Below are 125,831 nucleotides of genomic sequence, written 5' to 3'. Positions count from 1 at the left end.
ATTGGACACCTCTGAGTCCAAGGGCAGAGGCAAGGTCAGGCATCTGTTCCAAAAAGATGCCGTCTGCCCCCAGCACTCCTGGTCAGCCCCCATCCAGCTATTCTCCTATAAAGGGCCCCCTCGTTGCTGTTTTTTTTTTCCTAGTCTCATTGCAAATCACCTGGCAGCTAGGAAACGGTCGCCCCCGATATCGACCTACAGAGGTTACTTCTTTCCCTAAAAACGACTCTGGCTTTCCTTCTTCTACCAGACCCGAGGGAGAATTCACTGGTTTTAACATTGAAAAAAAAAATCTTTAAATCCCTCTCTGGTGTGAGACGTAGTTGGACCACGGGGAATCTCCTGCCTCCCCACACTGACTCCCCGCTGCACTTGGAAAGCTAGTCCTGCAAAGAAGAAATAGTCTTTTCCTGCAGTCTATCATTTCGGTATTACAAATAACGACCGTGGAGCGAGGAATACCCCCGGCCTAAGAATATTGATAGATGATAGTAGCGATATTCACAATCGATCCTTTAATAGGCAGACGTCATAAATCATGTTCAATTCCCTGACAGCACAGTACTTCACTTAATAATATAATTAAGATTAAAACTCGAGAGGTATTGGAGGCAGCGGGTATTGATAGCTTCAAAAATTGCATTCTGGATATGATGATGGAAGGGAAAAAGACCTTTGGAAAATATTACTCCCTTTCCAAAAGGTGGGGGTTTCTGGATGCTCCTGTCCCTGTCGGACCCCTCACACCAGTAATCCCCATCTCTGATAGATGAGCAGAGAGGAGGCTGGCTCTTTCTTAGAATTGGTACAGAGGAAGATAAGTAGAAACAGGGCTCCGCTTGGGAGAGTTTCCCGGGTTTAGAAATCCTTTAAAAATCCATTCCTTCAGCCTTGAATCTGGAGAAAAAAATGTTTAGGAGACCTAGGAAATGATGTTGTTTAGTTCTCTCAATACAGTTAATTTCTTTGACACCGTTTTCAAAATTACATGTAAATCACCAAACATATGCAGCTATGTCGGTCTACACCATCCCTGCGCTTTAACTGCCCATGAACCTTTCCAGCACTGCTTTCCAGGCAGAACCCTGGGCCTCAGGATGACAACCAAAACTTCCCATGAAGACTAAAACCAGAGAGGCAGGGTTCCACGCAGGGGGATGATCTGCTCTTTGCTTCATGGGTAGAGCTGATTGTAAGTACAGCTAAAATTATCTCAAAGAGTGGAATATTAATCAAATCAATCAGAGCTGACAAATGAGAAATATTTGAAAGTCAGTGGTAATTTACAACTTTGTTATTAGTTAAGAATTGCCTGCCTTGTAACAGTAATTAATAACACTTAGAGAGGAATGATTTGGAAATCCCCCTCCAATTCTCTTTATTTTCCTCTGTCTCTTAAGGAAGGAAAGAGAGAAAGGAAGCAAATGAGTGATCTGTAGAAACAGGAAAAACACTGAGTCGTTTGTGGGGAGAACAAAACTGGAAAATATAAAAGAAAGGGAAAAAAGATTAGCCCCATGGGAGGCCATCAGGAAATCAAGAAAATATAGGAGGAGGGGTAGTAAATCAGAAAATGAATTCTGTAACCATACCCCATGAGCAGGCTGGCAAAAGGTTGAATTTCAAATGGCCCAGGAACCCCATCAAAATGAACAGTGCTGCTAAAAAATCTTGAAAGTAGCTCAGCTCTGAATCAAGGCAGAGCTCAGGGCATTGTCTGTTTTGTTGTTGTTAACAATGTATTTCTTTATAGCCCAGGAGCAGACGTGTGCAAGCTCTTTCCCAAATTCCATCCCCGGAGACCCGACGGCCTTTCATGTTTCTCGTGTTAACTCTCCTCTTAGTCACAGACAATCCCCTCCCCCAGTCTTACATTGATTATTAGATTGTCTCAGCCCCACCTAAACAACACACCAAAATAATGACTTGTTGAAAAACTATAAATCATTTCAGCGTCTCAGCTTGGAAAACCACTTCAGTCAACAGGCTTACTGTGAAGAGGGAAAGAAATTCCCAACCTTCTGCTCACTGAGGAAGAGCTGTTACTTCCCAGAACTTTTATTTGTTGGATGGGGGGAAATTTTCAGCTGGGTTAAAAAAGGATGGAGGGGGAAAAAAATAACTTTGGCAAACTTTATCTGGTCTTTATTATAAGCCCCAGTCTTGTTTCATTGAGCTCAGCCTGGGTCTACAAAAGGTAGCTAGAGATTGAGATTTATTGGTCTCTAAATGAAAAGATTCATTTGATATAAGAGGTTAACTCAAAGTTCCTATACCGTGACTAGCTTCGAAAAACGCCTCTGTCGAGTCAGCACAAAAGCAGTTCAAAGAAATCTTAAAAATACACACAGATATAGACACACAAACACACTCGCCCACTTAAGCCGCAAATGCAATTCTCTTTTCTTTGTTGTTTCTTCTGTCATTACAAACCTCCCGCTTCTTTCTAGGTGGCTGAGATGGTTGGCTCCCCCCCCCCCCCCCCCCCCCCCGCCCACCCCCCACACACACGCAGCTGAACTTTGCCATTTTGTATCTTTTGCTTTTACTAACAGTGAATGAAAGAATAAAGAGGGGGGAGAAAGTAAAAGGGGAGAAGCGAACTAATTCAAATAAAGCAGAATATGTTTGTAAATGAGGTGCATGGAGGAGAGAGAGAGATGTGCATGGAGGAAAGGGCCCTAGGATAAAAATAAGCAAACTGTTTGGAAATTGATGAAATGGGTTTTCGGTGATTAGAGTCTATGGATCCAATAGGAACCAGGCAGAATGTAAGATGGTGAAGAGGGGACCACAAGAGTGAGCAAATATGCCAGAGACGTTGGGAGGGGAGCAGGGAGAAGACAGAGGCAGGGACCCGAGATCCCATGCAAGGAGCGAACTATGGAGATGCTAATGAGGGAAAATTAACCTTCGGGTTGGGTCTGTGACATGGGCCCTCGGTTGAATGCCTGACCCAAGGGCTGCAAGCGGCTTCGCTCTGCACCAGCGAAATGAGATAATCGCTCTGAAACCCACCAGCCTTGGTGCAAACAAGCCCTGAAACATTGTTGTGGAGAGCGGAGAGTAACTAGCAGCTCCTCCAAAGAAAGGGAAAACAAATGAAAAGCAACCAGAACCACAACCAGGCAGGGAGAGCAAATCAGGAGACCGTGGGGACACTTGCTCAACTCCGGAGCCCCTCCAGGCTGGCACATTAAAGGAAGGAAGGAGCAGGGCCTGGGAAATGAGAAATATCTTCATCTCTCCTGCTCCAGTCTGTCACCAAAGGCCCCGGATAACTGGGCCTCTGTGAGGCAACACAAGGGATAAATGGATTTTATTTCCAGGAACATGGCCACTGGGCCAGAGGATTATTGCTTAGCCAGAGAAAATATATTGGGGGTGGGGGACGGATAAAGAACAGAGAGAAGCCGAAGACGACAGACACAAAAACAAACAAAAAAGAAATTCAAAGGGAAATTTTAAAAGTGGAGTGGCTGTGGTTACACGTCACAGACACTGAGGCATTAAAAACACACACACACACACACACAGGGATTTTATTAAACAAACAAGCCAACAACCAAACGCACATCAAAAACACATTTGCTCCTGCTGTCATAGGGAAAGGGGGTTTGAAATGATTGTGGGGTTTCAGTAGGTACCCTTCTGGCCTTTATTGCTGTGGTCTCTCTCTCTCTTTCTCTCAGCATTTTCACAGAAACCCTGAAGTCTCCGGTGGAGAAGGGGCCTCCCAGAGGCTGCACAGGGAGGACTCCCTGTTGGCGGCAAAGGGGTCATGTTTCCAAGTAGAGACATCAACAAACCACAATCTTAGTGACAGTGACAGCACAAAATTATGTTTAATGTTGCAAGAGGGAAAGGGGAAATATAAAATTAGCAAAAAGAAAATGTGTCCCAGACCTTCGTCACAATTAGGGCAGCAGCATAGGGATGGACACAATCGGGGAGTCTAGCAAGGAGGCTGTGACCCGGCAGGGCCACAGCACCGACTGGAGGCAACAGTCCCTCCCACCCTGGGAGGCCTCATTCCCTGTGAGGAAAAGGAAGGCTTCTGGAGAGAGGTTAATAACACTCCGCCCAATCACTTCACTTGGTTCAGAACCTCCTTTTGGAGAAGAGAGGATGTTCTAGACACTCCATCCTGGTAGAGATGACAGTTCAACTTTAAGGACTGGGCTGCTCAGTCCCAAAGCCACAGGGTTTTTTAATCAGTGAGGAGGCTGGTGAAGGGGCAGCGGGGCCTGGAAAGCCAAGAAGGAAATAGGGGAAGAGATGCGAAGCCCCAGGCCTCTCCCTGCTCCTTTCAGGAACCTGGGTGGCTACAGGGAGAAGATGCTGAGGGGAAGTGAGAATTACTTAATAAACTAGCAAGCCCCTCTTTGGAACTTGATATCAGGCCTGCCTCACTCAGCTGCCCAGTACACACAGGCGGGACCCCACTGCTGTCTCATGATGCCCCTAGGGTCTCCATGGGTGCAGCCTCACCTCCAGCCAGGGCCAAGGGCAGGCGCACGGCTGCCAGGCAGGCCCAGAGAGAACCAGAGAGGTGGGAACGGTGTATTTTCAAGAAGGAAGCAGTTTCTTTTCAATGCAGGAGATTATTTCCTAAACTGCTTATTTAAAAGAGACAGAGATGAGAGAGAGAAAAAGAGAGAATCTCCTCTACCCATCTTGTTGTGGTTATAAAGAATATAATTTTGCCTTTGTCTGAAAACCACCGTATTATTGTGGTTATTAAACAACACGGTTTCCCTTCTTAGTGTCAGGCAAGGAGAGGAGCGAGGAGAGAGAGGATGAATGGAAAATTCATTTTCAAATAATATAAATTAAAAATAAGTGTATTATTAGAAACTAAACCTGGCTGATAAAGGCAGGAGATAAGACACTGCAGTAAGAGAGAGAAAAGGAGGAAAAACATAGAAAATGGTTTGATCATCTAAAGAATCTGCACAGATTAATCTGTGCAGAATAATCAGGAAAAACAAGTTGAGAGGGTGGCAACTGCTATTTCCTACACAGTAGCTCCCCTACCTTAGGAAAAAATGGGGAGGCAGCGACCGGTTGGGGTTGTAGTTTTACACTTTGATTTTAGCAACAAGTATCAAAAGATCTAAACTAATTGATTGTCGAGTTACTTGGCCCTTCTCCAAAGAGCAATATAGATTTAATTGTATGTTGCTTAAAACTCCATTTCTGAACAGTGTGAAGCATGTAATAAAAGTCATACACCGTATCGGAGATCCCCCCCCCCAAGCATAAATACCCAACTGACACTTGGAAATCTTAGCTAATACTCCTAATGGGTTAAAAAAAAAAAAAAAAAAAGGCATCTGAGAGGGGTAGCCACATAATAAAATCTAAACTGTTAATCCATTTTAACTCATTCAAAAAGAACCTGCGGTTGCGGGCAGGTTGTTTGGCAGAGGAGGGGTTGGGGTAAGGAGACCCCACATCAGACATCTGACTTGTTCAAACACGGTCCATCTAAGCCACACTCCCCTAAAGGAAAGCGAGTTCTGGCCTTCCAAAAGACACCAGAAAAATCTCTACCCGGGAAACGGAGCTGAAAGTTGCAGCCGAACTGCCTGGCCCGAGCTCTCCTCTCTCTCTCAGCGAGAGGCTGGGAAGCCACTCTGTGGCCGTCTCTCTCTCCACCGGCCTCAGCCCGGCTTCCCCCGAGGGAGAGAGAGGGGGCTGGAGGCGAGCTGGAGCGCTCCAAAGCAGCTTGGAGAAATTCCTCCCCTGCCCCTCCCAGGTAGCCTCCCCCCATTGTCCTCCGCCGTCCCAGACCCCCAGCGGCTGTTCGCGTCTGAAACCAGCCCCCGCGCCCCCCTCCCTGGCCCAGGGCATCTCGGAGAAGGGAAAAGTCCCAGCCACGCCTGCGATTCGGTCCAGGAGCAGCGCGGCCGCCAAGTTCGCGGCCGCCATCAAGCTGGCGGCTGCGCGCGTTGCGGGCCGTGCCCTGGTGTGGCCACGCGAGCCGGCTGCAGGCGGAGATCTGTAAAAATCCACGTGAGCCGCCCCCTCCTCCCGCTGCCCGCGGCCCCTGACACGGCAGCATTGAAGCCGGCCCGGAGGTCCCCGAGGTCTCCGAGTGTGACAGTACTCAGCATAGCGGGTAGATGGCACAATTTTCTAACATTTAGAGAGAGGAACCCACGCTGGGAGCAATAAGTCCATTTAAAAGCCCTTTATTTAAAAGGAACAAAGATAACTGACAAGCGAAGTACAGAGACATCTCAATGAAATTTCCAAAGAAGAAAGAGAAATCAGAGGCCAAAGCAAATGCGAACTGGGCTTGATGGAACAGGCCAGCACTTTCCTCCCCCTCGAAAAGAAAGATAAAAGACAAAAAAGAAAGAGGTGGCGGTCACCAGGGCTGTGCGCCTTGACGATCACGGTCCAAACCAAATTCTAAAAATCCACAGCCACAAAAACTTTAAAACGGCCGGGTGGTCTCTGGCGGGGCAGGTGGGAGAGAAGCCCTGTCTATGTAGGGGAAGAGACTTGGAAGTTTTGCCCCTGTCTTGGAGACTACACCTTAATCTTGGAGAACAGCCGCCTCTGCTTTGGCTTGGCGGGATCCAAGGAGCCTGGGGAGGGCAGGCACGTAAGGCACCCGCTCTGGGGACACTTGGATCCCTCCGGAGGCCTGAGAGCCCCACGCCTCCGTCCTCCAGCCGCCTCCCCTATAATGGTGCCCAGGGCTGGGCTGCTGGCCCAGCGAGGATCCCACGACCTAAGATTTGGTCAAAGCCAGGGTACTCAAGAGGCCACACGAAGACTCAGGAACAATTGCTATGACTTCAAAACCCAGAGGGGTGCGAGGGCGTCCACTGATGTCTCCTGGCAAAGCCAAGTCAGCATACATGTCACCGTGTGCTCTAGCACTGCCACCGCCGGCTTCCCACCTCCAAACCTATATGCTAGGTCCCCCACGCCTGCCAAGAGAGGAGACCCGCAGGCCGAGAGGAGACAGAGGAAGGGGCGAGAGGCCAGGAGAGGCGCGGCACCCCTCTGATCCTCCGGGCTCCGCTCGGCGCTGGCCCTGGGCGTCCCTGGCTCGCCAGGCGGGCGACGGAAGGGGTGAGGCGGCTAGCGCCCGCAGGGGATCAAATGATTGTATTTGGGTGGGTGCTCGCCGACATATTTGCTGAGTAAACCTCCCTCGCTGTGCTGAAGGCGAATCCCCGTTGATAAATCCATCATTACCGTTCGGATTCAGGGAGGCAGCCGCGCCACTAAATTCATCTTACATTTGTAGCGCTTTAATAGACATTTATTAAATGCTTTTAGAGAGAGGCATGGGGCGCGTGATTACATCCTAGTTATAGACAGAACATAAAGACCCACGTTAACACCCATTTGCAGGAAGGAAGGAAGAGGTGGGGAGGGGGTAGGAAGGCAGAGGGATGAAGCGAGGAGAGGCGAAGAGAGACAGGGCGGGCGGGGGCACAGAGCCTGGGCGTTATTAGGAAGGGCTGCCTGGCGGACAGCGAGGCGAGAGCCGCGGGAAGTCGCAGGCTGCAGAGTGGAGAAGTCCCCCGCTCGCCTGCAGTTCCCTGGGCTTCCCCTTTCCTTGCACCCCGCCTCCCTCCCCCCGCGTGGGGGGCTCATATTCTCTCTGCCAGGGCACAAGGGACGTTAGTGCTGTCTTTGCCGACCCCTTTCCGTCCCCAGCCCACTCCCTACTTTATTCCAGGCCTCTCCAACTGACACTCTTTGGAGCAGCCAAACCAGGGAGAGAGGGAAGGATGCCCCCGCACTTAAGGACCCCAAGAGCTCCTTTGGAGCATCCTCTCCGCCGCACCCACCCCCAAATCAGTTAGCCAGAGAGCGGAGCCAGGCCTCCCTCAGCACAAAGCAGACAGGCGCCATGGCCACGGGCAGGATAGCACAGCTCGCTCCAAGGGTCCCTTGGCCTGACACGCTCTGCTTGTGGATCCCTTCTCTGCCCAACGCCAGGAGGGAGCCATGCCACCCTTGCACCTCCGACCATCTCGTGCCTGGGGACCTGCCCTGGGCTTGGGCTTGCCCTGCACCCCTCGACCTCAACCTCAGGGAGTTGGGCTTGCAGAAATGCCTGGGCCTCCAAAGGGCCTAACGCCTTCCTGAGCGCCCCAGGGCCTTGCCTATAGGCCCAGTCCCCAGACTCCGTCAGTTCTGCGCGCGCCCTCCCTCCCCCGGGATGCGGCCACCGACCCGGGCCGGGACAGCAGCGGTCAGGACTCCCGGGCCTCCCTGGCTCTTGGTAAGGAACACTTCCGCTATCTCAAAGTTGCCATAAGAAAATAAATACAAGTGACACTGTGCTGGGCCAAAGCTCATTAGTTCGTTGTCCAGGCCTAATAAAGGAACAGAAGCGCAAATTATAGAGTTCAGCTTCAACACACGCTCTGTCACCCGAGATCAGCGTACCGCGAGCCTGATTCCAATTGCTCCGAACTTGCTGCGCGGTTCGCCCCCCGCCCCCTCCTCGCGAGCAGGAGGTTGGGTGGAAAAATATAGTTCCAAAGGGGGTAATGATCAAGCTTTTCCTCTCGGAAGCCTGCGCCACCTCATTTCCCATCAGTAATCCCAATAAAATTAACGTCGTGGCTGCAATTGAAAAGAGGAGGGCCCGCGACACTCCTGAAATAACACTCTCCCCTAGCAAAAGGTAAAAAGCAAAACGGCCCTTTGTTCAGCTAATTAACGAAGGCCCAACTCCGAAAGCAGATGTGTTTGCTTAGCTAATCACAAGCATGTTTCTTTCAAGGAACGTCATTTCGAGGGGGCCACTGGGGGGGGGGGTGTTGGGAAAGGGGGACACAGCCTCCCCCCCACCCAGGCCCTCTCTACCTCAGGGGTCTCTCACTCCAGACTAAGATCCAGAGGCTCAATCTCGGCAGCCCATCCCTCACACCTTTCTCCCCCTTGGCCCTACCCCAGAGGTCCAATAAGCACCTCTGCGCTCGCCCGAATGCCAGGCCTGCAAGACGCGAGGGGGGAAAAAAATAAAAGTTTTAATGACACAGATGCCATATTAAATGAGGCAGTTTTACAATTCACTTTGAATAGGACGCTAACTTATTACAAGTGTGTTATCAGAAGGACGATAAGATTTATAACTCCAAGAGTCAGCTTTTCGCCTTAATGACAATGGATGTTAAGGGTGGAAATCTGTTCTCTATTAGAGGAGATGAGAGTCCCCTCCCTATTTTCGGACATTTACAGATAAGTCCAGGAGAGCAGATACCAAGCCTCTTTGTGTCTCTTTATGAAAAATTCTCCCTTTCCCCTTTGGCTATGCAACCGGGTCTCCTTGCTGGGTTAGCACCTCGCTCAGCTTTTGAGCGTGAGCTTGGAAGAGCAAAAGAGAGGGAGAAGGGAAAGGAGATAGAAGTGGGGATGGAGATGGGGGGGGGCGGTCCTCAGCCGGCTGGTTCTCGCAGCAAAACTATTTCCCCGTCTTTCTCTGCCATACAAAAGATGGCTTTCCCCTAAACCAACACAGTAAGCAAACTTTAAAAAACTGGGGTCCTATTACAAACCAACGCCCAGCACTAACTGCTTTAAAATTACTGCATAATTAGATTTAGTTGAATTTCACCATTAATTAGGCAGCCGCACTGCAGGGAGCCTTTGAAATCTGAGAAAATGGGAAAAATCATCTGAAGCACGTTTTTTAAACCCAACTTCAATAAATCTTGACGAGGCCGGGAATTCAGAGTCCCCTCCCAGGCGGCAGAGGGTAGGGGTCTCCAGGCCCGGGCTGAGGCTGGAAGTGGACGGAAGGGGCAATTCCCCCGACTGCTGAGAGCTCGGCCCGGGCCAATCCACGGCCTCTCCAGAGGCCCTCGGAAGACCCTCTCTGGGAGGCCAGGTCTGTCCCATGGTCGGCCTCGCCTGCTCTGAAACCTATAAGAGAAAGGGGAGCCTCCGCTGCAGGCGCGCTCCTGTCAGGGGCGCCGTCCACGCAGGCTCGCCCATTTCTAGGGCCTGGGACCACCCGCCCAGAACCAGCCCTCTGCCCCTGTGCGTCCTCAGTCAGCCCTCCGCTCCGAAAGCCACCTTTCCTATAACTTTGACACGCAGGCAGCAAGTTCTGCCCACGTCCGACCGGGTCCGCAGCCCGGCCCCCATCCCCAGCTCGGCCCGGCGGCGGCGCAAACCCCCCGCACACCCGGCGCAGCCCCTGCCTTAATGAGCGCGAGAACTGCCCGACCGAGGTCTGTAAATACTGGCCTCTCCCCCTCCCCCTATACCGTTCAAACATTTGAGATCGTTTGAGGATACAGACTTATGCTTTTTCTGATTTGGTTCTTGTTGGGAGAGGAGACATGAAATAAACTCTCCTGATTATAAGGGGGGTGGTGGGCGAAGAGAGAAGGGGATGCTGCGTTACCAGTATTTTCCCTGCAAATTCTGCTGCTTTAATTACAGAATAATCGAGGACCGCACTCACTAGCCAGCAAGAGTTTAAAAGAGGGTTTTCTGTCTGCAGATGGAATGGCCTTTAGCACCCCCCCCCTTTTTTTTTCTTTTTGGGTAACCAATGTGTTTTCTATTACCCGGCCCTGCCGTGCCTGGCAGCCCGGCGCTCGCGGTGCAATGGGAGACGCCATGTTGGCTCAGCTCATAGGACCAAGTCAAAAGCGAGCTTCGAGGCAGAGTTTCACACGCTCGAGCTCCCCCTGACCGCCCCCCGCCCCCGCCCTCCGCCGGTCGCCGCTTAATGCACATCCCAAGAGTGCAGCTCCGCGCGCCCGGCACCCCGGACTTTCCGGGGGCGCTGGCGGAATTCCGCCGCACGTAAGTGGGGGCGGGGGCTGGGGGGGCAGGCACTTTTCCGCAGCCGCTGCCAACTCGAGGGCCCCGTCCCTGCAGCCGGCCGGATGCTACCCCAGCCGTCTCCGCGGAACCAGCCCCGGACTTCGCCCGCTAACTTTGAGCCCCAGCCCCTCGCGGCCCAGAGAGAACTAATGGTGAAAGGCCGAGGCAGGGAGATCGCGAGCCGAGCGAACAGGCTAGAATCCCCCCCAGCTCCGTCTTCCCCCAGGTTTGTTTGAAAGTGGCGAGAAGCAGCGATCGCCCCTCTCTCTCCTCGGACTATTGTTGCATTTCGCGTCTAACTGGGTTCTCTCACACCCCCGAGCGTCAAGAGGAGGAGGGGGAGCGGGGTTGGGAAAAGAAATAAAGCGAGCTCAGATCAGATGGAAAAAAAAAAAAAAAACCCAGCAAGGAAAAAGAGACACTTAAAGGGAAAGAGTCGCCATGTTTAGCAGCTTTTTTAAAGATCTCGTCAATTTCACACAGAACGCGCTCGCTGGGTCCCAGCCCTCGTCTTTTGTCCAATTCAGTCGCAGCAAAGATCTTTTGTTCTAACTCAGCGTGAAAAGAAAAACTTTCTTTAAATGCAATAAACTTAAACCAAACTCAAGACTCTAAACAGATCCTCCTCCGGCCACTCTAAACATATACAAGGGGTTTTGTTTTAACCGTTTGAAAAATTTTGGGTCCTGTTTTTCTGCCTCGCAGACCCCAAGCTCATTGCTGAAACTTAGAGAGAGGGAGAGAGAGGTTTCCAATGTCTAGAACACATGCTTAAAGCATAATAAAACAGGGACTGTCTTTTGCTTTGAAAATCATAAATTATAATTTAATGCCAATAATAATTTACAACAAATGGCTGTTTACAATAAACTAACACAAAACAAACAAGGAAAAGGGCCTGTGTTTTACTTATTAGAGAAACTTCACACACTCACATGGATAGCACTTGCAAGAGGAGAAAATAAACAACAACCGAGAAAACCTCGACCTAAAGGTCAGCGACATTCTGCCGTAAGAACATACTTATATTTATATATGTATATATCTACAGAAAGAAGCTGAGGGTCAGATGGAGAACTCTGCTCAAATGCACAAATCAGACAGATTTTTCTGGTCTACATGTATTGGCTGGAACTGAGTATCAAAGTTTAATACACTTTACAAAATGATCCCTTTTCTTTCACCTCCCCTACCCACCCCCTTTTAAAATTAAACCACAACATAATGAGGGGGGGGGATGCTGGAAAGCCTCAACAAGAACAAAATTGCAAGCTCCCACACACTGAGCTTCCTCCAAACCAGGAAAAGAGAAAGAGGGGGGGAAAAAGACTCCAAAACAAAATAGTTACTACTTCCAAATCAGCACACCATGTAAAGTTCCTTCCTTCTTTTCTCTCTTCTTTTTCTTAATTTGGCTTCTAAGGACAAAGGATCCCAAGAGCAGGACAGATTGTATCTACACAATCTGAAATGTCAAAATGTCGATGTGTTTCTATGTACATAACTCCAATGGAAAAGATTCCCTTGACCTGTGGTCATGCTCTCACAGAATGAATGTAAAGGGGGGAGGGGAAGGCAGACCAACTGCAAGTTGTCATATATACATTAAAAACAGACCCTTCAGCGCTAGAAGCTATATCACTGAATTTGAAATCCTCTCAACAACCACGCTAGATGAGAACCACAGAATATTTTTAAAGATCACACCTACTTAAGGAAAAACTCATTGCAAACAACTGCCCTCTATTTACAATGCTGTGATTAGCTTGCTTGAACGGTCTTCTGCGTAACTGTCAGAAATGTACAAAACAGTATTTTTTTCTGATCATAAAATAGATACTGATCTCAAGATTTCTAATACTTTTCACAATACCTTCCCTAAGCAGGCACTTAAGTGTGACAAATATAAGGGCCTTTTTTTTTTTCCTGGAAAATCCATTTTTAATTAAAAGGAGGATTAGGTGAATGGGGGTGGTTTACTGTATCAGTATGGCACTTCCTAAACCATAGATAAACCATTAACTTCAGCTCCCCCCCACACACACCCAAATTAGACAGGCAAATACACTAGTCCACCTTTGAACAAACTAACTGAGGGGAGAAAATAAATAGAGCCCCCAGGCCCGGCTCAGGGAGAGCTCACAGGGGCTCTCCTTGATGGAAAGACAGTGAGTGGGGACAGCCAAACAGGTTTCAGATATCAAATAATATTTTAATTTCTGAATACTTTCAATTTTCCTTGGAATATAACACACAAAGACTCGACCAAACAGTTCAGTTATTATAACTTTTACAGTATACAGAAATGTTGCACTTAAAAAAAAACCTTCAGTTTTTTTTAAAACACAAACTGTAAACTCTAAGATACTGAATCAATCACGTTATCTATAAGTGCCAACAGTGTTATTTTGTCATGCTGATTTCAATGGTATTTTTTAAAAAGGGAAAATATCAACAATTATAATACAAAGGGTTTGCAAATATACAAACAGATATAGGATTTTCATAACAATTCAAGAACTAAGCGGGACCCAATTCAAATTACAAAAGTTCACTTTTTATTCAAAACCTCAGCATGTGTCTTGGACACATTCCTTGGCTGCCAATAAATTCCACAGTTCATTCTCTTTCTTAAAATATTTTTAAAAAGCTAGGTTTGTCATGGTGGGGTTTTTTTTGGGGGGGGGGAGGCCAGGATAGGGGAAGTTAAGTGTTGTATGTGGTTCCTCCAGTTCTCAAATTAGAGTGCTCAACTTCACCTAAAATTTTTGGTCACCACTTCTAAGTGCGTTTCCATCATCTTTGAGTTGCCTTTTAAAGTTTTATCTCTTCCTATGGTATTTTCATGGACTCAGTTTTAATTCTTGCAGAACATATATTTTAAGGATACACAGTTTTTAAGAAGCCAAGATTATATCAAAACTTATTATAGAACCACAGAATAAACTGGTTTGGAACCAGAAAAGTACAAAAAAGAACAGCTAGAGGTACATAGACACAGGACAATTAATAATTTGGAAAAAAAAAAAAAGACTTACTTTCTCCATTCTGCTAATTTTCTCCCAATCTCCTTAAATGCACTTTTAGCAATATTTTTCAAAAATTTACCAAAAAAAGAAAAAGACTAATTTCCTTTTTATACAAAAATGATAAGTAGCAAGTTGTTCTGACCGACACAGGAGTTTTTTTTTAATGCATTCTGTAAAAGTTCATTTGACAGTCTTTTTTTTTGAAATTCACAGTCCATTAAATTCTTCCCCTCTCTTCTTTTAGCAAACTTGTAACATCCTTTTATATCCTTTCTTAACAGAAGGAATTTAAGCAAACAAACCAGTCTTTTGCCTTTTCTTTCTCTCTGTTTCACTCCCCTTTCTTATTTTGATTTATTTATTTATTGAATTGCCATATACGGCCAGTTAAAACTGCTGCCGGACAGTAACATATCCCGGATGAGGGTTTCGATGGGGGTTTTACCTACCAAACGGACGAAAAACAATTGCTCTATGACTGAGGAGGAGACCGTGCGGAGGGAAGGGAGGCGAAGCAAAAGCTTTCCGAATCGCGTTGGTTGGTTCGGGTACTGACTCCTAACGTATTCTTCCAAAGCACACTGGGACTTTTCCTGCAAGCTTTCCACATGGGCTACATCAGAGAGACCACAGGCATCTGGAAGAAAGTTTAAAAAAAAAAGAAGAAGAAGAAGAAGAATTCAGTCATCAGATTAAGAGGTTTGAAATGGGTCACATGAGGTGTGTGCACAGTGCTCTGTCAAACTGCCCCAACCGGAGCTGGAGCAAATGCCTCAGTACTGAAAACCTGGAGGGGGGCGGGGAGAGCAGGAGATGGTCCCGGGGTATTTGCTTTAAAAGAAAACACAGCCCAGTGTGCTGCAGGCTTCCACTGTCCCAGTCCTTGGGCTTGGTCACTGGGAGGCCCAAGCAAAGTGCATTGGGTGAATCTGGCTCAAGTCAGTAAACAGACAAACAGATGAAACCAAAACTGCCAGTACTCCTCCCCCTCCTCCTCTGTAAATAATAGTTTGGCTTATAATTATATAGTGGGGGTGGGCAACAACTTGGCCCAGCCCCCAGCAATGGCGACCACGACCCAGCCTCAGATTCTCCCCAAAGAGGGCGACTCATTTTTCTCCAGTCTTTGAAACTGATTTAAGTGGCCCTTTAAAACTGATCTTGTCAGTTTAGCCTATTGAAGGGCAGCCATGCAAACTGTGATCTCTCTGTTCATTTGAGCTGTTTCTTTTCCCCCCTTTTCTTCTCTCTCTCTTTTTCTCCCACTCCCCTTTACACATATTTTTTTAAACCCAAGTCCCTCTAAGAAGAACCTCCCTCCCCGTTATCTTCAGGAAAACACTTTTCTTTTTCGGATACGTGAAAATACAATAAGTGCCTTTGAAATGAGAGGCTTCTCACTGAAGGCGGTGCAGGTTGTGACCTGACCTTTTGGGGCTCCCCAGACAAGACTGGGGCTAACACATGCATATCGTGAAGCCTTAAAACAGATCTTCAAAAACAGCTGCCACCACCTCCACCCCAGAGCCAGAACACACATGCAAGCTCCTCATGTGTGTATCTAGGACTCTGCATGTCTACAGAATGCATAGGTGTCTGTGATCAGGAATTTAAAGATCTGTTTGCACAGGACTCTTTCCCTCTGCATGGGTACCTTGTGTCTCCCTCTGAATCAGATAACAGGAAGCTTTATCTCTTTGTGAGGCAATTTGCATTCTCTACACAGGCCTCTACATTTTGCAAATAGTAATAAATTAAACTGTTACGACAGTATCAGGCATTTCTTTCCTTGAAAGACCAAGGGTAAGGCTAAGAGCTAACAGTGATATCAAGAAATTAACAAGCACCCCGCCATCTGGGAAGGTGGGCTGGGCGTGGGGCTGTGGGACAGTGAAGGTGGCTGTGGGGCAGGGGAATATGCCTGTACATTTGCATCAGGCAAACGTTCTAGTTATGACAGGTCCCCTGAGAAAAATAATCCAGATCCAAGCCTTTGCATACAGCTCTTCCTTGCCCAGACACTGCCCTTTAATTGATTACCTAAGGACTTTGGAAGGCAGAATTTGGGGTGGCTGTGGGACGATTTTATGTGCAAAGCAGCAATGTATCAAAGACAGTGGGTTAAGGACTCAGAACTTGCAATAGATTCAGCTAATGACTTGGGTCCCCAGGTTTCCTTCAAACAATAAGGAAGGGATTGTGGGTCTTTTTGTCTGCCACACGAACTACACAGCTCTCCTACTGTCCTGATTACAAGCTGGAAATACTGCAGTGGGTGAGTCGGTTCCAAGCCCTCTCAACATCCAAATGTTGGTTATTCCAAATTGGGACCCCTTTTCCCTCTCTGCCATGACAAAGGGATCAGCTGACAACTTAGAACAAGGATGTGGAGGGGCTGATTTCCAGCCACCTGGGCTATGCTGAACTCAGCCTGAAGGCAGCCAAAAGGCTCAGGTGTGGCCCAAAGTGGAAAGCCAGACACCTTCAAAAATCATTTGGCCTCAAGAGTTAATTAATATTAGATCTCTTACGCACACAGGTTAAACTACAGGCAAACCAATTAGATTTCATAATGCAGTCAATGATGATTTTATATTTCGGGCAACATTCACAGCCAGTCCAAGTTGGCATCTGCTTGAGTTGTTTGAAAATTGCCTTAAGTGTTTGCCTGGGCAGAGGAAGCAAGAGGCCGTAGTCTTCCACTCCCTGCAGACATTCTGAAGACTTCTGGGGGCCCCTTTCTGCCTCCTGCCCCTTCCTGACAGCTCTTGCCCCTCTCCTGGCAGTCTGTGCTGTTTTTAAAGGAATATGATTTTGAAAATTGCTGCCCTCCAGTTGGAATTGCCTGAAGCTCTAACTCCCACTGAGTTAGCAGGCAAACTTTCCCCTGAAGGGGCAAACTTTCCCCTGCAGGGATGATGCCAGGACTGCTCCAGTGCCCGGGGCATCTCCTAGAGGCTCAGCCAGGGTGCCCTGCGGTAGAGGAGATTCCACAGGCTCAGCTGGCCCAGAGGGCCTGGGCTAAGGGAGGGAGCAGGAGCATGCATCCCAGTCTGGCAGGAGGGCAGCAGGCCTGAGAGGCTTCCCCCTGGCCCATTTGGAGAGTCTGTGTCTGAAGCATCCTTCCTGCATCGCAGCCTTCCTATCCACTCCCCAGGACAGGCCTAGTGGTGCCCAGGAGCTATACCAAGTTCCCACTTCCAGTTGCACTCAACAGTTTGGCCTTTCAAGGGGAAAGTGGAGCTGGCTCTGAGGACTCTCAAGTTCTCTGGGCCCTAACTCTGGGCTAGGAGCTCTTGGGCATGAGCTTGGGCAGGGCTCCTTCCTACCTGAGGTGAACAGGACTATGGCCTTGAGGCAGCTGTACTCGGCGGAGTCGACGTGCAGCGCTTTGAGCTTCTCCACTTGCTCTTGGAAGATCCGTATGTGGTCCATAAAGGCGACCACCCGGTCGGCGGACATGGGCGAGGCATGTAGGCCGGCGGCGGCCAGGAGCGGGGCGACGTGGAGGGGCATGGAGCACTGGGCCGCGTTCAGCACGAACAGCTCGCTCCAGGTGAGGCGAAGCAGGGCCACCTGGTCGGTGATCTGCAGGTCAGGGAAGAAGGGGATGTTCCGGGCCCACTCGACGGCGCTGAAGAGCATCCGCGCGGCCAGTTCGCAAATGTTCTCGATGCCCATGATGTTGTTGGGCTGCATGCACTGGCTGCCGAAGCGCGACGTGGGATAGGGCTCGGCGCGCAGCAGCAGAGAAATATATCCGGACAGGTACGAGTGGCAGTTGAGGGGGTCCCCGTTGGTCAGCGCAAACTGCCCGTGGGTCGGCTGGGTGGGCGGCATCCTGCCCCTCTGCACCGCTGCGGGGAGGAAAGGAGACATTCCACAGTTAATGACCAGCCTTGTTCCCCAGCTCCCCCGGCAGGGTCTGCCCCAGCCCGACCTCCGCCTGACCCAGACCCCGCGCCGAGCCGAGCAGCCAGGCCTGCCCCTCTCACAAGCGCGCCAGGGCCACAGACCTGGGAGTCACCGGGAGCCCGGCGGCACTCCTCTCCAACCACCACCCAGGCAAGCTCTGGCGGCCAGAGCGGCACACTTGCCTCCGAGGCCCGCCCGGGGCTGGGCCGCCGAAGCCCCAGAATTGGCCACCTTGCCTCGGGGTCCCGGCACTGTGGGCGGGATGTAGCATTCTGGGGGCATCTTTCTTCTTTACTGCTAAACAGCTGATATTTCTTATTGATTGGAGGAGAGGGAGCGGGAGGGGCGAGTCCGGGGGGAGGGTGAGACGCTTTTGCAAAAGACACAACGGTTCACCCCAGACGGCCTGTGGCCACCCCGAACCATTCTCCCCCATGCCCCGCAGCCCCGGCCGCAGCCCGGAGCGGAACCCCGGCGAGACGAGCGGAGAGCCGCGGTCTGGCCGCAGCCTCATCAGTGTGCTCGGAGAGGGAGATGGAGAGAGAGGGCGGAGAGAGAGGCCGGCCGAGGCGAGAGGAAGCTGGGGAGAGGCGGGGAGCGGGCGGCCGGCGCCGGCGCAGCCCGGGCAGGGCCCGTGAGGGCCGGGGAAAGCCGGTGAGGCTCCGGCTGGGGCTGTTATGTGTCGCCGGACCGGGAGAGTCGCTCTCGCAGAAACACAAAGAAACCCCGGCGTTCGCTCGCCCCAGCCCGGAGCCCGCGCCCGGCGCCCAGCGCGCCATTGGCCGAGCACGGCTCGCGGCGCTCGGCGAATTTTCGATCACAAAGACCCAACTCGCGCAGAGCGAAAGCAGCCGCCCAGGGCCCCTCGCCCACCCTCTCCCTACTCCCTATCGCGCTCTCCTCCTTTCAAAAGTGAAAGGAAAAAAGAAAACCGAGGTATTTTTTTTTTTTAGCAGAATGTTAATCCACGGAGGGTCACATGAGCGCTGCCCGGGCGGCAGCGTTAATACGGCGAAGTGCATAAAATTGCCATTTGTAATTTGAACCTCCTGTACAAAAGTACAATCTCAGGTTGGTTTTTTTTTGAGAGGGTGGGGGTTGGGGAGAGGGGTGGGGAGGAGGGACATATGTTGAACATGCAGGAAAAAGAAGGAGAGAGAGAAACTGAGAGGAAAGAGAGAGAAGTAAACCAGGCTTTAAAACAACAACAACAACAACACCCCATCCCTTGCAGAAAGGCGAACTCGGATGAACTTGCAATCAATGCAAAGAAAATGGAAACAGCCCGAAGAGAGAGTAGAGGAGGAAATCAGTCGGCCAAAGCATGCGGATTTGGGGGTCTGGGTTCCAGTGCAGAACTTGCTTCTAGTATAAACCCCCTTGCAGCTGCAATACGAAGAGAAGAGCTTGGGGCTTCTGTGTCCTTACCCAGAGCAGGCTAGCCAAACGCACCCAGGGCCCCGGGACCCCAGGCGAGGGGGAAGAAATGAGAGGCCGATACCTTCCCGTCTCATGCCCACTTTGAGGCACTTTTTGAGGCGGCAGTACTGGCACTGGTTGCGGTGGTGCTGGTCGATGGGACAGTTCCGGTTGGCGCGGCACGTGTAGCTCAGGTTCCTCCGCACACTGCGCTTGAAGAAGCTCTTGCAGCCCTCGCACGTGAACTGGCCGTAGTGCTTGCCGCTCGACTTGTCCCCGCACACCACGCACTCGATGTGCTGCTGCTGCTGCTGCTTGTCGCCGCCCGGGCCGCCAGGGCCGCCCTGGCCGCCGGCCGCCGTCTGGGCCGGCGTGCTGGCCGGGCCCCCTTGGCCGGGCGTCTGTGGCGTGTGCGGGGCGCCGGGCGGCGGGCCGGGCACGGGCGGCGCCTGCGAGGCCTGGCTGCCCTGCGAGCCGGGCACCTCGTCCTGGGGGTCGCGCCACGTGCTGACTACCATTGCCATATCTATGGGGGCCGCGTCCGGACTTCCTGCTCCCCTGGCTGCGGGCGGCGGCGGCTCCCGGGTCTCGGGCTCCGGCGCCGCCTTTTGTGTGCGCGAGGGTGCGAGAGGGCGCGGGAGGGCGCCCCGGGTGTCTCGGGGGCTGGTTGGTTGAGGTTGGTTAGTTTTTCCTTTTTTGTTTCTGCTTTTGCAAAGTTTTGTCGATTGCTTGTCTGGCCCGGTGTGTTTGTTTTGTTTGTTTCCCTCGGCTCAGCTTTGTTGGTTTCGGGGGGCTTTCCGCCGGGAGGGGAGGGGATGGGGCCAGGGGAGAGCGAGTGGCAGCAGAACGTGGAGAGAGAGGGAGGGGAGGGAGAGCTGCAAGTCGATTGTCTGGCTTCAAGACAGAAGTAGGAGGCAAAAAAAAAAAAAAAAAAAAAAAATCTCTCCAAAGATCTCGCTCGCTCGCTCTCCCTCCCTCTCTCGTTCACTCTCTCGCTCTCAGAGCTGGTGTGCCGAGGAGTTGGAGGAGGAGGAGGAAGAGGAGGAGGAAGAGGAGGAGGAGGAGAGGCGACTGTCCGGGGGCCAAGTCCAGGGCAGCCCACAGTCAGCCATTCAGGAAAGCCATCGAAATCAGGAGGACTAGGAGAGCGGAGGCGCCGGTCGCGGGCGCGCCCAGAGAGCCGGGCAGGCCGGGGCGGAGGCCGGCGGCCCGCGGAGTGGCCGGAGCGCTGCCCGGGTCCGGGGGAATCAGCATGAAAGTGGTCCGCGTCGGGCGCTGCGCGGCGTCGTCCTGGCGCTGGGCCGCCGCCGCCGCCTGCCCCGGGCGCCCGGCGCGCGCCTCGCTCGCTCCGGCCGCCGCCGCCCGCTTTCTCCGGATGGAGGCCGCTCGCCGCTCCCTGCGGGCCGCTCGTGCCGCCGCCGCCGCCGGAGCCGCCGCCGAAGCCGCCGGGTCGGGCCCGGAGCCGCCGCGTCTAGCGCCGCCGCCGCCGCTGAAGCCGCTGCTGCCGCTGTTGCCGCCGCCGGAGCCGCTGCTGCTGCTGCTGCCGCCGCCGCCTCACACACATAGGGAAAGAGTCAACTCGCCGGCGGCGGGGGAGAAATGATAAAAGAGAGAGAGGAGGGCAGATCACCACCTAGAAGCACATCCTTCGTGCGCAGAGGGGGGAGAAAAAGACGGAGAGAAAGAATGAAAGAGGGGAAAAAAGGCAGCACGGCACCCGGAGAAAGGAGGCAACTCGGGGAGAGGAGGAGGAGGAGAAGAAAACGCACACGCGCGCACGCACACACACACCGCGGAGAGAAAAGAACAGAGAATCAAAGTGATCAAATATGCTAAAAAGGGGGGCGCGGGAGGGAATGCGATTTATAGGCGCCGGGGCTGGCAGAAGTGGCTTCTCCGCGATCAGCTCACTGAGCTCTCTATATAGTGAACTTTGACACGACTGCTGCAACTTAGCGCACGTTGCCATGGCGACGGCGCGCCTTATAAGGCAGCAGCCGGGGTTGGCCTGGCCAGGCGCGCGCGCGCCGCCCCCTCGCCGTCATTGGCCGGAGCGCGGCGGCCCCGCCATGGCGGCCGCGGGCGCAGCCCGGTCCTAGCGCGAGCGGCGTCGCGGCCGTGTCGCGGGGCGCGCAGGGGGCGAGGGGGGCGGGGAGGGGGCGGCCGCAGCCGCCGAGCGGGGGATGGGCTCCTGCCGGCCCGGGCCGCGCGGCCCCCGCGCTCTCCGCGCCCCGCACTCCAGGTTTCCGCCCCAGCGGGGAGAGGAGCGCGGCGCGCACACACAACGCCTCTTAAAGGCTCCGCGAGAGGCTTTGGATGGAATCGAGGACTTCGCCTCTCGCAACTTGGCGATGCCACGGAATCCGCCGCTCGCGCACCACCCGGGACTCCCGGCGTATCTTTGTGCCCACAATGCCAGAGAAAGAGAAAAGTTGCCCGGTTTCTTTGCAGAAGGGTAGTGGGTGGGGATGGGAAGGTGCCGCGCACCGAGCTTGCAGGCGTTTTCCAAACGAATGATTTGGTCAAATCCGGGTGATGGTAGACCCTTCTCTTAATCAACTCTGATCACTTGCTTGGTTTGGTGGCTCACTTTTTTTTTTTCTTTTTTAGAGGAGAAAAGCCGTTCAGTAACTGTCTTTTCCTTGTAGAGTTAACATTTCACAGGTATGTGGCCTGACATTTTAATTGCTCGAATAAAGCATCTCGGATGCTGAGAATCAGGAGTAGACTTCATCTCGTTGTCATGACGCAATTAAAATCAGTTTTCCTCAACTTTATCCTCTTTCGTTAGTTTTGGCTAACTTGCAAGCCAACGTCCTGCCACACACCCAGTCGCGGTGAGAGCAGAAAAGACCGTTCTGCTCGCTGATGGACAAGCGGAGGCAGCCTCCCAGCCTCCCTTGTGCGTACCCTCTGTACACATATGTAAGTGCACACGCATCAGATGCACATTTGTCAATGTACACAGACAAAGACTTCAGCGACTATGCTGCTAGGTCATAGAACAGTTGAGTACCGACTTCATTGTTTCTCAAGTTCCTTTTAAGCATTCATACAATCATTAAAATACACCCAGAGATTCTGCCCCAAATTGGGAATAATAGCAAGTACAACTCACAAGAACCACACACAAGCCATATTCTCTCTCAAGGGATCCACTGCAATAAGAACAGCTTCTAGCCTCTACCGTTTTGCTCCATGTGCTAAAATCGTCGACACAGTTGTGTCTCTGAGGTACAGGACATTTGGTTTTAAACATCAAACACCTAGAATCGCCCCCCCAGAACACACTTTATTTCAACACAGTAACCTTTTTGTTTGATTATGACAAGTTAGTGGATGATGATTATTCCACATGTATAGAAGAAAATTGTGACTCCATCCTACACATTTTGCACCAAGAAAAAACTGTAAACTGGCAAGCCAACCAGGTTTATGAACAATTAAAATATTTTACACAAAACATGCTGAGCTTCAGGAAACGTGAACACATATAAATAGTAAATTAACAACCAAAAGAAAGCATCCTCGATAGTTCAAAAAATTGAAGAGTGGCAGGATTTAAAAAATAAGTAAACCATCCATATAACTGACATGCGGAGATTGCGTTTTGCACTTAACACTCTTCACACACACAGGCAGAATACAAGGTAGAAACTAAGGGAAGATACAGGCAGATAGGAGCTAGTTTTTAGAGAAGGAAAAATCCTCTTGACGCTTCATTCCTGAAACCTTCTGAGCCCTTACCCTTTCTCCGCTGAAATCACATATTTCACTAGAGCTGCAGGTGCTGGGAATGTATGAGAGTTGTAAAAAAAAAAGACCTATAGTGGACACTGAACTATCATAAACCTGGTGTGTAATGAGATTGCCACAGAGCGAAGCTAGGCAGAGAATTTCAGGTTGATTAGAGACACAACATTACTTTCTCCTAAAGAGGACAAGAAGGATGGAAAAGAAATCATTTTCAGTGAAGATTTTTTTTTCTCCCTCTCTTTCAACCTCTATGATTTGAAGAATTACCTAATGCTGCAAATGTCAGTAGATTGTCTGCAAACTCAGCAGAGGTGTGGTGGGGCTGGGGTTGAGATAGGAAATCTAATGGGCATTCCCATCTCAATTTAATAGAAGATGAGAACAATTGATTATAGGGAAATCTTAATCTTGCTTCTTGAGTGCAGAAGCCTCCATAGCAAGATCACCTTTTACAAACATGCAGTGGGAAAATTTGAGGAGGAAGAACTTTCCCAGTCCACTTAGAGATTTTTGCTGTTTCAAGTATGCTCTGATGGCCTCAGATTTAAAATGAAGAATTTCCCAACCATCTCCAACAGAACTGGAGCCTGCTAGGCACACGACCACAGGGCTGCCATGAAGTCAGAGGTGTTTCGCTATGTATTTTAGGACTCATTTGGTAATGGGGATGCTATTACAAAGGAAACAAAATCCTGTAAAAATTGTAGTTAATTTTACTGCATAGAAGAAGAGAGAGAATTGCAGACTGAGAAGAAAAAAGAGGGGAAAATATTTTAAAATGCCTTCTTTAGAGATGCTCATTTCCCCTGAATAAAACAGCTCTAAGACCAAAAGATAAATATCAATATGCTGTTACTATTTTTTTAAAAATGCAGCCCAGTCTTTTATTGCAGATGTAAATTTATTTTAATGAGATGAATGGCAAGCTTTAATTTGGCTGGAGAAAGTTGGAAAAACATTTGTCTTACTCTGGGGGAAAAAAAGAAAACCCACCCAGGAATATGATTTTCTTGCAGAATGTGGCCTGACGGCTGTAATTCTTCACAAATTAAATCACAATATGAATACAGACCCCAGCAAATGCTGAATTTAACTCTGAACTCAGTAGAAGCCAGTTCTGTCCACCAGGATTCATTGAATTCCTCTTTTCCCTCAATCTAGTCCGTGTGTGTTTTTCTCTTCCACCACACTGGAGCTCCATGAATAGGGAAAGGGGCTTCCATTGTGTCCCTCTGAACTTCCAAGTCAATGCAATTTTTAACCACTGGCTTGTGGTACTTTGAAAATCACCAGGGGCTGTCAGAGTTGGGTCCTCTGAAAAATTTACAGTGCTAAATCAGAGCATATGCTGGGAGGGAAAAAATTGCTTAAGATTGGAGCAAGTACAGTATCTGTCTGCCCCCTAGTGTAAGAGTCCTCGCTGCCTAAAATTCAACTTTAAAAGAAAAGGAGCTCTTAAAGGGAAACGACTTTGGGCTCACGTAGGCATAGGAGAATGAAACTTCTGTACATTTTAATCTGAATAATTCTTCAGGATTTAAAATTAATTGGCTCTGGCTTGGTTGGACCGCACTCGGATCTCGCCACCTCTGCATTTCTCGAGTCACTGGCGGAGAGGTGATTTTTTTTTTTTTTTCCCTGAACTGGGTTTGTGTGCGTCCCCCTCAACCCCCTCCTCTCTTTTTCTTTCTCTGTCTCTGTCGTCTCTCTCGCTGGCTTTTTAAAAATGAGGAACTGTTCCTTGAACGTTCTGGACAGAGCATAGAATTGCTTCTTAAGTCAGCCCGACGCGGTTGCAATAGACAGCAAAAAGGTAAACGTTTGCCTGAAATCCGCACGCCAGCTCCACCACCCCGCCCGATGGTGAGTACCCTTCTCGTTGCGATTCTCCTCCTAGCTTAACCGAGCGCTCGCCTCCCCGAGCCGCGGCCGAGGGCGCCGGGCACAGCTTTTCTCCCTCCCCGCCTGCCGGCTGTCAGTTGCACAAGGTTGCAAAACGCAGCGCAGAGGCAAATCGAACAGTAAATTCTGATCCTTAGTGCGAGCCTAGCAGCTCCTTTGCTAGAAAACCGAGTCGTCTATTGCTTGGAAAAACACGCTTATAGGACTGGTTTTTAGTTTGCTCTATCGAAGGAAATGAGTTTGAGGAGACAGGACGAGGAGATGGGAGGCACCGCAGTCTTTACGCTTCGGTTTAATCATATTTTGGCAGCTTTGCAATTGTATTTTCCCCCTCTCCCCCCTCCACCACCTCTCCTACCGCACACATGTAATAAAATATGGCAATGCATTGAATTGACTGTCCCCCCTTCCCCGAACCCCTCAAACCACAGTCCTAGGCATTTCATACACGTTAGCAATCCAATTTTTTGAAAAATCCCAAGTCATCCCCATCCCCACACAGCACAAGGAGAAAAGTGAGAAAGGAGAGAGAGAGAGAAAAAATACTGTAAGTAAACATACCAAAACCATATTTGCCTTGTTCAAGGTCCCAAACCGCTTGCATCTTCCTTCTAAACTGGAATAACTCTCCTTTAGTTTGGCGGGTGAAATAAACGCTTTGTTGGCCCCCTGAAAAGATGTGCCTTTGATAATTAAAGAGAATCTCCTCCTCGATGTTTATCTAAGCGATTGTGCAAACTGATAAAAAGTAGGCACTAGCCTGCAGGGAAAAAGAGGAAAGGTGAAGGGAGAGATCTTCCACCTCAAGGAAGTGCTTCCCCATGTATTAGGCGCTCTCAGCCTTGGAAAACCCTGCACACTAACTTTAGAGAGACGAGCTTTCAGGGAGCTTTGTACATAGCTGCTGAGGAATGCAAGCCTCGCCTTTAAGAAAAAAACCCCCAAACCGTAGGTAGGAGATGTCTGGAGTGATCCTTGTCTCTCATCTCATTCCTTAGAAGGAAGAGTGCGTTGTTACACCTTGTTTGGGGCTGGAAAGACGAGACTTTAAAAACACCCGTCCAATTGAAAAAAATCTCCCAACTTAATGAGTTTAGTCGGAGGCTGGAGCAAACGGCTCAGCCTCAGCAGAAAACCGCCAACAACTGTAGGCGATATTGCAAAGCAAGACGACCCAAGGCACAGCCAAATTCCACTGTTTGGGGTCGAGAGGGATGGAGGCTAATCCTAAAGCAAGTTGGAAAAAAACAGAGGTGGGAGAGGAGGGGGAAAAAGCAGCAGCCTCCCAGACTGGTAGACAAGCTCCCCTCGCCCTGGTTCAAAGATAGAACTTGAAACAGGAGGGCAACATTTTTCCTAGGAATCGGTTGGAATCCTCATTTTCTACTTTTAACTCAAGTCCCCCAAAGTGATATTTCCCTCTCCCCTGCAGATTCGTGCACCCCCTTTTCCAGTCCCCATTCTAGAACTTTCCTGAAGAAGAAACCTATTTCTTTTGGGGGGAGGAGTTCCCCATTTCATGTCTTCAGATAATGAATGCTTAATTCACCCCCTCCCTTCCTCCACCCCCCAAAATGAATAAAGGAAGCAGGAATACAGTAACTACCGAAAATTGAAAATAAACTATGCCGCCTCTCGCAGTTTAATACAGTTTTAACTAATGGGTTTTTTTGTGTTGTTTTGTTTTAAGAGAAGAATAATGGGGAAACACGGATCTTTTATTTTAGGAAACTGTTATGGTAAGATGTATGTCAGACTTGACAAATGGAACTAACGCTCTTCGGCTGCTTCTTGTCCTTGTCTTAAACAGGAATTAAGTTAAACACAGTGCTGAATGTTAATTACATGTTTACTGGCTAATGAAAATTACAAATGGTTTTGCCACCTCAAACAATGATGAAAACTCTGAAGACACTGTAATTATATACTTTGAGGGAAATAACTCAGAATATTGATCATAAGAAGTGTAAATCTTTTTTTAACTATTCATTAATACCATAAATATGGGCTACAGAAGTTTTTCCTTGCGGTTTGTCTCATCAGTTACACCGAGTGGATGGATGGTGAGGTTCCTCTGGGGAGGTGGTGAACTCATTCTCTTATAGAAGGAGGCCACTTGTGTAACTCAGGGGTGCCCCCCTCCCTTTCGCCCCCGCCCCCTTTAACCCCAGCAGAAGGTCGAGGGTTAGTTGAACAGGGGGGCTGGGCTCAGGGCAGGTGAAGGTGATCACAGCCTAGCCTCTCCCCTCCCCTCCCGTGCCCTCCTCTCTCCTCCTCCCTCTCCTCCCTTCCCTGCCAGGTCTGATCGATGACCACCTTCCCCAGCCTGGGCGCCTGTCAGATAACCTGGCATTCGGGTTCCTAATGGAGGACAACTCACCGCCACCCAGAGACGCAGTCCTAACAACTTAAGGTCCCGCTTTCAGAGGCGGCTAGGGCAGTTCATTGCAAAAGAAGAAAAAAAAGTTGAGGGTGGAGGTGGTTATTGGGTAAGGTGGCTCCGGCAGCGGATCCAGAACTGATTTCCCTGGGTTTGGGAGTAGAGATATATGGTTTGATTTGGTTTTCACTTTGGCCTGAGTTGTAGCTCTGCACTCTGTAGTGTGGCAGCCACTCTGATCTTGGGGGTCAAAGGTGAGGGCTGCACTAACCCTAAAAGGCTGGTCTGGCCTGGCCAGAAGGCCGAGCAGGCGCAGGAGCGGGGGGTTGTCAACCATAGTGCCTGGCGCTTCCGAAGGGGGTGTCTGTGCAACCCGCATGCGGGGGACACAGAACCGACAGCGGGTTTTAAGTGCAATATTGAGGATTTTTAAAAGTGCCCTAGGCTTGTGGGACTGGAGTCCTCTTTTTCCCTGAGAATTCCCAAGGCGCTGGTCTTTGTCTTAGAAGGAATGGAGTTTCTGAATGGTGTGAAAGGGACAGAGAGGGTCGCTTCAAATCGATTTTACTTGTCCTTTCTGTCTTTTCGGATCAACGCCCTTCAATGGGCACAGAGGTGCTCTTTCAACCAAAAACTTGTGCTACATTTTCTGCCTGTATTGGTGCTAAATACAATAAGCACTGGGCAGATTTTTTTTCTTTGCTCTCCAAAGCAAGAAAGCACCCTAATTAAATTGTTTTATACGGACAGTCAAGACGGACCAATTAAGTATGCATTAGTATAAAGATATAGTCTGCAGATAAGGCCGTTTAGAAAATCATGTGTGGGACAAAGGAGAAGGCGCTAACGTTGGGGAGGGGTGCTTGGACCCCGCAAGGTCGCTCACCTTCCTGCCTGGGCCCCGGGGAATTGCAGAGGCCCGGACCCCAGGTGAGAAGGGAGCAGGCCCGCTAACAGGTGGGCGACAGTGTTGGAGTCTTTCAGGCCCGCGCCCCTGGCCGCCCCTGAAGAGCAGTGGAGCCCGAGGGCGGGTGTGGGGGGCGGTTAGTATCCCTTACATCCTCCTACTTGGACAATGTAGCCGTCAGAGGTGGCAGGTCCTGTAGGAGGGGGCGAGAGCGTATTGTGCCCCCACTCACAGTCGGGCCCATTGCCTGGTGTCTGGGTCCGGGGCGCGGCCCTGCGATAAAGAGTGTGCGCCCGGGGAGGCCAGGAGGGCCGGGGGACACGGACACTGCCACTGCCGCGGCCGCAGCCCTCTGGCAGCCAAGATCAGGGTTGGAGGCCCTTTTCCAGCAGCTCCAAACTAAGCGTTTTTTCGCTTCTAAGGAAACGAGAGCTTCTCCGCGAGGAAAGTAAAGTTCCCACCCGACGCCTTCCGGCCCCAGGGGCGTCGAGGACCAGCCGCAGAAGTAGGGGAAGGATCCAGAGTCGGAGAAAAGGTAGCGAGGAGAGTGGCTCCTGGGTCGGCGAACGCAGCTCTGCGCTTCTCCACCCCCTCTCCGTCCTCTGAGGTGTGGGCGGGCGGAGTGCATCTCGCCCCGAAGGTGACGACCCCCAGAGCGGGGGCCTGGGCCTCCCCGCGTCGCGGCGCAGGGCTGTGACAGGTGGTCCCCGGGCCGCGCGGGCACGAGCGCAGCGCACTGCGGCTGGAAGGGCGCGCGGGGCGCACAGGGCGCCCGTGGTCGGGGGCGGGGGGAAGGTGGGGGCGAGAATTAGAGCCTGGGGAGGTGGCTGAATGTCAAAAGTAAAAAGGTCGAAAAGCCAATTTTCCAGGAGCGCGTTCGCCCCCCTTTGCTGGTTGCAAAGGCCGTAAATCAGCGGCCGGCGGCGAGGGCGGGAGGAGCCCCCTCGGCGGGCTCGGTGCGGCCCCGCCCGGACCGTGCGCACCTCCCGGTGGGCCCCGAATCGATCTGAAGCCTAGCTGAGGATGTCACCGCACTAAATATTTACTGATCACACACAAATAGCCGGGGCTCGAACGATTTTCCTCTGTGAGGAGAGCGCAGAGAGAAGGGTAAATCATTTTATTAGTGTGGATAAAGCCCAGAGCACACTTCGGGCTGGAGTGTTTTAAGATGTGTCTTCAACGGGATGAAAAGAGTTAGGGAAATCGATACGGAGTGATTAGAAGCCCCCCGGGTGACGAAGGGGGCCGGGGCTTTCAGGGTTTTGGCGATGCCGAGAGGGGGGAGCAAGCCTCGAGGGGGGCGGCCCGACCACCGCCGCGGAGCTGCCGGGCGCAGGCCTCCGTCCCTCCCTCCTCGACGGGAGACGCGAGGGCGCAGCAAGGGGCAGGCAGTCCGCCGCGGTCCAGCTTCCCGGGGCCGGCGCCGGGTGAAAGCTGCGCGGGCCGCCGCGGGGCCGAGGGCTTGGGAGCTACGGGCTCCACGCCGCGAGTGACGGTGGTCAGGTGGCCACCGGAGTGGATCCCGGGCCCGGCGCGGGGACGCCGGCAGGTTCTCCTGGAGCGCGATCTCTCCAGGCAGGCGCCTGGAGTAAAGGTGTGGCCCAAATGGGTTGCATTTCTCCCCCAGCCGCGACCTGCAGCATCCCCGAACTTTCTCCTTGATAAACCTCGGCCCCTCATCTCCTTTAATGTTTTCAAAGACGACGCAGCGGCCCAGCCCGGCTAGGTGCCTCTTCCTCCCACCCACCCTGTGTCGATGGTGGCCGCCGGGTGGCAGAACCCGCTGCGGACCGCAGGGCGAGTGGATTCCAGGTTCAGGGTTCTTGGGCAGGTGGGAGGAAGTCTGAGGCCGACGAAGAAGGCAGGGACAGGGCAACATACACCAACGAAGCCCCCAGGACCTCTCCGTTCTCTCCAGGGCGAGAAGTCAGCTTTGAGGCTATCAAACCACACTTCAGCGATGGAGATCGGTCTGGGGCCCCAAGGCTGGGCGCAGGAGCCTAACGTGGCGGAGGTGCGAAGGCTTGTAGGGCTTGCTGAAGTTAGCAAGGCTGAGGGGGGAGTTTCCCGGGAGGGAGAGGAAAACCTTCTCCCCAAACTGAAGCAGGGAAGTCCTGGCGTAAAAATGGCTTTTACACTTCTAGAAGCGGGAGTCTCGCTCGCTACTGTGAACAAACCTTGAGGTTCAAAACAGCTGCAAATAATCAGGAAGGCACTAATTTCGGGGGGAAAGGAGGGGCAGAAGGTGAAGAAAGGGGAGAATCTTTTTCGTTTCTCCTCTCTTTTTCCGTTCCTGACCTTTTCCTAAAAATCTGCTGTTCCTGAAGAAACTGATTGATTGATTATTTATTTATTTATTTATTTCCCTTCTCCATCAGTTGCTCAATTTTCTTGACAGTTTGAGGAATTCAGTTCAGGCTGCCCTGCCCTACTCGACTCCTCGGTGCAGCAGGAAATATATCTGCAGACCCAATTAACCGTTTTCCAGAGGGAGAAATTTTTTTAAAAAATATTTGAATCCCAGTGGATTGGAGCGATACATTCAGGTGTGAGGCGATTGGTGCCTCGAATTCCTTCCTCGGTAATCCTCTAATTCCTGCGATGGAAGCTCGAGAGCATAGCTGACCTGGAGGCTGTCAGGAGCCGGTGCTCCATTAACCCCTTCCTGGTCTTGGCCAGAGCAAAGGTTAACTACACTAATATACCAAAGGGGCTGTAGCAAAAAGGAAGGAAGGAAGGAAGGAAGAAAGAAAAGAAGGAAGGAGGGAAGGAGGAGAGAAGGAAGGAAGGAAGGAAGGAGGGAAGGAGGGAGGGAGGGTAAATTTACCCTAGTTGCAAGGATTTTAGAGCTCTCTGCCCTTCACTGGTCCTCCCCAACCCACACCCTTCCTATGAAAGCAGCTTTCCTTTCAGGGAGACAGCAGTCTCATCCATGAAGGCAGCTCACTCTGTGGAGATGGACTTTAGGGAATAAGAAAACATAACGTAGTGAAATATTTTCTTCCATTTAACTAACCACTCAGTTCACTTTAAAGATATTTCTAACATGTATACAACAATAGATGATTGTGGGAGGGGGTTTAACCCCCCCAACACAATACATGTTTTACTTTCTTTTATTTAAGTAAAAGCTAATATAGAATCTTGTCAGTAGCCAAATTATTGCCAAAAAATATGAATGAGGTTAGGAAAATATGTTCTGCTGGCTTCAAACCTGGTGGCATTTTAATGGGTAGTTATATAATAGTTATGTGCATGAAGGTGTATGCACATGGGTGTGTGTATATTCTTATGGTGTTAGAAGTTCCTTGATGGATTAAAGGTTCATTTACTCAAGCACTAGATAGAGACTGTCACTCATGTGTACATGCCGGGGGTCTGGCAGAAAGCAGTGCAAAAAAGAGTTTTGAATGAGCTCCTTGGAATCACTATTGTTGAAATACAAGCTGAAGCAACTTAGTAATGGTAAAGCTATTGTGCATTGCAGAATCATCGAAAGACACTTCAAAGTAAAATTGTCAATTTTCAGTTTGGTAGCTGTGGCAGGGCATTTAAACAAAAGGTGAGCATCATTTGCTTAATATATTTACTTAAAAATTCAGCAATAAGCTACTCTGTTTATCTTACTTTTCAATGAATTGAAAAATTAAAAGAGACTAGGCTTAGCTAGAGATGATAGCATAAGAGGCTTGCTACCCATAACATCAAGTCTGATGGGCGCTATACATGCTTTTAATATTAGATTGCAGAGCAACTCCTGCTGACAAAGTTCCAAAGACATGGAAAGCCATGTGGACATTTAGAAGTGGACAGAATGAGGAGAGATTGTCTGATTCTGTTTTTTTTTTTTTCCTCTTTCTCAAGAGCCTGATAGTGAAATCTTAAAAATGACAGTTCATCTTTGGTATGTCAAAAAAAACCATTAATCAAATGGTATCAAGTGCCAGTCATTTAAATGTGAAGGTGTTAGCAAGGCAGATATCCACATAAATTAGTATTGTTAATTAGTTGCATCAATGTACTTAACGAAAATATAAACTGAACAACAATGGGGATCTATCTGATTTAATTTTCTTTAGCCATGAACTCAGGTGAATTTCAGAAGGGCAGAAATAATTTAAGGACTAATTTCCATTCTATTGGTTTTTAGAAGGCTAAAAACAATCAGTTTCTATATAAAGCATAAGATTAGAGAATTAAGTAGATGGAGAAAGACAGACACACTGCCATAATACAAAAAAGTTATGTATGAATTTCAAATGTATTTAATGAATTAATTTACCAACTGCATTTCTCCCCTTGAAACGTTGAAGGTTCACCTTAAAAATGCAGGACTTCTGTGCAAAATTTGGATGAGGCTGTTTAACGTAATATTCTGCTTCTTGACCATAAGAAGTATCAGCTTGATAGTTTACCAAGTGTAACATTTAAACAAAATTAACACTAGTCTTTTAATTTTGAATACAGGATAGAGAAAGGTGCTTTTCCTGTCTGCCCATTACAATTGATAATAAATTAATTAACCTCATCGAAGAGATTATTATGTGCTTGACTGAGGTAAATTGATCGAGATAATATCACTTAAAATTGTTTACAGCAAAAGTGAAAACATAAAAGGATGGGAATATTGACTTCAGTGAAAAGTGTCACACTAGGTATTTTTGACAGGAGCACAGCACCTCACGTGTCAGGGAGAAGTTAAAAAATTAGGCAACCTTATTTCTTTGCAGAGCGTAAGTTAATAACTTATTTGTTGGCTCCAAAAGTTATGTTGCAAATTTTCATCTTGTGGGTACTTTGTTGCCATATTGACATACAATTAGGAAGATTTTAGGATTGTGAAATTTAAGCAGTAGGGGGTAGAGTTAAAAAGATATTTTTATTCATAGTCTCCAAGACCTATGCTTATCTACTCATTGATTTTTTTATATGATTTTGGTTAATTTAATGGCTTCTAAATCATATACTATTTTGCTGAAGTCTACTTTGTTCATAAATTGAAAACAAATTCAAAGGCATCAGATCTTTTTCCGAAGTGCAATTGAATGTTCAGTTATTGAAGAGCTATTTAAATTTCTCAGGTTCTAGTAAAAACAAACACACTTACAAACACCTAATCTATTCTTTCTTAACAACTCTTAAAATTGCAACCGGTATGGCTGAGGATGAATATTTTATATAAGAGCCTTTAACTCTCTTCCTATTTCACCCGGAAATGCCTTTAATTTGTCTTTTATGCTTATGTACTTTAAAAAAACATTGGTCAGTATGCAAGAATTATTCACCCCCTTTTAAAAACAGTGAATAAAAATTCTAATTATAGAGAAGAGGCTTGATGTTTACTCTGAAGTTTCAGGAACATATAAAGTTTTCGTAATAAACAAGAAGAAACTCTATCCTAGATAAATTTAAATAGGGCAGCTTGTGGGTATGGTTTATATTCATGTCCTCTACCTTCTTGCCTTTGGCACCAAAGCATCTGGGGTTTTGTCCTCACATACTTTCTATTGTTAACAGAGTGTTTTTTTGAGGTTAAAAAAATTTTCAAATTGTCTTGCCTTTATAGCTTAATGCATTGTTAAACTGAAAGATCAAATTGATTTCTGTGTTCAAATTCGTATGTCCAGGCAGTAATGAAGAGGTGAGGTTCTTTACCCCACCAACACAAAAACAAAAACAACATTACATATATGAGCTAAAAAGATTAAAAAACTTAGGATTCAATATGTTGGAAATACACACATATTGTTTTTACAATGGAGCTCTTAAAGAGAGATTTTTCATCTTGACTATCTACCAAGATGGGATACTTCAGTTTTATATACAAATTTCTAGATTTTAAGTGAACTTTAACAACATATCATCGCAGGCTTATTAAAGTGAAGGAAGATTTAAAAGTAAGCCTCCAAAATAAAAGACACAGATAAGTGACAGGACATGATGGCTGGCCTCAGGTTTTAGGGATGTTACAAAAGTTTTATTTTAAAAATTACAATAACATCCTTTTTTCATCAAGTGCGAAACAAGATGATTATAGGAGAAAAAAAGAAGAAAAAGATTTCCTCTCACTCTCCCCCACTAAAAAACCGAAACAACAACAAAAAGCAAAAACAAACCCCAATCCTAAACCCTACCTAAGAAGCCCCTTACCACTTTGCAGAAAGTTTCTGTGTAACTGTGGGTCCTGCCAAAGCTCCCAGTTGGTCTACTTTTTAAATGCGGCAGACAGTGGTTAGACTTTAATCAGCAGCCTGGCAGCCTCGAGAAGGAGGCCGACTTTGGGAGCTCGACTGCAGGTGACCTACCACTTAGAGGAAAACTTTGGAAAGCAACTGATGAAAGTTACCCTTTCCTTTCCAAAAGAGGTTTTCAGAGGCGGGACAGTGAGAGCCGATATAACCAATTTTATGATTTTCTGAGGCATTCCTAACTTTTACGATTCCCCCCTCCTTCTTTACTATCTGTCTTTGTGCCTCCAGGGCCAGGAAAGAGCAGGGCAGATTCTAGATTGCTTTCAGAGTTTGCCTTCTCTGATGATGGATTACCATGTCAATTTAAACGGCATAGGATTAATTTGTTTCAATGATTTCTCTTTAGGCTGAATGCCAGCCGTTTTTCTATCTCTCCCCTTGCTCTTCAGAACAACCACCAAAAAAAAAAAAAAAAGATACTTCTTTCCATATTCTAAGTTAGGAGACAATAATAGAAATAGACAAGTTAGGTGTAATGTTGCAGCACAGTTATAGGTCTGAGTGTTTTTATCTCCGCCTAAGAGGCTGAAACATACAGTCAGTCACATTAAAATGAAATTGAACTCAACGTTTATTCAATAAATACTTGTCTTGTAGATAATCCCGTGCCGAGTGCTTTTGACACATAAGGACTTAATTTGTCTTGGATAGCAAGTTATTAATATGGCACATTTAAACTTGCCACCTACAATAAGGTTATTGAGATCTATAACAAACTCAAATGATCATTGTGAAAAATAATTTGTGTGAGGAAGGGAGACCTTTTGGAGAATGCGTATCTTTATAATATATATATCTTTACACACACATAGTAAAAGCATGTACATTTCAGATCACATATGGACAAAAAAGTTCAATGAAGTTAAAAAAAATTCCATTTATTATGCAGATGTATCTAACCTTTCCAAAATAAGAATGTATCAGAGAATTTTCCCTTTGGAAAGATTTCTACAGTGCACAAGAAAAATGCTGTTCAAATCCTATTTCTTTGCAAGACCAAACCCATTATGAGGTTGAAAATGGCACAAAAAAGCACTTAGGTACAATCCAAAATCAAACACCCCCTCCACATTTTTCACCTACACCAACCTTGCAGCCAGAGAGAGCATGTTGCCTGTAGAATAAAGGCAATTTGAGTGAAATAATGTATTCCTAAAGAGATTATTGTATTTCCTTCTCTAACGGGAGGCCCTCCAGCAGATGCAAAGGAAGAGGACAGGGGTTTTATCCTATGAACTGACTATGTCGAGTGCTTGTGGATATTTAAACCCTGGGCTTTTTTTTCACCCCCTTCTTTTCCTAATTGCCTCTCCTTTCCCCAGTATCCCCCTTCATTGAAATTAAACATCACAGTTCAGGATAATAAATTGCATTCCGAATATGAACACAAATAGGTTTTATAGCCTGCCCCTTTTCCAAAGCCCCTCACTGCATAGACGGCCTTCATTTGAGCAGGTTCTCCTTTCTAAGGACATATGCAATCAGAGGCCAGTGACTGTTAGAACTGGAATCTATGCAATTTTAATTTGCAAAAAAGTTGTTGGTTGTTAACCTTGGGGGAGATTGTGCATCTCTAAGAAACCAAATCTTTGAGAGCTCTCCCTGGGAAATGATGCTACACATGAGCAGAAAATCCAGGCAAGAAAGGCTAATTGAATGAAGAGAGAGAATTAGGTTAAAAAATAGAGTACAATCTAGTATCACATTTTCACCAGTGTAACTTGAAATGAAGGTGTCTTCAAGTCGCCAGTGATGCCAGAGTGTTTAGATGTTGGCCACAGATGGGAACACCTATTGAAATGTGTCTGAAGAAGATTAATAGGGCTTGTCACTGTTGGGAAAGCACTGCTTTGCTGTAAATTTCTACCAGCACAAGATGAATTACCGATGAATGCTCACTTATCAACCCCATCACTATCGTTCGACACTAAATCAAATTGAGAAGTTATCTACAATCAGAAAATTTCTTTTTAAAATAGACGTACACCTTTAGGCCCCAACTCTTTAATAATCCCACTCAAAAAACAATTCCCCATCCCCTGATGCTTCTTTAGCTTAAACAAATTAGATTTCAGTAATGAAGATATTTTTAAGTTCATACACAACGGCCAGCTGGTCAATAGCAAAGTTTGATAGTATTTTAATGAGGCTATGAAGGCTTCTTGGAAGTCACCATTTAATATTTCACAAAATGTGTTTTCTTTACTTTGAGTTATTTCTGTCCCTTACTTGGAAGGCAGAGAAGAGAGTGGTTTTGCGATTTTCCTGTTCTAAACCCCATACCTGTAACCTAATCATCATCTAATCCTGTGGTAAGACAAAATTATGAGAGACCTGCAAGTTTAGGTAGAGAACAGTAGATTGGATTAAATGGATGGCAATAATAATCGAGGAAATGCATTTATTCTTTTATGATTTAACAATGTTTCATATATATAATTTCTAAGGTGATTTGTTTGAGAAACCAAACAGTGGCATCTCTTTTATTATCTGTTAACCAACTGAAAGCATCCAGAGATTTTCCAACCTAGTAATAATAATGTTTTAATAAAACAATCAACCCCTGTGTTTTTATAGGGCTCTATCTGTTTAAAATGATCTCACATGCATAATTTATTTGATTTTTACTGAAATCCTGCACAGAGATTTTGAATTCCCATTTTGCTGATGAGTAAACCGAGGCTCAGAGAGTTATCTGAGATTATGGAGCCAATAGGAGCCCAGTCAGAATTCATACCTAGGTCTGCTAGGTTTCTTTCAGGGTCTTTTCACTCCAAGTCCTTATGTAAATGAAGAAGAAGATGATGATGATAGCAATGGCAGTTAACATTTACTATATACCAGAACTATGGTAAACATATGCATATGTTATTTTATTTAATCTCTGTACAACTCTTTGAGGTAGATACTGTTGTTATTTTTATGATTCAAGAGAAAAAACCCACAAACCCAGACTTAGCGTAGGGACTTGCCTGAAACTCACATTGCTAGTAAGTTGGGGACACGTTATTCAAATCCAGGAAGTCTACATTCAAAGCCACTGTCCTATTCTATGTTCCTGTTTCCAATTGCAAGGAATCTTCAACTGTACTGAGTAGTCACAAGAAATCTCACTTATTTTTGAAATATAAAAATCCTTCCAACTCTGAGGCAGTGTGTCCTAACAGAACAGACCCTAGTTTGGAAATAACGAGACCTAGGTTTAAATTCTAGCTTTACTGGTTACTATGTGATCACAACTTCTTTGGCCTTTATTTTCCTCTTCTCTAAAATGAGGTAGTTGGGTCAAATGAAGCTATGGGCATTGCATTTTGTGCTTCCTCTGTCATGATCTCTAAGAGGAAAGAGAAAAAACAGCCATCTCTACGGAGGTGAGTGGGGACGAGTGACATGAGGGACACGTTGAGAAGGTGTGGCTTGCATCTCTCAGAGACTGGTACTGGGGACACTCGGCCTTGGACGAGGTCTCCATTTTCTTCCTCTCTGCCTCCAGAAAGCTGAATACTTAAGATAGTGATGGTACTTTAGAAAACCATAGAATCTTAGACTTACTGGAAAAACTTTACCTCCCTTATTCCCAGATAAAGCAGAAGAAAACCCTGAAGTCTGGAGAGGTTAGGTGACTTACATAATGTCACCCAGCTGATTGGTGACAGGGTTGAAAGTAGACCCCTTTTCTCTTGGCCCCCAAACCAGAAACCCAACCTACTCCCTCCAAACATCTCCACCATGCTCTGCTCCTTACTCAACAAAAAACATGCTTTAGATCATCTGATCATGTCCCTATTATAGCTAATTCTCTGTTTTTTTGATATAATACTTTGTGTGGGTTGTTATTGGTTGTAATATGAAATCTTCCTAAATCTCTCCCACTATCATTTTTCATAAAGTCTATTAAGCTAAGCAGCCACACAGTCAAAGCTGCAATGAAGAATCACAGAATAATAAGAATATTCTGTAATCTCCATTAGGTCACTATAATATTCCAATCTGTACTTATTACAACCCTCCTCTGATGCTTACACAACCAAAATTGCTAGATTTATATTCTCTAATGGTTCCTCAATGGGAAAAACCTGTGTTTTTTATCTTTTCCTGTCTCAAATCACTCTTCCACATACATTGCCTGCTTTGGGAACCCCCGTCTGGGTTTAATCAGAAGTTGCAAGACAAAATGTGCATTATTAAGAAATATAAATATTTTCAGAAGCAATCAAAGGGATGAAAGATTGATTCAGCATGTAGATTGAATCTAATTCGAAGCAGCTTTGTTCTAATGAGGGCTACTGGGATAGAGCATCCAGAGCTGTCGTGACCACCAGTTGGAAATTCCAACTCATTAGAATAATCTGTCAGGATCTCTCTCCCTAGGTATGCTGAAATATTTTCTGCAAGGTGTATTCTCTCGTCTCTGGGCTGAGCCACCTTTCTTGCCACCCTAAGGGGCTTATAGTAGTTATCTTTGAGAAATTATGACTAATTCCTTCTTCCCTTTAGAGTTTAGATCAGCGAGGTGTACCTCCCTTTTCACAACTCAGAAGTTGGCTTAGCACTAACTTTCATAAGAACATTTTGGCCTGGAGGCATCTGTATTACAATTTCTTTCTTGGCTTAATAAAAGGTATCACATTATCTACCTGGTCAATCTCTATTGGCTTTCAAAATAGAGACATGGAAAAACCTAATAAGCCTCATTAGGATATCTGCTTTAAAAACAACAGGCTGCCTCATTTAGCATGTTGCTTTGAAATGTCCCAGTAGAGCTGGGTGGCCAGTGCTGGAAGACAGGTATTGCTAATTTGGGATCTTTGTCAGTCGTAGAATTTTAATACACAAGGGATCAAACCCTGATTGTTGTATTTTGTTTTTGTTTTCTTTCTTTCCTTTAATCCCACTTTTTGTCCACATGGCCATGTGTGAGAGATGGCCTGATTTTCTTGATATGGTTCACTCATCCACAGCTGGAATTCCAAAGAGGACTGAAAATGTCTTTAAAATCAACACAACTCAGGGAGCCTGAGAGAACAAGTTTTCCTTTGTTGTAGGGTATAGTATTATTTGCTGTAGGTTTTTTGATATACATTCTAAATTAGGCCTGCAAAGGCATGCTTCATCTTTAATTCATCACTCTCAGCTGAAAGAGATTAGCAATGTCTAGCACGCACCCCTCGTATGGTGCTGACCTCATCAAGTATGGCCTGAAATTAATTAGCCTCATTCATACCAAATGGAAAAGGATAATGGAGCAGCATTTTAGAGATGACCATCACAAATTGTATGCGGCATATTTAAAAGGCCCCTATTTTCAAACCATGTAGATTAAAATTCTTTCCAGGGCTTACAATATGCCAGAGGTATCAAAGACCCAGCGCACAGCCTGGTCAGGTTTCGTGTGTATATGTTTGTTTGTGCGCATGCGTGTGCAAGCGTGCGTGCGTGCGTGCGTGCGTGCCGAGTTGTTTGTCGCCTGAATCTTAGAGGCTGTGTACAGACGTGTTCGTATTTAGCTGGCTTGCTGTTTAGGGTGACACTGGGAATACTTCACCAACAAAAATTAGATGTTTGATACCGTCTTAAATGATGCGGTAATAGAACACGTTAAGTGGACTTTTGTTGTTGTTATTACCATGAGTGGGCATGCCGGCGCAAACTTGGCTGCTATTTTCCAGTAAGATGCTATTCATCCTCTAGTTTAGAAACAGAAGAGCCTCTTAAAGAAATGCTCGACTTTTCTATTTTGAGTTATTTTTGAAACTTTGTATGTCTTTTTCCCAGTCCCTACTGTTTGATTATATTTTAAAATATGGTCGAGGACTAACTTGGATTACAGAATCACTTAAATTTACCATCTTTCTAAGATTAGCTGATTTTTCCCTTTAGGGGATTGACTAAGGGAGGCCAGCTTTTTGAATATCAAAACTGCTTTCTTTTCTAGCCAAAAAAATCTTGACCCTGGTTCTTTGGGATTCTCAAAGATGTAAAGTTTATTTTTATGAGCCCTCTTTTTGGGACTACAGATTAGAAGAAGAAAAAAAAGTATGCCCTTTTTTGTTTTCAGGTTTTAATTTTTTAAATAATATAAAATGTTGTCAATTTATGAAAAAGCGTCAGTAGTATTTGAGAGGAATTTTGAGTGTACATTTCTTAAGAAAACAATTACCCCAGAATAACTGTTTGTTAAACTAAAATGTAGATATTTGAAGTAATAGAACTACAAAGCTTCCACTGACCTGTTGGAGTGAAAAAATGCACTTTTAGGCAAATCATCTTTTTAGTTGATATATTAGTCTCCATATGTAAGTTATGTAAGATTATTTTGTCTTATATAAAACTGGAAGCACGTTGCCCATATCTCTGCAAGTGTAGGATTTAGAAATTTCTCTAAGCTCACTTTTACCTAATCTTCTCATCCCAGAAGGCCCCTTTATCTAACGGGCATATATCATTTATATGTACAAGATCATCAATCACAAACTGTGAACCTATCATTTTGACATAAAAGATCTATCCTTTAATCTCCCCAACCCTCTAGCATATAATTTGAGGAAATTAGCTAGCTTAAATTCTGGGCTTCTGACTTCTGGGGGATGAAATGCAAAAATGGAGAAAGCTTAAATTATACAAATTTGGTTTTAAAGTCACAGTTTAACTGAGCCAGGGATAAAAGATGATGCACTGTAGATCTTTAAATGTTGACAGAAATAGATAATTTTGTTAATTATCAACTGGCCAATTTGGAATTTCATGGCCAATAAACACAGTATGAAATAGAGGGGAATATTTGCAAAGATAGCTTGACCCATTAAAGCACGTGTTACCAAAAATATATTTGCCTCATGATTATTTCTTATTGAGACAAAGACATGCATGCATTCTATAGTATTGCAATTTGCTCAAATACTGAACAGTGTGTGTCAATTTTTATTTAATTTTTTTAATCAACTGAGGTGAAAATGGCAGAAAAACCATAAATATAAGGATTAAGGCTGCATGAAATTTGAGTTCATTCAAATGACAAACCCAAAGTAAAACTCAGATGAACTTACCAAGTTTCATTTGGCACCCACCTGAAACTATAAATCCTCTTTTGGCACTGGAGAGTAGAAGGAGAGTCTCCTAAAATTCAAACCAGGTTTTCCGAAACCTAACCCAGACTCAATAGTTGGGTTTTGAGTTCATAGCAAAACTTTCATTCCGATTTAGCTAATGATGAATAGATGATGAGCTGAGGGAAGAGAACTAGAAGATGTTTTTAGAATTGCAGTTTTGTCTTATTTTATTCCGTATTTCCTGTAACGTTCTGAAATAGGAAAGGACAGTATATGAAGCAAATTTCCCATAATGTATGTCAAAAGATGAGCATGTATGAGCGCCCAGAGGGGAAATTGACCGTTCAGTATACATAGGGTTTTTTTTTTTAAAAAGGAGAACCTAGATGAAATATTATTAACTAACATTTCTTGAGTGCTTACTATAATCAGGCACTGTTTTAAGCACTATATTAATTCAATTTAGTTTACCATAACAGTACCAGGCAGATACTATTATTTCCATTTTGCAGATGAGAAAGATGAGGCACAGGAAGGTTATATAACTTGCCCAAGGTTACACTGCTCCTGAAAGAGATTTGAAGCCTGGGATTTCTGGTTTTGGAATCTCTGTACTTAAGCATAAGGCCATACTGCCTCCCTAGAGAAAATACAATTAGAATGTTGTTTGGGAAACAAACTGATGTGGACTATGAATGGGAGAGATCTTTTCCCATTTTTTAACTTCTGATAACAGTAGTAAATTTAATGAGAAAAGTCAAAGGAGAGAGAGTTCATTCTTGTCTAATCTTTTTATCCCAGAAGTAGGATGGGAGTTGACTCCCCAAATCTCCCATAAGTCTTTGCTGAGCTTCCACTTGGAATGCTACATATGTAAGATGCCTCAGTGCTAAAGAGAGAGAGATAAACTGGGTGGAATTCAAATAAAAAAAGGACACAAATGCCAGGATGAGAGGTTTGACTTGGGAGGAAAGATCAAAAGAACTGAATAAGTAATACTTGGAGAAGCAATAGTTAGTATAGATGTCAACAGCGTTCTAGAAACATTTAGAAGAAAAATTAAGAGTTAAACCTGTTACTAGAGAGGTTGGAAATAGATAAAGAGGAATGTCTAAGAGAAAAGCAAATTAAGGGAACTCAGATATTGTCATTGTCTTGCAAGACCCATAATGAAAGATATATTTTCTTGGAATAATAATGAAGCCCAAGCCAGAGATTTCACAGGGAAAACGAAAAAATTGTTCCCTGTCTTGTGCAGACTAAAGCAGAAAAATAGGCTAAAAAATGATTTACATCATAATAATATGTGGAATGCCCCCGTAACCTTTATATTCACTCTCTCACTTATCCTTCATGATGAGTTTACAAGGTACATATTATTACCTCCACTTAACAGATATGAAAACTGAGGCTCAGGGAGGTTATGTTACCTGCCCAGGGTCACACGCCCTGTAGCCCCCTGGTCCTCCCGAAGCTTGGTCTCCTCTCAGAACACCATACTATCCTCTCTCATACATCATCCCTGTGACTTTGACCAGAAGATGATGTCACAAAACAACTGGCATTAGGCCAAATTCATTACGGCACATTACCCTCAAGGGACATGCCGATAAGAACTCCTGAAATCTGGCTGGCATCCTCTAGGAGGTGGCCCAGTCTACTCGGCCCTTGCAGAAGCTGTGCATATTAAGTAAGCACACCGCAGTCAGCTTGGATGTGAGACCAAATGATAGATGGATGAACATACGAAAACCGAGTAGATCTCTCCAAGTAGGCCCCAAGCCTCCTGTGTTTACAGGCCCCTGAATGAAATCACCTGGCTGTTTATAGGAGTCTTAGTGCTGATGAAAAGACTGAGTTACACTCCAAACTTTTCCCTGCCAAAGAAGAAAAGTTCCAGATTCTTTAAAAAGTATGTAAAGCATCTGATCTGAAAAGTGGCAACAGCATTTGGGACCAATTACCCAGATTAAGAGGCAACAATGCTCTGTTTACACTTTGTAGCCAAGAGCTGTTTGGCTCTGGCCCACAAGCTGGAGATTGTAGCTTACAGAAGTTTCAGCCTATCGTTGACTTCTCTTTTGACCTGTGTGTCTGAGTATAGAGAAGAGCCAGCAGAAAAACGGTGTTGTTGCTTCCCCTAAAACTTCGATGAATGGGGAACTGAATATTGTCTTCCAGGTCTGACATTTAACACATAGATCCCCTGCAATGGAATCATGGATTCTATCACTCAGGGAAGGGTCTAATTGGTTGCGTATGATGTGTCAGGATGTGGTTTTTCCGTTTGCCACTTCCCCAAAAGGACTTTTGCAAAAGAAGTTAGAAAATAAAGGCTCTTTGACATCTTTTGCTTAATTACCATAGCACTCCAATTTAACTCCATTTTCCAATATACTGTGGATTAATCAGTAACAAATGGTAGACAGCGAAGTTATGACCATGAGAGCTGCACTGCTGAAAATAGTTAGACATAGATTGTGGCAAAAATAGCCATCGTGGATGAAAAAGAGGCATCATTTGGCCAAAACTTGAAGGCTGATAGAGATTTGAATCATTTGGGCTTAGATTTAGGTTATTCCCTTTACCAAGAGGGACCAGCCCCACTTTGTACAACCCTGATAATTCCAGAAGTTTTTTGAAAATATTCCTCTTTCTTTTAACATAATCCTGATGTTAAGGGCTTGACCTTGCCAGGGGGAAAGGAACCACAGAGGTCAAACAGCAAGAAGAAATGGGAGCCATCTATTCCTGGAGCCCAGGCCTGCCAAACGCAGAAGTGTGGTAAAGACAAGTCATTATTTTACTGATAGCCGTAATGCATGTGTGTTCCGAGTTTTTTAATTTAACTACTCTAAATGCCACATTTAGACCATCAATTTGGAAATATCCACAGGCAGGCACTGAGCTCTTCTTTTTAAAGTTCTACAGTTTGGCTAGTCATTTAGAAGAAAACATGATGGGTGCTGTGATTGTGGAGTATTATGGGAATCTTGGGGTTGAAAGGCATTTTTTTACCCGGTAACCCATTGTTCATTTAGTGGAGGGCTGTCTTCTGAGGCAATTCCCATTTGATGCCATTCCAATTCCTTCCCATGTCAACACGTTTTTCTGGTAAAAACTGATCAAAAACCAACTTTATTTAATTTTGGATTTTTCTGACCCTGGTTCATCTCAATAATTCACCATTTTCTGCAGTGTCAGAGCTTCCTGACATTTACAATTAACTCACAAATTAACTTAGAAATGATAGTAAGCTCTCAGCTAAATGATATAGTGGCCACTGGGGACCAGACCAATTTTCTAGAATAAGGTTAGGACTAAGTTGCTCCGTAACAGTGCGAAGGTTGGTTGTGTAGAAGTAGTTATTCAAGTGTGAGTAGGAATCTGGGTGTGAGAAGGGAGACATTATCTGCCTCTAATTCTGTTGGTTGCTCAGCCCTCTGATATTTCTTCACCTATAAAACAGGGATAACCAGTTTTAAAAATGTTTTGGAATTCAAGGCTTCATGATGGAATCAAGAAGTCATGGAATCTTGCCCTTGGAAGGAAACTTGGAGAACCTTGATCCAACTTCCTATTGAACTCAGAATTCTAGAGATGGGCAGATAGGCAGACAGACACCAATCCAGCAATTTTGGGGAGTTGTAAATTCAAGGCGGGTAACACAAATGGGTGAAGGCTCCCAGTTTGGCCAGGGCCAAACACCTAGAGAGATGGGAGAGGCAGGGCTCATTCTCTCCAAGCCTGCCACTACAGCGAGTTTTGTTTTCAGAAAGTTTTATTCCTCTATGGGAGCAAAATCCATGTCTCTGGAGCATCTTTCCATTGGGTTAGATTCTTTCTTCAGAAGCAATACAACTGAACTTCATCCCTTTCCCATAGGACAGGCTTGCAAATACTTGAATATAACTTTCGTTCTCCCCACCCCTTCAAGCTACCACTTTTGTTTTATTGGCTACATTCCCCGGATCCCCACAGGACATGGACTCAGAGGTTTTGTTTTTCTGAGTTGGCCTTGGTAGGCCTTGGTTTGCCAGTCTTTTAAGAAGTGTCCAGAAGCAAATAAAATACTCAGAATTTGAGTGGCCAGCAGGGACAGTGCTGTCCACCATGTCACATGACTGCCTTTAAAAAGGCCCCTGAGTCAGGGAGGAGCCCCCAAACCGTGGAGTCAGATCTCTATCACCCAGTGCATGTACAGAGGATTTATTTCATTTAAGAATGTCTCATGTTTATCCCCATTAAATTGCATTTTGTTTTGGCTTTTTGGTAGCTTTTCAAGCCTGTCTCTCTTGTCTTTTCTTCCTTTATAAATTGACTAGCATGGCTTTTACAGTTTTGCCCAATGATTGATCTAAATATTGCAGAAGCAAGGGTTTCTGGGGTTTCTAGGGTCGTTGATGTCGCTAGTAATTATGTTGAAAATAGTTACAGGTTTATTTCATCCATTAGCTCATAAGCAGTGATGAATAGTAGGGTCTTGGGAACTAGATTGCCTGGGTTTAAGTCCTGGGTCTGCTCATATACCAGGTGTGTGGCATTGGGCATGTTGATTTCCCTGTGCCTCTATTTCCCCATCTGTAAAATGGGGATAATAACGTAACTATCACATATGATTGTTTTGATGATTAAATGAATTAATAGATGTAAAGCATTTAGACCAGAAACAGGCACATAACATGCACTATTTGTTATACAAAGGAAATAAATCAAGACAAGATCCCTAAGGACAGGAACAGTATCTCATTTATATTTGTATCTCCAGAGACTAGCATTGTACCTGGAATATATTTGGGACTGATATATTGAGTACTTGAACGAATGAGTTTCCATAATGTTCTAGACACTGAATGCAAGCAGATAATATGATCAACGGTATGGTTTCTAATGCTAACAGATTTTCAATATTATTGTAAAAAAGGACTTGGTGGAAGGAAGATGTGTAATGTTCAACCTCAGACCATTGTCATGGTGGTTATTTTGTTGCTAATTTTTCTGTGAATGAACATCAGTGTCACCAGTGTCTTTATTGATTCTAATCTATAATGCCTCCTCCTAGCGCTGAAGACCAGACCAGAAAGATCACACACACAACCCAGAAAAAGAGAAAGGATTCTGCTTCGTTTGCTTGCACCAATCTGAGAGGGGACACTGTCTATTTTTAGCATGAAAAGGAACTTAAAGAACGCTAGTGGTCCTTTGTCAGATCTTCATGTTTTTTAAATGTTTGTAGATTCCCCGGCCATTGGCAGACTCATTCAAAAAAGACATGCTAAAAAAAATTAAATGTTTTAAATGTCATCTATGGCATGGAAGTTTCTGCATCTCCCTACCTTTCCATTAACACGAAAAAGGAAGTGCTGACATCAGGGTGGGTCTTGATTTAAGTGCATAGCAACATAACGCTCCCCTTGGTTCAGCTTCACTATGTGAAAATCGAGTTCTCATCAGGTTGAAAATTTAAATCTTTCAGACATATCTTTTACATGTAATTCCCTTTGAACTTCTGTCCATGCTATTTAAACACGTTCAGTATTTTCCTCCTTCTATATTAATATAGTAGAGCTCAAAGAATAAAATTCACCAGTGCTTTCTCCTTTGTGTGTTTTCAGTAGGTACCCCTGAAGCAATCACCTACTGGGAGATGTGGGAGGAGCCACTCTGCGGGAGAAGGGGCCACTGGTAATATGATACATGGCTGTTGTGTGTGTAAAGTGCTAATACTTTTGACAGCAACCGTCCTAAAGGGGTGTAGCAAGTCATTTGAAATTTGTACACAGACTGCCCTATCCATTACACATCGCCCATGTCATACCCATAATCTCCCAAGGCAGATATGCTATTACACTCCGCGGGCCAAGGTCTGCCTGTGCTTACATACACACAACTCCCACTGACTCGGTGCCACTGAGGCACTTCAATGGGAGTTGTCGGCAGCATAAATTTAGCCCAGTACAGTCACAACCGCAGCAGGCGCAGCTAAACAGAGAGACCTGGCTGTGTGTTAAAAAGGCTGAGGAAGAACAAAAAAGCTGCCAGTTTTCATAAGAAATCTTATCCCCAGAGCATTAAGAACTGTAGGCTGACACTCGCCACACCGTCCTCGTCCCACAACCTGCTGCTCCCAGGCTGGGACCTGGAAGCAGCTGAAACAGAGTGAGCATGAAAAAAAAAATGGTCTGCTACAGGGCATAAAACCGTGCTTTGCATCCAACCTTATTATGTGAGGGAAAAATTCCCCATAGGTGATCCTCAGAACATTTATTTATCAAAATTTAAATGGAACCGATGACCCTCTTTAAATATAGAAAATTTAAAATACATAAAACAAGGGTACAAAGATGTCCAGTTTTTGAAACTCACTGGTCTGTCCATTTTGAGTCATGTATTATCGTGGGTGTTATAACATATAACATCTATGTTGTCAGGCTAACACGGTAATTTCTGTATTAGACCTTTCATAATGTTTTCCAGCGTGTTATCTAACAAGATTCATTGAAGGCCTTTCTTGGCCTTTCAGACATCCTGAAATCATACCATATAGGTGATCAGGTGCCATTGACCTCAAGCTTTGGCTGCAGTAAACTCCAGAATTTAATCCTCAGTCCTCAGAGGCACGTCCTCGCCATTGTCAACAGTGGAGTCTATTCAGCATCATGGAAAGTGCTGTCGTTTGGTGAGCAGAGCCTGGGTTCGAATCCCTGCCTTGTGCCACACTAATTGTGTGTCTTGGGCATGTTGCATAACATTTCTAAGGCCCAGTTTTCTCGTCTGTATCGTGAGATTCACAATATCTTCTTGTAGTGATAGTGTGAGGATGACATCAGAAAAGATGTGTGAAGCACTTAGCACAGTGTCAAAGCTCCGTGGAAGGAATGGATGCCAATCTCACACATATGGTGTATAGTAGGCACTCAATAAAAGCCTCCTTCCAGGGCCGGCCCAGTGGTGTAGTGGTTAAGTTTGTGTGCTCCACTTTGATGTCCCAGGGTTCGTGGGTTTGGATCCTGGGCACAGACCTACACACTGCTCATCAAGCCGTGCTGTGGTGGTGTCCCACATACAAAATAGAGGAAGATTGGCCCAGATGTTAGCTCAGGGCCAATCTTCCCCATCAAAAGAAAAAGCTTCCTTCCCCTTCTTCTTGTTCCTCTTTTTTCGCCACCACAGCCTAATAAATTAATGCTCTTGCAAGCCTATGTATGATAATAAAAATACTGCCTTTGAAGAAAATAACGTAGTTAAATATTATCCATGAATGACAAATGACCACATGTTTAACAGAACACATTTAAAGCTATACTCATCCTTTGATTGGTGTTATAGACCAGATAAGAATGATCCATTCAAAAGGAAAATGAGAAAATCAAGAGTAAGCAAGGAACCAAGTTAGAAATTCGGTCAAGTCTGATTAATGGCTACTTCCAATGGAGATTTTAGCTGAGTTTAGGATCCCTAACTGTTAATCTAAAGTGGTGAGGGGTGACCGTTCTAAGAAGTTGAAGCATAATTCATTCGAAGTTCACACAGATTTTCTTTCTTAGTTTGGGAAAGACCAGAAGTTGATGCAATTCTGTTAATGCTACACAATTAGCATGTTTCATGATGATGAATTTAGATATGGAAAACTATCTTTCTCCTGAATAAATTTAGCTTCCTTGTCATTTCATCTTGTTTTTTCATTTCTTCATTTTGAAGATCCTAGTTTGGAGTAGAATTAATCGTGTTAAAAAATTACGTCAATCTCCAGGACCACTGAGTCATGTAATGGTTAAGTTTGGTGCACTCCATTTTGGCAGGCTGGGTTCATGGGTTCGGTTCCTAAGTGGAGACCTACACCACTTGTCAAGTCACGCTGTGGCATTGACCCATATACAAAAAAGAGGAAGATTGGCAAAGATGTTAACTCAGGGCCACTCTTTCTCAAGCAAAAAAAGAGGAAGATTGGCAACAAATGTCAGCTCAGGGCCAATCTTCCTCACCAAAAAAAAAAAAAAAAAACCAGAAAGAAAGAAAGAAAGAAAAAGTTACATCACTCTGAAAACCTTCCACTCATTCTAAAAAACGTGGTCTAGGTCATGTTTAAAAAATAATGCGGTTTTAAACAGGAGAAAAGTGCAATAGGTTAATTTTAAAAGTATGAATAATTCAACACAGAATCATACATTTCTTATTAGATATTTTCCCATATAAAAGTGTTGCTTTATCGTTGTTAAGTAAATTCCCATTGGCACACGATAGGAGATGCAGTATTATTTTTATTAGAAGAAAGTAACAATTGAAGTTTAATAAATTTGGAAGGAGCACATGCAGATTTGTGTGCGCGTATGTCTGTGTTTAGAAATTGACCTTTCTCAGTTCACAAAGTAATTTTCTCTGGTCTAAAGTTGCAGGTAGAAAATGTTGAAAGAGAAGGAAAATTGAATGGGATGTGTGCAAAGTTCAGAGGATTTGAAGAGCATGTGTGTAAGGATTTGGTAGTGGTGATGACAATGCAGCCGCTTCTATTTGTGTAATAAAATCAGCAAAAATAAAACAAGACCTACTCTAAATTTTGGTAGTAAATCAAGCTTCAATATATGCATTCTAACGGAGTGTAACATTGATATACGCACATCCGAATATACGTGATCAACTCTTGAAGTTCTTTTTGTCTTATTAAAGACAATAGAAAAATAGTACAATTCAAAGCTGCCTTTTGCCTTCCAAGCTCGCTTCCTTTTATGTAGGGCTGATCATAGTGGCCTCTCAAGTCTGGCTAATTCTGTGGGCAGCGAATCTTGTTTAACAGAAATTCTTCTTAGAAAAACAAGGTATGCTCCCTCCTCATCCACATTTTGCCTCCATTTTATTTATCCCTACACCCACCCTCCAATGCCTGTCAGATCGCGGTATCACATCAGCCTGCATCGAATCGATTTAGGACACTCAGCATTTCCTCAAAAATTAAATTCCCCAGGAAAACTTAACAGGACCAACAAGAACATTAGAACGGCGTCATGGGAAACGTGCCAGAAGTTGAGCTAGGATGAAGGCAGAATCCTGTATATCAGGGAGAAGGGGAAAAGGATCAGACAGAAAGAGAAGCGAAAGGAAAAGCAGGGCAGGAGGAAAGACACGACAGAGGGAAGGGACCGAAATTAGAACAAGAGGCGATGTTTATTAATAACCTTGCTGACCCACAGGCCCCTGACACAAAATACATTAAGTATTGTTGGGACACTCTGCTCTGTCACTCAAAGGAGGAGCAAATAAAATGGTGTTGGAAGCTGCAAACTTTCTGAGAACAGGTGAAAAAGAACAGAAAAAGCCAGAATAAGGTGAAGACAGAGACTCACAAGCTTGAGAAGCCCTGTAGCCTGGTCCCCTTTTATCTTCCTGTAGCACCCTCTCCAGGAAGTCTACCTAACGCTTCCTAAGTTCCAGAAAAACGAAGATTGAAAACACACACACGATATTTTCCTTGGTTGCAAAAATAATACATGTTCATCGTAGAACATTTAGGAAATTGTGGAAAAGCATGAAGAAGTAAATAAAAATTGCCTCTAGTCCCACCACTTGAGTATAATCATTGTCAATACCTTGATATACATTTTCTAATCTTTTTCCTTTACTTTTGTGCATGCATATATTTGTATGTTTGAAAAGTGAGATGGAGGCCCTGCTGTAATCCACTATTTTGTAATCTGATTTTCCCATCTAAGTCGTAATAAATATCTGCTTATGTTGTTAAAATTATTGTAAACGGTGATTTTTTAAAAAGTATCTTATTGAGGTCATATTGGCTTATAACATTGTTTCAATTTCAGGTGTACATTGTTACGGATCAGTTTCTGTTTAGACTGCATCGTGTTCACCACCGATTGTCTAGTTTTGATCCATTACCGTACACATGTGCCCCTTTATCCCTTTTACCCTTCCCCACCCCCTTCCTCTCTGGTAACCTCTAACCTGTTCTCCTTGTCCATGTGTGAAAGATGATTTTTATGTTGCATCATATTTATTTGTAGGAATCATAGCTCATTTGACCTCTAGTTAGATATTTATGTTATTTGTAAATTTTTGCCTTTATGAAATCTTTGTGTGCATCTCCATTTCCTCTGGAAATTGCTATAAACGAAATTCCTGAGTCAAAGGCCTTTTTGGCTATGATTTGCAGAGTTGCCCTTCAAAGTGTTTATGCCAATTTATATTCCCACCTGTAGTGAATGAGAATGCAGAATTCACAAGCCATCATTAACTCTTCCCAACCTGAGATGAGAAACTTAGAATCCTATTATGATGTGTATTTCTTGGACTATTTGTGATGCTAACTTTCTTCATGTTTCTTGGCTATTTGTCTTGTTTTCTGTGTGTGTGATTTGCTTGTTATTTTTATTTATTTAAAAATTAAAAAAGTTGATTTTCTATTAAACATAAAAGTTCTTTACATGTTAAGTATATTCACTCTTTCACTATCGTGTGAAACATTTTCTCCATTTTGTCATTTGGTTTTTAATTGTTAATAGACTTTTAATGTCCATGTTTATGAATTTAAGTACATAAATATCAGTTTTCCTTTATTCTTTCTTCCTCTGCTGTTATGTTTAGAAAGGCCTTGCACATCCCAGGGTCAGATAAATATTAACCTATATTTTCTACTAGTGCTTTTGTGGCTTTTTTTATTTTTAAAACCACTTAGATCTTTCATTTGTTTGGAATTTATTTTGGTCCTTGTGGTAAGAAACTATTTAGTAAAACCTCTGTTCCTTACTGATCTAAATATTGTATGTTGTTGGTCCCGTTTCTGTATTTTTACATTTTATTTTATTATCTTTATGTCTCCATCAATTCTTTTGCCAAGACTTGCTCTTTTTATTATTACAATTTAAGAATATGTTTTCAAATCCAGTAAGGCAAATTCTTCCTCTTTACAGTTAGTTTTTGGGGTGCTCTTCCCCTATTTGTTACTCCAAAAGAACTCATCAAGTTCAATGTGTAAGAGAATATAATTTATACATTAGTATGTATGGGAATTTGAGGTCTGTTATTATCAAGCTATTTAATATAACATAGAAATAAAGCACACCTTCTCATTTATCTTTTCATATGAGCCTCTGTAAAGTTGTAGTTTCTTCATGTAGTTTCTCCATATAGTCTCAAATTTATTCATTGCTATTGTGAATACAATTTCTCTGTTAAATTTTATAGCTGTTTGCTGAGGGAAGTTATTTACTTACGCATTTTTAGTTTGTATTTGCCACTTTACTGCTTTCTTATTCCAAGAATTTGCCAACTGATTCTTTTGAGCCATCTGGGTAGATATTGTCACCTGCAAATATTGATCATTTTGTCCCCTTCCCCCAAATTATCTGATTTCTTCCTTTTTTTCCTGTCTTATTGCAAAAGACTACAACTTCCAAATTATTTTAAAATATTCTTTATTCAAAGTGCCTCCTCTATTTCACTGCTGAGTATCATGGCCTGAATACACCGTATTTTTGAAGAATTCTGGCTTTTAGGGTATGTTTTTGGCTTCAGATTTCAATCTCCCCCCCGAACATTCCGTTCACTGGCCCCTGGTATGTCTCCCAGCCTTTCTACCCAGTGCTGAATAAGCCTTATCCTTTTTATACACAAGTGTTCTATCTCTGTACAGAAACCCCATCACGTACCTACTGATGCTTCTTTTCTAGTCTAAACACCCACATTTCACTGTAGGAGAGCTCTCCTTCAATTCTCAGACCAACACGTTACAAATCGGAACCACTATTGTTCTACTTAGTGCCAGCTATGAAATTCCCAGGCTATTTTCTGCCAACTTCAAACTTGGTGTCTTGTGTAAGATTCTTTTTTTGTTTGCATTTGAAGAAAATGCTGAACTATTTTCTCACGTAGAAATTATCATTTCTTTTGAATTTGCTGAGTTTTTGCCAGGGAAAAGTAAAAATAACCTGGGATTTTGCATATGCCATGTAGAGAGGATTGGTTCCATGGGTTAGACTGGTTAGAGCAATATGTGCAAATAGACTGAGGAAGGGAATAACAGTTAACAGCAATAGAGCCAGGATGCCCACAGGCAGGGAGTCGGGTGGGCCAGGCCTTGTAACTATGGGAGCTTGACCATGTCTGTGTAGCACCCCAGCCTCCATTTCTTCAGTTCTAAATTGGGGATCATCACCTGCCTTGCAAGCATAATGTAAGAATGAGAGACAACAAGTGTCAAGCATCTGGTAAGACACTTGGCACCAGCAGGCACTTACGAAGAGAAACTGTTAACTCCTGGCTAGGTTCAAAGGCAGGAATACAAGCCATGTTATAGATAACAAAATGGAAAGAAAGACCCTTCCCTACCATGAATTTCTATGTAGAGTTAACCCCAAGTATTCTCAAAAATTTTAAGATTTAGCCAATTGGCTATACTATACTTGGCAGCCCCAGCCTCTGCCCAAGGCAGTGGAAACACTTAATCTTCCTTTTGTACTCTGTCTGGCTTGGCCTTTGCCATGAATGCCAAGTATCGCTGGACTCCACTTTCTGACCCACCCTGCTGGAACGTGAGCTCTGAATGTTTAGATTTCGCCTTCCTCTCTGAAAGGGACCGGAAAGGCTCCTCATTTTGATAATACAGCAAAATAGTCATTGTGGCCATGTGCCTAGCATTTAAGAGCTTCCTTGTCAGCACGCCTTAATTTTTCCAATTTGTTAGCATGGAAAGCACACTTATTAGTTTCAAACTTAGGTCTTAACAAGGCAGAATGAAAATTTTCTTCCATCATACCTTAAGTGAAGATAGAGATCTGGATTTTTTTTTTTTAATGTAGCGGGAGATTTCTGTATTATTATTGTTTAAAATCAATTATCCTTTAGTCTATATTCTTTTTCTGTTGTTTATTTATCTGTCCTTCTCTCCCAGAGGGCCAGAATTAAGGCCCCCATTTGGTTTTTATTAGTGTGAGCCGTTAATAGCTGTTCTATAATGCTTTACTTATTGTGTTAATTTTCTGTAGTTATGTCCAGAGGCATCTTCCTGGAAGACCACATTTAAAATAATAGAAGATCTAACTTACTTTTTCTTTAATGGGGCCAGTTACCATTTAGAGTTTCAGCTAAGATTACTGAAGACTGTTGGTTTACAAAATCATTGAAAATATTTATAAACTGCAGCTACTATTTTAAATATATCTATGGCAACCCTAAAAATTCCATTAGCATGATGAAGGTCCGAACAGTAACCCTGGTGTCTCTGCTGACATCACCTCATCATACGAGTACTTTGAATTTGTCTTGAACATATCAAAGGGATGGGTGTATGCTGTTCCCATGTACACTCTGCCAGTCACTGCAGTTCTGTTACATAGGAAGCTAAACTCTGTTCCAGGAGCCATTGTCCAATTGCTGTTGGAGATTTTAATGGGAATATACCCCACATGGACTTTAGTATTCATGGGAATAGACCTCAAGTTATTGGAGCTCCAAAGCAGAACATAGAGACAAACTAACTTACCTGAAGGATAGCAAAAGAGATAGTTGTGATAAATATGATGGATTGGGCCCCCATGTTAGGTTGCATTCTGCAGGAGATGAATGTGCTGAAGCAAAGAGAACGCCACTCATTGGTCAGCATCATGGGTTCTAGACCTGCCTCTAACATGAACTAGCTCTGGATCTGCCTCTAATGTGAGCTAGTTCTAGACTTACGTCTAACATGAACTAGCTCTAGACCTGCCTCTAACATGGACTAACTCTAGACCTACCTCTAACATGAACTAGCTCTGGATCTACTGCTAACGCAAACTAACTCTAGACCTGCCTCTAACATGAACTAACTCTAGACCTAGCACTAACATGAACTATCTCTAGACTAACCTCTAACATGAACTAGCTCTAGACCTGCCTCTAACATGGACTAACTCTAGACCTGCCTCTAATATGAACTAGCTCTGGATCTACCTCTAATGTGAACTAGCTCTAGACCTGCCTCTAACTTGAACTAGCTCTGGATCTATGTCTAATGTGAACTAGTTCTAGACCTACTTCTAACATGAACTAGTTCTAGACCAGCCTCTAACATGGACTAGTTCTAAGGCCTCTTGGGGCCTCAGTTTCCTCCTCTGTGAAACAAGAAGTTGGAATGAAAGCTCTGGGATTCCTCCCAGCTTTTACACCCTGTGATCAGTCAGTGATTGCTCTGTGCATCAGCTCAGTGAGGAGGCATCATTAGCAGATGATGGAATCAGAATTAGAATGCTTCCCATTCATTGCTGAGTCTCCAGAATGGACATGGCTCTTGGCACAAAATGGGGGCCCATGAATGCTATTGTAATAAATTTGTTTTTATTGTGAAGACTAAGTAAAATTCTCTTTTGAGAACTGTTATTTGTACCGTACAATGGCTCTGAGTGGAAGTGGAGAGAGCACTAGACCAACAAGCATGGGGACCAGCTGTGTGACCTTGGGCAAGTCATTTCCTCTCTCAGTCTTTTCTCCTCCATTTGTCAAATAAAGAGATTAGGGAAGAATCACCAAAGTAGCTTCGAACTAAGAAAGTCAGTGACCTCATAAGAAGTGCCTGCTGTGTAAAGCAGATGAGAAGTTCAGATGTTCCCCAACATCCAGTGCCCAGAGTGGTTGGAGCGTGTTAACTGTGGTTTAGTGCTCCCTGAGAAGAAGTCTGCGAGCTTGCTATGGGGATGGGCTGGGAAGAGAGGACAGAAAGGAGATGTGTATGCTAAGGGTTGGCTGAGAATTTTATGCAAAGAAAGAAATGAGGTCTCCTGTAATTGCCTGTTTTTGAGCTACAGAATGTTTCAAACGCTGTGTTTAAGTTGGTGCTATGCCTAGTTCTTAGCACAGTGCACCACCTGTCTTGTCTGTTTCTGTACCCTGCCGGTGGTGGTGAGGTTTGAGAACTTTCCTTTCAGGCAGTGCCATCAAAGAGGGCAAAGGAAGGCGACAGTAAAGTCCTAGCATATTGAAAGGGAGGGGAGAAAAGCCCATATACATTTCAGTGGAAGTACTTTTAAAGCATTTCAAGGAGGAGTCTGAGAAATAATCACAAAGTTTTAAAAGAAAGAATCTTAACTTTGATCTGCTTTTCTTCTGTAAAGCAATTAGGTACATCATTTTTCAAGTGCGAAGCTGAAAATTCTAATGGCTGGGCCCAAATACTTTCATTTTTGTCTTGGGACTTCTATAATTAAAAAGAAATGTTAAAAAAGTTATTAAGGTGATTTTTGCAGAGGGATTAATGCACGAAGCATTTGCTGGTCAGCTCTCATAAAAACTACAGCAGCATAGAACAGCTGAGATTGAGAGCTAGGTTTAAATCACGCGAGAGTCTAGTTAACAGCACTGAACTGAGAAATCTGTAAAGCAGATTTGATGGAGAAAAACTGTCAAGGTGTGATCGGAATTTTCCCTTCCAGGTGCTGTGGGAGATTTTAATGGGAATGTATCTTAGATGGACTTTTGGATTCCTGGGACTGGTGCTCAAATTAAGATGGAGCCTCAAAGCAGTGCACAGGGACAAAGGAACTTAGCTGAAGAAAAGGAGATTCTTACTAAAAGGAAAGGTGGTAGATCGAGCCCCAGTGTTCCCCTAAACTTTGAAAACCTGAAATCTTTCATAGTCCATATATATGTAAATGCTAGACTGTCCATTCCTTGATGGCAGATAATAGGTATTGTTCTTCTTTTGCATTCCCAATGGCTAGCACGTGGTTCTTAGCACAGAGATTTCCATGAAATGTGTATGAAGTAGTGGAATGAAAATACTGTATTAATTTAAAACAATGTTGTGGCATAGCTTCTCTCCAATAACTAGATGGATTGACCCCTTGTGCACCAACTGGGTGCATAACAGAGGGGACCTACAGGCTGAATTTGGTCAATGTTTGTCTAACCCTTAAAATGGAAAAAATTCAGTGCCGGCCCCGGGGCCAAGTGGTTGGGTTCGCGCACTCTGCTTCAGCAGCCTAGGGTTTCACCGGTTCAGATCCTGGGCACGGACCTGGCACTGCTCATCAGGCCCTGATGAGGTGGTATCCCATATGCCACAAGTGGAAGGACCCACAACTAAAAATATACAACTATGTACCCGCGGTCTTTGGGGAGAAGAGGGAAAAATAAAATCTTAAAAAAAAATGGAGAAAATTCAACTTTACATAAGAATATGGATGTCTGGATTCTTTTGGAAAATCTGAAGATGTGGCACCGTTTTGGTCCACAGCCACACCTGGTGACAATAAGCTGGGGCCCGGAGCAGCTGTCCCCAGTAGACAGGGCTCTTTCGAAGTTGCCAACTTTCCCTAGCATATGACTCTAGGCCAACTTCACTTTCTTATTTATCAGCCTGGTCCATAAGATAGGTCCTCAGATGAGGAGGAATATTTGGGACGTGTCATGCCAACATTTGATCTGAATGAGTTAAACATGTAAGTGTGAGCTGAGCTATTTTCTCCAGCCCCACGAAAAGGGAAGGTGAAACTCTTAGTATGAGGCTTAGGGGGAATCTGTTGTGTGCACAGTCTTACAACTTCCCTGTGCTCCAGCTGAAATAGAGTGGGATCAGAGCTCCAAATAACCCTAATGATGGTGGGTGGGAGCGCATCACGAAGTTGTTCAAGTTTGTCGGAGCTTATTAATATACAATACATTCATGTCATCGAAAGGGTATGTCAGTCCACCTGTCTATACATTCTTTCTGGTGCTAAACTTGCCTGGTGACTTTTCAAAATTGTGTCACCTACCTATCCTCCCATTCTTAGTGAATAAAAATGTGGGAAGAATGCAGAGAAAATCAGAATAATGCACATTGGTGAAAGTCCTGTAATTGAAGTCATTATTGCTTAAGACACCATTGCTTTAATCAGCCCTATCATAAATCAATGCTTTTCACGAGTGAAGGTTTAAAATAAAGTGCTGTTAAACAAATTGGGCCTCTTAAAAGGCATGATGCAATCAGGAAGCTCCTGAAAATGGGTATAAAAGTGGTTTCTGAATGGATACACTGGTTCTAGCATTTTATCTTCCACTTAATTTAAAAAAAAATTATCTGATCCTTTCTTAGAAATTACATATTGGAGGTTTATAATGGCCAAGGCTTTAGCCCATTAAAAAAATTTACTCCCAGGAACAGTTAATATTTGACGTTTAATTGCTTTTTCTTGTTGGAGAGGAAAGTCTGTTTCTTTCCTTCCTTTCTTGATTGACTTTTCAAAAATCACCTTGTGAGCTCTAAAAATGGAGAGGAGTAATTGATTTTCAAAAACTCAAGTGCATGCACATGTATTCGCATACACGTAAGTGTATATGTGTGGACATAAAAATCTCCGGTGTACTAGGAGCTGGTGTTTCTCTCACAATAACTCTGCAAGGCAGGTGTTACTATCTCCATTTAACAGAGTAGGTGGCAGAGGCCTAGAGAGGTTAATTGCTTGCATAAGGAAACGCAGATCGTAAGCAATAGCAGGCTGAGTCTTTATTCCTTCGACCATGTTCTCTGCCTGTACATGTGCTTCATACCCTGGTGTGCAGATAGCCATGGAGCCAGGACAGACACCATACTGATGGCCCCCATCATGGAGTGGCTAATCCTGGTTAACCAGCATCAGATTCCAGAATTTAGCAAATAGTGCCGCTTCATCCACAAATGTCGAAAGAGCCCAACTATGATTTGCACCTTTTGTGTGACTACTCCATTGTAACTGAGCCAGGAGAAGTCATTGTACTGCCTCCTAAGAGACAGAAACTTAGAAGAGATTTCTCCTTGGAGGGTTTTGCGTGGATGAGCGGGGACATCAGACGTTTTCTTATTAGAACAATGCCCATACAGATTTCCAGTTAATTTTGGGGGCTCCTTAGGATTTGTTTCAGAAGAAAGAGGGGGGTCAGCAGGACATTGATTTGGAAAGGGTGAGAAAAAAGTCTCTATTTGGTCACCTCAAATCAGAAAATTTCCATTTCAACATTGACAATTCCTCATCTTTTACATATAGTAAATCCACTACCAAAAGCCAGAGTGTTCTCTTCCTTTCTTTTCTTTTCTTTGTGTTTTTTTTTCTCTTCCCACAAAACCAGCTATTATTTAAGTCTCTTGCAAAGCTCCATGAACCAACTGTGCCTCCTCACATTATCCCTTTCAGAGCTCAGGTGATATGCCTCATTGGGTTACACCTTCCATGTTTTGTGGTCAGGTGTGTGGGCTCTGTCATTCTACATTATTCCACCTTGCAAGAAAATATTTATATATTAGCCTCACCAGGTCCCATTTCCTCTGGGAATGGTCCTGAGTACACTGTCTTCATGGCAGGCAGTTGAATCACTGGCCTTCATGGGACCCCTGGACATCTGGCAGAAAACCAGGGAACCACTCCTTCCCCTCTGTGACTTCACTCAGCTGGAAAACTACAAGGTGTGTGGCTGTGGGATGAGAAGTTTCTGAGAGGCTGAGCACAATACTTTGAGAAAGTGCTTGGAAGGAAACTGGCTGATGTTAAGGGAATGGAAATTTGCACCATTCACAGAGTTTTTTTTTTCCCTAGATCTGGAAACACAAAAGCTTACTTGTATACAGTCTTTTTGTTATTTTTATTTCTTTTCCTCTTTATTCCTGGTAAATAGTAATTCCCATTGTTTACCAAGAAGTGGTGAAACTGATACTCTTGTATAGCTGTGACAGGTTACTTTGGCAAAACCCTCTTGGAAACTCATTTGGCAGTGTGTATCAAGAGCCAAAAATTTTTTTATAAGATTTGACCAAATAATTTTACTCCTGGAAATCCATTCTCAGTAGCAAAAAGATAATACCCAAGATGGTCGTCAAACTATTGTTTACAGTAATTAGAACTTAAATACAAACCTAACAATATGGGAAATGAAACTATAAAATATTTTCCTGATGTTGATTATTACGTGAACCATGTAATAGTATCAAAATAGGATATGTACTCTTAATGATTACAAATATGCAGGCAAGATATGCACAATCATAATAATAGAAAACATTTGTTATCTACCTAATGTAAGATGGGCAATGTGTCAGATGCTTTATGGTCACTGTCTCCTTTAATCTGCTCATCAGATTAAGCTAGATTTTCTCATATTTCCATTTTACAGATGAGGAAAGAGAGTCACGGGGAAGGATAATTAGTTTATCTGAAGTCACACTGTTACTGTGTGATTCAAACCCCATCTGGTTGACTACAGAGCTTACACTGTCAACTTGTAATTCCTCACGATATGTGGTAAATTTAAAAAAAAAAACCAGACATCAATTATCAGAAAAAACCCCAAACCTCAAATTGAAAACAACCCAACACCAACAAACCAAAATCTGACAAGCTCTACTCTTAAGATAATCACATGAAAAAGTAAAGAGAGAGACTTAGACCAAGAGAAAATAGCCCAGCTTTAAAAGACGTGTCATCAACTGGTCAATAAAATGACAGATAGCTATCCGAAGCAACACTTAAATGATTAAGGCCTTTTCTCTGAATGGGTATTAGATACTGTATGTATGATTTTTTCCAAAGATTGTCCAATTAATATTATCCTGCCAATTTAAGGAAGCAAATCTTAGAAGGAAGCGAATCTTGCATGTAAATGAAAAGGACTTTGTCCAGAGTGACTTGAGAATTTTCTTGTGGACTGGGGCCTAGGCCAGTGGTTCTAAACTTATTTTGTGTTCTCACGTATTTGAAAATAATAATGGCATCTATGTGGTCTCTTTCTCTCTCTCTCTCTCTCCAGAAAAACACATATATTAACATTTGTACAACACTTTGTGGTATACCCATTTACTTTTATTCAGGGATCTTTGAAATCTTTTAGGTACATTGCTGGTTTGAGGATTTAAATTAAATTTCCCTTTCTGTTTTGGCTTGCAGAATATTCTTTGTCCCACAGTTCAAGGGCTGTTCTTTTGTTAATAGTTCAAACACAGATACAGTTTCTTCAGAGCCTTGTCTACACCTGAATAAGTAAGGTTTGTAACGTAATTAACTATAATAAACAATTTAGTTTCAATGTTTTCTTTAATATGATAACATGTTATTATGGACACTTGGTTTTGGATGCGTGGCTAACAACTGCCTTTTGGATTTTCCATGTTAGGATGAAAAAAATGCACAACATACATCACCAAGAAAAAAGGTTGTGCCTGGCAGTGTAATTGATTCTATAACAAAGAGAAAAGCTTCGAAATGTGAGTGGACAGCATCATGAGCAGCTTTCCTTGCACACCTGTGGAAATGCACGTTCATTAAACACATCTGTGTTAAGTGCACATGCATAAGGCAGAGTGTTAGAGGGATGTGAAAAATGGGTGATGATGCTCATGTATGAGATTCTCCCACGACTCTGATGTGCTGAGATTTGGAAGTGCCCAGGCAGCGTGCTGGCACTGTTGGCTGCACTGCTAAGATTACAGCTGGAGCATGATTTCATTCCGAGAAATATTTTCATCAGGAAGAAGAGAATTATGTTTAGCATTCGTGTTTTTTGAAATTGAAACATTTTCAGGTGCAAATCCAAAAGACTTGATGACTTTATCTGTATTCTCTACTTTCTACTCAGGATTGTGCAACGAGAAGACAGAAATACCACATTAAGAGGTCATTGGTCCATCTTCTCAGGAACATCCCCTGGGCAGTGGTCTCTGCCTGTGTTACAGAAGATGGCAAAAATTGGAGCCCTTGTGCATCTGGCCAATTATGCAATGCTCTATTGCAAGGGGAAATTCCTTCCTCACCCCAGCTGGTGAACAGTTATACCCTGAAGCCCACGACGGACATGCCTTGTAACTTTTTAACCTAGTTAGCGTAACTGCCAATATTATTCCTATTCATATAAATGTCTAATCCTTTCTTGAATCTTGCTAGACTGTTTGCCTCAATAATATCCTGCGGCAGTGAATTCCACAGGTAGATTATACGCTGCTTTAAAAAGTATTTCCTTTTATTCATTTTAAATTTGTTACCTTTTAACGTCACAAGATGGCCCTTGTTCTTGCATTAAGTGGCACAGAATACAGGCATTTCCAATTGAGCTTTAATTGTTCCAAGCATCTTCTTTGCCATTAGTAAAACCACATCTTCTTCACATATTTTCTGTTTTGGCATGTATCATCTTTAAATGAAGTAATTGATGTAAACAGTCTCATACTACTTTGGACACGTAGTAGACACGGGATAAAAGCTCTCATTGATATTTAATGTCATTGGTTGGACAAATGTTTATTGAGCACCTGCTGTGTGTAGGAATTTTTCTAAGTATTGGAGAGACAGCTTTGAATAAGACAGGGTCCTTGTTATGAAGGACCTAATTGTCTAGAGAGAGAAGACAAATAGTAAAATAGTGAATAAAGATATGAACTACATGGTTTCAGACAGTGTTAAGTATTATGGGAAAATTAGACATGAGCGCCTGGGAAAGGATGAGGGGCCCACTTTAGATTGCGTGGTTGGAGAGTGGCTCTCAGCAAAGGGGACAGTTGAGATTGACCATCCGGAAGTCACCTCTGTGAAACCTCTGTGAAGGTGAACTCCAGTTCCTAGAACATTGCCCGGCACTGGTGGAGACTCAATCATTATTTGTTGACTGAATGAATGAACCAAGGTTGCAAAGGGAAATCTTAGCTGCGGAAATCATCCAGTAAGTTACTCATAGACCCAGGAGTAACATTTCCTGAAGCCCAGGGTTCTATAACTCTGCAGACTGTCGGAACAGAACAAATGGGCTTCTGTTAGTCAAACTTGGGTTTCAAGGCCTGCCCGTGTCCCCATCTAACCGGCTGTATCACCTGGGGCAAATCACCTAATTTCTCTCTTCCAAGGTGTTCTCATTCATAAAAATGAGAGTGAAACTTCCTTCCTTCATGGAGTTTGGAGGGTTGGAGGTGAAGGTAAGTGACAGGTCTGTATAAACTGCTGAACAGTGTAGAAACGTTGGTACTTCCTGTGGAAATTCATTGTTCTCGGCATTGGCCACTCTTTCTTTCTTTCACTCTTTCCTTCCTCCTTCCTTGTTGTCTCTGCACCTGTTTTTATCCTTGCCTCTGTCTAAAACTCATCAGTGGCATCCATGGTACTTAGCTTTCTGCCCTAGGAAGGGGGTACTTCCTTTCTGAAATGTTTGCTATTTCCTAAGGACTTTAAGAACGGAATCAGATGGAGCTGTTGTTTGTTGAAACAGTGGGTCTGAGATGTACTTCTAATAGTGATTATTTGCTTTTGTTTACTGCTGAATCTTTCGGGGTCAGGTTAACTAAACTTCTAGATCTTCCCCCAGAAGTGGAGACTTGGGCGGCAACGATCTGATCACCTGCCTGTAGCTCCCTCTGTGTTCCAGCGTGACGGACCAGGCCCATTTCCTCATGTTTCCTCGTGCTGTTCTTTCTAATTGCCCCTTAATTTACTTTTTTTTTCCCATTTAGGAAATTTGAGGTAGAAGCATGTGCAGCTCTGCATAATAATGCATTATAAAGGTGTTTCAAGGAATAAATTATTAGAATTGTTTACATGCGTGGTTCAAATTCACTGGCAAATTGCTGTGGCCTGGGTTTCAAGGATATGGCTGCCAGCTAGACTCCTTCTGGAGAAAACTCAGACAGAGGAGAGGTTCTTTGTGATGTCCCTCACCAACGCTTCCTTTGCCTTGCTGATCTCCTTCCCACACCTCCCTCTTTTCCTGTCCCCACATAACTCCACGGAGCTGTTAGGCCTTTCACACCTTAATGTGAAGTCATTTCATGGGTCCCCCCACCCCTACCCACAGACCAGTCCCCAATGTAAGTGAGGTGTGCACAGGAATAAATCTTCAATGGTATAATTTTAGACCCTGTGGCAACTGGGAAGGGTGGCTATTTTGGGCTGTGGGGCTTTCTCCTTGACCTGAGATGATATCAGTTTGCCTGCTGCTGGGGCACTCGGCCAACCCTGCACGTGGTCCCTTTAGCAACGTGTTTGCCATTCCTGGAGGGCGCTTCTTCATTTCTCAGCTGAGCAGTTCTGTGTTCCTCCAGAAGTCTGTGCTTTTGTGCAAAGCCGTGAATCCATCGAGGTGCACCCACCTAAGCCTATCACAGGTGACATTCCGAGGTGGTGGTGCAGGCTACCCCCAAGAGGCAGCACAGACGGAACGGACTCCCTTTCACGTAGGGGTGGGGAAATTTTCTGGTCTAGTTTTGGCTATTCCTCAGCCTCCATGCTTTATCAGCTGCCCAGTGACTGTTCTGTGGGTCACGCTCTTTTGGAGCAAGGCGAGCCAGGCGGGTTTCCAGGCCACAGCATCTGAGCATCCCTCCCACACAGCCTCATTTGAAGCTGCACTCAGGGCATCCTTACAGCAATCCTGACCACCCTGCTTGCTGTCTTCCCACTCAAGCTCATGATGCAGCTGCTGCCTGCAGAGCCCTGTGCTGCTGGGGAAGCGAGTGAGGCCTCTGCAGCAGATGGCTGGGACAGCCATGAGAAGACCAGGAGGTGGCCACAACAACAGTGCTTTCCAGATGAGGCTGAGACCACAGCCAAGATCACCACGGGGTAAGGTATCTTGTTGTTAGTTTTTACAACCTAAAAAGTACACATAAGGCTCAAAGATCATTCGGGAAGGAAGAATAAATTGAGTAAAGAACAGAAAATGGGAACAGTTTTTCTACAAAAAGGATTTGAGTTTCTTTATGTCAAAAGAGAGAAAACAGTCCTTCTATAGGTACGGAGAGAGCTCTCTCTTCTACAACTCCCTTGGTGATTAAAAAAAAGGGGAGAATTCTGGATTTTCAGAGAGGGAGAATAAGGGGGAGGGCCAGGAGGTAAGGAGAGCCTGACTAAGGAACAGAAGATAATGGAGGGTGAGACAAAGGGAAAAAGGGATCAAGAGATGATGTCGCCTTCCTTCTCTGCTATTGAATTAAATTGAACAGATATCTGTCAAGAACCAACTATGTCTGTTCCAGTTATCTATTTCTGTATGACAGATCACCCTAAAATTAACTCAATTCAAACCACCACAATCATTTTGTTGCTATCTGACAGAGTTCTGAGTGTTGACCGCACTCTGCTGCGTGGTTCTCATGCAGCCTTTCAGGAAGACAAAGTCTGACAGTGGCTGAGGCTGGAGCCGCCACTAAGGCGCCCTCACTCACACGTGTGATGGTTGATGCTGGCCCTTGCTGCAGTCTCAGTTGGGGCTGTCAGCTGGACCACCTGGTCATTCCATGTGGTCTGAGCTTCCTCGCAGTATCTCATTGTTGTTTTCCTTTCCCACCCACTTTGGACTCCAAAGATGAGTGTCCCAAGAGAACTAGGTAGAAGCTGAATCATCCTTTTTGGCCTAGCCAAGGCACATACTCCTCTGGTCCACCAGCCACTAAGGTCAGCTCAGATTCAAGAAGAGAGCACATAGACCCCTGGATTTGAGGAGTATTCAAGAATTTGTGGACATGACTTATAACTGCTAATATGTCCAATCACAATGTCAGGTGTTCCCAACCTCCCAGTCTCCAGGAGCTTCCTGTCACGATGGAGCTCTAAAAGTCAATTAAGTAATCAGTGAAAAGTAATGAAATATCTATTCTCCAGAAGTGCAAGGTATAGGGGAGCATGTCTCAGGTGGGGTACAAGATGAGAATTTACATGCATAGAGTCCACAGGCGGGGTGTGGTTAGGAAGGCCTGTGGCCACTCATCATTGGGAAAGTGTGGCAGGCAAATGGCACTGCAGGAACTAACATTGCCAATGTGTAACTCTGGAGCGGGTGTTCTGGCTAGCTGTATTCAAGCCCAAATGCTTGTTCTCAATAACTTCTTTGCTTCTTACCCGTCTTCTATTCTCCTGCCCTCCCTTGGTAACCAACTGACCTTTCTTTCAGCTACGTCATTCCTCTATGGTCCTAAAACTCTATCTATGCCTTTATCTCCTTTGGTCATCACTTTACCCTTTCTGTGCATGAAAAAGACTTACCTCCATTCCCCTTCATTACTTATTTGTGACTGCACTGCCATTTTCAGACCAGTGAACTCTCCCCGCCCTTCCTCACATGTCTGCTTGAAATACATCTTCTCATTTTGGTTTCCTCATTTATGGCTGTTGTCTCTTGCCTTCTAAAACCATATCCTACATTCCGTGTAGCCCATGCCTTTCTTCTCTGCTCTGAGCTGTCTTATCCCAGGAGCCATTTGCCTGGCACAGGGTCATGGGGCCATGGGCCCTTGTGCACCCACTGCCCAGCATCTCCATCAGATGCAGCTTTGACATCTTCTTGGTGAGGCCTTGCTCCACATCCAAGGACCATCAGGTATGGTTTGTTGTTCAGATATTAACCTTTCTTTGGTAAGAGTTTCCTACAACCCATCTTCGCTAAAGATACTGGTTTTCTTCCTCTGGGCCTTTAGTCTCCAAACATCACCCACTCTACACATTTACTTTTTAGTCCCCAGGTAGGTTGGGCCCCTTTTCTCCTTGTAGTACGAAAGTGATATATGTCCACTGTAGAAAGCTTAGAACACGTGGAGAAGCAACAATGGGAAAACAAATGTTGTAGATTTAAACATTGTTAATACCTTGGTGTGGGTCCTTCCCGTCTTTTTTCTCCATATTTATTTTTTTTATTTACCAAAAATAGAATGACTACTTAGATGGGCAGTGCTTCCCTGCACACTGTTTGCTGTTTTATAGATTCAGTTGTCACAGAATTTCTAGCCCCTGGTGCCAGCTAATTAGACCAGGGGAAGACATTAGGTGCCAGCTGGGCCAGTGTCTACTCTTTCCTTAGGATTAAATCAGATGGTATTGGGATCTGGACCTATAATACTACATGGAGGTGGGATCTGAATTTTCACCTCGAAACCTAAAGCTGTACTAAACCTAAAGGAGAAGGTGGATTGTGAGTGACGAGTAGAGGTGACACAGAGCAAGAAGCAGGGGAAGAGAGGGCCTAGAGACATCCTTGTATCCTGGCACAAATTCCTGCAGGGATTTTTGTGGGATATCCTTTTATTCCTCCCTCAAATACTCCCTTAGTGGTGGAGCAGTGTCTGTAGGCTCCTGACATTTCCATCTAACAATGCCTGAGCAAGAGGACGCTTTTTTGTAACCTGCTTTTTTCACTTAATAATACTCTGTAAGTCTTTTCTGTATCATCATATATCCTAGATGATAATTTGGGTGACTGCACAGAGACTCCCGTGGATGTTCCAGTATTTATGGGAGAAGTGGAATGTATTGCTTGAGCTCTGGCATTAAATAGTCCTGTGTTCAAACATCTGCTCTGACACTCTTTGCTTCATGATTTGGGCAAATTATTTAAACACCCCAAGTCTGAGAGTCCTCATCTGTAGGATGGATATAACAATATGGTTAAGGGATATGGTGAATCTCATGTTCCCAGCACATAAACTGTCACATAAGTAGGTAAAGTTCAATAGATTTCACCTATTGTTATTAATAATGATGATCATAAGTCCTTTCTCATTGCTCACGTAACAGCAGTGATTTTCAACATTATAAACAGAGCTGTGATGAGCATCCTTACAGTCAAATATTTATGCACGATTATTTCTTGAGATAAGTGGCTAGAAGTTACATTTAAAAAGTTTTAAAAAGATCTGTTGTCATTGCTTTCACTGAATCTTCTACTTCGTCTACATCCTAGCCTTTACCATTTTCTTCTTCTTGGCCAAAGTTTCAGAGACAACGTGTCTCTTTCTGGGTCTAGGATTTGCTCTATGCTCACCTTTCAACAAAATTAAAGCAGTGTCACCTCTGACATTTGAGTTGGGGCTCCTCAAGGTAGGTTTAACTCACTCATTCAGTTATTCACTCACATGTCAGGTGCAGATTAAGTTTATATATAGGCTAGGTTTCTAGACCATGTTTGTATTTTTAGAGCTGACTCCAGTGTTGCTAACCACAGAGTGGGCTTTGGAGCTTTGTAGGAAGAGTTCCAGACAGTTCTAAGGAAGTCAGATACTGACCACAGATAATGATCACACATTAGTCATTTGGTCCCCAGAGGGTTGTGTTTGCCTCAAAGTTATAGCATTAAAAGAAAAAAAAGATTTAGTTGCCAACAATTAACAACTGAAGATTTCAGGTTAAAAAATGCAAATTTCTGTCTTACCTTGAAAAAAGTGGAAATTTTGGCAATATTGGGTGCTCATTTTACCATGGCAACAGTAAGAGGTAGCTGACCCTGTAGCTAGGGCATGGGTTCTCCTTTTTACCACAGTCCCCACTACTCCCTACTGTATTACCTTGGCCTGCTTCACTTATTTTTGCTATCTGTGTGGGCCATGAGTTTGCTACCATTGGCCTAGTAAAGAAGGCCGTTATTCTTTCACAGGATATCAGGGAAGGCACAGAGGGATCTGCTGGAGGGGAGACCAGGTGAAGCAAGAATTTGCTACATGGATAGGTGGAGGGTAGAGCATCCATAGCAGGCAGAATAGCATATGCAAAGGTACAGAAGCTTGAGCACAGAAGGCCTTCTTGGACAATGACAAACAGACAAGGATAGGATGAGAGTTGCATATTTGAGGGAAGAGATCAAGAAGAGAATTGCAAAAGCATGCAAGCACCAGTTCATGAGCAGCCTGGCACACTAAAATAACAACGTTAGATTTTCTTCTATAAAAACTGGATCCGATGATTGATAGGAGAACAGCTAAAAGAGTTTCTCCTAACAATGCCCTGCCTCCATAGTGGCATCTTGCAAAGCATGTTATGTGCAGAACCTCAATAAACCCTGACCCCAAGCCCATGAGATGTGTGTTTTTATCATCCTCACCTGACAGATGAGAAAATGCAGGTAGAAAGGGGTTGGTTAAATGACTTCTCCAAGGTCACAACTAGTAAATGGCAAAGCAGAAAGTGGACCCTAGGCCTAATTACAGAGCTTGCAACTTAATCGTGAGGGTCCTCTGCTTCCTGGATGGCACCAGTGCTTCAGAACCACAACCCCAACAGCAAAGTGGGGGTTGCATTGGGAGTAGGTAGGGGGAGGCTGAGAGAGCAGAGATGCTGAGAGACCACTGCTATGGCTGGGCAAGAGAGTGGGAGGCCTTTGCAGCATTGGTGCACTCACAGGAAGGCGTGCACATGGAGACACAGAGGAGGATGAATCCGCAGGACCCTCCTTCATGGGATCTGACAACCACAGAAGTTTTCTTTTCCTCCTTTGAATTCTCAGAGCACTTTGTGTCTCTTCCCCAGGTCTTGCTTTTTGCTTCTTGTTTTGTCCCTGTAACAGTTGTGCACATCTTATAGAATCTAGTGTATTTTAAGTTCCTAAAGGGCAGGAGGAATGATGCTTTATTTGCCTTAATACGTTTTTGCATCGCTGAACACAGTACTTTCATAAATGAATAACTTCCAAAATTATTTTTTTTCAGATCATTTCTCCATATGTACACATTTTAGGAGATCATGGCAAGTTAAACACTTTCCCTCTTAAAATATGAAAATAACTTCTTTACACAATCTACTTTATTTTAAAATATGAGGAAAAGTAAGACTGGGAAGTTGTTTAAAAGCAGCAAACCCTTTAAGAGTCAATGTCACATTTATTGCTATAAAATATTTTTCTCTCTCTGTTCGACATCTGGTTCCCATTACATACAGTATTGGGTACTTGAGTTCACCAGCCATTTTGCATACCAAGTAGTGTGCATGTGAAATCCCCACCGACACCCCCCCCCCCCCAGTATGTATTTGCACCATGCAATTCTTACTTCACATTTAGAGGCAACCCTTCTAGCACTAATTTAATTCTTACCAATATACTTTTGAGGTTATTTTGTTCATACTTACTTTAGGGACAAAATTGCCTACATCTGAGAAATGAAGAACTTCAAAACCATGGAGTCTTTGCTTTCTGTAATTGTATGGTTCAACTATCTATAATCTAGTGCTGGAGTCAATGAAACATCTAAATCTTAAGTCTATATTTCCTAGTAACATTGACCCAGAAATGAGAAACACAATATGGAATGTTTGCTAATGAGTCATGAATTTCATTATAATTGCTTCCACATTCAGGACAGCTCCCTTAAACCGTCTAATCTTGACATATCCTGCAACAATCCCATGTGTTGTAAATGATTTTGTTTTATTTCTTAGGTTACTGTTAAGGGCTTATTTTATGGTTCATTTCATTTTCTTAAAGAAAACCACACACGTGTGTGCGTGCATACACCCTCTGACGTGCACACACACACATCACCGAAGCTTTTTGCTTCAATATGTATTTTTTGAAAGAAAATAATTATGAAACCAAAAGGAGCCCTCATCATTTGGTTTGGAAATACAAATAAACACATTTAGGAAGGAAGCTGAAATATGGTCTATGTTAGAGATCTAATTCAGGTCTCCGAGAATTACAGCTAGAATGGAGCAACGCCTCAGCAAGCGGCAGTCCCTCCCCGCCCTCGCTGGACGTAAGAATCTGTAACTGAATGGACAGACACAACTAGCATTCAGTACAGTCATAATGAAAAATTAAATACGACTTTTAAAAACTGCTCACATTATAAAGTGATCTATTAGCATTATACGACTTTAGCACTTAAAGTGACTGATTCTAATTGCACAATTTGGCCCATGGCAAGCATTAAAGAGCTGCAGAATCTTGCGGGTATTTTATCTCTTTTGGGATATTTTAAAGTGAATTTTCTTTGGAATAAAGCTTTGTTCTTGCCACACAAAAGATCGCTTGGAAGAAATCTCTCAGTTCTGAGGGAAGCAGAAGTAATTATAGTTTCTTCTCCTTTGATTCATGAATCAATAAGCCAAATATTAAAAACATCCTTACGTTTTTTCCTCCCTTTCATTTATTAAGCGAAGCTCTGCCTTTACATCTTGTGGGTGTGGTCCTGAACCAATAAAGATGGATGCCCTCCTCCAAGGGGCTTTTCTAGCAATCCGAGAGGCATTCTTTTCCTGCACCTGGTTATCATTCTGTATCCTTCAGAATCTTTTCTGGACAAGCCTGTGGGTTGCTAAGACGGCGTTGTAGTGCTACACTTTGAGCTGAACTTAATTTAAACTGGTTATCACAAAACTACAGTGACTTCTGAACAGGTACACTTCTTAGATGTACCCACTAAAGAGTTTGCAGTTTTCAGAAAAAGAAGGAGGAATATGGGGGAATGTCATTTATCTCGAATTTGACTTTATGCTTATGATATCTACAGGCTTTTTCATAATTTTCATCCTATGGAGTATAAGAAGCTTATTAACTGAAAAATATTAGAAATTGCAGCTTTTTATGCTGAGGGAGTCCTTGTTGAACTTATAAGTTTAATTAGTTTAAAGATATACTGAAATTTTACCTTAATCTACGTGCATATGGATTTCTTGTTGGTGGATTTGAGATCTCCTAATAATAGAAAAATTGCCCACTAAGCTTCAGACTTTGAGGTAATGACCCACATTATTATCCATGTAACTGACAGTGGGCTCTTGAACAAGTAATTTAAAAACTCCAGCAACTTTGTTGGAGTGTAAACACCAACCTTATTTATTTAAAACATCTCTTTTTAAAATCGACTTTTTTTTTTTAAAAAGACAATGCTAAGTAGAAAGAAGTTTAAAGCCACTGTGGCTTCTTGTGAATTTTTCACTAAGCATTCTCTGTCGCTTGTAATTACTCTCTCTCTTCCAAAACCTGGAATCTGCAGAAGAGAGCAGAAACACTTGTTATTGACCTGAATTAGGATAAAAAGAAAAGAGAAGATAAGATCATAGCCGTCGGCACTTTGTTTATGAAAACATCTTTTCGAGGATGTGCTTGAATCAGGCAAAAGTAATGCATCGCCCTCCTCTGCCAGCATATTTTAAATGCCAACCTGGCCAGACAAAAAGAACAGTGCCCAGAATTAGGGCATTCCTTTCCTGTATGATAGTATGTAATGACTACTGTTTTTCTTAGATATTCTAGAAATATATATGAAAATAAAAAATATAAATATAAAATTAAAAAATAAAGATGTATAAACATAAGAGCAAAAATAAAATTTTTTTTGTAAAAAGTTATAATATTTTATTTTAAATCAGTTTTAAGACCCACAAGAAGTTGTAAAACTAATTCAGAGAGATCTGCTGTCCCCTTTGCTCATTTTCCCTCATAGACGACATCTCACGTAACCAGAGCACCTTGGTGGAACTTTGGTACGTTGGGGATCTTGAGAGTGGAGGCATTTCAGCAGACAGAGGTCCAGCACACCCTTGAAAGTGTTCATATCTGCTGGATTCTTGATGCAAGTCCTGTCTTCACTGGCTTCAACACGGGAGATGCCGTTACTGGGATGAAGGAGGCTCATTCGTGGAGATCAAATCAAAGAGGTATTTGGAACAGGGATAGAGATGGACGTCAGGGAACATCTCCAAGGAGAAGTGATCTTTGAGCTAAGTCTAGAGAGATGGTCAGGGTTGAATGAGTTCTATGGGAATAAGTGACAAGGGTGAGGGTGGGGCAGAGGGAGCAGCTTGTGCAAAGGTCTGGAGAGACGTTTGGTGAAGAGACCCAACCAAATCTCTGGAAAATTTGGATACAAACCCATGTCTCTTGAAAACAGTGGTCCTCTCCCTAGCCCTCAAATTTGAGTTATCAAGATAATTGCTTCAATTTTGTGTCTGGTACGTACCCTGTCTAAGCATATGTTTGTTATCAATTATAGATTATTTATCTTAACTTTAGGTGGATAGGTAAGAATGCAGTGAATTCCATGTTTTTTTTTTTGTAGGTTTTTATCAAGGCGTGTGTGTGTGTGTGTCTTTAATCTTGTCCAGATATAAAGATCACAAGACTCGTTTACATTAAGAGCTGTGAGATTCTGGCGAGCTGTTGCTTATGGTCAATGTGTAGCTAATGAAGAGGGAGCATGGCTTACCAGAAAGAGCTCAGATTTTGGAGTTAAAAGCTTGGGGACAACGTTCAACTTTGTACTTACTGACTTGCGACTTTAGGCAAGTGACCTAACTTCTCCGAGCCTCAATCTTTCCTCCTCTAGCTTTGGGGTGGCAATAAAATTATTTGCCTCATTATCTCATGGGATTGTTTATATGATGCAATTTATATGAAAGCACTTCAAAAATTATGAAGCACTCTTTAAATACGAGGCATTATTGTTATAGAGTAAATGTACTAAAAAAATGTGACAGTTGACAGCAAGTAAGTGCTGTAAGTCTGGAGACCTTCCCAGGCTCGATGTCACTTGAAAGTCTACAAAAGCATGTTTCAAATATGGCAGCAATGTGGCAACTAGACATGCATACCTTTCTAACAGCAGTGAAAACTTTCATTTATTATGTTGCAGGTTATAATTTACATAGGTTCAGTGTTGTAAAAATTAAAGAGAAAGCCAGGCCCCAGATAAAGACTGGTAAAAACCTTTGATTTTTAGCAAAAAAGGTATCAAGTGAGTTTTCCTGAAATATTTCTGGGTAGATCATTTTGTAGTACTTTTGAAAATTATGTTACATTAGAATCACTTTCCAGGATATAATAATAAACTTGCCCAAAAGGTTTTATTAACCAGGAAGTGGCTAGAGTAACTGGAAGGAATTGCAAACACACTTTATATGTAACAAAACAGTATCTCAAACATCGTTATTATGATATTATTATATTTCAAAATATAACAAATCTTAAAATGCACATTCAATTCAATATTAAAAAATTAGTGAGATCCTTTTGCTATTAAAATAATTTTTTAGAAACTCGAGTAGAGTTCATATTAAAGAGGACAGGGATGAATTTATTCAGACAACACAAGTCCAAGAAGTATTTGGTGGGTAACACAAACTGAGTTATTGATGAGTGGCAGGGAATTGGAAAGTAGAATTAGAACAGTAATTAATGTCTTGATAAGTTACCCACTAGAAACCATTATAGGCCAAGATAAATTGTTTTGTTTTTTCTTCTTTTCTATTTTTTTCTTTCCTTTTCTTTTGTGAGGAAGATTGGCCCTAAGCTAACATCTGTGTCAATCTTCCTCTGTTTTGTATGTGGGAGGCTGCCACAGCATGGCTTGATGAGCGGTGTGGAGGTCTGTGCCCAGGATCCAAAGCTGTGAACCCCAGGCCGACCAAGCAGAGTGCATGAATTAACCACTACGCCATTGGGCCAGCCCCTCTTCTTTTCTATTTGTATCTTGCCAGTTGGGACACTTTGTTTTTATTTACCCTCCAGGCTCTCGTGAATGAACAGAAAACAAATGTTAAAATATCACATATGAAGAACACAAAGGCTGTAAAATGCACCAGCTACAAATGATTGTATTCATTGGCTCACTGGTCAAAAACTCTGTCAGCTGGTGCATGTAGGAAGCTAAAGAATGTTTTCTTGCCAACTTAAGAGATCAAAATTTTGGATCACGACAAGGCAGGACTTTTTTTTGGGGGGGGGGGCGCCAGCAATCTGCTTAAAAGTGGCTATATAAAACATTGTGTCAGGACAGCTTCACCCCCTCCAAGAGTGGAGCCTGATCTGGTGTTCCACAACTAATTAGGGGAGGGGAAGCACACATTATGGTCAGCTGGAGTCTCCCTGGGCACAGAGTCAGCACGGGACATTTTGCCAAAGTGCCGCTGGGTCTTCACTGATCCTAAGTGCTGCCATTTGTACTTTGTCACCTCATCTACCCCAGAGCAGCCCAGGAGCTAGATGGCCCTTGAAAATCACAGTCTTGCTCTCACCACTACCTGGGAAATTGTTCTCTTTAGTAGAGAGGCCTTTGCATGGAGGGTAACCCACAGTTCAGGGTTGCTTAACTCAAGCCTCAGAATGCACACACTGCATCTTTAAGAAATAGTTTACTTGTGAATCAGTAAACGTACCAGACAAAGCAGCCATTACTTATGCATTCCTGCATACCCAGCAAGGTGAAAATAATAGAATAAACATCATATACTTCATTATGATATCGGTTTACACTTCCAGGGTACACAAAAAGAGGCCATTTCATCAAGCTAATTGCCTGAAAGTAAAAGAGAGAGAACTTTAGCTATTAGTCTATTATGGGGCTTTTTTCTTAATCACAAATAGGGGCCGTGTGTCCCTGGGGGGATGTGTATTCTAATTTACAATTGAACTACAGATCAGAGCAATCAATCTTGGGCAGCACTTTGACAGTGTAATTGCTGCAACATAACAAATAAAAAAGAAGAAGAAGAAGAAGAAGAAGAAGAAGAAGAAGAAGAAGAAGAAGAAGAAGAAGAAAGAAGAAGGCCCAAGCTGAGCTTCAGCTAGAGGTGGAGACGTTTCCAGGCACTAGCGCAGGGTGGGAGGGAGAGAAGAACTGCCACAGACATGAATATGCAATGAGGGCTCATTAGCGGCAGAGTGTTGCCATGACGAATGGCATTATCCCCGGCCTGGTGCTGCCTAAACATGAATTTTATAACGACCCATTTATCATGACTTGTCATGGGCTTCTGTACTGTACTTTCTTCCAGCTCACACACCTTTCCCTATTATGACATTAGAAATGTTTCCTTTTATTATTATTGCTTCCTTTTGTATTATTTCTGGCTCTTCAAAGCAAGTGTCCAAATATAGCCACACGCTAATAAGTGATTACTGACTTCAAAAAGTTGAACTAAAACTTGATTTTTCGTTCCATCTTTCACTCTAGTCTTAGAATCGAGAAAAAAGTAGGACTAAACTTTTAAAGAAATTTCTTAATGTGTGAGCTTTTTTTCTGTCGGCTTCTGACACGGCAGATTTTTTTAAAGTTTAAAATTAGCTAGGTTGTCTTCCTTTCATTTATTTTATTCACTTTTTGGAACTTCAAGAACCTCTCAATATCTTAAAAGTAGAGCTCAAAAGTTTTGAGGTTTTTTCCAAAAGTCTTGGAGCCATGACAAAAAAGTATAAGATTAAAATGCTTGAAAGATCTTTAGTGCTTAGCATTTCTAAGTGAGTTAACTTCTCACTTAGAAATGCTCTTATAGTGTGGGGAGGAGGGCTGGGCTGTTCTTTGATGACTACTTCCCAGAACTTAACGTTTTACTAAGAGCAAAAAAAATGTGAAAGCAATCTCCCTTGATAGAAATCCTGAGGTCTGTTTGAATATTTAGCAGCCATAAAATTGCTATATGCAAAGGCTTGAGTCATTGCCATTGGCCAGGAGGGTGTGTGAGCCCATCAAAGTTGGGTCCACCCATTGGTCAAGAGTATGGTTCCAGATTGGGAGAAGTGCCCTGCTGTAATAGAGATCCAATCAATGAAACCTATGATTAGTCTGTTTAGTTACCATAAAGAGAGTAGTGTTAAAACTATTTCTTAGTTCAGCTAGATGAAGCATAGGAAGGACAGAGGAGCCCAGGGGAGTAGAATCTGGTATTGTTTTGCCCACCCAGGGATTAGAGTCATTCCTGTAAACAATTTGTAAACAGCAAATAGTTAACCAGATCTTTTTGACTGCGGCTATCTCTACTGTGCCCCTCGATTCTATATTAACAGTAACTGTAGTACTGTTTTACATAGTAATATTTAAACATTAATAATACGTAAAATTAATGATAAAACATTTTATATGTTAGTGATCATTTTGTACTTGCCAAGCATTTTGCAGGTTCAAAGTTCTTTCATCTGATCCTCAGGTTGATTGGGGGCAGGGTTATTATTCCCATTTTAAAGAAGAAGAAATTGAGGCTCAGAGCTTAAGTGACCAGCTTAAGTTCACACAGTTAGAAAACAGAAGTGCAAGGTCAACATCAAGTCTTCACATTCCTAGGTCAGTGCTTCTGTAGATCCCAAGTCACCAGAGCAGAAATCGCTCCTAGAATGTCAGGTCTTCTCTTTTGGGATTTGGTAATAAGTGAGTAAGTTGGGAAAAGAGCCCACTGAAAAGATTGCTGTCATTTACACTGAGAGCCTGTTATTCTCCTCTACTACTTACTAGAACTGGAATTATCATGTGCGCGTCAATTAAAATTAAGTTGCCATTCCAACCATTTAAGTTGAATTATCTTTCATCATTTAAAAACACAGATAGGAAGTGTTTTCAGTGTGAAGACTTGGGCACCATTCTGCCTGGTATTATCATGTTGTGAGTCTAATGGGCATGGTATTGTTTATTTCTGAAGAAAATATCTTTGTGTTTTCCCTCATGAATGAATTAAACAGGATTTTTGGAGATAATTTGGTGAGAAGGGATTTAAATATTGGCAAATGATGTTAAAGAACATTGTGATTATGACTGAACAGACTAAGACTGTCTGACACCAAACATCTGGATGAAAATGGAAAAAATTAGTTGAAAACCTTGATGTTTTGTTTACTTGACACCATACATCTGGATCTTTAAAAACATATGAGTTTTTGACTCTTTTCCCCCCAGATTTCACCTGGATGTTTGGCATCATGTACAGCAAGGTGACAAAAAAATTAATGCTGTTATTACTGAATTAGATTAAATTATTGTATTTAATTGATCTGCCAATATTAACTAATTATTCTATTTAACATAATATTTGATGAATAAAACTCTCCACCAGGCAAATAAATACAGGAAGAAAGATACAGTTAGGTGATTTAAGAATCAAACTTGGCTTCGGGCATATTTAAATCTTGGTCATAGTTTACTGACATCAATTTCCTTGGGCAAAAATCTTTTTAGGTCCTGAGACAACAATTTTCTCTCCTGGGGAGTTGTTTCCCCATGTGTTATGAGAAGCCATTAATTTACAATGTGTTTTGACAACAGTAAAATTTCGTAAACACTTAGTAACATATGAGATACATCTAGTAATAGACGTTTTCTTTGCCAAGTGAATTATCCAGCCTGATAAAATCAGGGTAAACCCACTCTCACAGCAGCCTCTGACATGCCCGAGGCTGAACCCCAAAGAGGAATCAACTGAAACCAGACTTCAAAGACTCCATTGCAGTGAAAAGCACCTTATGCGACTGACATTGTTTTCTGATCTCATCTAAAAAAAGTTATCATAATTATTGAACATTTCCTCTGTAGCTTATTCTCAATCCAATCAGTTATAATGAAAATAGTCTGCCGGCCTTCTATATTCTCAAGTTTTCGAAATGATTAGTGCTTCCTTGAGATATCCCATTAATTGGATACACAACCCAGAAGAAAAGGCTGAAACCCGAGAGTGTATAAAAAAACATAAGGTTGTTGCAATTTAAGTGCCTTCAAAAGATCTAATTTGATTTTTAAAAGCAATCCTGCAGATGTGAAAATTAAAGGCACGCAGAAACAAGATATGGTTTAATGGATTTGTAGGTTAAGAAACATTTAGTTGTTTTAGTAGCCTTGCTTGGATTTTGTTTTTTATTTAGCTGTTAGGTTGGAAAGATTGGGCCCATAACACAATAGAAATTGTTGAGTTTTGTGGGTTGCTATAATCTTGTCGAATTTTTCTTGCCCTGTTTTTCTTGCTCGATGTTTTTCTGAAGCAACTTGTTATTTCTATCTGCAGATTTTCAATCCTACTACCCGTCAATCAGATTTCAAATTCTAATAAAGTATAAAAGAACCTCTCCACTTGGTTTGTCATGGCTGCTTCATCAATGAGCCCATCCCCCTCTGAGGCCAAGCAAATTGTACACTTATTCCCACTTAAAAAGAAAAGAAAGAAAGAAAGAAAGAAAAAATCCCTTCTACTGGCTCTAATGACATCTTCAGTCATTAATGAGTTAATAAAAATCTCAAAGTCATCTGGGGCTAGATAAGGAGGAAGAAAGAAAAGTATTGTACTGTAATGACAGGCTGCCTGGCTGCCCTCTGAGATGTCATGGGTCAGTCATGTTAAGAATGTGTGCGTCCAATAATCTGCTGATTTTTATCAGCAAGCCCTCCAGCAGGAACTGACAAGGGCCAGTTTGGGAGTCACAATGAATAAACAATGACTTTTTGGATTGTTGGGGGCTATGTAATAGAGTGAGGGGTTTATATATACTAAAACATGATGACATTAGCAATCAATATACCAATTACCGGACAAGTTATTGGATGAGGCATTCACGGGTCTTCAGCCTTCTTGTACTTTGAAGAGGCCTTGAGCAGAGAGACTCCCTATGCTCAGAGGCAGGCAGAAGTCCAAGACCTGAGGCCCTGATCTAAAAGGCAAGCCCTGCTTCTCGGGCTGAAGTAGTCCAGACCTGGATGTTTTGAATCGCTTGGAGAGTTTATTAAAAATACAGATTCCTGAGTCTCCTTCCTAGAGATTCCATCTCGGGAGTCTGGGGTAGGGCTGCTGCTTGGTGTTTGTAACAAAGGTTCCAGGTAGTTTTGATCAGGAAGGTTAGGGAGCTGATTTACAGCTGTAATTCCCAAAGCGTGGTCCCAGACCACTACCTTCAGCATCACCTGGGAGCTTGTTAGAAATGCAAATTCTCAGGCCTCTCCTCGTACCTACCGAACCCACAACTCTGGGTGTACAGCTCAGAGAGCTGTGTTTTAACACTGCCTCCACGTGATTCTGATGCACTCAACAGTTTGGGAACTAAGGCTGGAGAGCAAAGATCCTCGCCAAAGGGTTGCAACACAGCACTATCATCCATCACCTCCGAGGCTCCTCATGAGTAATTTGTTACTCATCCTAGTTAGGAGGCTGAAGTGTGCAAGTGATTTACTTAAAAAAACTAAATGAGAATAGATCCAAGCTTATCTCCTTAATCATCTCACTCTCATTCACTTGCACACCGCTACGTTTTCCTGAATGATCTTGATGTATGAGTGACTTTGATTATAGAAAGGGAAGAATCAACATGGCTTTTGTCTATTATTTAAAATAGAAAGAGAAAGTGGATTTGTAAGTAATCTCAGACAAAAGGGATTCTAAGAAAAAGCAATGTGAAGTATTTATTTACTAATAAATGTAGCTAATACTCATCTGGGCATTCAATGCCCTCAGACTCTTGTGTGGATTAGTGAGATCTACTTAAAAAAAAAAAAAGCAGCTACAGCACATGCTCCAATTAGAAGAGAAAAATAACGCATGCTCAGGGCTGGCAAATCACAAGGAGAAAAGGAATGGGAAAGGCCCGCCTGTAGCAAAGTTACGGATTTCTCTTATTTTGGCTGAGAGTCTTACTAAAGGGGCAGCCCGAGCTTGCAAAACTTTCAAAAGACGTAGACTAGTCTGCCAGGCATGCAGCAGGTTTAAATTGGTGTTTCCCAGAGCATGTTTCAAAGAACAATTCCAATGTTCTAAGCACTAATATAAAAAAAAATGTCTGGGGTCAAGTGAGAAAGTCTAGGTTAAACTGAGTTAAATAGGATTGTTTGAGGCAGATGCCTCTAACCCATTACTCTGCACTGTGATTCTCTAGGAAAGGGTTGCCCAATGGATTTGATCAGCAAAACTGTTTTATAAAAGATAATCTTGTAGAAGTCGTGTTCCAAGGAGTAAATTTTAGGAAACATGGATTCAAATCATTTAAGATGCCAAACACCTGTGGGTAGAAGCTAGCTATTCTGTGTGTTATATAATAAGGAACCTCTATCTTTGTTATAATTTATTAAACCCTCTGTGTCTGGCATCAACATTAATTATGCAGTGGCTTGAAGCCAACAAGAAGGTTCCTGTAACCATCACCAAAGAGTTAAATAAGTTGTCCGGCTGTTGATGGTCTGGTTAAATCATCCTTGAATTGTTGGCGTATCTCCCAGAACAGGTAGTCGTTTAAAAAGAAAAAAAGAGAGAAACCTGGATTTTACTAGTGAGATTACATTGTTTTCACAAATGAGAGATAATTCTATCACAACATTTTATATATACCTAGAAACTTCACACGAAAGCAGATGTGTACCTAGACTGATGCTGGAAAGACCTTCTGCCCCCATTGAAAGCATTGCCCTCGTTGTTTCCACCTCACTGGGTTCCAGATGGCTGTGGCCGTGGCAGCATCTTGATTCCCACACTGACTATTCCTGAAGGTGATAGGAGGTCGGGGATGTGTGCTACAGAGCTCAGGCCAGTAGAGATCTTAAGCACATCCTTGGTTGTAAAACTTCTTCTCTTGAAGTTGTTGCCAGAGCTGTGCGTTAATGCCAAATGTTAATTCTTGCTGGGGACATGATGTCTTATAAATGTTATGAAAGAATATCATTTTTCCTGTAGAAGTGAAGGTACTTTTAAGGCCATGTTAAGAAAGGGATTAGTTTCCCAAGTAACATCTGTAGGTCATGTGCTTGCCTATAAATCGCTTCTTTGCTAACATCCCCCCCCCCATTGTTACACAAGAGTTGGAAGGAATTCTCACATGGAAGAAAGAATAGAGCTTAACTGACATTTGAAAGATATGTAAAGATGAAAAAGAAACAAACAAGAACTCAAACATAAAACAACCCCACCACCCATGCTAATATTTGTCATCTTTTCTACATAGTCCTGCAAGTCTATGCAAGACTCAGAACCCATTGGGATGTGTCTCTGAACTACAAATAATAGGGCGAATTCAACTTTAGGAGGTTTTCAAGCCCTTTTTTTCATCTCCTTTGTAAACACATCCTTGCTGATACCACATGTGCTTCCCAGCTTTGGAGACACAAGGTGTTCCCAGGAGGAGATTCAGTCTACCCCTCGTAGGAAAGAGCAGAAGTTAGGCAGAGCTCACTGAGGTCTACCCACCACTTGTCTGGTTTGTCATGGAGTTGAATATTTCTCCCCTTCCTATTCTTTGAAATGTTTTGAATTAAAATAGCTTACTCAAGGTCACTGAAGGCATATGGTCCTGCTCAAAACTTTAAACAAAACATTAGTTTTTACAACCTTTTGTAATTTGGTATTGTATACAACATGGTTATATGCAGAGTTTCTGTAATCTTTTCAGTGGGTGACAGAAATATGAGAAGCAAATTTATAAGCCATTTAGTGAAGCATTTAATCAATTTCATGCATAGGAAATAACTCCGATTGCTTGGCTTTATCTATCTTTCTCTCCAGGAGAACTCCAGTCAACGTGCTCTCCAAACATGGGGCTACGGGTGGAGGTAGGGGTGTGGGGGGGTGGGCACAAAGCACAGACAGGGGCAGGGTGGGGGGAGAGTATATGCACCGACCTTCCCATGTGCTTGAAATATCAGGGACTTCTGAAGTCTGCCTAAGAGGGTTGCCAGCATCTCTGAGCCTTCTGGAGGCTGTTAATGTATTTCAGAAAGAAGGTCCAGGTCTAATGTTTAGAGGAAGTTTTCAAGGCCTTTTACTGCAAAGTTATTCATTAAACACCCTTTTCCCAGAGTGACTCTCACGTGCTCAGCATGGCAGACTGTGTTCAACTTTAGGCTCAAAGAAATATTCAGTGGTTGTCACTTTCAAACACATGAAAAGTAAAACAACTTACATTAAAACTTACTTCTGAATTAAGGAGTCAAAGCAATGTGACCAAAATAACTGAAAATCCACCAAAGTGGACTGTTAAAAGTAGAGATATTTTAGCATATTTCAGACTATTTGAACTGTCTTTTAGGGTTCATGTTCTGATTCTCTTTTGAATTGCTTAAAAGATTAATCCAGCTCTTGGCTCTATAGTGGGTTAATATTTTCTTTTCTGTCATGTGCTAGAATCCCTCTTACAACATTTTACCCCAAACACCATCAAGTTCTTAAATGCAAAAGTCCTAAGGGAGCAAAAGAAGATTTTGTGATAATCACTATCTGCTAAACTATATTAAAATTGCATTAGCCCTGCCTTGTCCTCTAAAATTGGAACTGATATAAAGGTACCGTAGACACAGTTTCTAATTTAGAAAATAATTTGCTTCCACTTATTTCTGAGCCTAGAAAGATATTTCAGTGAATAAATTCCAATCTAGATTATTTAGTTCTGATTTTAAATCACCTCCATTCATGGATCTTGTCTAAGAAGGATATGATGTTTCACACTCTCTTCTAAATATTACATATACGAGGATGTTTCTGCATTGGCAAATCAGTGGCATGCCAGTTGATATGTATTTTGCCACATTATTTAAGCTGTGGGGGCTGCACCATTGTATTGCACAGAGTGACCCTGGTAATCTTGCATAAAATCGGTAGCTCTGAAGGAGATTGGCCAATGGAGGTTTGCTTGTCTGTCTATCTATCTATCATCTGTCTATCTATCTACCTGTTCTATTCCTATTCAACTTTTAATTCCTGCTTTAAACCTCACTGACTTTTTTTTAAATAAATCATTTTAAAGGAAAGATGTCTTTGGTATAAGACCTGATATTTGATGGGGAGAAAGCGATTCCTTAGAATCAAAGTATTTAAAAATTTTCAGATAAATTTGAAATGCAAAATAATTGCCATACATTTACTCTCCTTGTAAATATTAACGTATCAGATGATAAGGCTCAAGTCCCCCTTGCCACCACCTCCAAACCCAGTGGCTTTCTCCGTCTTCCTTGATGTGACTATTTTAGCAAAGGTGTACATCTTTCTAGTCCTTTTTCTATCAAAACGAAACTCTAAAACATGTGTCATATTGTAAATATCATTGCGCACTTGGTATTCTCCCTCGCCAGTGTCTTGGAGATCTTACCTTCTTAGTAGAAACAGCTACACACCATTTTCTAATTGCTTCTAGAATTTCCCATGGTACGGCTATACCAGTGCTCATGGAGTTATTCCCATACAATGTGCATGTAGATTCCTTCCACCTTTTTGCTATTATACACAGCCCTGCAGCACATATCCTTCTACATACTTCCTTATGTACTGAAGTATTTTTCATATGCTCATCTGCATAATACTCGTAATGCTCATATGCTGTGAGTATTTTTCTAGCATGGGTACTTACAGTGAAGTTTCTGGGTATGCCTATTTTATATTTTCCTAGTTATTGCCCAGTTATCTAGCAATTTTAATTTTGAATGACACTCCTACCAGAACCTCTAAAACGACTTTTCTCAACTCAAACTTTCTCACACTCGGCCACTTTCATTCTTTGTTAAAAACTTTGCCTTTGCTTCTCCAAGAATTTGGAAACCATCCACAGTGCTTTTGCCATTGACTTTTCCTTCTTTCAGGGTGAGCTGGGACAGGCAGCCTAATCACTGGCCAGATGTTTAGAAATTGGGCTTCTCAGGCCCTTGGAGGTGGCCAGATATTCAGAGATTGGGGAGCATCAGGTCAAAAAATAAAACCAAACCTACTGGTCCTTTAAAAATGTGTTGGTAAAGTCAATGACATTTCCATTTCAATCATAACATTGGTGCCTGAATTCAAACAATTGTTTCAGCCAGCTTTAGACCTGAGGCTCACACATTTTTACTGTTTTAGAAGACAGCATTGTAACAGAGTGATGTTGGTTTAGGACTGAGGGCCCAGGAAGGAGATTGTCCTGGGGACAACTTGCCAAGATTACTTTCCTATTCTCCTTTGCTCGGTCAATTTCTGTTCCTTTCCACTGTACCGTGCACCGATGTCCTCCTCCCCGTTCTTATTGCTGCCTCTTCATTTGGAACCCCCTCACCAGCTTTTTTTTCCAAATATGGTAGCTCCATACTCACTTGTTTCAGTAGGCCCTTCTCTCTACCATCCATTTTACCCAGCTAAATCTTATCAAAACACAAATCTGGTTTTGATTAGCTCTTGCTTAAAATAATTTCTTATTATCCAGATTCTTTGTCCCGCTGTTCAAAGTCCTCCATGATTTGTCCCCAAACCAGTCTTTGAAAATGTACTTTCTCTTCCTTTATATATCTTTTACTTAGCAAAACAAATGGTCACGATTCCCTAAACGTTCCTACCTCTCTGCTCTTCCCATGGCTGGAATGCCTTTTCCTCAACTCCAGAGAAGACCCTGCCTTCAAAGTTGGGCTACTTCCTGTGGCGTCTACCATCTTCCTCATGCTCCACCAAAGCCAGGGTCACCATTACTGGGGGGACTACGACAGGTGCTGGAACAGGGAAGGGAAAACAAACGTCAGATGCTGGGTTAGTTCTAAGTGAAATGGTTGGACTGGTATAATCTACATAAAGGTTAAGCAGATTCTAAGTGATGGATGTTAATGTGTTTTCAATTCTACTGTCTAAAACACAAAGTGAGATGTAATCAAATTACACCCATATTAAAAAGTTAGGCTACAGCAAGTCTCTCTTCAGCTCTACTCTGCTGCAGCCATCTAATCAGGAAATGGCCTACTACGTAACCCGTGAATTGTGTGTAACTCTGAACCATTAAGTGCAACAAAGCTAACCCCATATATATTAATAATATATTTACTCTACATTATGTATAGTAATTCATAGAAGAAAATGATGCTTTTGGGTCTCTCAGTAGAACACGTACTTTCAGCTGATTTTAAAGATTAAAAAGGATCGATTTTATATAGTTTTCTCTCTACTTTTCTATCTGTTCCTCCTTGTGACTAATGGTATACACTTCTGAGTAGCTTAATGGAAGTTAGCAAAGTAATCCTGGCCATGGGCCAACTTTTTCTTTTCTTTAAGGATAATTGTCAAATTTCTTTTCTTTAAGGATGATTGGGATTGAATCTCTAAAATCTCTTTAGTTACCTTTTAGAATTTATTTCTAATAATGAAAAATTGGAAGCCAACTATATGTCCAAGAGTAGTAGATTGATTACATACACATAGCATATCAATATTGCAATATTATGTGCAATATTAAAATGCTATGAAGTCTATAGCAATATTGAAAAATGTTTTCTATGAACTCTTAAGGAAAGTTAAAAGGCAAACTCGTATGTAAACTTAACTTGATATGTATATGGACCATCAACTTGTCAGGATGGTAGACTTGCAAGTAATTTTATTTCTTTAAAACTTCTTTTAATGTTATAATAATGAGTGGATATAGAAATCCAAGCACTATGCTAGCCTTTTTGCTCGTAGTTGAGTGGTGAGAGTTAGATTGGAAGAGGGGCATTCCTTGTTCCCTTATCCAGCATGCTGGCTGGAGGGGGTCGCCCAAAGTAGGAAAGAGTACACCTTGCATTTGCAAACAAGGAGAAACTGCCCTGATTCTGCTCAAGGAGCCTGGTTTAAAGAAACACTTGTAAGAAGAACCTGAAGCTTCAGCACAAGGGAAAAACTCATTGCAGCTTCCCCACATGTTGTAAACACACCCAGCTGTCCCAATCGTGATGGATTGATTATCTTGTGAGAGGGCAAAGAAACCTAGCGGATAGGATTCCAAAATGCTTTACCAATCTTTGAGGAACTGTGGAAATTGGAAAAATTACTGGCAATTTAGCGATGTGCAAATGGTGATTTACTTTCCGAAATATTTCGAAGGTGAATTTTAGAAATGCTTGAAACATGCAAAAGCCCATAAATTAGATGTTGAGTTTCAACAAAATTTAATTGGATATTTTGTAATCCTTTATCAGAGGGTGATGGAAATCTAGACTATTAGACTGGGAAGGAAGCTTGAGATAGAAACAGAGCTCACTTGCATCCTTCATAGGTTCGCTATGAGTAATCTATGTCAGGCTGACATTTTTTTCTGATAAGGTGAATGTAGAGTAGGAGAGGGATGCTGTAGACCAGCGTTCTGCAGACTGTAATGTGTACAGAAAATCACCTGGGGACCTCATTAAATTGCATGTTCTGATTCTGTATGCCTGGATAGGGTCTGGGAGTTTTCATTCCTAAGAGGCTCCCAGGTACTGCTGATACTGCTGACCACACTTTGAGTAGCAAAGTTTTGGACCAAGAGCTCCCAATATAGTGGTTAAAAACCAGATTCCTGTGCTCTATGTCCAAAGTCTCTGAGTCACTAAGCACAAGACTGTATTTTTTCAATCTTCCCAGATAGTTTTATTACACAATCCTGATAAGAAACAACAGCTCTAGATGTTGCATAACCTCTCACAATATTTTTGATTACAACACAGTTAGGTGTATTTGTAACCAGTTGTACTTTTATTCAATCCGAGATGAAATTAATTCCTTTCACCTCGGTACAACTTCTTGACCTTGTACCTAATTCTATAGTTGCATATTCCGTTTTCTACTCTTGCATGCCTTGGCTTCTCCTACCTACGCCCTCCTTCTCACCAATACACCCTTCATGGACTTTGTATGCTTGGTTACTTCTTTTTGAACTGAATTGAGCACTGACTTGTCCTGTGTCCTTGAGCTTCAGATTCTCATGTGCTCAATGGACATCATAATACCTTCTCTGTCTACTTTGGTGAGAATCAAATAAGAAGCCTGAGGTTGTAAACCAGTGAGCCTAGGTTCTAGACAGCTCTAGGGCAAATTTGATGTGACCTCAGACTAGTCATCTGACGTCTCTGACCTTCTCTCTTTCACCAATAGCAAAAAGTTTTAAAAAAATATGAAGTGCTAAATAAACATGAGAGAGTTTTCTTATCAGTGGTAGGAAAATACATTACTCTTTAATTGGGCAAAATGAACATCCAAAATTTGTAGAGCAGCATTTAACATGTCATTAATTTTTACATGAATTCTCCCCATTAGCACTGTTTCTTATGAATGTCTTTGAGAGGGGTCCAAAATGTCAGCATTGCTCACTGCTAGCTGAGTTTCCCCTGATACATATGCTGAATTTCCATGCATGATTCTGGTTGGGGACCATATTTTTCCAGGCTTAGTTGCTGCCAAGGTATGTGAGAATTGCTCTCTTCTAGGTTGTGCAAACCCACCATGAAAGCAGAGTGCCATCAGTGCTCTCCACTTGTGCCTCGCTAGAATTCTAGTCTTCAAGACCTGTTTGACTTTGGCCAGAGAAAGAAGCCAAGGATTGCATGCTGACTCTGCCTTCTGCCTCTAGGGCCACCTCATCCCACTGGGCTGTGAAATCAGCATTCCTCTGATGCCTATCTGGTTCATACCGGTCTTTGCCTAAACATTCTTTGCTATGGTGAATTTCAGAGAGAAGAGATACAGACAACTAATTTTTTTCTTTTAGGGTTAGTCTGCCTAACTGAAGAATTCTACTGAAGAAAGTCGGCCAACTACCTTTAAGTATTAACTTCTCAACAACCCAGAAAAAGGTGAGTTAGAAATGGAAAAGACACGAGAGAGATGGGGGTTAAGAATATGGGCTCCAAAGGCCTGGGTTCTTCTGGCTTTACTATCTTCTTGCTGGGTGATCTTAGGTAAGTTAGCTCACCTCTCTGAGCTTCACCTTTCCTTTCTGTGCAAAAAGGATTAAATGAGGCTATCAATTCTGTTAGAATCTATACTAGTAGGAGCAGATATCTTGGTTTTGTTCTCCAACGTACTCCAAATGCCTAGAAAAGTTTCCAGCACACAGTAGGTGCTTGACTGAGTTGTTGAATGAGTAGCCTCCTTCTAGAATGATGGAAAATACATGTCTTTCTTTAAGTTCCCTCAAAGTGTTTCCCCATGTTCTCTGAAAGTGCTGCTTCATCAGCATGTTCTCATTGTTCTTTAACATTAACTGGCCCCAGCATTTTGTTTACCATGCTAGACAAAAGCTAGTGGCCCAGTTAAAAGTCTGAACATTCTGTGGACTTCTGCATCATCTCAAGTGTTTATTGACTTTAACTAAAGTAGATGCAACCATTTGAAGCTTCAACCAAGTTTCATCTTGTTTTTATTTTTATTTTACTGTTTACAAAACAAGGTATTTTATGGATGTAATTTATACATTGAATAGAAGAGGGCCATTCCCAATATTATCTTTATCTTTGAGACATAAATAACAAACAACTCCAGTAATCAAAATTTACTACAATTGTAATAGATTTTGGCAGAGTTTATGTATTGTATGCAATGCTAACATAATGCTGACTTCCAAGGATAGAGGCCAGGAATTCTTGTTTGGCTTTGTTAAATAGAAAAAAAAAAATCCACTACTGTATTTGTAGCTTTTACTACATTCAAGAGATTAATTCTCATAAATAAAATTGTTTATACCGGCTTCTAATCAGAAAGTTGAAATTATCTATGGCAATGTAACCACTAAAAACCTGTATACTATGAAAATATTTCAATAATTAATGCATGCTCCATCTAGAGTAATTGACAGGAGGTCATAAACGTAATGGGCCATCTGTGTTTGATTTGTACATGAAAATGCTTAAAGGGCTAGGCAGGTAATTCAAGCTTCTCTGGCAAAGAAGATTTGTTCCAATTTCTCCAAGTAGCAGAGCCGTTTACTAGAAGTTTGTTTTCTTTCTTTTTTCTTAAAGTCTTTCCAGATTTCTACTTGGGCTATGCAGTTCTCACCGCTTCTCATTCGAATGCAGCAATCCCTTCTAGTGTTCTTGGTGTAGGTGCGGACCATGACCATCCTCAACAATTACGCTTGGCTCTCTTAGCCATTTCAATAGCAACTTGAAAGCCACATCTGATTAAAAGTTATCAGAGGCTCACTCCAATGCTATGACTCTATCATTCACTCTGCTTAGTCTGACCACTTCCAAAATTTATTTTGCAGATTTTCCTCTTCTGTCAGTAGCAAACAACCCTGCTTTTATCTGTTAACAAAGAGTAATAGCACCATTAGGAATCTTAGTAAGATTTTTTGTAATTTACCCTTTTGGGAGTGGACCAGAATCACCATATTTCTGGATGTAAAGTGGTCTTGGTGGATGTCAGAGGAAGTTCTAGAATTTTCTGTGCAAGGAAACAAAAGAGCATTGAATAATTGCCTACAACACTGTCCTGAGATCCAGACTCGTAAATTTATCCAAGAACACATATTCAGTTGGAATTTACTGTGCATTTGTCATCTGCTAGGTATTGTGCTAAGCAATGATTATGTTGAAAACCACATCTGATTGGTTGAACGAAGCTGAGAAAGTCCCTGCTTTCATGGATCTTACATTCTAGTAAATACAACTTCTTCCTTAGACAATTTATAGGTTCTATAAACTCTGTGCTTAGAAAACTAAATGTGTTATCGCCCCTGACCACCCCCCTCCGCATGCTGTATTGCTTATTTTGGGAAACTGTGCTGCCATCCACCCAGTTGCCCAAGGCAACAACCAGGGATTGTCCTAGACTCTTCTCCTCCTCTTTCACCTTCACCAAAGCAATCCACAAGTCCAGTCAATGCTAACTGCTTCTCATTGCTTGACTCTGCTTCCTTCTCTCCATCCCTATAGTCACGCCTTAATTCAGTTCTTAATAATTCTTAATAATTTTTTTTTTGAGGAAGAGTAGGCCTGAGCTAACATTTGTCACCAATCCTCCTGTTTTTGCTGAGGAAGACTGGTCCTGAGCTAACATCCATCCCCATCTTCCTCTACATTACATGTGGCACGCCTGCCACAGCATGGCTTGACAAGCCGTGCATAGGTCCGCACTCAGGATCCGAACCGGTGAACCCCTGGCCGCCAAAGTGGAAGGTGCAAACTTCACCTCTGTGCCTCTGGGCTGGCCCCCTTAATAATTTTTTTTATCTAGAATATTGCACCAGCCTCCAGCGTTACTTCCTTACCAATCTATTCTTCCTCCTGTTGCCAGAATAATATCTTAAACATTAAAATGTTAATACCATTATGTCATCTCCCTGTAAAAAGTTCTTACTGTAAGGTTCTACAAGTGCCTTGGAGGCACAACGCAAACTTCTTAACGAAGCATACAAGGAAGACTTTGCTAATGTGGGCTGGGCCTCATACTGCAATGCCACCTCTTGCTACATATCCTGCTCTTTGTCACAAAGAAGTGTATCCTCTGAGCACATCATGATAACTTAGTGCCCTAGAACATGCAGTTCCCTCTCCCTGGAATTCTTCCTTCTATTCACTTGAGCAATCTCTCTTCACCCTCAAACTCGACTCAGACAGACGATGCTTTTTGACACAGCGTCTCTTCCTGGATGCTTGCCTGGCTTATTAATGGCCTCATTTTGGAACATTCTGGGTTTGCCTCTATGGTAGCCTGGTGCAGATCTGTCTACCTGCCTCAGGTGGTCACACAGTACCTGCATATGGGAAGTGTATTGAAAAGGAGGTGTTGAAGGGCATTAACGATGTGCCCAGCATTGAGCTATGTCAGCTCCAAGACATGACAGGGCTTAAAGCCAATTCTCATGAGAAAGTGGGGTTGGCAATAAGATGGTCACTCTCTTCTTTCTCCCATCCTGTTATTTATTTGGAACCAATCGTTAAGTCATCTCTATCGTTTTCTTTTCCAGGCTAATTTTTCTTAAATGTTTTTAGCCTTTAAATATCTCTTCATATTCAGTTATGTCAGTTCCTACAACTCTTATTTACCAACACATGCCTTTTAATACCTTAACCTGCGCCCTTCATGTTTTCCACAGGCCTCGGAGAAAGATACAAGCAAAAAGTTAAACTTGTTTTACCTTCATTTTTGAAGTGCAGGAGAGTTTTTCAGTTCCACTGAGGCATTTTACATAATGCCAGTCAACTAAGAAAAAAGCAAAAAATAACCCCCCCCCAACCAAGTTCTTCATGTATTTGACATTACAAAGCTATAATATCTGGATGTTTAGCTGAAATTTTCATTTTTCAGATACATTTTTGTTTTGAGCCGGCACAACCTCCAGTCTTTCTCTCCTGTAGAAGTGAACTCAATACCAGCCACCATTCTGATTTGAATCAGGAAATAAAAATATAAAATATAAATTCAACAAAACTATAGGGGCTGGCCCCATGGCCGAGTGGTTAAGTTGGCGCTCTCCACTGTAGGCGGCCCAGTGGCCGAGTGGTTAAGTTCGCGCACTCCACTGTAGGCGGCCCAGTGTTTCATCGGTTCGGGTCCTGGGTGCGGACATGGCGCTGCTCGTCGGGCCACGCTGGGGCGGCATCCCACATGCCACAACTGGAAGGACCCACAACTAAGAATATACAACTGTGTGCTGGGGGGCTTTGGGGAGAAAAAGGAAAAAAATAAAATCTTAAAAAAAAAAAACAACAAAAGTATAAAGAGCTCTTCACTATTTCCTCAACATGGGCTCATTATCTTTTAATATATAAAGTGTACTTTCAGAATAAGAAAAATGACAACTTCGAAAATTGTTAATGCGTGTGGTTAATGTATGTACTGAAGCAAAGAGGTAAGAAATTCCACTTATAGCAGGAAGAAAATGCAAGGCAGTTCAGGAGCCCGCATCTGTGGTTGTTTTCAACATGGCTGAGGGTGCTCAGTGTGCTGTACTCTGGAGGATGTTACTGAATGGGGACAGAGCAGGGTCACATGGGTCAACCTTTGTTTCTCTTGATGCACCAAGCTTAAGAGGTGGATTGTGCCTTCAACACATAGGACTAGTTCTTTTTGATTCATCCCGATGATCAGAAGAATTTTGACGTATTTTTCTGTACATATTCAAACACTAAAAGAGCAATATTAGACAGCTATAGCCTTTGCCACCCAGATGTTTAGAGTTCAAAGCAAATAACAGTATGACAGGCCAGAGGCAACTGAGCCATCTATCAAACAGATGCACAGCCTGATGAGACAGCAGATTAAAAGGTTTAACTGAGGGTCATTTCAGCTGGTAGAGCTCTGTGCCTAGCTGTGTTTTCCACCAAAACGTAGTTTCTTCTATTGTTTTTTGATATTATAAAAGCAATGCATACTTGTTACAGAGAAAAATTAGAATATACAAAGAGCAAAACTGAGAACACCTAAAAAATGAATTTTCCCTCTCACTACAAATCAGCCATTGTGATCCCATTGATATATATCCTTGCAGATGTGTAAAATTGCATCCTGTTCTACAGACACATTGTAACCAGCCTTTTCCATTTCATGTATCATCAAATACACTCTTTTCACTAAACTTATTTATCTAGTATCATTTTATGGCTTCGAACTATTCCATTGTCTGGATTTACTAATGTGTATTTAAACAATTCACATTTATTAAACATTCAGGCTGTTTTTAACTTTTCTCTATTTCAAGATGTTGCTTTAAAATGTGTATAGTAAGACATCTTGATTGGCATAATCATCTCAGAAGGTTTATGTGCTTGAATGAGAAACTGTTGTTTGTCAAGAAGGCATATTACATGCTACAAAGCAGTTCACACATCATTTTTTCAAAAAATTGCAAACATACAGAAAACTGAGAATAATATATAAATACATCAAGTTGGCATGATTCTTTGTTTTAAAAATTTGGAAGATATGCCTTGTAAACAAACCAGTTCAGTGTTTGAGAGTGATGGGTAAATATGTTTGGAAGGTGGAATGGCTTAAGGGCACGTGCTGTAATAGGACAAGAGTGGGCTGTAGAGGCAAATGGATGGATGTTTGAATCTCAGCTTTCTGACCAGGCTGGTTATGATCACTTGAGGCCCAGACTGTGTGTGGGTGAAGATACCTAACACTATCCTCGGCACCCTGTCGGTCTGACGAGAGCTGGCGCTCATTTAAATTAGGTGGAGAAGTAGAGTCTTAGGACACGAGGAGGGTAAATGTTGACATTGTGAGATGGAGATGGCAAGAATGTGGACGAGATACTAAAATGACTCAGTGGGCCTGAGAACAGGGGAGAGAACTCAGTGGTGGAATGAGGAGAAAATGCCGCCAGGTGCTATACAGCAACAGAACGCCCTGAGGCAGATGCTGATGATGACTGTAGCCAATGTGTAGATGGCATTTACAATAATGATGGTGACAGCAGCTCATTCTTATATAGCATTTACAATGTGCCAAACAGGGTCTGTAAGTACTTTAAATATACTCACCATTTAATCCTCACCATTCTCTCTCTGACCTACCTCCTACACCTGTTGAAAGGATTAAATAGGTTAACGTTTATAAAGCACTTAAAATAGTGCTATATAAATGTTTGTAAGTTTCCCCTTTTGCTGAGGCACAGAGAGGTTAAGCACCTTGTCTGAGGCCACACAGCTAGTCAATGGCAGGAGCAGGGTTAGAACCTGGCTGTCTGGCACTGGAGCCCGTGCTGCCTCTGAAATCTCTGGCCAAGCGGGACAGTGATGAAGTGCAGCTACCACTGCCCTGACTTCATTTCATCCACAAAAGAACAACAAAGGGGACGCTTCCTCTGTCCACGTGAATAACCCTTAAAGCTGAAGCTTTCCAATGACGGGGACTCACAGACCAGCTGGTGGCTGCATTGCTGCCGCCCCGTCTCGCCTCCGCCCACCCATTCCATCCCTGGGCCCCTCTTTTGGGTGGACTGGGTGGGAAAGGCACTCTCTTGAGAGGTTTGGAGTAACATTATTTAGCAAAAGGGAAACAAAATATAGACCCAACCTGTAGAAATGACACTGTAACTGGGAAAGAATTTAAAATCTCCTTAAATAACCAGTGTCTCCAAGACCTCTGGATTAAGATTGGGCTAACGTCTTCCCTTTCTTGTCATTGTTCCAGCTCCTCTTCCCGTCACCTGGCATCTGCTCCTCAGTTATTGACCACTTATCATTCTGTCCTGATTGTAACAATGATGGTCATAACAATAACGCTATGAGCTCACGGTTATGGAGATCTTGTGTGCCAGGCACATTCAAGCATTATCTCATTTAATCCTCAGAACAGCCTTGTGTGCTTTTTTTAACCTACTTTGTGAATGAATTGAGGTTCAGAGAAGAAAAATCACATAGCTGGTAAGTGGAAAGGTTGGAAGTGGAGCCCAGATCCATCTTGCTTAAATCCGATGCCACAGCTTCTCCTCTCATCTCCCCTCCCTGACCGGGTACTAGCGCCACCTCCACTGAGCATTCAGCTTTCCAGCATCACCTGATTCTCAGAAGATGAGTGGGGAGCTGTGCATAGACTTCCTTGAGTTAGATACTCTGGCAACTTCCATGCCTTCCATAACTTTTCTTTACACATATTTAATGAGATTCTACGAAGGGCAAAAAGCTGTGCTAGGTTCTTTGGGGATATAAAAATTATTTTAAGAGGAAGATATCCTAATCTTTATGAGATGTTTTATAAATATATAAAAGATTATAATACAAATATGACAACTATGAGACAGCAATGCTCAGTCAGCTACAAACGTGCAGTTATAGTGTGAATATACACTATATGAGACATTCAAGCAAGCTTTGTACTCAGACAAAAAAATTATATCCTGAAATTATCTTTATGTTGAAAAAAAATAAGGATTGGGTCAGCCTTGATGGCCCAGTGGTTAAAGTTCAGTACGTTCACTTTGACAGCCCGGGTTTGATTCCCAGGCATGGAACCACACCACTTGTCTGTCAGTACCCATGCTGGGGCATGGCTCACATAGAAGAAGTAGAAAGATCTTCAACAGGAATATACAACTATGTACTGAGGCTTTGGGAAGGGAAGAAAGAAAAGAGAGGAAGATTGCCAACAGATGTTAGCTCAGGGTGAATCTTTCTCAGCAAAAAACAAAAAAAAGGATCAAAAGTAAATTTTAAAATACTCAAACTCAAAAGTAACAAAATAAAATAGGAATGTAGAAGGAAGGAATTAATAAAGGTAAGTGCTAAAACTAACAAAATAGGAAAAACCACGGAAAACAGTGAGTAAAATCAAAATTAGGCTCTTTGAGAGACGAATGCACTAGATACACCCTTGTCAGGCCTGACTAGAGAAAAAGTGAGATAAATATAGATTATCAAGAAAATATAACTACAGATGTGGAGAAGATGAGAAAACTTACTGGTGGATATTATGTGCACCTTTATAGAAATAAATTTGAAAACCTAGTGGCAATAGATAATTTTCTAGTGAAAACTGGAACTCTTAAAATGATCATTTTAAGAAACATGAATAGGTCAATTATTGTAGAAGAGACTTGAAAGTAAAAGATCTGTCACTAAAAAAGGCACGGGACCTAGACAGTTTTACAGAAGGATTCTGTTTAGTCTTTAAAAATTAATTTAAACATCAATTCCAGTGTTGTATAAAATCATAATCACAAGAAAGGAAAGATACAAAAATCATTTGCGAAGATAGCTTCTAAAGACAGTACAGAATTTGAAGACCAACTTCTATAAAGAATTATAAACACAAGATTAACAAATCAAATCCATCAATGTATGAAAAGCATGTGACACCGTTGCCAGAAAGCGAGAATATATCTTAATCATTTCAATTTTATATATTGTGGGAAGGATTCCAATTATTTATAATGTATGTTATGGTGGTCAATGTATTATCAATGTGTAACTCTTTTTTTCTATTGAGGTCACATTGGTTTATATTATATAAATTTCATGTGTACATCATCATATTTTGACTTCTGTATAGACTACATCGTTTTCACCACCAAAAGACTAGTTTTCATCCATCACTGTACAGATGTCCCCCCTGAATCCCTTTCACCCTCCTCCCAACCCCTTTCCTCTCTGGCAACTGCCAGTCTGTTCTCTGTGTCTATGTTTGCCATTGTTTTATTTTTATCCTCCACATATGAGTGAAATCATGAAATCTGACTAATCTCGCTTAGCATAGTACCCTCAAGGTCTATTCATGTTGTTGCAAATGGCAAGATCATAGTGTGTAATTCTTAAATCCTGATTCTTGAATAGCTTGGAGATTGTAGGAGAGAGATGAGTGTGGAAGGTGGATGTTGGGGGGGGAAGGGAGAGAGTCATTTAGCTTTAGGCAAATGTTTAGTTATTTGTGATTTTTTAACTTGTAGGATATGCAAGTTGAAGAGAGCAGTGATAAGTAAAGAAGGAACCTGTGAAGAATATCTACCATGTTCCAAACCCTTGGCACTCTGCATAATATGTCATTTAATGGTTTGATCAGGTTTGGGTTAATAAGCAGAGGGCACACATGCACACTCACAACAATAGAATGCCTTCTAGAAACATTCATTAATTAAGGAACACAAACCAACATATTATTTTTTTAAAAGTTATTTAGGAGAGGGGCTTATCCATAGAACATTAGTATTAAATTGGCCACAAATAGACACTTCAAATATTTTCCTGACATATGTCATTCATGAGACAAGAGAGACAGCAATTTTAATTGACGTACGAGTTCGTAGATCCTGACGTTGCTTTATAAGCTCGTTAGAATGGTTTTGCTGGTCGTAACCACAGAGGAACGAATATTCATGCTGTGGAGATGTCTCTGCTCACCTTGATATTCTCAGATTGTCTTATAGGGTAGGTGTCTGCTGGTTGTAGTGTCTCTGGATGGAGAATCTTAGAACCTCACAATGCCTGGGCAGAAGCTTTCTTTTCTATCCAGCTCAGCTATACCTGGAACCTCTTGGGATCCTGGGGAGGTGGGTGGGTCCCAAGAGGAGGGAGGAGATCTCTGGGCATATTTTTGTCATGCAGCAGTCTCCCAGGACATCTCTTTGAGGATTCTTTCCGCTGTGTTTTTCTCTGGCATAGACTGGGGGCTGCTTTCGAGGTTTCTTCCTCTGGTTTGCCTTGAGAAAGGAGATTCCCTGTTGCAGTTGTCTGCCCTTGAAGACCTGGTGCCTTCCTATGGGGAGGGGAGCACTCTCTCTCATAGCACTGAAGCGCAGTGGAGCAGAACTCTGACTAAAACATATTACTAAGAAAATTTAAACAAAGCAAACTGTGGACACCTCAGACGCAAGACTTTGTAATTTAACAAGTTGGAGTAATAACTATTAGGTCAGTGAATGTAAGTCTATCCTATAAACAAGGATTATAAGATTTAAACAGGGCTTTGCCTCACTACAATTATGTCAGCAGCCAATGGCAATAGCTGTGGAGCCACCCTGTCTCTCTGCTTCATCACTTAAAGTGACAGTATCCAGCTTTCCACTCTGCATCTATCATAAAGACACATTGATTTCCTTTCTGGAGAAACACATATTTCTCTTCTCCTGCTAAAGAGATAAATCTGACAGATTTTAATCAAATGTAGTTGTTCACAACTACAGAAATGTGTTCAGTGCCACACGTGAAAACAAAAATACGCCAGCAACTAAAGAAGGAGTTTCGTGGCCAAGTTTATTTGTATTAAAACACACTCACACACACGCACTCACACACACGGCAGTGAAACCTACCAGTTGGTTAATATTCTTCAAGGTAGTGTATCATTTGTAGTGACATCAGTAAATGTTGGTCTCCATTAAAATTTCCGCTAAAACTATGCTGTCTAGATTCTCTGTTTTACCCTAAGGTGCTGGAATATTGGGCCTTGGTCTTTAAAGCAAGGTCTTTCCCAGAATGAAACTTGGCTTTCAGAGGAGACACCATTTGAGATATGGTATAGAAGGTGAAGAAACTTCATGTCTTGTATCCAACAGGCTCTCATATCTGTATTTTTGCTCAGTATTTGGCTATGATTTGGCTAAGGGTGTTATGGAGCATTTGCATTACTTCATAAACTTATATATTGATTCCAAGTAGCTCATTATTCTTTTAAATGTGTCCAAGGAAAGCCAAGATGTGACACATATTTTTTTCTTATGAATTTAGGTAGACATTTAAACAGATTTTTCTTAATTTGGTGGGTACAAAAAAATCCATGGGAGAGGGTCTTAAAATCAGTACAGCTTGACACCTTTCGCATCTCATTCATTGATTAGTTCAGGTTCTCTCCTTATAGGCTGAGTTGATTTTTAACGCTACTTCTCTAAACATTTGAGTCTTTGGCGTGTTTTGTCTTTTCTTCTCAGTCTAGATATGACTGATTGCATTTTCATTAGCATGGAGAGATTGGATGTCTCTTGTTCATACCTAGTGGCAATTTCCTGCGCACATATCTTGGAATAATATATCTTATTTCTGCTAATTTTCAGAGGTGAAAAAAAGAATCCACATCATGAGTGGAAGTGTGGAGATACGGTTTTAATTGGCCATCAATCCAATCCTGCCTTAAATAGTCCATCTTCTCAATAAAGTATTTTCATTCTGTCCTCACAATTTTGAATATTATATTAAGATATATGATTCAAGAAAAATTGTATTTGGAAAGAAAAGTATTGAAAGAAAGTTATTTTAATAATCCTACCTAGTGAGTCATGGCGTATGTACATCTGTAATTCCATTGCGTTTCAATGGGAAACAATGGAGAACTGTTTCTCTTTTAAAATATGAGTTTTAAAAGTTTCCTTTTAGTGCGCTTCCACTGTCATTTCTAAGTTCGTAAAAATTACGAAACACTAGTTTTTATATGATAATGTGCCCTATAAATGAATTGCCCTGCACTGTATTATTGGGTTAATTTTGACAACCACTTTGGTCTAAGAATGATCTCACGACTCTGCTATTTGTCCTTGATGTACCATTTGGAGATACAATTTTTTCTGAAAAGCGTAGGGTGATATGGGGAAGAGGGAAGATGGAGAGTGGCCAAGTCAGAAGTTACCTTGTAAGAATAATATTAGAAGAGGTTGGCATTTAAACTGTAAGAGGAATAGACTAACTTCTTAAAGTAAAAATTAAGAAAAGGAAGCCAATAAAAGTGGGTGAGCTCATTTATTTGAAAATCGTAGTGTCCTTATGAAGCCCTCAGCCAAGAAACTGGTGGTTAAAAATTTGTCCTAATTTCTATCTGGTACTGGTGTGATTTGAAAGTTTAGCCCAAAATGAAAGGCCATCCTGACATAGGAAATATGTGATTCTTGCTTGAAAGAATATTTGTGATAGCCCAAACTACAGCCTCTAGAAGATATGAAGGCAAGCACAAAATATTGCCTGGATCGTGATTTATACATGCTGAGCAGACACTAAACTCACCAGCCTCCTTTGCCCCCACAGAAAGTGCTCCAGGCTAGCCATGACTCCAGCACAGTATTTCAAAGCAATATTTCCCAAAGTTTTTTCTTATTTACAAAAGAAGCAATTCATTTTGTAGGACATTTTAAACTGGCAACTGGCCAACAACAATTTTGACCAAAGCTGGGTGCAAAAGGTATTGCAAAACACAAAGCTAGAGAATATTTGGGAAAGATGGAAAAAAAAAAAAAAGGAAGGTTATTCATCCTTCCATATGGCTTTTTAAAAAGTCATTTACAATTATGTGCCGTTTATGGTAGTTTCTATAAATTTTTTTCCGTTGGGAAGGCAGAAGACTGAATACGTTTGTGGATGCATCACAAGAGAGAAGAAATTCAGAATGACAATGGAATTTAGTTAATTGTTTGAGGATCTGCACGTGATAATGACACTGTTAACCAGGAGAATGGAGAGTGTGATCTCATTTGTTTTTCCAGAGAGAGATTTCAAGAACTTAACCAGAAATTAAAGTTGCTAGTGATAGTGTGAAACGTAAGCAATAACAGTCCTACCGCAATTACGCATCTGATTGGAAAGGTACAGTATATCAGATGTCTTAGAGCCTGTGTTTGTTCATATATCTGGTGCCCATGGAAATGCACTTCAAGAGAAAGGAGAAGTGTGGAGCTTTCTCAAGATGTATGTAGATAACTTTATACGATACACAATTTAAACCACGTGCCATGCCACCAATTCATGTCCTTGGCCTCTTATGATTAAACCGTAAGGAGATTTATAGACATTCGGGTCTAAATGGGATTCTTGGAGCTTTCATACATAGTCCATTCCATAGCTGCCAAGTAAAGACTTTCTTACACAATTCCAGCAAAATTGGAAGACATTTTAATTGTTGAATTATTCACAGATCATCACCAACAGCCGCTCTCTCCCAGTACACCACCACTTGACAAGTCCCAATCTTGTATCTTATAGATGGAATTTTCATAACCTTTCTACTGGGGCTGGCTTTCCGTTTTTTTAGAAATAATTCTTGGAACCTCTCAAAATTCTCTGTAGCTTCCTAAAATTGAGAAGTCAAACCATGGCACTTCCTCAAGAACACTATAACTTTGGACATGGACAGACCCAAGGAGGAGTCTCAGCTTGGCCAGGTACTAGATATTCAGTAACTTCGGACAAGTTACTAACACTTTCAAGCCTTAATTTTCTCAGATGGAAAATGGGAACGATTATGCCTACCTCATAGAAATTACATGTGCAAAGGTATCAAAAGCACTAGGATAGAATGGCATTTTGAATAACGGCGAGCTAAAGACAGAAGTGGAAAGAAAGCAGGAGAGAGTGACTTGTGGCTTTTAGAATTCCCTCTCTATCATTCCTATGCTGTCATTTCTGCTAATTTTATCGACAATGCTGTATACGTGAACATTTGCCAGATTCTTGTGTTTGTTCTTGTTTTTTCCTGATGTGTTCTCACTCATCTTGTTGCAGATAGCTCTGAATTTGGAGCCTCAAAATTTCAAGAAATTAAATCTTCTCTGAAGAAGAGTGCCATCTACAGAGGAAGGCACTCTTGGTGTTCCGTTTAGTGAAGTGCCACTCTGATGCAGTAAACCACGTTCTGGAGGCTGGAAGTAGGGGATCCTGCATCTAAAGCGCACAGCCTTCCTAGGATTAGTCACTTGGCTGTCTCACTGTGCAGCTAGTAATTCAGAGATAATCATGTTACCAAGATGCCATTTAATCTGCATTTGGCATATCTCAAGTTTTCATCTTCATTAATAGAGCCATCAAAGTTTCATTGGGCCTGACTGCTATTGGACACACTAGTGATTCACCCAGAGGGGGGGGTTTGCAGTTTGCATGGAGAGACTCTGCTTGCCAGATGGCAGCTGTTAATCTGCCTGCATCAGGGGTGCGAGGGGGGCTAAGCTCCTTGGGCCCATAGCCAATGGGGCTATCCCTCACCTCTGATCACACATCGTTGCCGGCACCAGGCTGGGGATCCTGAGCCCCTCTGGCAGGGTCGATCTCCACTCCCTGCAGGTTGGGGGGAATGGATGCCTGGTAAAGGGAAGGGATGCTTTTTCTGGTCTTCTTACTGTGTCCCTGCTGCCTCTAGCATAGGCCACTGAATCAAAAGATCCCTGTGGAAGGCAGTTTGCTCCAGTGGAAGGGCGCAAAGCTGGGAGTCAGAGTAATTTGGCTTGGAATCCTGACTCTATGTGAAGTTGGGCATATCACTTAACCTCTTTTAGCTTCAGATTCTCCTGTTTGCATGATATGAAGCTGATGCTGTGGCCATGGTAGGTCCTCCATAGAGTAGTCAGGGCAGGGGAGCCAGATGGAGACCTATCCATCAGTCCCATGTGGCGCTCTTGGGTGTAGAGCCCAGAGAAACTCTTATACAGGTCCCTGAGGGGGCTGGATAAGGATGGCATCACAGTATTGTTTGTGGTAGTGAGGATGGTGGCAGCCTAGGAGTTCCTCAGGTGGGAGAGATGATAAGATGTTAGGGAGGCTTACCACGCAACACTGTGCAACAGTTTGAAGTAGTGTAGAGAAATCTTAAAAACTGTGTTGGGAGAAAAAGAACAGAACAAAGTCTGTGGACATCATTTGTATAAATTAAAAATACACACACAGAACAAGGATATACTATGTGTTTCACGAGGATACGTACACATTCAAGGATATCATCAAAGCTAATAGTGCTGTTGCTTGTGGGCTGGGGACAAAATGGGTGAAGGGAAATGGGATGAAAGGTGATGAACAAATGAGCGAAGGGCCTGTACAAACTTAAAATGACAGCAAGCTATGAGTACAGGAACATGACTTATCCAGTGTTCTGCCCCTGGATCTGAAAGCAAAAGGAAAGATCGAGAAAAAAGTCATGGCCTCAATTAAAAAAAAAAGCCACGGGGAGGTAGACGATCTGCTAAGAGTAGTGTTGTGGGGGCTTTAGGATCAGGCATAACGACAGGTAACTGCGTGGCTGTGGAATGGCTTTCCATTGGGCCTCGCTCTCTCTCTTTTGGGAAGAAGTCTTATGAAAAATGTGAGACTGGAATGAAGCGGAATAGACTGGGATACTCATTTGCTCTTGTCTGAACTCTCAATCATCACAGACCCTCACTTCCTGAAGGCACTTCCCCAATTTTTCCCAATTCTTATTGTAGACCCAAGTTTTGTCACTTGGTCCCTGTAGAGCTTTACAAAAGTGTGATGCTCATTCTTGTTAAACCAGTTGGGAATTTCCTTGATCCCAAACTCTTTGGCCCTGCATAGAAGTGTAGCTGCTCTTCCAGTAAATGAGAGCTTTGCACACAGTAGGGCAGAAGGATATTACTGTGTGAGAAAGGACCACAGGGAAACTCCCATCATTTTCCTAGAATCTGAGAAAAAAAAATTACAAATGTGTGATGGGGCACACTCTGTGGTCTTCTTTTGTTAATTTATGAATTGCAAGAGGAAGGTAGACTTGTTGGAATAGTATAATTAAATGTCACCGTGGTATGGATAGTAATTACCACCAAGTATAATGAAGCAGGGAAAGAAACAATGTCCCTCCTGGATGGCATCATCCATATAAGCCTTGTCTTCTTCAAAGCTCTGTGTCCATTTCCTTTAAATACAGTAAATAAGGCAGGCATAAATAACAAAATCTGAAAAGGAGGATGAAATGATCTATAATCTGCTTCCTTTCTTGGAAGCTAAACTTTTGAGAGAACATTGGAGACAAAAATCAGCAAGACCTCTCTGGGCTAAGAGAGGCTACTATTGCGCCACACTTCTATTCATTACCACCATCTCCGTCTCCTACTCTTTCTCCTCCTTTCCTCCCTTCCTCCTCCTCCTCCTTCTTGGCTGCCCAATCAGATGCCTTATCCCTCGGAAGGCAGTGATTAGTTCAAGGATGGGTATATGACCCAGGCCAAGTCAATTGAAGGCTTCCCTGGGACTTTGGTTGGTGATATAAAGAAAGAGGTGCTCCCATTTCTAGGAGAGCCATATATAATCCAGTTACTGCTGATGGAAAGAGCCTGACTGAGAAGGAAGCCAGTGAAGAGAAAAACAGAGCAGAGCAGGAGCAATAGAGAGATGGACGAGATGCCATTCCCTGAGCGCCTGCCTCCAGCCATGCTTGAAACCAGAGGTCTCTGGACTCTTCACTTACATGAACTAATCAAGCACTATTCTGGTTTTAGCTGGTTTGAGTTGACTTTTTGTCATTTACAAACCAAAGATTTCTGTGTAACGTGCCACGCAAGTAAGGCAGATACTGCTGTACCAGGGAGCATGTGCTCATTTATCAAACATTTAGTGTAAGGTTACTTTATGCCAGAAAAAGCCTTTCCACAGCAAAGTCATATGACTCATTGAGGCATTTTCAAAGAAAAAGAGCAAATCTATGGGTAGTTCAAGAATACCTGACATATCCTCGGGTATCTGAATAAGTTTGTGTGTGTGTACACGTGTATGTGTCCATTAACTTCAATAACTAAAGAGTAATATGACCATATGTTGGGTTACCTGGATCACATAATATAACTAGACGTGATTCATGAATTCTTTGCCAGCACTTTCATGTGCATGAGGGCATGAAGAACTAGTTTATTGCTAATAGGTTGATGAGCTGTGTGACTTTAGGCAATTGACTCAACTTCTCTGAGCTTTCATCTGTAAAGTGCTGATAGTAATAGTCTCTACATTAACCGATTGTTGTGAGTAAGAAATGAGCAAATACGTGTAAAGTGCTTAGCACAGTGGCTGGCACATAATAAAATCACTCAATAAGTCATAGCTTTATTACCATCATCATCATCATGAAGAAAGCTTCCCCAGTACTTTGAATACTTTGCATGCATGTAGTGCTTTATTTACGGTTTACCGTGTACTTTTGCATACATCATCCAATTTGATATGGTGGGTCTACAATGCCTTGCAATAGCCATTTCCTATTTTGGCTTCTTGCGAGATGATAAGGGCAGTTTTTTCCAAGGTTTCCGTGATATTTGGCACGATAGACTGAACCTAGTATCACATTACGAGTGACGGAGAGGTGCATTTGCTTCAGCAGAAGAGTTTTAAAAAAAGGAAACATTTTTAGCACAAATGTGGCCTGGTCCTGAGTATCTTTAATCAAGGCTGGAAGGTTAACTGCTCAAGAAAACTTGAGTTACAGCTGTTACGCTTGTGAACAGACCCAATCAGGGGAGATGAAATGCTATTTTGACGAGAGTGTCTTTCTTTTTCTTTTCCTTAATACGTCACTGATATCAAAAAGAAACCTGAGGCAAACTCATCTTTTTTGTCATTGGTCATTTCAAATAGTCTTAAAGTTGGACTTCCTGAAAGACTTCGTGTGTTTCCTGTTACCAACATAAGCAGATTGTTGAATTTGACACATTGAAATATTTTCTTTGTTTATGGAATTTTTTCACAAAGGCATGCTTTCAAAATGCTAAAATACAGATCCATAGTAAGATCTTCTTTGCACAAGAAAATATTCTTCAATTAAACAACTGGGTAAAAATCCTCAATTGTATTGTTTAAGGGAATGTTACACTTTTGATTGTACACAAATTTCTAGAATAAGAAAAGGCCTTGATTTACTCATTCAGCAAAGTGTGCTAGTAATTCTCTCTTTTAGTTTTGGATCTGGATGTTGTTTTATCTAATTCAGGGAAAACACAGCTTCTTTATTAACTGTTAAGGGGACGGTGGTGGTCCAAAAGGAAAGATTTGTACATTTTTACTAGTATAAATTTTAATAATCTCTTGTACAAAAACCAAAAATAAACCAAGAAGCATAAAAACAAAGTTTTCTTGGGTATTTAGATGATTTCCTCTTTGTCAGAGCCCCTGTGAGAAGCTGGAAGAAATATTGGGTTCTGAATTTTTCTCCTCTGTGTAGGGTACTCCTGTAGCCCGTTACTAAGTGACTTCTGATGTTGCAACACACACGCACGCACACACACACAAGCACACACACACACAGAGTCAAGAAGTGTTCTTCCTTTTGTGTCATTGATTTACTGATCTAGTGCCTACCTACATTCTTAGAGTAGCTTATCAAGAGTGCTTAGTTCTCCCTTCTTCGTTGTCCATCACACGAAGGCCAAATTCTAGATTTATATGTTGACACTCATAATTATGGGCACCAATCATTATATGAAGATAAGCCATAATATTTAGGTTTTTCAAATACTGAATGCATTTTAAATGACAGGGAGCCAGATTCTCCTAATGCTTAAGCAATTGCTTAATAGTAAATTAGCCACCCTTAGAAGCCGCATTAAAATACGCTGCGGAAATTATTTGGTAATACACAGAAGAGGTCTGTTCGCATTGGTGAAGAGTCTGTCCCAGAGAAAGGAGCTACAGCTTCGTATTATCAGTGAGCAATTTAGCTACCTTACTGCCATGTATTCCAGAAGTGATGCTCAAATTTTAAATGTAAACTTAGCAAATACCACTCATGTGTTTTGGGGAGATGGTGCACGTTCAGCTCCATATTCCATACACAAAGGGAACCTGGCTGTGCCTAGGTCTCATTTATCTATGGGCGCACATGAGGTCAAATTAACATTAATAGTTCTTGAGAGCCACCCCTGGACACCAACAGGACCTCCTGTGCACGCCCCGCTCCCTTCCATTGCTCCATCTGGGCTCTGTTGGGCTCCACAGTTCTCCAGGGCTGCTCACCGTGGAATCAGAGTTGCTGTGAGGTCTGTGCTAGAGTGTGTGTGTGGGAGGGCCTCTGTCTGTGTGTCACACTTCATCACTTCAGCCTGGAGGCAGCACAATTTGGACCTGAGTCTCACAGTGGCTTTCATCAAAATTGCTCCTTCGGCCTCATCCTGCAGCGTCTCGATAGAGTGTCAGACTGAGTTTCCGGCACTGCCCGGGAAACAGACAGCATCCCCTTCCATCTACCTGGCTTCCCACGTCTTTACGGATGCCTATGCTCCGAAGTTCTTCTCTTTCAGTCCCAACCTCCAACAATGTTGGACATGAACTCATGCAAATAAATGAATTCAAACAAATGGGGAGCGAGGAAAGGAGTCTGTGGCCCCACGAGTCTCCGCACATATTTTGCTACCGTTAGTATATTTCATTTTAATGGATCATTTTAGAGATGGCTTGAGCATGGTGATGATTTGGTCTCAAAGGATAAATAGACCCAGAAGTTTAATAAAAATCTTCTTTTGTGATTTTGTGGTTATGACTGCGTTGGACTCTTAAGAAATGTACTATTAGTAGATGATGGTACAGGTACAGAGATCATCACAGAAAGTGAATAGGAATTTAAATAAATTTGTGAAAGATCAAAATAACAAGCTTGCCGTGATGATTTTTCAGGGCAGATCAGAGATCGAAGAGACGTGGGAGTGTTCAGTAGTCAGTGACTTCTGCATGATATTTGCATAGAGAGAACTTTAAAAAGGTTACATTTCTCTTCTACTTTCATATTTACTTCATGTTAAGGTTATAGGATCTTGTTGGCAGTGTTGCCGATGCTATTTTTATAAACTCCAACTCAGTGTTCAAATGCAGTAGGATGGAAATTTTGAGCCTCAACAACAATAAATATGTTTTATGGGCCTGTAACATTCAAGCTGTAGTATGTCTCAGAGTCAGCGAAGGCTCTTTTCTGCCTAGAACTCTGAAGGGAGAAAGAAACTTTTGTTTATAAATTTCAGAGATTTTTGTCTTTGCACTCATCACGAAGCCAAACGGAGATATAATCCACTTTAAACAGTTTTGGTCAAGTATCAAATATGCCTGTTTTTTGATAAGGGAAAAAAAATCCTCTTTTGCCAATGTAAGTTCTCCAGTCTGTGTTGCAGTGTATGACTTCTGTCGGTCAAGCTGTGATCTGTGCACTTATGCAATACTGATCCTGAACAGGAAGTAAGGGGGAGATATGTAATCTGGCACATCTTTCTGATCCACTTTAGTTATGCCTGATTCTGAATCGACTTATAGCATTTAACATAAAAAGACAGTTGTTTCTTATATTTTTTATTCCTCCCTCCAAAAAATGCAAAATTTTTTATGCTTATCTAGGCAAAATAGTCTGAGGTATTCAAAATCGATCAAAGATTATTTAATTTGTGCTGCAATGTGTTCTATATCAGATTCCTTTACAAAGATATTTGGTAACAGAACAATTGTGTGGGTATGTATAAATTTTTTGACTCTCTTAGATGAGTGTACTAAATACTTACATGTGTGTACTAGACTATAGGTGCCTTGAAGGGCAGGGCTGTGTTGTATTGTTCATTTTGTCAACCCCACAACACGTAGTGGAAGGCTCTAGAGAAATAAAACGCTGGTTTATAATTGTATAGACTTTACATTCCTGAAGATGTCTTTCTTACAACCATCTGGTGACGTGGTTTGGGCACATCTTTACCATTGTTATTTCACAGATGATGAATTTGAGCCTCAGAGAGAGCGAGTCATTTGCAATTCCCTCCATCCGTTTCTTGCGTCCCACAGCCGGACCCTTTATGTTGAGTAGAAGCAGTATTACCATGCAAAGGTGGTGGGAAAGGGCTGCTAACAAATGGTATGTTTGAATTCATATGTCAGGTTAGTGACAGTTCATAGAAGCTTTCCTACAGAGCCACAGGACTTCTCTATCATCACTGACACCTCACCTCCAGGACGAGAGGGAGTATCAAACTGCTTGCAAGACAGCTATGAGCAAACCTCAGCATGACTGGCAGTGAGGTTTGCAAATAGATGGCAGTGGAAACGTGTCTCTGGCCTGCAGGTGGTCTCCAGGGTGCTCACAGTATGTAGTATGTAGTTTTCCCCTAAGCTTCAGGTTCAGCCCTTGAGTTGCTGGACTATCTTTACCTAAATATTACCTGGTTCCATTCATTATAGACTGAGTTCTCTCTCAGATAGACAGGAGGTTCTATTGAGAATAGCTTAACCACCCGTTCTCAAGCACGGCTCACTGGGCACATTCCACCTTGTATCTTTGGGTGGCAAATCTTTATATAACAAAACTTCCTTATCTTTCAGAGTCATAGTGAGAAGCTTAACATTTAGCTAAAGCCCTGCACATAATTCTAGGATGCACAGTGTAACAATTTAGCTTGTCTCTTGGATTGTGCTATGTGCCTATACATTTCTATCCAAGTCAACAAATAGTTTATTGAGCACATACTACACGCCAGGTCACTGTGCTGATGTTGGGAATATGATGTAAAATGACACACGCGCAGTCTCTTCCTTCATGAAACATATGCCTAGTGGTGACAGATGAGAACAAAGGAGTGACAGTTGGATTAGTGTGATGAAAGAACAGTCTCATGAGATGGGAATAGCTTTTTCAGAGTTAAGCATGCTGGAACTTTCTGGTTATCTCAGATTTTAGATTGACTGAAATTCTTCATGCTCTGGTCTTGGTAGCTGTGAAATGCTGTGGAAGTTTCATGGCCTCTTGGGACTAAAGTTTCATCATCTGTGAAACATAGGAGTTAAACTGGATGATTTTTAAGTCTTTTCAATGAAACATTGAAAACTTTTCCTCTAATATATGGAACCAGATAAGAACACCCACTCTCACCACTCCTGTTCAACATACTTCTGAAAGTCCTAGCCAGAGCAACTAGGCAAGAAAAAGAAATAAAAGGTATCCAAATTGGAAAGGAAAAAGTAAAATTATCTCTGTTTGCAGATGATATGATGTTATCGATAGGAAGTCCCAAAGACTCCACCAAAAAATTCTTGCAACTAACACACAAATTCTGTAAAGTTTCAAGATACAAAGTCAACATACAGAAATCAGTTGCATTTCTATACACTAACAACAAAACATCTGAAAAAAAAGAAAATAATCCCATTCACAACAGCATCAAAGACAATAAATTACTCAGGAATAAACTTAACCAAGGAGGTGAAAGATTTCTACCTAGGAAATTACAAGACTTTGATGAAAATAATTGAAGAGGGTGAATAAATGAAAAGATATCCCATGTTCATGGATTGGAAGTATTAACATTGTTAAAATGTCCATACTACCAGAAATATCTATAGATTCAATGCACAAAATTCTAATGCATTTTTTCACAGAAGTAGGAAAAACAACCCTAAAATTCATATGGGACTACAAAAGACCACAAATAGACAAAACTATCCCAAGAAGAACAAAGCTAGAGGCATCACACTTCCTGATTTCAAACTATTTTGCAAAGCTACAGTCATCAAAACAATATGGTACTGGCAAAAAACAGACACATAGACCAATGGAATAGAATAGAGAGCCCAGAAATAAACCCGTGCACATACAGTCAACTAATACATGACAAGGGAGTCAGCAATACTTAATGGGGAAAGGATAGTCTCTTCAATAAATGGTGCTGGGAAAACTGGATAATCATAAGCAGAAGAAGGAAATTGGATCTCTATCTTACACCACTCATGAGAATTAATTTGAATGAATTAAAGACTTAAACATAAGATCTGAAACTTCTAGAAGAAAACATAGGGAAAAAGCCCCTTGACGTTGGTCTTGGTAATGATTTTTTGGATATGACATCAAAAGCACAAGTAACAAAAGCAAAAATAAACAAGTGGGACTACATCAAACTAAAAAGCTTCTGCACAGCAAAAGAAATAATCAACAAAATGAAAAGGCAACCCACGGGATGGGAGAAAATATTTGCAAGCTATGTGTCTGATAAGGAATTAATATCCAAAATATATAAGAAACTTATACAACTCAATAGCAAAAAGACAAACAATCTGATTAAAAAATGAGCGAAAGACCTAAATAGACATTTTTTCCAAAGAAGACATACAAATGGCCAACAGGTACATGGAAAGTTGCTCACCTTCACTAATCATCAGGGAAATGCAAATCAAAACCACAATGAGCTATCATTTCACACGTATTAGAATGGCTATTATCAAAAAGACAAGAACGAAGTGCTGATAAGGATATGGAAAAAAGGAAACCCTTGTGCACTGTAGGTGGGAATGTAAATTGGCGCAGCCTCTATGAAAAAAAGTACGATGGTTCTTCTAAAAATTAAAAATAGAACTGCCTTATGATCCAGCAATCCCATTTCTGGATATTCATCCAAAGGAAATGAAATCAGGATCTTGAAGAAGTGTCTGCACTCCCATGTTCATTGCTGCATTATTCACAATAGCCAAGATAGGGAAACCTCTTAACTGTCTGTCTGAACAATTGGGTAAAGAAGTCATGATAAATATAATGGAATATCATTAAGCAACGAGAAAGAAGGAAATCCTGCTATTTTCGACAACATGGATGGACCTTGAGGTCATTATGCTAAGTGAGATAAGTCAGATGTGAAAGGCAAATATTTTATGATCTCATTGATATGTGGAATCTAAAAAAAGCTGAACTCACAGAAACAGAGAGTAGACTGATGGTTGGCAGGGGTTGGGGGCTGGGAGAAATGAGTAGATGTTGGTCAAAGGGTAAAAATTTCCAAGTCATAAGATCAATAATTTCTGGGAATGTAACGTACAGCATGGTGACTATAGTTAACCATACTGGATTGTATACTTGAAAGTTGCTAAGAATAGATCTTAAATGTTCTCACCACACACACAAAAGGTAATTATGTGAGGTGATGAAGGTAACCATTTTGCAACATATATGTGTATCAAGTCACCACATGGTACACCTTAAACTTACATAATGTTATATGCTAATTACATTTCAATAAAGCTAGGTGAAAAAAACCCTTTTCCATCTAAAGTATTTTTGTTGTATTATTGCAATAGCTAATATTGATGAGAGGCTGAATATGTGCCAGGCACTGGACAGGATGGCTCTTACAGGCATCATTTCATTGAATAATAAGGAATTTTTGTGAATCTGCTGTGTAAACCTGACTACAAGTGACACTGAGCAGGCTGTGGTGGGTGCTAGACAGCCATCAAGGGAGCAGATGGCTTTGTCCGGATATCTTCCTGGATTTGGATATTTGATAGTCTTTTGGGGGGAACTTACATCACATATATAAGCATATTCTATTTATATAATATTTGTATGTAAAATCTCGGTTCATGGCAAAAAACAATTTGATGCCTCACATAATTTTTAAGAAATCACTCAAGACAAAAAAGCAGTTTCAAAGCAAGAGTTCTTCCATCTGTTTAGCTACTTATTTTAAAGGGGAGTTACATTTCAATGCCGCATACCCACCCATCTCCATCAAGCATCTCCTTTTGCAGAGTTGTTGAAGTCTTCTTGGAATTCGTGCGTGCTGTTTTCAAGTGTTATTGTATTTAATTGCTGCATGACATATTAGGCAGACTTGGTCTCGGCTACCTGCTGGGGATGAGTGCACATTCCTTTTGATAATGTGAGAACAGGAAATGAGCAACGTACTGGCAGTAGGCTAAAAAGCACTTGCTGGGAGAAAAAGCTGGGGTGTCCGATATCCCATGGGCCAGGCACATTAGCTAACTCACCATGATGATGATGGTAATAGGATGATAATAATGACGAAGAAGAAGATGATGGTGGTGACAGTGGTTAATGTATATTGAGTGTCTCAGAAACTTGGAAAATTGGTTGGCATAACCATTTCATTTAATCCTCACAACAACTGAGCGAACTCAGTGCTCATATATCCATCTATAGAGAACAAAACTGAGCCCCAGCATCTGTGTACATTTGCTCTAAATCACACCATCAATAACTGGACAAGCTGGAATTCGAACCCAGTTCAATCTAATTCCAGAAGTCTGGTTTTCAGCTTTTACATGGTACTAATTTAAGACCTTGGCACCAGGATTACTTTCTAAGAGACAAGGTGAGTCTGCTATAGTCTCTTTAATTCTACTACGATTTAAAGGGAGCTATTATTTATTATTTGAACATATCCATAAATAAATAAGAAATTCTCTCAAAGTGTCAAACAATTGGAAAAAGTAATTTACATAAATGTCACAAACGTTTAGGAAGTTGGTGTTCAGTCTGTGCGTGGGAGGGTAGTGTGTCCTGGAGGAAAGACCCTGGACTCGGGGGTTGGCCTGGCCAGGAGCTGGGCCCACACTGCCAGTCATGTGATCTTGCCAGGGCACTTACCCTCTCTAAACCTCACTTTCCTCATCTCTAAGGTGAGGCTAAAAATATCCCCCTTGAAGGCATGCTGAAGCCGTTGGAGATCATAAATGAGACATCTATACAGTGCCTGACGAGGAAACTGCAACGTTGCTCCTACTCCATAAATGGTAGGAGGGCTCTTTGGTAGTAATGATTATTTCCCTTTCCTGCTTACAAACCACCACCAATCAAGCTTTTGGGATAAAACTCTAACTCCTTCACTCAGCCTAAATTCCCCGCCTGATTTGATCCCTGCCCATGTTACCAGCCTCACCTTTGGCCATTCTCCCTCTCACCAGTCTTTTGATTCTGAGATGGGCCAAGCATTACCCATCCACCCCAGGACCTTTGAACATGCTATGTCCTTGGCTGAAAATACTCTTTCATCTTTCTCTTAACTGACTACTCTTCTTGTCTTTAAAGTCTCAGTTTAAATGTTACTTCCCCAGAGGTGTCTTCCTTGAACCCTAGAAAACATCTGATCTCCTTTTACGTATTCCCAGAGCACCTTCTTATCTGAGTGACTTCTCACAGTGGTGATTAAGTACTTAACTCATCCTGAATTGTTTAATGCCTGTCTCATCACTGGGATGTAACGTCCAGGAGGGCAGGGGCTGCATCCACCGTGTTCACACACTATCCCCAGCTCCTGGCATGGGACCTCACTCATAGTAGCTATGTGAAGAGTATTCATTGAATAAATGAAAAAAAGAACAAATGAGTTGATCAATCAAGGATTGCCTTATTTCAAAGATTCCCCTTGCTGTTTCCTGACCTGTTTTTATTAAAAGAAGACCATGGGATGTGAGCCATGGAGACTTTTACCAAAGTCACAGGTTTACACCCAAAAGTTGTGCCCTTTTCACCCCTGATAAGAACAAGACTTCCTTGGGGGCCGTTTGTCACCCACGGGACCGCAGGCAGCTTTGTCTATCAAATGAGCTGCATCCACTCTGACCAGAGCGATACACTGGATGATGGAAAGATACCCCCTCTCTGAAACAGATGCTTCATTTTATGATGGAAACAGAGACGCCGAAGCCTGCAGGTGCGGGCTAAGCTGACACGGGCTCTGTGGAGAATCATTAGAGCCTCCTTAGAGATGTGGATTTACTCTGTGTTTAATCAGCCACAGGCAGGAGAAATGGCTTCATTTCAGCTCAATGAGAGCCAGATCACAAAAGGAAGATAGATGGCCAATACGGTTCATGACTACAACATATTGTCTTAATTTGAAGGAACAGCCTGGCACCTGTGCTAATCAAGGAGGGGCGTGCAATACAGCCTAGCACTGAGGGCCAGCCAGCTTAACTCTCAGGGCACCCCTTAAGGAAAAGCTCTCGTTTGTTTTCTTAATTCATATTTTAAGGAAAGTGAGAACCGTAAGACACATTACTCAATCACTTAAGAAGTTCCCCAGCTTGGAATTCAAGATGCTTAAGAAAGGACTTTCCATACCTGAAATGTCTGAATCTCTACCTGTGAAAAAGTATCGCAGCCAATGAAGGAAGTGCCTTACTTAGGAAGGGTGACCATTTCCTGGCTGCTTTTAATATACGGTCATGTTCACAGTTGACCAGAAGGAGCTACAGAGACGGTGTCACGTCTACTGTGTGGATACCTGCTGGTCACTTGTAGGCTCTTGTTTTCAGTGGCTCTGTCCTTTGCTTTTCTTTGGTCCCCCAGAACTTGCCTTGGGGAGGTATGTAAAATGGATATTCGGTTCAGCCGTGGTTAGCTTTGCAGTTGCCTAAAAATGCCAGAAAAGGGATTTGAAGCTTGTGTGGGAGCAATCACATATATCTGAACTCAGCGTCCTTGCCAAACCTCTCTTATTTGAAGTAAAAGCAGATAATGAGTAGTTTGGGTCCTTACAAACAAGTGTATGTTTTAGAATCATTTGATACGTGTCACGTCCATGTTTTCATTCTATCTCCTGAGCCTTCACACAAAGAGCTTTTACAGCCCTCCCCACCCCAATGACTATTTTCCAGATGTTCTGAAACAACATCAAGTGACCCAATTTACCCCTGAGAGGTTTATAAAGGTGCATTTATGGAGAGACTGGCTGAGCGAGGCTGAGATATTCGCTCAGCAGCTTAGTCCAAGATAATCTCCCGTGAACGTGGTAGCGAATCTTACTTTACCTAAGGCACATTCAGTACAGTTTTTAGAAAATGGTATGCTAAACACTCCTAATGTGAAGAAGAAACTTAAGAAGCTTAACAATGGATGTAGAAATATTATCATCAGCTATCAGGGTAATAGTATCCAGTCATTCCCCACCTACAGGCACAGATTTAGGCTTAAGCACATGAAGACAACACGGTAGGAAGTGTGTGGTCTTGAAATGTTTAAATATCAGCGAGTCAAGGAGAAGGACTTAGTGAACATAAACCTGAACAAGTGTCATTTGATTTTGTGCTGAATGTGATGACAACAAAATCACAATTGCAGAAAGGAAAATGGCATAGCAAGAGGCATGCTGAGGTTTTGTACAGACCTTTATGGGAAAGCAAGACCATTGAAACAAGAGGAGTCATCATTTGTAGATAGGAGATTGTTTTGTTCTCTGCACATGGGCAGCAAAGACCAGAGCAGTCCTGGGATCAGAATCCAGGTCTTTGCCTAGGTGGTGGAGGGGAGCCATTTCCCAAGGAGAAACAAGATGTTGCCTTATATTCAGTTATATGAAAAGCGCTACCAATTCTCTCCAAACATGGGCATTAGGCAACATGTCAAAATCAGGTAAGAAAGTGGGAGAATTCTTCCACAGCACCTCTGTTATGTATAGATGACATTCAGGGGAATCGGTTCCCCCCTAACCCACAAAGGAAGCAACATGCCAAAGACTTGATGTGAAAAATACTTAAAGTCTATAGTATGTCAATCACCCAGTGGCTGCCAGGGCAAAATGAACAACTTTCCTGGCATGCCTTCCATTATCACTGGCACCAAACTCCCTGCAGTCATCCTGTTGAGGTCCTTCCCACATGAAAGGGAGAGCAAGCACGTGTGACAGGTTTCTGCTGTCTGTAGATCTCAGAAAGCCTGCTGGTGGCCTGCTGTTAAGCAACCACTTACAGGGGAGACTTTGCAGTGCTGCAAAATGTCACCATCTAACAGATGATGGCCCTTTCGCTGAGTCCGGGAATTGAGCCTCTTCATCTCTCGGAAGGCTGGGAAGTTTCGGTCAGCACTGACATGTTTGTCCAGCTCAAATTGTGGTAGAGAAGTGTAACTCCAACTCTCCTGGTCAGGGGGATGCCTGCTTGAGATGAGATCAACTACTCTTTGCCTTGAAAACTTGTGGTCTGGACCGTTCAAGGCATCATTTTGACTCAATTGTCATTGCTGGTGCTATTTTGATTCCTGCAGCTGATCTGCTCGTAGTTAGAAACATGAGTTATATTACCCTTATCTTAACATCCTTAACCATCAGTGTTGTTATTGGTCATCAAATTAGCCACTTCCTCTCATTTCAAATCCACTGACCGTTTTGGGTGGTTTGAGTTGAGTGGGTTGGACAGGGGGAAATAGGCGATTTCCTCTGCCTCTTGTAGAGCTAATCTCTCATCCAGATACTGCTAAAGCATCTCTTTCAACAAGAGTCTTTATTCCTAATTTAACAGCATAACTGTAAAGAACAAGTTTCTTCTTTACAATGCTCCAACTCAAAGTCCAAATGATAGATGATTTCCTGGTCCTGAAGAAGACACTTAAGCACTTCTCTTTCTTTCAACAATTTATTCCAGTTTGAACAAAACAGCCTATTTCTCATTTAAGCATAGAGCAAGCGGGTTAGCGTACACAAACAAAAATATCTGGCATCTGTTTAGGTGTTGAGTAAGAAGGACCTAGAAAGAATGTTACCAGACAGAAATATTATTTTCTGTGTCCACCATTCAACATTTGGGGGCTTCTCTCCCCTCAGCACAAATTTCCTCTGTTCTTAAAAGTCCTTGCTGACAGTCTGCTGAGAAAACAAACTTTCTTACCTTGGATCTTTGGATATTATCTGAGTCTGCCTTGGTAGCCCCAATAAAGGAAACTTGTAGTTCTTAATCTTTGCATTCCTTTGTTGTGCATAGACCCCTCCCCTTGTCCCCAGGAACCCCACTCCCCCCACCAGTCCACCCACCAAGTAACTACTTGGGCTGCTCAGGTGGTCAAGCTGGCCCTGAATCTAGAAAGTATCCATGGTTTCATCTGTCCCAACGAGTTCTTCTTTCTCCAAAGTAGAACATTTATTTCAGCTAACTTGTTTTGTTCAGGGTGGTACCTCTTAACTACCAAAATGTCATTTCTGTGGAAATTATTTCTGCACAGAAACATTTGCAAACATCTTCAAAAAGGAATCCTCCTTCTTTACTCCAACAAAAGTATAGCTAAGTTACCACACATGTTTCTAAAATCCTTTTTCCGTTATAAAAATCATCCCCTTTCTTTCTTCCTGATCAGCAGGAAGATGTATATATGACCACGCTCTCTACCCAAGGGTGAAGCGTTATATATTTTGCCATATGTACTTGAGCCCACAGAGGCTCAAAGGGGCTGTAACACCTTTGAGCATAATAGTGATTTTAAGAATCTTGTGACAGGTTTTCCAACTGCCAGGTCTTTGGGGAACTGAGACTCGCTTCTTCCATGGGTGTCTCTCTCAAGGGAGCAATTCAAATCAGGAGTGATTGGCGCTTCTCTCCCATATTCATAGTATGTAATGAGAGTCCAAGCGTCCAGAATTCTCCCCCATGTGGAACCTTCCTAGAAGGTTGAGCCATCCTTATAAAGAGGAATCACCGCCACTCAGAAAACTTCTGTCAGCTTCCTTCTGTGCTGCGTGAACATAAGACTCATCTGAGTAAAGTGTTATGAGAAAATTCATGCCTCATCACAAAGAAACAGCTGTGTATTGCCACAGTCACTAACTTTTGAAAGATGTTAAAGGAAAGTGTTAATTTCAAGCCAGTCACTGCAGCTACAGCTTCCCCTTCAGATTTTAATATCATGGTGTCTCCTTCTGGTCCTCTAAGTGTTACTTCATTTCTCTGATAGAAGAGAGGAAACCAGGGCCTGTAATTTATGGCTCCTATTAAGAGGGCTGGCTAGATGTGTGGACAATATGTCAATAATTATTTCTGCTGGGGCCCTAACAGCATAGGAAGTGTCTCTGTAGAATGGCTTATTTTAACAGAAGACAGATATGCCTGACCTGGGTTTTATGACAGATGTCAAATATATCGAAGTGTGTTGTGAAGCAGATCGCCTTATTGGCAAAGAAATGAAAGACCACCAGGAAGATAGATGGGAAGCTTTCCTCCAGGGTTTTCTTGTCTCTTTGCACAGGTACCGCAGTGAACCTGAAGAAGGGCCAGTGGGCAGGCGAGAGTGGAGACGTCAGTGAGCAGTCTGAACTTCTGCCTGTCCGTGACTTGGAAACCAAAGTCCCCAAACCCTGGAGGGTTGATGGGAGAGTGCACGGTGGGGTGGGGGAGCAGGCTGGGTACTAGGATGATGTGAACGAGGCCACCCTGAGAGTGAGCACCTTTTTACATGTGACACTCTAGGTGCCTCCTGGACCCATTCAAAAAATGTTGGTTCCCCAGCCTTCCTTCCCAAGGTCAGTTTGACAAATACTTCTTGAGGGTCCACCCTGTGCCAAGTGCCATGCTTAGTGTTGAAAGTTCTTGCTGAATACCACAGGCTTCTGGCTCTGACCCCTGCTGCAATCATAGACCTCTCCGCCTTCCTTCTTCTGGATCCCTCTACTTTGGGAAGACACAGGGTCTTTGGGTCACTTATTAGCTGCTGGGTGGCCTAGCGTAAGTTGATTCACTTCTCTGAAGCTTGTCTTCCTCAGCTGGAAAAAGGGGCTTGGACTCCTGCCTCACAGAGTGGAGAAGATTGAATGTAACAGTGTCCTTATGCTTGCCCAAAAGATTACACACAGAAACGATAAAGGGGGAGGCGACCACCACCCCACTGTTTACCTTCTAGCTCATGAAGACTGCTTTTTCAGGTAATTTATATCACCCTCAGCTGAAACGATCTGCTGTTAGATACAAGCCTCCTGTATCTGTAGGCGCTGAGCTCTCTTCATCAAATATGGTTATCAGAAAACTGTCCCCCTTGGGACAAACAAATTACAAAAAGGCCACCCTTCCTTCAGGCGGGTGTAGCCAGCACTGGATGCTCAGTCTGGTGGGAGAACCAACTGGATTGCCACCGTCCCTTCGGCTGGGCACCCTTGTGCCAGGCACAGCCTTCACGATTGTCTATGATGGTCCTGCCAGCACTTCACACGGGTCTTGGCCCGACAAACACACTCAGTAAATGTTTTCAGACTCGATTACAGTCACTGTTGTGTCTAGAATGATGGCATTATATTTTCAAAGAAATTACTTCAGTCATCGGAAAGGCATAGTAGATAAATTACGGATGAAATGTAAAAAGTCACCACAATAGTGTTCTTTTGTCCTCTTAAAATGTTTCTTCCTCTCAGTCGATCATGCAAAAGAATATACTATTTCACTCCTTCTGGGTTTACCGGACGTAAATGGTTACAGGTTTTTTTTAGTGACCATGAAAAGCATGGAGAAACTGACGTAAAACAGATTGTTAAAGAAGGCTATGTGTGTCGTTATGCATACAGGATTCCCCACGATGAGGTAAGGGAGGTGAAGGAGAAATTGAGAATAATTTGGAGGGAAAGTTAGCTGTGATATAGAATATTTTGTGGGTTTAACTATTTTTCTTTTGCTTCTTCGGTAAAGATGGTTTGGATGCTGAAAGTCAAATCATTAATAGATGGAAGAGCTGCATAGTCTCCTGTTTTGCATTTTTATTTTGTCTTGGTTTGTAGCAGGACCATGAAGAGAAATTTTAAGAATGCAAGTTTTATTCTCTTTCCGTGTTTTACCCTCGAGCTACGGCACTTTTGACCACAACTACCCACAAAGAGGAGATTCTGTCAGAGGGGAGGGGGGATGTGAACCTTTTTTATAGGTTTCATCCTCCAAGACAGCTGCCAAGGAGGTCAGATGCTTCTCTATGGAGCAGGAAATGCAAGTCTCCCTAGAAGGAAAAAAACAGGATGCGATTTTATGTAAAAGACAGGAGAACAGGGTAAAACTGAACTACAAAAAGGAATTGCTCTGTATGTGGGGCAGTTGCCTTTAGTAAGATCCTAAGGATTAGATTTGTAGCTCCCAAGGAGGTAAGTGAGTCGCTGTAGATGTCTGTCTCTTAGGTGGGCTTGAAGAATCAAAGAGAAATGAGTTTTAGTTTGAATATAGAAAATGTAGACTCTGTCACTGGGCTGAAGGAGGAGCAAATGGCTTTTCAACCACAAGAGTATTCCACAAACTCATATTCTTTTCTCTTCTTCATTCTGATTTTTTTTTTGCCTCCCCCCTTTTATTTCCCTCAGAATTTGTATTAAATTCGTTACACGTTCTTCAGGGAGAGAGATTCTCAAGGGTTTAATCGAGGTGTAAGATGCTATGAATAAAAAAAGGGGGGGATAGGAATTCACCGTTGCTTCGTTGGACTAAACTATAGCTCATCTCAATATACCCTTCTCCTCCAGGAAGCTCTGAGTCTCCAAGGCCTTTATTAACTTGATCTTTGGGAATAGTGTTTTAATTTTTTCCATAATCATCATGCAAATTGATCATGATAATCTCTGGAAAGGAAAATGAGTGAACCAATGGCCTCATTAATTCCAATGCTAGGGGGACCTACGTTCCTAAGAGCTGGGACCTTAGCCCACAGTGGCCAAGGCCTTCTTTGTGTATGCATTGGTCTGGTCCCCAGGGCAAGTGTGGCTTGTTCCTTGCCTGGCCTGTTTAAATTGCCTCATGCATTCACTTCCTCACAAAATAATGAGGGAATAATTTGAAAGGTTCCAACCTTACAAAAGAAACAATTGTGTTCTGCTAGATTCCAGCCAGGATCTCTCTCCTATGACAGAACCATCCCATTGAGGTACATGTTTTATCTGGACCTTACCTTAAAGACACTGAGGTCTCAAACTGCTAAACTTTGGACACTAAATGGAATCAGCATTAAAATGTATGGCGGAGATTCATCATTTCAAATGCTGTTCTGCTGAATTAGGAAGGCTTTTTAAAGAGTGTGTTTTAATTTTAATTTAACCTGGTGAATGGCAGACAAATAGATCTGTCCAAAATATACTTAGTAACAGATTTTTGAGTCGGTTATTAATTTAATGTAAGTGGTTCCTCTTTTTATTTTTATAAACTGTAAAATTCAGGAGAAAGCGGAATCAAATGTAATATACTTTTATTGATTGCTCGCTATGTGCCAAGCAAGGTGTTAAATACTTTCAAATGCTGGCTCATTTATCCTCATCTTACAGATGAGGAAAAGGGGGTGTGAAGAGGTGAAACAGCTTGCCCAACTGGAAAGTGGCAGAGGCATTTACAGATCTGCCTCATCGTTAAAAAAGATTTGAGGCAACTCTTTGAAAATTAACTTCTTCAGAGCTATGTAGAGCTAGACTTGTTCTCAGTGGACCTTGCCCTACCCTTGAGGAGTAAGAAGTTACTATAGTTCTTGGAGCCGTTGGGTACCGTAAACCTCTGGATGAGAATAGTTACTCAATGGGTATCCAGAATGGTGCCTGGTACCTAATGGTGCCTTCCACTGATTAACTGTATCTGTGGCTGAGAAATATATCTCTTCCTCTTTTGGGGAAGATTACTCTCTTCTAGTGAGATACAGATGGAGGAGGTGCTCATCAAGTTGGGGTGGGGAGGAAGGGAGGTGCTAGATGGATTAGCTGAACAAATCTAGCTTCTCAAGAGAGAGCAGGGCCACAGGTACGTCTCCCTTTGGAATAGCCCTTTATCTCAGCCGCAACCCATCCAGGTTACATGTACTTTAAAGTCATTTTGACCTTGCTCGAAAAATTTTATAGCAAATACACCTCGACACCTACCATCTGTAAGGTGTATTCATTAGAATACAATGAAATATACCTTCAATTAACATTTATTGAGTTTCTTCTGCACGTTGGGAATTATACTAGGTGCTGCAGATACAAAGATAAAAGGGCCTAATAATCTTGTAAGGAAAGTGGACTTAGGAACAAATGTGTGCAATCTTAGAAAGAGGACCCACAGCAGAGCAAGCACAAGGAGGGACTTGAGAAAGGCTTTAGAGAGGCAGTAATATTTGAGGTGGGTCTTGCAGTTATTAGGAAGAGGTCTTCAGATTGAAAAATTGGGGTAAATACATTTGATTTTGAAGGCACTACATGTTTAACGTGACAAAACGAGAGTATATTAGCACCTTGGTAATGGCCGTACAGACGTACAATAGGATTAGGAAGGTGGGGCCTCGTGGGGGAGAGCTGGCACTGCAGTTAATTTATCAGGTAGGATGGTATTTTCTCAAACTATGCTTAGAAATTTCCTTGAGATGTTAACTGGTATCATCTGGGAAAATGGGGTTTTAAGGCCAAATAAAATGTGGAGAACACTGTGTTAGGCAGTTGCGTGGGGTTCTTCCCTACAGGACTATGCTACTCTGAGTTTTACGTTTCCCAGAGCTTGCCCTAAGCCTGTTTGTCTTTCCCTTTTCCCAGTGCTTACAGCGTTCCGTGGGTCTCACAGTGGAAAATACTGCTTTAGGGTAGAGGCAGCTGGCAGCCTTCTTCAAGAAGTGAATGACTTGTACTTCAGAAGGAAACTTTAGGCATCTGGGAGGAAGAATGCCAGTGGCAAGAGACTGGGTGCAAAGTAACCTGTACCCAGGATGTTCAATTCTTCCAGGCAAAAGAAAACCAGGATCAGACTGAAGGCACCGAAGACGTAAAGGAGGAGATGGAACTGAAAGATGCTTAGCAGGTGGAATGGATCCTCTGTGACCGTATGGAGGGTGAATGAGAAAAAAGATCTGAGGGTGATTCCCTAGTTTCTAGTTGGGAGCTTGGTAGCAAAGAGAAATGTTGGTAGAAGATGAGAAAAATAATTTAATTTAGGATGTGATGTAAATTGAGATGTCTGTAAGACCTATAGATAGAGCTGGTCAACTCAGCCAAGAATCAGAGATACTAATCTATTGCTCAAGACACCCATGAGTATAATTTTATCTTTCTGTGGTGCTTCAGATGACTCTTTATTATCTAGCAGTGTCTTACAGGTCATCCTAATTAAGTGTTGCTTGACCATAAACGTAGAACGACGCAGGTTAGAGAGAGCTGTGTTTAAAACAAAGCCAAATACAAATTATTGGTGAACTCCATTTATTGAGATACTGGTGTGTGCCTAGCACAGCAACAGTGTGTAAGGAAAAAATAAGCAAACAAAAAATAAAGATAAATAAATAAATAAGAAAAAGAAAAAGCCACAACCCTTGCTCTAGAAACTTACTATCTTAGGCCTACAGAAGATATCATAAGGGGTCAGATTTTCTGTGTTAGGACCCTGGACCTTGCACTTGCTAGATGACCTTGGATGAGTTATATAACTTTTTAAAGCTTAGGTTTTCTCATCTGTAAAATATTGTTTGCAGACTATCAGTATCTTCCTCATTAAGGAGTTGTGAGGATTGGCTAGGGTTAAACAAAAGTTTATTTATTGTATTTCGAATGTATAAAATAAATTTCTTTAGGAAATAATGTATGCATTGTGATCTATTTAATAAATTTTACTCTTATGTTATTTCATTTCCAGTTAATACCAAATAATAACCTGCCTATTTGAAATGCAAAAATCAAGCTGGTTTGAATTAAAGAAGTGTGAAAAATTCTTGGGTTGGCAAAATACGTAATGCTTTCATCAATTAAAAATAGGTAAAATGTGTTAAAAATAATGAAAAGTTGATGCTTTAATTGAACTGACTTTTTCATAAGCCTATATTTTTGTGAAGCTTAATGAAACAAAAATTGAAATGGTGCCCATTATGAAATCTGTATTAATTGTTATTATTCCCATAAAGTTCACATGATTACAAAAAGTTTTGCAGATATGCCAACAAGAAATGTACAATACCGGCCTTTCATTTTCTCCGAATTTATTTTTGGTAATAAAGACCAATATTCACCTTGGCAAAGAGAGCGTTTGCTAAATTGAAAACTTCCTTTAAATACACAAGAAACTTTTGACGTCAGATTGCCAAAATTGCAGGGTATTTTTGTCAAAACTGACAAAACTTTCCTTTTTTTTCTTGGCTTTGTCAGGAGCAGGACTGTTTCTCCACTTTACTGTCACTCCAATACTATCATAATCTTAAATATCGTTGTGCTAGAAGGCATTGCAATATTAATTAAAAATATAGTCTAATTATTTACCCTAGCTGGTTCGTACAAACCTCTACAGTATAATCAGTGGACTCCCTTAAGGGGCTTCCCGATATTTTGGAGAGAAATAGGAAGGTTTGCTCCTGACTGAGACTTGGCTCACGAGTGTAATTAAGTATAACCTACAATTCACCTTTAGGTCGCTAGATCAAATGTAGCTTATCTGGGCAATGTCTAAAGGTATGTGCTGATGTTGACTGACTACTGTTGGGCGGCATACATAAAGGAGGGGAACTTTTAATTTACGTCCAGGCATCTCAGAGAACATTCCGATTGTGTCTGGAGACAGAGGGAAAGTAGAGGGTGGCCAAATCGGGCATTCATTTTTGACAGTCCTCGAGACAAAGTGCCATAAAGCAAGCTTGGGAACGGCTCAGCTGGCTGAAGGTGTTTGGTGACAATCCCTTCCCACTACTGGCTTTAGCGCTAGCCTGGAGTTGCAGAGAAATATTTTCTAGCTGTTAGAGGTGTGGTGTGAAGACTCCTGGGGCGGAATCATCAGGGGATTGCCCTCTGGAAGCACCGCAGACAAATGTTTCCAGCACCGTGGTCAGATCTGTCTTTAAAATTTTATATCCTTGGGCTTCTCCGGCATTATTTAAAAGGGAGAAATTTCTTCCAGAAGGGGACTCAAAGGGTCCTTCACAAATAGGTCTTAGAAAGAATGACAGTAACAAAACTGACTTACTGGCATAAAATGTCCAAATGTCACTCCCCACCCCCTTCAAATTCAAATGGATGTCGAAGAGACCTCCTCAGTTTGAAACATTGAATTGGCTGGCCTGAGGAAGAAGCGAACAGGGCGAGCAGCCACACAAAGTGGAAAGAGTTTGGGCAATGGGAAACGGTAGTAAAAATAGAATAACGTTGGATTCTAGACATTGAAACTCATCAGAAGTCAGGGTGGCTGAACTGTACATTCACTGAGGGACACCGTGGAAGATGAGAAGAGAAAGATATTTTGGGCTACATATGGAAGACTTTGAGTATCTTGACTATTCTTTTGAAATGTAAAACACAAATGTAAAGTGTAGTTTTACCTACATAAGCAATTCAGTAGAAAGATCTCACTCATAAGTAGAAGATAAAAACGACAAAAAAAAAAAACACATAGCATTGGAGATTGGACTGGTGGTTACCATTGGGGAAGGGGGGAGGGGGAGGGCAAAAGGGGTGATTAGGCTCACATGTGAGGGGATGCACTATAATTAGTGTTCGGGTGGTAAAAAAAAAAAAAAAAAAAGAAAAGAAAAGTCTCAATTTGTCCAGAATCTGAACTGGGGGCAGGTATTTGCTATGACTTTCCTGGTTGAATTCAATCTGAAATTTTGGCCAAGGACAGTTAAGAATTTGGAGTAGAAATAGGCACTGTTTCCTAATTCAATAGGTGTTAGCAGCCAGGAAGGTAAATCAAAATGCTAAAGATATATGTGAGGAAGACGATAGACGATGCCTCCCTTG

At 42.4% G+C, this 125,831-nt stretch overlaps 2 protein-coding genes across 6 annotated transcripts; one reads left to right on the top strand and one right to left on the bottom strand.

The window, feature by feature from the left end:
* Positions 1–13,356: 13,356 nt before the first annotated feature.
* NR2F2 (nuclear receptor subfamily 2 group F member 2) lies at positions 13,357–27,286 on the bottom strand. 5 transcript variants are annotated; one of them, XM_014842502.3, is made up of 3 exons: positions 25,404–27,286; positions 17,180–17,707; positions 13,357–14,487 (listed from the first exon to the last, which is right to left on the bottom strand). In XM_014842502.3, exons 1-3 carry the CDS (start codon positions 25,444–25,446, stop codon positions 14,213–14,215), a joined length of 846 nt encoding a protein of 281 aa, XP_014697988.1. In that variant the 5' UTR covers positions 25,447–27,286; the 3' UTR covers positions 13,357–14,212. The 5 variants fall into 5 exon arrangements, with proteins under 5 accessions (XP_014697988.1, XP_044618455.1, XP_014697989.1 ...); XM_044762520.2 differs by lacking the exon at positions 25,404–27,286 and adding an exon at positions 19,267–21,061; XM_014842503.3 differs by lacking the exon at positions 25,404–27,286 and adding an exon at positions 19,194–19,307.
* LOC106831998 (uncharacterized) lies at positions 21,471–125,491 on the top strand. The gene is made up of 8 exons (XM_070496095.1): positions 21,471–24,557; positions 64,800–64,957; positions 66,285–66,710; positions 72,541–72,754; positions 118,391–118,467; positions 118,612–118,664; positions 118,905–119,063; positions 122,655–125,491. Exons 3-8 carry the CDS (start codon positions 66,609–66,611, stop codon positions 122,698–122,700), a joined length of 651 nt encoding a protein of 216 aa, XP_070352196.1. The 5' UTR covers positions 21,471–24,557; positions 64,800–64,957; positions 66,285–66,608; the 3' UTR covers positions 122,701–125,491.
* The last annotated feature ends 340 nt before the right edge of the window (positions 125,492–125,831 follow it).

Source organism: Equus asinus, chromosome 2, assembly GCF_041296235.1.
Source record: "Equus asinus isolate D_3611 breed Donkey chromosome 2, EquAss-T2T_v2, whole genome shotgun sequence".
Taxonomy (NCBI): Eukaryota; Metazoa; Chordata; class Mammalia; order Perissodactyla; family Equidae; genus Equus; species Equus asinus.
The sequence above is the reverse complement of the archived record's forward strand: the minus strand, read 5'-3'. Positions and strand labels throughout refer to the sequence as shown.

Excerpts from the sequence above, each read along its gene's own strand:
- NR2F2 (XM_044762520.2), bottom strand. The coding sequence starts at position 19,708 with ATGGCAATGGTAGTCAGCACGTGGCGCGACCCCCAGGACGAGGTGCCC. Across the intron at positions 17,708-19,266 it reads AGTGGGCATGAGACGGGAAG|CGGTGCAGAGGGGCAGGATG; the intron begins GTATCGGCCTCT and ends TCCTCCCCGCAG. Across the intron at positions 14,488-17,179 it reads CATAGTCCTGTTCACCTCAG|ATGCCTGTGGTCTCTCTGAT; the intron begins GTAGGAAGGAGC and ends ACTTTCTTCCAG.
- LOC106831998 (XM_070496095.1), top strand. The coding sequence starts at position 66,609 with ATGGGGCCATGGGCCCTTGTGCACCCACTGCCCAGCATCTCCATCAGA. Across the intron at positions 118,468-118,611 it reads AGCAGTCTGAACTTCTGCCT|GTGCCTCCTGGACCCATTCA; the intron begins GTCCGTGACTTG and ends GTGACACTCTAG. Across the intron at positions 119,064-122,654 it reads CATGAAGACTGCTTTTTCAG|TGCTTACAGCGTTCCGTGGG; the intron begins GTAATTTATATC and ends CCCTTTTCCCAG.